Raw genomic sequence first — 144,179 nt, forward strand, 5'->3', positions numbered from 1 at the left:
AGTTATATTAAAGTGGAGAGTAAGCGGACCCGACACATCTTCGTTTTTGTTTCCTCGTTTATTGCACTCCATAGTAGTGTACTATTGAAAATTGAAGTGCCCTTGTAGTAAATTGATAAACACTGTATACAATAGTAAAAAACAATATAGTATGAATTTTACTGCAGTTTACTATAGTAAATACTATAGTAACCTACTGTAATTTATGTGGACAAATATACCACTATTGTATAGTAAAAAAGGAAAAACACAGAACTTAGAAATATTAAAACAAATTTAGGTAATCAAAAAATGATATGGCCCTAATTTATCCATCTGTATGTAACATTAATGTCTTTTGTCAGTTGTCTGTCTATTCACGTTGAACTGCACTTGCACATTTCTGCCTGTGCTACCAAACTTTAACCCTCTCTAGCACCAGTGCTATGTTTAAAAAATGTTAATTTACAGCTTTAACACTAATAATAATTACTTCTTGCTTTTGTTTTATAGCAGTCACGGAGAGTAGGCCTATAACCAAATTCAGGCGGCCAAAGCAGACACAAGTTAAAATGCTTAGAAGCAAACTTGACCAATCTAAATCCAAAACAATTATATTGATTATATTATATTATAATTCAAATGAAATATCATTTTTTTATCTTTGGACAAGTAATTTTTGTACTCGGACAAGTGAATGTCAAATTTACTTGTCCGAAGGACAACCACATGACAATGCTTAATGTCAAGCCCTGTGTAATGCACCACAACAGCCAAGTGACTTGCTTGCTTTTCTATTTAAAGTATTGCAATATATCGCATCGAAATACATGGCAATATATTGTATTGTGACCCATCTATCGTGATATGTATCGTATCGGGAGGCACTTGCCAATACACAGCCCTAATGCTCAGTGAGATGGGGTCTAACCTTTCTAATGTAGAATAAGGCATATCGGCATGACCGCGTTGTCCTTGCAATGTGATCATTGAAGGACAGCTGTTCATCAAATATGACTCTGGTTCCTGGCTGTCTTGGAAGGAGTGATTGTGGTATTGCCAAATTAGATGGTGAGATCGTGTTGCACCGTGGGGTGTGCCGGAAACATGAGTAGTTCTATCTTGGCAGGGTTCAGCTGGAGGTGATGCTCTTTCATCCAAGCTGAGATGTCTTCTAGGCAGGATGTAATGTGGGCTGCTACAGTGGTATCGTCTGGGTGAAACAAGATGTAGATCTGGGTGTCGTCAGCGTAACAGTGATACGAGAAGCCGTGTGCCCGTATGATGGGTCCCAAGCATGTCGTGTAGATGGAAAAAAGCATTGTAGGGACTCGTACGTTTCCCATTCATTACTCAAACGCCTCGTCCATTCAGGAAAACCCACGCGAGATCAGAAGAGACTTGCGGTGCGGAGCCAGGGGCGTGTATAAACAAGACTGACGGCCCACCACTGTCTAATTTGTTTCGCCATAGTTTCAAAACGAACTGAAAAACATTTTGCTCATGTTATAATAACACAGCAATCTTTAACGTTGTTTGTGTCGCTGTTTCTGGATCTGATTCTGCAAAGCGTGCATCTGTCATTTAATAAGACCCTCTCGTCGCGTGCTCTCATACACATACAGGTGCGCAAAAACCAGTGGTGCGGTGTTCACAGACTTTTTTCCTTCAGAAGGCGATAGGACTAGCGTCATTTTGGATAAACCTTAACTTTCAGTGAGTGGATAAAGAGTCTCCCTGCGTCTTCTCCTTTCATGACCTAACAGCAGCTTAAAGTGTAAGTGAATAAATTAATTATTACAAAGCAGTGTGAACAAGCACCTTTCATTGTCACTGACTGGACATGAACATTTGTCTGTAATTTGTATTTTATGTCTGACAACAGAAACATTAAATCTGTAAACGACTTCGCCTTTATTGGGTATTAAAATTCAGTAAGTTCAAAGAACGCATGTATGTCGCGATGACGTCACAAACATGCTAATTGGCACGTAATATCACTTTGCATTCATTCATTTGATGGGTAAAAATAGATTGACAGATTTTTTACGAACCTGTCCGTCTAAATGACCTGGACCACGTGATGTCTGTCACAAAGTCATGAGTAGCACGGGTATATTTGAAGCAATAACCAACAATACATTGTATGGATCAAAAGTATTGATTTTTCTTTTATGTTCCATGAATATGATATTTTCTAAATTTCCTATCGTAAATATATCAAAACTTTATTTTTTGTGAGTGGATGCAGAAAAATCGCGAACAGAAATGACCGGAAACACGCCGACAAACTTCACTCGCTGCTGCCCACTCTTTGGGAATTACCCACTCAAGTTTGGTATCTATGTAAAGCTTAGAATTTCCGCAACGTCATTACAGTGGTAAGCCAATGAGGCCGTTAAAACTAACCTGTTTCTTAGCAATTTCCTTCTATAGCGCCTTTCCTTAAAGCGATTTTCTTAATATTTTTATTTTTTGCACCCCCAGATTCCAGATTTTCAAATAGTTGTATCTCGGCCAAATATTGTCCTATCCTAACAAACCATGCATTAATGGAAAGCACATTCAGCTTTCAGATGATGCATATATCTTCCAAAAATTGACCCTTCTGTGGTGTAGGTTCACAATTGCAGTGATGATTGACATTATGAAAATGTTTTTGATTGATGTTTCAACTCCTGTCCGGTTTTCTACATTAAAGATGTCTACTTATTTGGGCTAGTTCAATTCATTTCAGGCTACCAAAATCTGAAGAATGCAAAAATGCAAAAAGTGTTGTTCTGATTTTAATTGTCATGTTTCCATTTTTTCCTAGAGCATTCTGGGCCCACCAAGGTTGTGAGGGCAGGAAATACGAGAGTGAGGCGAGGAGCAAAGGTATGCTGTTCACTTGAATTAACCACTTTCTCCACTTATTAACCAAGCCCAATGTTTGGAGACTAAATGTTTAAAATTCGTTTTAAGGTTGGGGACTTTGGAGATACAAACAATTGGCCCACACCCGGAGAGATTGCAACTAAGGAAGTTCAGGTAATTAATAAAAAAATCTTTGTTAGAGAAGGTCACTTCTGCCAATGACTCGGATCAACCTAAAATGCATTTACTGATGGCCTTTGTCATTTTGTTGACTAGCTCAAAAATGGTCAACACAATGATCAGATTAAATGTTACTGACCGAAGAGCTTTTTGATTGTATAAATCGGAGGGATGAGGTGGTGAAACACAAGATGAAAAATCAATCAATTTAATGTACATTTCCTGTTGACTAAAGCATTTTGACAAATCTAATGCAAAATGAAGTTGGTTAGTGCATCCAAAATGCTACTACATAATAAACAGTTAACACTGATATTAGTTATATCTAGTGACTGTGAGCAGTTGCCACGGTATTAAAAAAATATAAATAAAGCTGAGTCACTATGAAATGTTATTTAAGTCCTTTTTCCTGCTTCAATTTGTTCATTTTATTGGAAACGCGTTTCAGGACGTGAAGAAGTCAGTGGTCAAAAGAGAATCCAAAGAAAAGAGGGAAAATGAAGAGAGTAAAGAAAACCTAAAAGCTAAATCGGATGACTCTGGAGAGGAGAAAAATGCTGATGAAGAGTCTCAGAAAAATGGACAAAAAAAGAGAGGTGTGATAAGTATTCATTCAGCAGTTTATTAGATTTATTTTATAGGCACTACGTTTAAAAATCGTGCAATGTTCTTTTCCCATCAAACACAGTCATGTTATTGTTTTAGGAAATAAGCACAAGTGGGTGCCTCTTATGATTGAGGTAAAGTCTGAGGGTCCACGTGAGCGTTCTGCTTCCAGAAATAACACACGGCAAAATGACGGCCATAGAATTCCCCCGAACAACAGAAACGACTTGAGAGGTATTTCACCTTTATTTTTTTTATTTAGTTATACATTTGTTTTTGTTTAATGTATCTTTCTTCACTTTCCACATATGCATATTAGTTTGAATCGAGTAATGAAAATTAATTAATGGAATTATCAGATCTGTCTCAGCAAACAGATTTGTCTTGTCTCTGTTGGAGCTCTTTCAGCAATGTGATAAACACACTGGGTTGAGCTGCTGTTGTTTTAAAAGAGCTGTATGTAGTAATTTTACTGTACTAAATTAAAAAACACGAATATATTCTTAGATCGTTAAGAAACATATATGTTCACATATATGTTTATTTGGAAGACAATGCTACAGCCAGTTATTAAACTTTGAAATGTGCGTTCCGTGCCGGAATGTGCGTTTTTGTTTTGGTCTGTGTGACCCCGCCCACTGCCAATTTTCCCAATAGTGTATTTCGACTGCTCGGTTTCCAGTTGGCGACAATCCCAGCATATTGCAGCCATGGAAGCAACAAAACGATCTGGGTGAGAGATGGCAGGTTCCACCCTCCCCACAAAACCTAGACTTCCATCAAAAATACTTTACAAAAGTAAGTCCAGAAAGGTTTTAAAACGAATGCTGAATTGGCCATTTTCATGCTTGATAGGTAAATGAGCTTCAGGTAAAGCTAACTACAGTAGCTTATATTAACGAAACATGATGTCAGAAAATGGACAGTACTCGCGTTCATACTCTGTGGCCAATAATGGTTAATAAAACAAACCCAATTATTAACCGTAATCCAAACAACTTCAAAGTGTATACATTACCATTCAGAAGTAATCATCTCTTTGCCACAACTAATGTATTTTAACACACAGTTATGGCTGAAGGAAACCTAATTTAACATTAAAATAGAAGAGCCAAGAGCTCAACTAAAGCTAAAAAAGATCACAATAATGGTGATTTTTGCAGGTGCAAAAGTGATACTGATTCAATGCAATAAACATTGACAAATCATCGATTTTTAACCTTGATTCAATGGTTGCTTGCTATCTTAATGCATTCAAATCATTCAACTCAGTTTAGAGTCTCACTTCATTTATTTCCTTGTGTAAATTGAAACTAGTCTGATAAACTCAAAATTTCAACAAGTTTTTACTTGGCACAGACTGGACATCAATATTAGACAAGCAGGAGACGCCATGAAAAGCTGTCTTTTAAATGTATTTAATATTTTTGATGGAACTCGAGTGGACTTGGGCATAAGTCCAATTCCGAACATGTTCGAGTACGAGTCGAGACTGAGTCAAAATGCACAAGTCCATGACAAGACCAAGGCCATTAAAATAGGGTCTCGAGACCGAGTTCAAGACCGAGTCTCAAGACTTCAACACTGCACGATAGCGCCGCTTTAAAGCGGCAGTCTGTAGGATTGGCCTCTTTGTCGCCATCTCAGTTTGTAATTGCTACTGCAGGTGATATGTGGAGATATTTCTTTACGTGAGTTGTGTAGTAGATTGACATCATGTATCAACGATACTCAGACATATTGGCGATAACTGATTCCTTAGACGATAGTTGGCTGTTTGCCAGTATATGTTGCAAGTTGATATTACAAATGCGCATTGCGCATTTCTTCGTGCAAGAGAGCTTGCAATGCACGTGGCTGACACCGTGTCTACACCGGATGCGGTGCGATGTGACGCAACAAGAGACAATAGAACGCATTAGAACCTTGTCCACACCGGACGTGGCGCAATGCGGCGCGACAAGCCCATTAGAACAAGCCATGTCGCGTCGCATCGCGCCTCGTCCGGTGTAGACACGGTGTTAGGCTTTTCCTCACGCCAGAGAAAGTTTATAATGTGCGGGGTTTAAGTTTTCCGCGCACGAGAGGGCTTGATGTGCGCGGCTCGGGCTTTTCCTTGCAGGAATTAATAACAGTTATAACAGCGCATGCGGGCATCAATGACGCATTTGGATGAATGATATTGACTTATAGCAATAGTTTACTTTCTCTTGTTTAAAAGGTTGCGGTGGGAAGTAACAAGGTTGCCAACTGCACTGAACTTACACTCTGATAGAATGCGAATTTCAGTCACACGTGAGCATTTTCTTGCCACGTAAGCTTCTGTTTTTGTCCACAAATCCAGCTTGTCATAGATAAATGCATAAATTGCCCTGCTCCTCGATACTATCGTGTATCGGCGATCCACAGGCTGGCGATAGAACGATCTGACTATAGAGAATATCGCCCAACACTAGTTACACAAGGAATCGTGCCAGCCCTAGTTAAGACACTAGAGTAATTCGAATACAAAAATCACTGAGGCAAATTTCTTTCCTACAGTACACACGGAGCACTGCGTTTCCCCACGGACCATTATTACTGATGCATATTTTATGTAAGCACGGAAGACGCTGCAGAATAAATTACGGAAAAATATACAAAGGGCAGAGGTTTTCATTTCTTAAATGTTAATTTTTTTAAAAAGGAAACAAATTAGAAATTAGAGACCTGTATGATTTTCTCTTGTATAGTTAGTATTGCTCTTTAATAAAGAAAAAAATACTCAATTAATCGACGGAATAATTGGTAGAATATTCGATTACTAAAATAATCAATAGCTACAGCCCTAGTCTTAACTCTCGAGGTGCAGATGCATCTGTCAAAGACCACACCACTTCGCGTGCACGCATACACACAAAGGCGTGTAGTGGTGCTGGGTTTAGAGTTTTTTCCTTCAGAAAAGCGAATAGCATCTTTTTGGATAAACATAAGCTTTCAGTGAGTGGAAAAATGTCTCTTGGCATCTTCTCTGTTCAGTGAGCGGCAGAAGCAGCACATTCATGACCAAACCGCTGGTCTTAAAAGTCTTAAATTTGACTTTGTGAAACCTGCAGAAACCCTGATAAAATATAAATAAATGCATAAAACATATATATGAACTTAGTAGAATATTTGTTTAACAACATTTTGTCTTTTTTTTATGAACACACTCAAAACCGTGACAGTGAAGTGCAGATCTATTGAAAACAAAGAATATTGACATATAAATTGTAAATATATAACTGACTGCTGGTGCCACTTATTTAGCAGTAATAAGGCTCACAGTAAGAATAAACACAAATACAGTGCCTTGCAAAAGTATTCGTCCCCCTTCATTTTATTCACATGTTGTTATGTTGCTGCCTTATCTTAAACTACTTTAAATTAAAAATAATTTACATGAATCTACACTCCATGCACAATAATGACAAAACAAAAAACAGGTTTGACAACTTGGCAAATTAATTAAAACTTAAAAACTGAAATAAGTACGTTGCATTAGTATTCATACCCTTTTCTGGGACACTTGAGATTTAGCTCAGACATATTAGATTTGCTTGTTGATGTTTCTACACTTCGAGTGGAGTTAACCTGTGCCAAATTCAATTGAATAAGTATGATTTGGAGTGGCACATACCTCTCAATTAAAGGTGCAACAGCTGAAAATGCATATCAAAGTAAAAACCAAGACATGAGGTCAAAAGAACAGCCAGTAGAGCTCTGAGACAGGATTGTATCAAGACACAGATCTGGGGAAGACTTCTGAAAAAAATCTGCTGTGTTGAAGGATCACAGAAGCATGTAACCTCCATTTATCCTTAACGAAAGAGGTTTGGAACCACCAGATCTCTTACTTGAGCATCGATGGAGAAGGGTCTTGGTTAGAGCGGTGACCAAGAAGCTGATGATCACTCTGGTTGAGCTCCATGATCATATATGGAGATAGGAGAAACTTGCAGAAGGACAAACATCACTGCCACACTCCACCAATCTGGGCTTTATGGCCGAGTGGCCAGACTCCTTTGCTCAGTGAAGACACATGGAAACTTGAAATATACAAAAATGTATTTCAACGAATCTTTCAAACTGTCAGAAACAAGATTTTCTGGTCTGATGAATCTCAGTTCCATGCATCATGTCTGGAGAAAACCAAGCACTGCTAAACACCTGTAGAATACCATCTCAACAGTAAAGTGTGGTGGAAACAGCATCATGATGTGGGGTGTTTTTCAGCTGCAGGGACTGGGGGAATTTGTCAGAGTAGAAGAAAAGCTCAACGGCAGAAAATACAGTGATAATGATTATGAAAACCTAGCCTACATTCATAACCTCGGACAGGGCAGAAGGTTCATTCTGCAGGGTTTTTCCTGCATAGAGAAATTGGAGGCGGCCGCCTCCGTCAAATATCGTGCCACCTCCGTAAAATATCGTGCCGCCTCCGTAAAATATCGTGCCGCCTCAGGCTCTCGCCAAAATTATGTTGCGAGTCTTCACAAGAAATGCTGCGTGCATTTATCAGACTGGCATTCAGGGGTGCAAACTTGTCACCTTTCGGCGAAATTCGCCGTTTTCACCTTGAAATAGGTCATTCACGTGAATCGTGTAGATCTGTAAAAAAAATCGTGGTGGGGTCGTCAGTCGTCTTCGTCGTATCTGCGAGTCATCGGTCTCATGTCACCTGTAGCGTTTTTTTCCCCTGTTGGCAAAGTGATGGACCCGTCCTACTCTGCCTCTGATTGGCTCACATTAATGTTCTTTCCCTCATCATCCAACCAATCTCTCTCCTGAAGCCTCACTTTCAGACGCTGCAGGCAACTGTCCATATTTCCAGAGGCTACGTAAAACCAGTGTTGCCAACTTGGCGACTTTGTCACTAGATTTAGCGACTTTTCCCCTTTAGCGACTTATTTTTCAAAAAGCGACTAGCGACAAATCTAGCTACTTTCTGAATGAGCCTTGGCGACTTAGCGAAACATTCTGCTTCACGTCTATTGCCCCGCGAGAGCAAGTTTTTGCCTTCCCAGCGCAGCACCTCCTCTGTTCAGTGAGCGGCAGGGAGAAGCAGCACATTCAGTTCAGACCGCACTGACGCGTGAATGAGAGAGGCATGTACAAACAGTGTTTCCAAGAACTAATCACTTATTGACCTTGTTTGAGCATTTATGATTTAAAACGCGATGACTGTATGGACACATGAACACAAACGGACTTTAGCTGTTCAACGAAAGTGACTGCTAGTTTTAAGTGGTTGAGTTCACTCACTATTACATAGTTTTTTGATGTCTGCCAACAGAAACAGAAAAATAAGTCATTAAGAGCCTATTTATTGTGCATTTGGGTGTATTGTTTTAATATAATACTGTATACAACCGCTCTGAGAGTAGAGATATGAAGCAGACCTGAAGCGCTTAGCTTGTCAGATACTATGTGATGACGTCACTGATATGCAAACTAGCGCGTGACGTCACTGATATGCAAACTAGCGCGTGACGTCATCTGGCGACATTTAGCGACTTTTCGGGTAGGCTTTAGCTACTTTCCATTGAAAAGAGTTGGCAACACTGCGTAAAACATGAAGGAACAAGCTAACGGTAAGCAACTTATTTTTGAAGTAAATGATGGTTAGATTGCCTGTTTGTAGCCAGCTAAATTATGTTCACTGGAGAGTTGGACGGAATGCATTTGTATCTGCTGTAAATTATGGTGTTCCAGTTTAAATGGTGATTACCGCGTGAGGCTGGGTTTATTTTTCTATTATTATTATTATTTTTGGCGCGAGGCTGCTGTTGTGATAGCTATGAAGATTGTAAGTTAAGTTATCGCTACAGTAGTTTGCTAACATTACCCTTTGCAAAAATGCTTCTCAGTCTCGACCTTAACATTTGTCTCACATATCAGTAAGCTATTACTCTGACATGAAGTCGATTTGAGAACTGTTCGACCTACAAGTAAAGCACAGCGTGTAATGTACAGTAATATTAGTATCACTCAGCTCAAGTGTCAGCCCGTGACAGCCTGTTTCATGACGGAGAAACACCTCACGTTTAGCTCGTCAGCTGCTTCAAAAATTTGAGTGCTGAAATGAAGATTTACAGTGGTTTATTTGCCCTGACTAAGTTCATGTAACATCTTAACAACAATCCTTGTTGATTTTAGACCGTAGTTGTCGCTCAAACGTTTTTTAATCATATAAAGGTGTTTATCCTTGAATGGTGCACTGCAAAAAATGCTTTCCTACTTCGAGTTTTTGTCCTGTTTTCTAGTCCAAATATCTGAAAATTCTTAAATCAAGAAGCATTTTCTAGCCAAGTAAAAATTATTGTCTTGTTTTCAGGAAAAAGTCGCAATTAAGTGAGTTTTACCTTAAAACAAGCAAAATAATCTGCCAATGGGGTAAGCAAAATAATCTTAAACAAGATTTTGATGTTTGGTTTATTTTTTCTGAAAAAAAAAGAGATTTGATTTAAGAATTATTAAATATTTGGACTGGAAATAAGACCAAAATGTAAGAAAAGCATTTTTTGCAGCGTGTTACATTTTCTCCCTATAAACTAGTTTGACTTGCCTTTGCGTGTGAAATGTGCTATGTGAATTAACTTGCCTTTACCTAGGTTGGCATTTAACTAGCGGGGCTCGGGGCGGGGTTTAGTTTGTCACCTTTTTCACCCCTGATGAGTTTGCACCCCTGGTCATTTGTAACTGCAGTTGCGGCTTTACGCCACAGTGGAGGCGCTGTTTCGTTATCAGCACACTGAGGCTCTAAAAAGAGTTGCAGAACAAGAGCCAGCCTGTGTTTCACGGCTGTTTGTTTTGCATCCAATTACGTTTAATTTCTTGAAATTTATTATATTAACATGACGTACATCATTGTAATGTCTTTAGCTGTGCAGTTGGATAGTTGAATCAGCGTACACTGTACACAGCGAATTCGCCAGATTGGTCACGAGTTTTAGTAACTTCCGAAAATATAACTACAGAAAAGTGCTATTTTTGGAGATTATTAAACACATCAGGTCCATGCATTGTGTTTTGGGTGAATGCAAATGTGCAATGTAGCTAGCACGCTATGTGCTAACAACATTTGCCAGTTCCATCAGCTTAGTCAACAAATTCATCTGTAATGTGCTGCCCAAAGGGAAGCTTGTACAGTGACATTATTTATGACACTAGTAACAGACAATTGCGCTTATCGACCACTTGGGGGAACTGTAAGCCAATGTTACATTGTGTTGCTTTAAAATAAACAAAGTTATCGTCTGCTGGTGTGGACGCAAATCTAATTATAGTTACAATAAGCATAATAGTATCCTTAAAATGTGAATGACCCTTTAATGATTACGATGAACAGATATAAAAGGTAGTTACTGTACAAAAGAAAATCTTGTATTATACATAATTACATAATCCACCTTGAACAATAACTGACTATGGTTAAAGAAGATTAATGTAGCTCCCTCATCATTTAATAAGCAGGAAGTCTTCCCATACTTCAAATACAAATAGCAATTTATATAGTTTGAAGGTTTTTTGGGTTTGAATTTACATGGAGTCATGTGCAGGCCAGTTCCTTATTGTAAATCTGTGGTTCTGAACTGTATGTGTTTAGCTCCTTATCAGCTACTCTTATTCAACATCTTACGTTGTGCTTGTGTTTTCAGACTGGCACAGTGGAAAGTACGATCATGAGTTTAAGGATGACCATGATGAGGTGTCTAGTGTGAAGAGCGAAGGTGCACCCTACAGAACCCCTCTCAGAGGACGCGGGCGTGGTAGAGGGCGAGGAAGAGGCAGAGGTAGAGGTGCTAACAGAGGTAGAAAACCGTTGGAGTAATGCTAAGCTAACAACAAAAAATAATGACCATAGCATGCATTTATTTTGTGACTGATACTGCAGCGTGCACAACATTGTCGTCTGCTGATGTGGATGCAAATATAGTTATAGTTAGTTAACGTTTTAGTTATGTGAATGTGAATGCCCCTTTAGTCTTCAAGACTGTTTTACCGAATATTCATGTTGTGTATATGTCATTAGGTTTTGACTACTATGGCTATAAAGGCTATGATGGCAAAGATGATGCCTGTGGTCAGAAGTTCAACAGCACAGTTACCTACTATTACGACAACATGAGCAGCACTGACCTTTATACTGGGGACCAGGACATGCTGAAGGACTACATCAAGAGACAGATGTAAGTAAAGCACCCTCAATAAAACTGAATAACAAAAATCGTCCTTTAAAGGGCTAGTTCACCCAAAAATATTTTTTTACTCACCCACGTGACGTTCTACGTTTTAAGACCTCCCTTCGTCTAAGGAAAACAAATAAAGATATTTTTGATGACATCCGAGAGCTTTCCAGGCCTCCTCGTAGATGGACATTATGGTAATTCTCTCTGTCAAGGTCCAGAAAAGTACTAAAGACATCGTTAAAATGGTCCATCTGATCATAGTGGTTCAACTGAATTTTAATGAAGCGACGAGAGTACTTTGTGTGCAAAAGAAACCAAAATAACAACTTTAATCTACATATGTTCCTCTTCACTGACAGTCAACGACGCGAGTTCATGAGAGAGCACCATGATGCTTGCCCATCTGGGTTGTGCACTGAACGCCGCATGCGTCTGAACAAAGTTCTCTTTCGTGTCTTATATACTTTTTGACAAGCATTTTACAGTTAAAAAGATATATATGTGTTTACAGTGTTACACATTAAAGCAAAATGAAAGGCCTCGTGTTATGTTCTTACGATGATTTTATTGTGTATTACAACGTTGTGTTCACAACACATATAAATATAATGTCAAATAAAACTTAACGAGCATTCGCCTGTCATTCGTCCTTGCTGTGAACGGATTTGAAATGATCCTGCGCCGTCTCAAGTAATCCACAGGTAAATGACGCTTCCTGAACTCCTCAGCGGTTAGTTTCGTTTTAACGTCTCATCAAATCGTTCGTCCTCTGGCTCAAGAAATCCATAACGGCAAGCAGTCAGTGACTCGTAGTAATGCGCTCACATTGTGTGTGTGTGTAAACTTGTCAATGACGACCTTGATTGTGCGCGTCCACGGTAGCGGGAAAGTGACCTGTGCACTGGCGCGCAGTTGACTATCACACACAGCCTGCACTGGTGGCAGGCGCGCGTTCTACTCGTCTTTCCACATGAAATAACAACTAGAAGAAATTCCACATTTGCAGGTCGCACATGCACGAGTACTTGTAAAAAATGCTCACACTGTCTCGAAAATTTAGTCGCAGTCTGAAGACCTGGCTTCCATTGTTTACCTCATTTGTAAGTTGCTTTGGATAAAAGTTGCTGCTAAATGACTAAATGTAAATGTACCAGAACACTTGACAGTAATACAGTTAAAATTGTGTATATGCACATGGGCGATGACGTACTTCTGCTAAAATCTCAGCCAGCTAAGCCACTTCCACTCTCATAGCACTGAGGTGATTTTTCACCAAGTGATAGCGATAATGTAGCTTGAAACGGATAGCCTGAAATGCTTTTCCTTTTTGGTTGTCGATGCATGACGTAGTGTTAGAATTATGGTCAATGATGCGGGTCAAATTATCCAATGTGCATCTTGAAGCCACCGAGTGAAAACTGCTCTCACTAAAATTGTTCCCTATGGAAGCTATGTGCACCAGAAGTAACAGAGCTGGCTCAGATTTAAGCGGAAATACGTCATCGCTCCGTGTGCATATACCCCACTGGGAAAATGTGAATAATATAGTGGTAAAATTCGAACCTCATTTTCTTCTTGACTTAAAGGTCCAGTGTATGAAATTTAGCAGCATTGCTGCTACGGTTATGAATTGCACCCAACGGCTCACTCCACCCGTTCCCTTTCGAAGCGCTACGGTGGCTGACACTGCACTAAGTTGTTGTCACATTTTCACTTCTTTGCCGAAGGAGAACGTATTTAGGGCCCTATGATTTCCGTGATGCGAAAAACGCGGACGAAATCCAGGCATAAAAACAGAATTTGGTGTATAAAGGTGTTGGCACATACAGTCCGAAATTTCCGTATTCTAAAAATTTGTTGTGAATGTGTTTTTCTTTATCATGGAGAGGATAATGTCATCATCCACCACTTTTATCTCATATTATATTTTTATCCATATTTAAAGAAAAGCCCATACCTGTGAATAAAACAGCTTTTGATTCAACTGTCGAATTACTTTTGGTCCCTTGAAAAAGGGGGGAGCTTCATATTAAAGAGCTATAATTCCTAAAGCCTTCAGCTAATCTGGATGTGAATTAGGGCTGTGTATTGGCAAGTGCCTCCCGATACGATACATATCACGATAGATGGGTCATGGTACAATATATTGCCATGTATTTCGATACGATACACATTTGCGATATATTGCAATACTTTAAATAGAAAATGTAAAAAGTAGAGCTAGAAATACAACATGCTGTCCACCACCGGGGGTTTTCCGTAAGGATAAGTGTAAAAACATCCCTTACCTCTGCAGAGCGGTCATGATGTGTGATGCATGGACCTTTAGATCAGAGGTTTGGGTTCTCAAACTGTGGATTGCGCCCCTCAAGTGGGTAGCACAGGGGAATAAGGCGGCTCACGCAAGTCACTTGGCTGTTGTGGTGCATTACAGTTAAAACAATGAACATGGGCAGTATAAAACCTCTGCTTCATCCGTGCTGTTAACGTGCTGGTGTCACATCCGTGAAAGCACAATAAATGTCATTGTTACTTTTCTTAATAAACTTTTTGTCTAATGCACTGCAGTTGTGTCATGACTTGCAAAGCTTACAAACAGCATTTATTTTATATAACTCTTTACTCCGTGACTTACTTTTTAAAAACCAAAGCACACTCACACATCAGCTCTGAGAGCTCCAAGCATTCTTATATTTTTGGCCATGCTCGCTTCCACTTACTTTTGACCGAATGTACAGTATATGACATGATTTAAAAATATATATATTTCGATGGAGGTATCACTATCGATACACTATCGGGAGAAAAAATATATTGCGATAGTTACATGTATCAATATTTTTGCAAAGCCCTAATGTGAATACACTCTAAATAAAGCTGAGAGTGTGCACTTTAAGACTATATCAATTATAAAACTGTAACTCGAATACATTTTGATACACAGCTAAAATAACAAAAAATGTGCTTTTGTGCAAATATTTATGGACCTTACTGTATATTATTTACTGTTGTACAGTAGAAGATGGAAAACACAGAATCCAGAAAAATAAAAACGTAATTTGGGAAAAAATAAAACTGATTTCATAGGGCCCTACGTATTTAAGAAACACGCTCTGTAGAGCAGTTTGTCCATTTAGGGCTACTGTAGAAACAACAGCCCTATTTGGAACTTGATTTCATCCTTTGAGAACTGATTTAATACGTGAAACTACCTGATCATTAATTGGTTCTGTATAGTTCCACCCTCGGAGCGAGAGGGGTTAATGTTTTTGATTAAAGATCACAAGGGCATGTAATATATAGACATTAACTTTTTCTTGCATAATAGAAGCAGCCACAATGCAAACCGAATGTTTATTTCTACAGTGAATACTACTTTAGCATTGACAACCTGGAGAGGGATTTTTTCCTGCGCAGGAAGATGGATCAGGAAGGCTTCCTTCCCATTGCGCTGATCGCAGGTTTCCACCGCGTCCAAGCTCTCACTACAGACGTCAACCTTATTCTTGAGGTCTGTTTCTCACCAGCTTTATTCTCCAAATATTTTTTTCTTGCATTACGTAATATCTTGTGAAAACTTGATATTTTGCTTTCATCCAGGCCCTGAAGGGGAGTAAAGAAGTGGAGATCATAGATATGAAGATTCGTAGAATGGAGGACCCCGCAAAATGGCCTCTATCTGGGTTTGCTTTACCAGATCAGTCTGCGACAGATTTTACTCAGTTCATCAACTGCGCAGAGTTTGTTCCCAGGAATGTTGTGGACCACCAGACAGGTCTGATTTAACATGAAGACAAATGTGTCTATATTGTAACATGTGTGACGTATCTGATTTAATTCATGTACTGTCCAGGTTCTCCAAGAGCATCCACGCCTGTGCAGTCCAAGCCAGAAGGCGTCAGCAATCTGAAGACCATGCCAAAGGGCCTGTCAGCCAGTCTACCTGATCTAGACTCTGAGTCATGGATTGAAGTTAAAAAGAGGCCTCGACCTTCGCCTGCTCGACCCAAGGTAGAATTGGATGCTTTCTTTCACAAATTTATTTGGCAAGTTACAGTGATCACATTGTCCCCCTAACCAGCCAAGAAAAACTATACTATATAGACCTATAACAGAGTTCATTTTAACCGAAAATTGTTCGTCATTTTGACAGATTACAATTAGGGCTGAAACGATTCCTCAAGTAATTCGAATACACAAAATCATCGAGGCAATTTTTGTTATTTTTTATTTTACTTAGTTTTAGTCTATTGTGCGAGTGAAACTTGTTTTCTGGTTGCATTGAGTCCATAAAACTAGATGCGGACTAGTGGATGCCGAATCCTGTTATTTACACATGCCATCTGTCTGTTCTGCGTGTCTGAGTGAATGAACTGCAGTTTAATGTGCTACTACACGCGTGATGCTCATTGAATACGTCTGCGCTTTGAGGACATCTCCAGAGTTGCTCTGAGAGTTTATTTCACGAACATTTTATTGGTTGAGTGAAGAAACAGACATACTAAAAAATAATCGTCTTCCAACAACCTGCCAAAATAAAAGTCCGGTTAACTCAGTATTTTATGTGGACAAATATATTACTATTAATAGTATAAAAAAGAAACAAACTAATTTAGATCAACTAAATGTATCATGCATAAGCTGAAGTTATATCTTTGAAATTATTCTTTCTATTTTTATTAATGTTTCTTATTTATACATTTGTATTATATTGCATTTTGAATGTAATATGGCAATGTAATTTATTAAATGGGTTAACTTTTCACAGATAATAATGTATGCAATTTCAGCAATAAAAATTTTAATTTTACTAAAAAGGAAAAAGATTAGTTGTTCATTTTAAGAGACCGGTCTTATTTTCTCTTGTATATTTAGTATTGCTCTTTAATAAAGAAGAAGTATTTATAATCTGAATACCCGATTAATTGATGGAGAAATCAGTAGAATACTCTATTAGTAAAATAATCGATAGCTGCAGCCCTAATTACAATGACCGCAATGTGTAATTCCCTGATAAAAATAAAGAAATTAAGAATACAATGAACATTGCTTTATTTTCTGAAATGTAAAACAAACTGTCATTAGCTTGAACCAACAGTAAAAGTGGGTTGGTTCAATATAGCTGCAACTTTACAAAAATCTGTTTAAAATATTTAAATGGGAGATTTATATGAACAACTGAACTACTTAAGTTCTCAATTTAATATAATATTACATATATTTAGGCTAATATTACTTTTTAAGTATTTTAGATTTTGAAAACGGGTAGAAAATGAAGACACCAGGGGCCTCAATTATCAACAGTGCTTACGCACAAATGTGTGCATGGTGAGTGCACAGTTTTACACAATGTGTGGGATCTGCCAACTTATATTTACACACAATTCTACGTATAAGTACAAGCACACCTGAGCATGCTTACGCAGAAAATGTAGTGGTAGAACAGTGATACTACAAAAAGAATGTGCCACTGTGTGTTATGTTTCATTTATTTGCAAATACTCAATTAATAAACTCATAGTTCAAGCTAGACATTTGTGTAATTGGTGTGAGAAGCTACAAAAGACAGATGAGAAATCATTTGAAATGTAGTTATAGTGTCATGGCTGATCTCACTTTGCTGGATGATTTGGCAAACCTTTTGTTGAATGCACAATGTAAAAGACACAATTAACAGAACAATATATGAAAAAATAAAAAACATTCAAACTAACTGAAAAAGAACAAAAGAGTTTTTCATATTAATCAATATTACAAAAAATGTTAACATCTTTTTGCTTTTCTATTACTACATCGCTTTACCAAATCATAATAACATTGTAATTTCACCAAAAAAGAACTGCAAATTCGGATTCTTTTCTGAACATTTTAATTTATGCAAAATAAATCTGCTATGAATACATTATGAAATTAACAATAAAAACCAAATTGAGCAAATAATGCATTGCGTAAAGAATGTGTTATCAAAGACCGCTGTGATCTGTTTAGTGTGAGCACAGAGTACATTCATGTGATTTATAAAGGGAGGTTTCATCACCATATATGGTTCATTGGGGGCGTTTCCGTATGCAAATGTCCATGTTTTTGAACGAGCATGACGCTTAAGAACATGTGGGATTTATCAACAATGATTACTCATTGGTGTGCGTAAGAACCATGTACGCGCATTTGATAAATACAATTTTTTTGTACTTGGACACATTCTACATTTAATTCGTAGGGCAAATTATAGAACCTTTTCTACACACTGTTGATAAGTGAGTCCCCAGGAGTATTTAGGAGACCAGAGGTGGACATTACTTAAGTAATAAAATGTAAAAAATACTCGAGTACAAGCTCAAATCTAGTACTTTTAATTCTCATCTTTTTCTTTAGTGTTTTTACTTTTAAAAGTTGGAAAGTACTGGATTTTTAATGTACTAAAATTCTGTATTAAAATAAAAAAAACATGTAAAAATGTGTTTAGTAGTTTAGTTTTAATGACCCCCAGTCATTTCAGGCCTTATTGGTGGTCCTTGATCTCTCGCTTCCCATCAGGTTCCCCTTTTACTTTTATATAAATTCTTCACAATAGTAGTCGATGTTGACAAGTAGCTTGCTAAACCTTACCAAATCAACAAGTTTCATATGTCAACAAGTTTCATAAATCAACTTCATTTTATTATGAGAATTTGGTTCAAGTTCAGTAGGAAAAAATGTAAATGTCTTATTTTTGTTTAAGAAAAATTAAATGTAATACATTTTAATATTAAGTTTCTAGAATAGTACAGAGTTGAATAGAATCCATGTATCGCTGTCACAGTGGGTTAGGACAGAAACTCGGATTAGTTAGGACATATGTTAGGACGCTGAAGTCGTGTTATGAGCAAATGAGGAAATTATACTTGGAATTGCTGAAATTAATCATATTTAGGGCTGCAACAACTAATCGATAAAATCGATAATGAAATTCGTTGTCAACGAATTTCATTATTGATTAGTTGGTCTGTGACGTCACTTGCGAGCTGCGCAGTTATAAATCAAGTGCGTCTTCTTCCCTTTTAAAATGACTGTTTTAGATGTGTCTCTCCGTGCAGCATGAGCTGCGCAGTTTTAAAGTCAGACGTGTCTCTCCGTGGATGCGTCTCTTCGTGCAGCGCGAGATGCGCAGTTTAAAAGTCACTCCATGCAGTGCGAGGTGCCCAGTTTTAAAGTAACACGTGTCTCTCCGTGCAGCACGAGTGACGCAGTTTTAAAGTCACACGTGTCTCTCCGTGGATGCGTCTCTCCGTGCGGCACAAGTTGTGCTGTTTTAAAGTCAGACGTGTCTCTCGGTGCATACTCAGTGCAGTGCGAGGTGCACAGTTTTAAAGTCAGACGTGTTTTGCATGCATCTCTTCAAGCTGCGCAGTTTTAAAGTTTAAACGGGAGAGGTGTTTTAAATGACAAAATTAAAGATTATATTAGTAAAACCCAATTTGTGGCGTTTGCACTTTGCAAAGTACATAATAGGCTAAATACCCTGATTTGGTGGTTTATTTAGTTCAGAGGTGGGTAACGAAGTACATTTACTTGAGTACTGTACTTAAGTACACTTTTTGAGTATTTGTACTGAAGTATTACTTTTTCTGTTTACTTTTTACTGTACTTCACTACATTTGCATGACAAATATCTCACTTTTCATGGCACAAAAAATGATTTCCTTGGCCGACCCTCCCCTTGCTCCCACGTTTGGGAGAGACTATTGTCAGTTGCTTCTGATATGACACACCTGAATCAACTCACCAGGTGTATTAATTATGGAGACATTCACAACATTTTGGGAGAAGGCTAATGAGTTCAGTTTTGTATACTTTTCCCATATCTGATTTATTATAAGCAAAAGATGTAATTACATTTCATCCGATTAATCGAAAAAATAATCGCCCAACTAATCGATTACCAAAATAATCGTTAGTTGCAGCCCTAATCATATTTAACAACATTTACTTGATGTTTATGTAAATAACAGTATTTTTGAATGTCTTTATCCAATTGAGATACATTTATAATGTATTTAATGTATAATGCGTCTTTTACATTTATAAAGTCAGGAGGTTCTGCGCAAACTGCGCATCCTCTTTACACAGTGCAAGCTCCACAGTTATAAAGTCAGGCTAGTCTGATCTGTACAGTGCAAGGTTTTATGCCCCTTAGCCTTGTTCATATTTGTTTACAACGCGATTTGCAGCCCGCAGCACAGAGTAGCGAGAGTGTTAAGACAAAAGTGAAACATTTGTTGGAATCGCAATGCCGGCTCAACATGGTCATGTCTATCAGCCATCGGTGATGGACGATGGCATCTTCTATCGGCCCAACCCTAATATTGGTATGACAATACTTTACATTGACCATTAAGAGTAAGGCTGGTGAAGGCATTGATGCAACAGTTATTAATCCAACAGTTGTACTTTGTGCGAGTAATGTGGCTGTGATTACATGAATGAACTGTTTGTTGCAGAAAGCAGAAGAGGCTCGTCCACCTGTACAGTCTGGCCCAGCAGGAGGTGAAGACCAGGATGAACCAGAGGAGCTGGACTTCATGTTTGATGAGGAAATGGAGCAGATGGACGGTCGACGCAACACTTTTACTGACTGGTCAGATGAGGATTCGGACTGTGAAATCGACGACAGAGACGTCAACAAGATTCTAATAGTTACTCAAACGCCACCTTACCTACGTAAACATCCTGGAGGAGACCGCACAGGAAATCACACTTCGCGTTCAAAACTGTCCAGCGAACTGGTCAAAACCATTAACGATGGCCTTTACTACTATGAACAGGACCTGTGGGATGAAGCATATGAACCAGAGTATGCTACCATCAAGGTGAGTAATGTAATTATGATTCAGCTTTCAGGTGCAGTTTGTGGATTTCCTAAATGTATTGATGCAGTGCTTTTTTTTTAAGCACACGGATACTTGATGGTAGGGCTGGGCGATCTTCCCAAAAAAAGCATCTCACGATCTTAATAACAAAGAATCTTGATCCACGATCTGAATTGAAATACAGGGCTGTACGGTTTAATGTTTTGTAGCACAGGCCAAACAGTTGTACATGTAGCACAAGTATAAAACGTCTGTTATCATCTTTAAAAACACAAATGCAGATCATCACATAAATAGACTGGTTAAAGACAAAGGACATTAATGTTATATACAAATGGATCAATTAGGGCCATATCATTTTTAGTGTACCCATTTTTTTATTGTTCTGTGTTGTCCATTTTCTACTATACACTAGTAATATATTTGTCCAAATAAAAATACTGTAGTATACTATAGTATTTATTAGGCCTATAGTAAACTGTGGTAAAATTCTTAGATAATATAGTGTTTTTGAACCTTACTATAGTAAATATTAAAGTGTTCTACAGTTGATCAATTTACAACAAGAATACCACGATTTGATATATCAAATCCTATAGAACACTACAGTATTTCTTCATTTGAGCGTTTGTGGTTAACCGGTGTTTTTTTAAGAAGCTCCATCTATAGACGCTTGAGTTTCAGTGTGTGTAGTTCAGTGACGATAGTTTTTCTCAAACAGTTAAATACACCTGAAATAAACACATGAATATCATGTCCAGAGTTGCCCTGAGAGTTTATGTCCTCCTACAGTGAGACTCATACAAATCCATGAGGGTCACACGTGTAGCACGTTAAACTGTGCAACACATTCACTCATAAATGCAGAACTGGCAGATGATCCGCGTCCGCATCACAGAAATCAAAGGGCTCTAGATATATATCAGAAGGAGCTTTATTACAAAGTATGTTTACACACACAAGGAATTTAACTTTGCGACAGAAGCTTAGCGCAGAAGAAAGTGTACACATGGTGCAACGATAGTGCAAAAATACATTAAGATAGAAAAAATGAGAAATTAAATAAAAACAATAATGCACTATATACAAAAAGTGAAAAAATATAGACAAAAAACAAAAATTTTTTTAAGAGTGTACAGATGTGTTATTTACAGGTTTAACCTATTGTTTCTTACAATGTACAGTTTCCAGATGCTATGTGCGAGACAGTGTGATGGACAGTGTGTAGTAAGAGCTTTTAATTGTTCAGGCTGAGTATAGCCTGCGGGAAAAAACTGTTCTTGTGCCTGGATGTTCTGGTGGTCAGTGTTCTGTAGCGCCGGCCAGATGGCAACAGTTCGAAGAGGGAGTGAGATGGGTGAGTGGGGTCCAAAATGATTTTCTTAGCCCTTTTTCTCTTTCTGGAGGCATATAGATCTTGGAGGTTGGGCAGGGGAAACCAATGATCCTCTCGGCAGTCCTGGCTGTTCGTTGTAGTCTCTAAATGTCTGATTCAGTAGCTGAACCAAACCAGACAGTTATGGATGAGCACAGGACAGACTTGATGATGGCAGAGTAGAACTGAGTGAGCAGCTCCTGTGGCATGTTGAATTTCCTCAGCTGGCGAAGGAAGTACAACCTCTGCTGGGCTTTTTTAGCAATGGAGTCTATGTGAGTGTCCCACTTCAGGTCCTGAGAGATGGTTGTGCTCAGGAACCTGAATGACTCTACTGCAGCCACAGTGATGTTCATGATGGTGAGTGGGGGGAGTGCAGGGGGGGTTCTCCTGAAGTCCATGATCATCTCCACTGTTTTGAGCTTGTTGAGCTCCAGGTTGTTGTGATTGCACCAGACAGCCAGCTCTGCAACTTCCTGTCTGTAGGCAGACTCGTCTCCATTGTGGACGAGGCCGATGATGGTAGTGTCATCTGCAAATTTCAGGAGTTTGACAGAGTCGTCTTTTGCAGTGCAATGGTTTGTATACTGGGAGAAGAGCAGTGGGGACAGCCACACCGGCTGCCCTCTCCAATAACTACACTTTCTCCCACAGACCACGCATATCAGGGAGGGGTGGAGGAACCGGTCTACTTATCCCCAACGACTGGAAATTCAAACAGCTGGCACCCTCGTGTGACAACATCTCCTTCGAGTCTCATGCTGTTACTATCATCCACCCTGTTAAAACTCATGTTGTAGTTATCTATCGTCCCCCAGGTCAGCTTGAACATTTCTTGGAGGAGTTGGATACGCTTCTGTCATCCTTCCCCGAGGATGGTACTCCTCTGGTGGTACTTGGAGACTTCAACATCCACCTTGAAAAACCGCAGGCTGCCAACTTCAACAACCTGACTGCATTGTTTGACCTCAAGCGAGTTCCCACTTCAGCAACCCATAAGTCTGGTAATCAACTTGTTCTTATCTACACACGACACTGCTCCACTCATCACTCCCAGGTCACCCCGCTGCACACGTCGGATCATTTCCTCATCCAACTTCTCCAGACACTACACATGTTGCCCCACTGGTCACATTCCGGCGCAACCTACGATCACTTTCTCCCTCCCACTTATCCTCTGCGGTCTCCGCCACACTCCCTCCCTCTGAACAGCTCTCTCTCTCTTGGATACTAAGAGTGCCACCGACACTCTTTGCTCCACACTAACCTCCTGCTTAGATAACCTATGCCCTCTAACATCTAGGCCAGTGGTCACCAACCCTGTTCCTGGAGATCGACCGTCCTGCAGACTGCAGCTCCAACCCTGCTTCAGCACACCTGTCTGTATTTATCAAGCAAACCTGAACACCTTGATAAGATGGTTCAGGTGTGTTTGATTGGGGTTGGAGCTGAAATCTTCAGGACGGTCGATCTCCAGGAGCAGGGTTGGTGACAACTGATCTAGGCCATCTCGTGCATCCCCTTCTGCCCCCTGTTTATCCAATGTTCTCTGTAAGCATCGTGCCACGCTCAGGTCTGCTGAGAGAAAGTGGCGCAAATCTAAAGAACCCACTGACCTCGGTCTCTGTCAGTCTCTCCTCTCTTCTTTCTCTGCTGATGTCTCCTCTGCAAAAACCCTGTACTACCACGCTAAAATTAAAGACTCGCCTGACTCTCGTACTCTCTTTAAAACCTTCTCTGCTCTTCTTTGCCCACCTGCCCCCTCACCTCCATCCGACTTAACAGCTGATGATTTTGCGTCTTTCTTCATAAAGAAAACGACCACCATCAGCAGTCAGTTCCCTGTGCCGCCGCCTCTTGTTCACGGCCAAACCCCCGACACATGCTCGTTCCCCTCTTTCTCTCTCCTATCTCAAGATGATGTCTCCAAGGTCATGTCTTCTAACCACCCAACTACCTGCCCGCTAAATCCCATCCCCACTCATCTCCTCCAGGCCATCTCTCCATCGGTTGTTCCCGCTCTGACCCACATTATCAACTCGTCTCTCACCACTGGTACATTTCCCACAGTCTTCAAAGAGGCCTGTATTACCCCGCTACTGAAGAAACCCACTCTTAATCCTGCACTGTTAGAGAATTACAGACCGGTATCACTCCTCCCCTTCATTGCTAAAACTCTTGAGCGGGTGGTATGTAACCAGCTGTCATCCTTTCTCATCCAGAACAACCTCCTGGACAGCAACCAGTCTGGATTCCTCCACAGCACTGTAACAGACTCATTGCTAGTTATCGCAAACGCTTGATTGCAGTTGTTGCTGCTAAGGGTGGCCCAACCAGTTATTAGGTTTAGGGGGCAAACACTTTTTCACACAGGTCCATGTAGTTTTGGATTTTGTTTTCCCTTAAAGGAGACATCAAATGAAAATCCCACTTTTTCTGTGTTTAAGTGCTATAATCGAGTCCCCGGTGCATCTAGCAACCCAGAAAACGTGAAAAATAAGAACCCAGTAAGTATGTTTTGGTGTGCCTTTCCCTGCAAGCATGTGAGCAATCGAGCCGTTCAGATTTCGCTCCGATTGTGACGTCCAAAGCGGATTTTATTATAATGTTACCTCCCCTTAATCTACACAGTTCCACCCACCGCGCTCCGCCTATGTTGTTTTTACAAGCGACAGCAGTGTACGTGATGCCATGGCTAAAGTTTGTGGACAACATGCAATGTAGTCGCTGCACAGAGTCCAAACCTTGGAAGAAAGCGGAGTGGATTATTTTATTTTTAGTGGTAATCCATCAGAAACCATAAGTAGAAACCTGCTTGTTTGCGTGAATCACTTCTAACCGGAGTGCTTTTTCAACCTGGGACAGTGCAAGCAGGATTAGCTTCAAAGTTGTTCCTCAAGAGGGATCAAGACCGACTGAACGAGACAAAACTGCCGATGTAAGTAATATTTATCAACAGTCTGAATTGACGTAAATGTACCGTATATATAGGAGAATAACGTTCGCATATGATAGCGAAGGGAGCTAATTCAGTCACGGGCTAAATAGAACATTCAATGCAAGTGTTAAACTTACTGTATATAAGTGCAGATGGACACTTGGAGTTTAGCTGAATGTGTGTTGTGTTGACACGCCGGACAGAAGGGGGGTGGGGTTCTCTGCAACTCATTATCAGTTAAAGAGACATGCACCAAAACGGTTGCTGTGAGCATAGCTGTTTTTGACGAGGCAAGAAGGGTTTTGTTTACACGGCCATTGAGTGTTTTTAAGCAAAATATGTTCCAGACATTTCATAAAGACCCTAACAAATCATACCAACTTGTTGAAAGTGCTCGTCTGAGGAGACCTTTAATAATAAAAACCATTTAAAAACTGCATGTTGTGTTTACTTGTGTTATCTTTGACTAATATTTAAATTTGTTTGATGATCTGAAACATTAAAGTTTGACAAATATGCACAAAAATACGAAATCAGGAAGTGGGCCAACACTTTTTCACACCACTGTATTTTGGCCAATCAGCACAGCCATCTAGCAAAAAATCATTAAGCTTTGCAGACCTCGCAGCACGGCGAGAGTTATTTGAAGCACCGCGAAAGCTCAGTATGCTTTCAATGTCATACGCAAATGGGTATGTGCAGCGCTGAATGATGTCGAACACACCTCTTGTTTTAGACCACAGACAAGATCATGATCCTCGCGATTCTGTTGAAAAGTGGATTGAGGACACCTTCAAGATCAATCGTGATTTAAGGTCGTCAGATCCCTACTTGATGTAGTACAAAAACGATCTTATTTCACCTCCTGAGAAATGGCAAAAAGGGCAAAATCTGTTCCAAGTAAAGGGACGAAATTATTACATTGTCAGGCCCATGTTAACTTTGGCAAAATATTAAAAGATGAAAATCGTGTCTTTTTTCCAACTTGAAATGTCATGAAACAGTTTCATCTTGAAATATTGTGGCTTTAATATTTTTATAACTATATTTAGACATCAAAGAGGGAGAGATTCAGTTGTACTGCCTAACAGGACTGACGCGTATAGTGCAGTGGCATTGTACTGTTTGTGTGAATGGTGTGATGTATAGGCTACCTGCTCACTGTTATAATTCTTTGTCGAGTTTTAAGTGTGCTATTCTGACAGCTTCTAGGTTCATGTCTATTCCTGTTCACTTCTTGTTCCTCTCATAGCCAGCGAGTGTGTTCTTTAGCGCAGTGTTTCTGGATATGGCAGGACAGAATGGTTACTGTGTTTGTTGTTGCTTTTGTATGGTTCTTTTTGTGCTGTTCACGTGTCACATCCAGCAAATCCAACAGTGTTAGTGCCATGGCACTAAATAAACCCTGACAATGTTCACTTCAGAGTGCTCCTGGTTGATAGACGTTTGGGCATTATGGCTCTTTTTGGCACGGGTACGGTCTCCAACATGTTTATTACATTTTCTGTGTGTCGTTTCATTTCTGCAGGGGTTGTGGCCTGGCTTGTTGTAACTGAATGTGAATGGATGACGTGTGAAAATTATTGGTTTATTTTTGTCTCTTACACCTTTTTGTCCCTCATGCCTTGCTATGATATGGTGCAGTATATGGACTTGTACTGGTGACAGGATCATGCAGCTCTTATTTACATATGCTTTCAAGTCATTTAGTTTAACTTCTATGTCATCACAACAGCAAGAAGTTGAGAACTTCAAGAAGGTGCATTTGATCAGCAGAGAGCAGTTTGACTGCTTAACCCCGGAACCGCCTGTTGACCCCAACCAGGAGGTTCCTCCAGGACCACCACAACCCCAGCAGAGTAAGTAGTAATTTTTCTTGTTTTGTTTTTGCGTTGTAACATTTTGTAATAACACTTGATCAGATACCTCACATGCCTCATTCTATTTATGCACAATATACTATTTTTTATTAAAAAATTTTAGCATTGAATTTTCTCAATTCCCATACTGCCTTTTGATTCCAATTCTTATTGATTCCCAGTTTCAAGTGGGAAAAGTGAAGTACAGATCATTTCTTGTTTATAAATCATCTTTCAACAACTTCACAATACTTTGTGAAGCACATTTGTAACATTTTTTAAACTTTTTTTATTTTAGACAGTGAAAGGCAATAAAACAGTACAAAACGGTATAGGGGAACAACAACTACGGGAAAAAAGGACAACAACACAAATACATAAAGGGTGGGGGGGTAATTATACAATTATTGAATTACATTCTTTCCTCCAGTTTTATACCAATTTTTTAAATAAAAATACACGCAATACATTTGTTCTTAAGCCAGTAGGTATAGGCAGTCATGCAGACATTGAAAAGGTCAAACCCTTGAACTGTTATCTTCGATATTTGCTAGATGAGCACATTTGTAAAAATGAAAATGATTGTATGCTACACTTTTCCTTTATCTGTTGTAAACAACTCATGTAAGGAAAACGCAATTTCTTTGGTGTCACTACAAGAAGCTTCGCTTACACCAGGCTCAACACTAAGAATTTCTTCTACAGGACCGATCGTGCTAGTGATTCAAATTAGCAATAAATAAATAATATTGTCTAGTTAATCATATTTCAAATACTGTCAAAGACAACTATTCTGTCAGTAAGGGGCTGTGTCCACCGAGGTGTGTTTACGTGGCTGAAAACGCCAGGCACTTGCCTGAAAACGCCCGCTGCAGGCTGACGTTCTGCCCCAAGTTGAGCATTTTTCAACTCTGCGCGCCCGGTCGAATGTCAGCGCTGAGCATGGGAAAAACCGCCAGCTGCTCGCATTTTCAAAAAACAAGGCGTTTCCATTGGAAACAGTTGACACAGCCCCTAATAAATGAGAACGAATAATCAAATTACCAGCAATAGCATAAATGAATGTAATAAAGCAAACATACAAATGACTGTTCGAGCTGTTGTTTGATATACTTCATTTGTAGTAACACACACTGTATCCATACAGTAGAACATCTCACTCTTTACACAATTAAACAAAGCAGAATAATGTTGTCTCCACAAATTTGCTATATTCTCAGCTCCAGAGACACGCTTTGTTGAACACTGTAATGTCACATTTCTCCCATTTAATGTTCTTGCATCCTTTTAAAAAATCATTCATGTTATTGCTAAGCGGGTTTTCTGTTCACGTGTTCATATTTACAAATATAATGAACTGTTGACTTTTTCTTTTCAAGAAATGGTCCCTGTCTTGGCCACCCAGCTATGTCCCACACCTTCAACACTTCCTTTGCGGACACATACTTTTCTTCCCTTGCTTACTGTTCTATTTCTTAACAGGGTGTGTAAATATGGTCTACTAGCCTCATACAAAACTCCCACAATATCATCGTACAATCAAAAAGGTCTATACCGTGAGAAATCTGTACACATGATTGCATTTCTGAGTAATACCACCTCATTTAATGGAGTATCCATTGTGCCACAATACATGAAGTTTAGACCGGTCTAATTTTACCATGCCAGCCCTTTTACAGTCAGTTTATCTCAAGCAGACTTTCAAAATCTACAATCATTAGAAATGGTTCATGATCCTACATGGATGCCCCATACTGAATTTTCATAGACTGTATAATAGCATGAGTCTCAGCTGTACTCTATGTATACAGCTTAATACTTTTATATCAAGCATCCGATTCCTAACCTTAAGGAGAGCTGTCAGGATGATTTTACACAACTGAAAAGACTGGATTGATGGGAATATTACTAAACCTGCTTCATATGAGAGTATGATAGGGAGACTGTGTAATGGGGAGAAATTTAAAGAACACGGGACTACTTTTGGCAACAACAAAAAAAGTGTGAATGTGCAAGACACAAATGGGTTAATGTTTAGCAAATTAGCAATTGCTTTTGTTCTGATTTCCGATTTAACCGCCCTAGGAATTTAATTTCTGCTCTAGCCTACAGAATGTACAAATCTTGAACTGTACTACAAACCTGACTTTTTCTGAACTTGGGAAACTTATCTACCTTTTTGTCTTCTAGTCCCCACAGAAGCCCTGGCCAACAAACTGTTTGGTGCTCCAGAACCGTCTGCTATTGCACGCTCTCTTCCAACTACAGTGCCTGACTCACCTAACTACCGCAGTGCCCGCACACCGCGAACACCTCGTACCCCGCGGCTAAAGGACCCCACGCAGACACCCCGTTTCTACCCTGTGGTAAAAGAAGGACGACCACTGGATGCCAAAGTATGTATGAATTTGTGTATAGCACTTTTGCTCTTTTATGCGACAAGTATGCTCTACACAAGAACACTTTGCACACACTGTTAGTGTAATGCAATCCACGCATAATGCAATCCACTGTGACACTGCCACCCCAAGTTATGATTATACGTCTCAATATAATATTTCACTAGTGAACTAGTGAAACAAACCAAAACAGCTAACAAAAAAAAACAAAAAAGCATTCAGACACTTAATGAAACCTTTTTTCTCTGGATCATACCGCAAAAATAGCCTATAATGTGAAAAACAAGTATTTTCTTAAAAAACGAAACTAGCCATATTTTAAAAGTAGAATATAAAATAAATTGTAAATAAACGAATAAATAAAAATACAGCAACCTGAACCACTTAAAAGAAAACATATCAGTGAAAATAATCAAGGTTAGAATGCAAAAAACTAGGAATAAATAAATATATTCAATATATTATATAAACGAATAAATAAAATATAAAGCAGTAATTAAACACTATAACAATATATACCATTATCTTAACTCGCCTCACTTTTTCCTTCGATTTCCGCATCTCTGCCAATCAGTGTGCTTCTTCATAAACACGGGCTCATCGGCTTCACGGAGGACATGGAGCTCAGCCTTCCCCACAATGCGGCCAAACCCATGTTCCTGCGACATTCCCAAACACTAAATGTCCGGTATATACCAGGCGCTTACACTTTGTAATGTGATCCTTTATTGATGTGCTTTCCGTTCACGTTCTAGGCTCTTCGGTATTTCTTTACATAATATGCTCCATTAAGGTGTATACCGAATTTGATCTTAATCAGGGATGTGATTTTTCTTTATAAATACGGTTTTCTGTATTTTTTTACCTCACTGGGATCACCCGCGTAAATTGCATAAATTTGATTTATTTTAATTCGTGGCGGGATTGGGGTGGGGGTTTGGGGATGTGCGCGTGGTAATTATACTGCTGGCCAACAGGATCCTTTCTACGATTTCTACGTCATGCACACGCTTGTTATAAATGCAGAGCGACTGCTTCATTCAGAAGAACATCATTTTGGGAGTTATCTTTATGTTTCCAGAGAGTCCAAACAGACTAATAGAAGCCAAACACGGCTGTTTTGGTACTCAAAACTGTGTGTGGTGTCATTTTTATTAAGTGGGGAACTGAACAGCGTTTTGTAACGTATACAGAAAATCCCGAGTCTGGAAGTTGAGACGTCTATATGATATGATTTAACATTATCTATATACAGCGACTAAAATAGGCCATTCCGCGATTTGATGGCTTGAAACTATACAAATGGCCGATCTAGTCACTGTCTAATATAAACGCGTCGAAGTCTCTACTGAGAGCATACATTTAAATTAACTAAAACCGCAACATGCAGCGTTTGCAAAACCTGTGGATTAATGCGGACAAACGCTGTATGAAAGATGTATACACGGAAGCGTTTGAAAGTCTATCGAAGTAAAAATCAAACGCTTCCGTGTGGATCTGTGTAGAGTGCGATGCAATGATCATTTCACGCGCTTCCGGGTTTGGTTGTGCAAGTGCTCGGTATTGAGCCATTCAAAGACATATCCGATGAGCTTGGAAACACAATAGCCCATCAGAGGTCTTTAATAATCTGTTCAACAGCGCTCAAAATGATAGCGGGAAATGCAAGTATAGTCACATTTAGTACCGACTGGTACCGAAGTTTGGTATCGTGACAACACTAGCAGGAACCCAAGTTTTTCCCGCACCACCGGGAAAGCTGAGCTCCACGTCCCATACGCAATTAAGCCAATGCAGCTGGGCTGCCCCTAGATCTAAAAGCAGTGCAAGTTTGAGTCGTTTATAACATGCATTTGAAAAAGTAACACCCGTCAAACATTATCGTTATAAATAAACTTAATTATCATGAAAATAACTGAGGAGGCTTGTAGAATAGCGATAGACAGATACCCACAGTCATTTCCTGAAGCTACATGTGTTGTGGTACTTCTTCTGTGAGGCATATTTGGAGTTTCTGCACGAGAGCACCCTCTGGCGTTCAGATGTTCAGATTATTTTTGTTTTATCGTGCAGCCCTGTTGGCAAATTGAAATTGTCTTATTTTCCTCAGACCCCCCGCAAAAGAAAGACACGACACAGCTCCAATCCACCTATGGAGTGCCACGTTGGTTGGGTAATGGACTCGAGAGAGCATCGCTCACGAACGGCATCCGTCAGGTGAGAAATGTACACTGTTACATCCACTGAATTGAACATCTTTTTCATAGGCTTCCATATATTCCAGTGTCTTGCACTATCAGTAATATATTCCAAAATAGTCTAGATGCAATATTCGTCCATTCTTATGATTACTGATGTTTGCCTTTTTGCTTTTCTCTTGGCTGTAGTTCAAATGCGAGTCCATCAGAAAGCACCACAGCAGTGGGCAATTATGGCTGCACACCGCAGTCTCTGCCCAAATTCCAGCACCCCTCTCATGAGTTGCTCAAGGAGAACGGATTCACGCAACATGTTTACCATAAGTACCGAAGGCGTTCCCTCAATGGTGTGTTCCAGAATAACTTTGATCTGCTATTGCAGTAAGAAGTCAGACACTTTCCGTTACGGTTGAATCATCGTAATAACTTTTCATTGCTCATTTACTGCAGAGCGAAAGCGGCTGGGGATTGGCCAGTCTCAGGAAATGAACACATTGTTTCGCTTTTGGTCGTTCTTCTTGAGAGATCACTTCAATAGAAAGATGTACGAGGAATTCAGACAGCTGGTGGTGGAGGATGGAAAAGAAGGATACAGGTATACAAACCCCCTCCTTTGACTAAACACTTGATTTAAGTTGGTGGTTGGTCATGATTTGCATTGGTTTAAAACGCACACTGAACAAGTTCTTGATTAATGCATTTTAGAGTTTAAGAGGATGACAAGTAATTACATTTTTTGCACTTTGTGCATGAAGTTCTGAATGTTAAAACGTGAAGTATTCCACCGTATTGTCGTTTTCTGATGTAGTTGTGTGTTTTGCACATAAATGATAATACTATTGCGTTTACACAGGTACGGTCTGGAGTGCCTCTTCCGGTTTTATAGCTATGGATTGGAGAGAAAGTTCAGGCCGGACATATTTAAAGACTTTCAAGAGGAGACCATTAAGGACTATGAAGCGGGTCTGTCTTTTTTCACGCAGATGCCAACATGAAGTTCATATTATGTACTTGTATATGTATAGTGGAGCACTATCTAATCTTTCCTTACTGTATCCTGACAGGCCAGCTATATGGACTTGAAAAGTTTTGGGCGTTTCTTAAATACTCAAAAATAAAGAACATGGAAATTGACCCCAAGCTTCAGGAACATTTAAGCAAGTTTAAACGCTTGGAGGACTTCAGAGTGGATGTGAGTAGACAGACAAGTGCCTGTCATCTGGTTTTTAAACTGTTGATGATGGTCAATTGGTAATGTTAATTTCAAACATAAAAGGAAATTGAAAATAATTTCTTATTAGACCTTCTGGTCTTATGTTTGAGTCTGTTTTGATTTATTTTGGAAGGATTGAAAAATAAATGATAAACTAAATATAATGCTTGACCAATCAGATTATGTACAGTGACAAAAAAAGTGCAAAACTAACAACAAATCTGAAAACAAAATGAAAAATCCAAAAGCATTGTTACAAATCTGGGCAGCGCACACCCTTTGTGCTTTCACACAGCAAAAGTTTTTCCGCAGCAAATGCTGCCGGTGTGAAAGCACAAAGGGCGTGTGCTGCTCAGTGCTCATGAGGCTCTGAAAACGCCTAAAGTCCTGCCACACAGTAATGCTGAACATACTTCCTCTGGTGAATAACTACTGTATCCCATTCCAACAAAATACCTACCTATTCCGATTTGTCTGATTTGTTGTTGTTTCTGATTTATTTTGTTTTACTGTATGGTTTTTGCTTTTAGATTTGAAATTGCATTTTCAAATTTGCTATTAGTTTTGCAATTGACCCTGCCCAAGCATTTTGATTGACAAGCGATCTGACCAATCATAAAGCCGATATTATGTGCCCCCGTGACTGACTGCTGTTTTGTCTGACAAACAAACCAGTCCAACAAACCTGGCGTAGTAGAGCTTTGGTGATTAATATGAAAAAAAAAAAGTTTTAATTATTGTAATAGTTAACAGAGATCTATACCAAGCTTTAACGGACGTTCAAACTATAATGATAAACGATGACTTACAAAATCATTCTAAATGATGGAGAATAGCGGAGTACACATCACAACTATACCAATAGTCAACTTAATTTTTATAGCGCTTTTTACTATTTTTGTTGTTACAAAGCAGCTGTACATGAAACATATTGACTATAAACTAAACAAAAGTTATACAAGTAAAAACAAAAAAAGTGAACATACACAGATAACAAACACTGGTTCATACACACCCACATGCATAAAACACAACTCCGCATGCAGCACAAAATACACACGCACTGACGCACACACACACACACACACACACACACACAGCGTGGTTATCACAGAGAAGCACACATTTAAGAAAAATGAGAGCGAAACACAGGTCAAATATTATATGGACTATATCTATATGTAATACTATATGTAATTGTAACTGTAATTTCGTCACATTTCGTTGCCTTGTACATGTGCAATGACAATAAAATTGAATCTAAATCTACTAAATAAATTAAGCAGAATGTTACAATTTAAAGTTATATTATTAAATACGAATGCTTTAAATTCTAAAGCTAAATCTACTGAAAGAGATGCTCCCAGAAATTATAGATCCTCTTCTTAGTATTATAAACTCATCTCTGACATTAGGACATCTCAACTCAACTTTATTTATATAGCGCTTTTTATTTTCATTGTTACAAAGCAGCTGTACATAAGACATATTGACTATAATCAAAACAATTAAAGTTGTACCTGCAAAAACAGGAAAAAGTTGAAAAAACAGAAGACAGACATACCCACATACAAAACACTCCACACACACAATATGCACACGTACTAACACACATAGACATGGACACACACACACGGACGCGCACGCACACACACACACACACACGTACACAGACAAGTACGCACGCACACACACGCTCAGTGAGAGCACACATTTAAGATAAAGGAGAGAGAAGCACAGGTCAAATAGAACAGACTAATTCCTATATGCAATATTAATTAAGTAAAACTTTAAAATTCTAAAGCAGTCCCCCCGGCCAGGCAAACAATGCAAAAAACAGTATGTAAATGGTGGCGAGGAACCCAAAACTCTAATCGAGAAAAAAAACCTCAGGAGAACCCAGGCCCAACCAGGGGATTCCAGTTCCCCTCTGGCAAAAGCTGCTGCCTCTGCACAAGCTCCAGAGAGCTTGCACAACAAGGCTAAATAAAATAAATAAACTTAATAATAAAATAAATTATAGTTTAAGATTATCATTAATAATCTAATAGCATTTGAAATTTTGTGGTGAAGACATGTCAAGAGACCGCGTCCTTCTTTATCCAGCTCTATCATCTCAGCTCTTGTCAGGTCCCCACTTCCCATTCTCCGCTCTACCATCAGGTCAGGCCATGAACTGCATCCTGCTCGCTGTGGTAACCTTGGAACAATGAGACAAGACTGGCTGAGAGTAGAGTACTGTTCTGTACTCTTTGATGCAACAAGTACATCAGTTGTGTTTTTGGTTCCGGTTGATCTAACTAATGCAGCCTAAACCCTCTGAAGATTTATATTATGGAAGAGTAGTGTATGCAAGATTAAAAAGATGCGTCTTTAGTCTAGATTTAAACTGACAGAGTGTGTCTGCCTCCCGGACAGTGCAGGGAAGACTATTCCAAAGTTTAGGCGCTAGATAGGAAAAGGATCTACCACCTGCACTTGATTTTGAAATTCTAGGTATTACCAACTGACAGGACGCCTGAGAGCGTAATGCACGTGAAGGACTGTAATACAAAAGGAGTTCATTCAAGTACTGAGGAGCTAAACCATGTAAGGCTTTATAGGTAATAAGCAAGATTTTAAAGTTAACGCGATGCTTTATAGGTAACCAGTGCAAGGTTGACAGAACCGGGCTAATATGTTCATACTTTTTTGTACGTGTAAGAACTCGAGCTGCCGCGTTTTGGACCAATTGGAGTTTTTGTAATAAGCCTGCAGGGCAACCACCTAACAGTGCATTACAGTAATCTAGTCTTGATGTCATGAATGCATGAATTAACTTCTCTGCATCTGAGATTGACAGCATATGACGTAGTTTAGATATATTCTTAAGATGGAAAAACGCAATTTTACAGGTGTTGGCGACGTGGCTCTCAAATGACAGATTACTATCGAATAGAACGCCAAGATTCTTTGCTGACGACGAGGGTTTTATGGAACATCCGTCAATAGTTAAACAGTATTCTTGGTTGTTACTTATAGCAGTTTTCGGTCCAATAAGTAACACTTCCGTTTTGTCCGAGTTCAGTAATAAAAAGTTGTTACTCATCCAGTTTTTTATATCGACTATGCATTCCATTATTCGATGGAACTGCTGTGTTTCATGAGGCTTCGAGGAAATATAAAGTTGAGTATCATCAGCATAACAGTGAAAGCTAACTCCGTGTCGCTTTATTATATCTCCTAGAGGTAGCATGTATAATGCGAAGAGCAGAGGCCCTAAGACTGAGCCCTGTGGTACACCGTACTGGACTTGCGATTTGCGTGACACCTCATTGTTTATTGCTACAAATTGAAAACGGTCGGATAAATAAGATTTAAACCATTTCAAAGCTATTCCCTTAATGCCGACATAATTTTCGAGTCTATGTAGGAGTGTGCTGTGGTCAATGGTATCGAATGCAGCACTAAGGTTTCATAACAGTGAAAGCTAACTCCGTGTCACTTTATTATATCTTCTAGAGGTAGCATGTATAATGCGAAGAGCAGAGGCCCTAAGACTGAGCCCTGTGGTACACCGTACTGGACTTGTGATTTGCGTGACACCTCATTGTTTATTGCTACAAATTGAAAACGGTCGGATAAATAAGATTTAAACCATTTCAAAGCTATTCCTTTAATGCCAATGTAATTTTCGAGTCTATGTAGGAGTGTGCTGTGGTCAATGGTGTCGAATGCAGCACTAAGGTCTAGCAGCACCAATAACGAGATACAACCTCGGTCAGACGCCAATAGCAGATCATTTGTAACTCTGATCAAAGCAGTCTCTGTACTGTGACATGCTCTAAATCCAGACTGGAATTCTTCATTGATGTCATTCCTTTGGAGGAACGAGCATAATTGAGTTGAAACTACTTTTTCCAGAACTGTAGATATGAAAGGTAGATTCGATATAGGCCTGTAGTTCCCTAGTTCTCTAGGGTCGAGTTGGGGTTTTTTGACAAGGGGCCTTATAACTGCCACTTTATATGCTTTAGGCACATGTCCTAATGTCAGAGATGAGTTAATAATACCAAGAAGAGGATCTATAATTTCTGGGAGCATCTCTTTCAGTAGATTTGTAGGTATAGGGTCTAGCATGCATGTTGGTGATTTAGATGATCTAATAATTTTAGACAGCTCATCTTGATCTACGGTATAAAATAATTGCATTTTCTCCTTATGGGCGCTGTAGTTAGTTTGTTCAGCGGGTTTCACTTCTGATTGCATTGTTATAATTTTTTCTCTAATATCTTGGATTTTATATGTGAAGTAGTTCATAAATTCATCACTGCTATGCTGATATACAGGATCAGAAGTCACTGTCGATTTATTTTTTGTTAATTTAGCCACTGTGTTAAATAAAAACCTAGGTTTGTGCTGGTTTTCTTCTATTAGTGATGAAAAGAAGGCGGATCTAGAAGTTTTTAGGGCTTTCCTGTATTTTCGAATACTATCCTTCCATGCTGTACGAAATACCTCTAATATAGTTTTCTTAAAGATGCGCTCCATTTTTCGGGCCGCTTTCTTTAGAGCCTGAGTGTGTTCATTATACCACGGTGTGGGGCTGCCATTTTTGATATTCTTTAAACGTAGAGGAGCAACTGTGTCTAGCGTTACCGAGAAGGTGGAATTAAAATTTTCAGTGGTAATGTCAAGATCTTCAACGTTATTTCTCATGCTAGTGATTTGAGACAATTCGGGCAGATTATCGAGAAACGCATCTTTGGTAGTTGAAGTTATTGTACTACCATATTTGTAACAATGAGTTTTATTTGCAGCCGTAGGCCAGTGAAGCAAACATAATACCAGATAATGATCCGAAATGTCTTCACTCTGCTGAAGGATTTTAACGTCGTCCACATTTATACCGTAAGACAGTATTAAATCTAAAGTATGATTACGAAGGTGAGTGGGTCCTGACACATGTTGACTAATGCCCATGGAGTTAAGAGTGTCTTTGAAAGCCATTCCTAAGGCATCTGTAACGTTATCTACGTGGATGTTAAAGTCACCAACGACAAGGAGTCTATCTGCGGCCAGTACTAGTTCTGATAAGAACCCACCAAATTCTTTAATAAAATCTGTGTGGTGCCCTGGAGGCCTATATACAATAGCTAAAATAATTTTTAAAAATGTTTTATCTTTAGTATTAGGTGTTGAAACATGAAGAACCATGACTTCAAAAGAATTATATTTAGAGTTCGACTTCTGGGAAATGCTAAGAGAGTTATTGTAAAGTGCTGCGACACCTCCCCCTCTGCCTTTTAGACGAGGCTCGTGTTTATAATAATAATCTTGGGGGACAGATTCATTTAAAGCAATATAATCATCTGGTTTTAGCCATGTTTCTGTCAAACAGAGCATGTCTATTTTATGATCTGTTATCATATCGTTAACAAAAAGTGCTTTATTAGAGAGAGATCTAATATTTAGCAATCCGAGTCGTAACAGTTGATTATCTGTATTTTGTTCATGTTTAGTTTGTTTAACGTTTATTAAATTACTTTCAAGAGGTTTACGCATTATTTTATGTTTGCTAATCCGGGGGACAGACACAGTCTCTATTTTGTGATGTTTGGGAGAACGGATTATACATGTTGTACATTTTGTGTATTCTGCGACGTGAGACGGCAAGCAGACAGTTGGTTAAGATTCTGTCTGCTCCCTGACCTGGGCCCAAGGAGTCAAACTTTAGCATTATTAAGACTTTTGCCATATTTCTAGACAGGATGGAAGCCCAGCCCAGGAGGGATGGAGACCATCTCGTTTCAACAGGTCAGGTCTGCCCTCAAAACTCTTCCAGTTATTTATAAAAACTATATCATTCTGCAGGCACCACTCAGACAACCAGCCATTTAGTGATGATAATCTGCTATAAATCTCATCACCACGATAAGCAGTGAGGGGGCCAGAGAATATTACAGTGTCTGACATCTGCTTGCGACTCACACACCTCTTTAATGTTATCTTTTGTGATCTCCGATTGACGGAGTCGAACATCATTTGTGCCGACGTGAATGACAATCTTACTGAATTTACGATTAGCCTTAGCCAGCACATTTAAATTTGACTTGATGTCAGGCGCTCTGGCTCCCGGTAAACATTGGACTATGGTGGCTGGTGCCTCTATGTTAACGTTCCGAACAATAGAATCACCGATAACTAGGGCACTTTCAGCAGGTTTCTCAGTCGGTGCGTCACTGAGCGGGGCAAACCTGTTCGAGACTGTAATCGGAACGGTCGAGTGATGTTTTGTCCTGCGACTACGCCGTCTCACAGTCACGAAGTTTCCCAGCTGCGGGAATTTTCAACCGGAACCGAGCTGTGTGCGCTAATGTTGCTCGCATCCAAAGTGTTTTCTATCGTCGTCGATATAAAAAACTGGATGAGTAACAACTTTTTATTACTGAACTCGGACAAAACGAAGTGTTACTTATTGGACCGAAAACTGCTATAGTAACAACCAAGAATACTGTTAACTATTGACGGATGTTCCATAAAACCTTCGTCGTCAGCAAAGAATCTTGGCGTTCTATTCGATAGTAATCTGTCATTTGAGAGCCACGTCGCCAACACCTGTAAAATTGCGTTTTTCCATCTTAAGAATATATCTAAACTACGTCATATGCTGTCAATGTCAGATGCAGAGAAGTTAATTCATGCATTCATGACATCAAGACTAGATTACTGTAATGCACTGTTAGGTGGTTGCCCTGCAGGCTTATTACAAAAACTCCAATTGGTCCAAAACGCGGCAGCTCGAGTTCTTACACGTACAAAAAAGTATGAACATATTAGCCCGGTTCTGTCAACCTTGCACTGGTTACCTATAAAGCATCGCGTTAACTTTAAAATCTTGCTTATTACCTATAAAGCCTTACATGGTTTAGCTCCTCAGTACTTGAATGAACTCCTTTTGTATTACAGTCCTTCACGTGCATTACGCTCTCAGGCGTCCTGTCAGTTGGTAATACCTAGAATTTCAAAATCAAGTGCAGGTGGTAGATCCTTTTCCTATCTAGCGCCTAAACTTTGGAATAGTCTTCCCTGCACTGTCCGGGAGGCAGACACACTCTGTCAGTTTAAATCTAGACTAAAGACGCATCTTTTTAATCTTGCATACACTAGACTTCCATAATATAAATATTCTGAGGGTTTAGGCTGCACTAGTTAGATCAACCGGAACCAAAAACACAACTGATGTACTTGTTGCATCAAAGAGTGCAGAACAGTACTCTACTCTCAGCCAGTCTTGTCTCATTGTTCCAAGGTTACCACAGCGAGCAGGATGCAGTTCATGGCCTGACCTGATGGTAGAGCGGAGAATGGGAAGCGGCGACTTGACAAGAGCTGAGATGATAGTGCTGGATAAAGAAGGACGAGGTCACTTGACACGTCTTCACCACAAAATTTCAAATGCTATTAGATTATTAATGATAATGTAGCCTAAACCCTCCGAGGATTTGTGTTATGGAAGGGTAGTGTATGCAAGGTTGAAAAGATGCGTCTTAAATCTAGATTTAAACTGACAGTGTGTCTGCCTCCCGGACAATACAAGGAAGACTGTTCCAAAGTTTAGGAGCTAGATAGGAAAAGGATCTACCACCTGCACTTGATTTTGAACTTCTAGGTATTACCAACTGACAGGACGCCTGAGAGCGTAATGCACGTGAAGGACTGTAATACAAGAGTAGCTCACTCAAGTACTAAGCAGTTAAAACGTGTTGGGCTTTATAGGTAATCAGTAAGATTTTAAAGTTAAAGGTGCAGTTGTAACAATTTTGCAGTAAAATATCCAAAAACAACTAGGTTAGTGTTATATATTTTGTTCAGCTGAGTACTTACAATATCTCAAACGTTTACAACTACTTGTAAATCTTGAGAAAATCGCCATTCTAAACAGTGACACTGGGCTGTGCAGTCGCCTGTACGAGACGCGATGTTGTTGGAATCATTAATGTATGAGCGTTCAGAAAATGGTGTTTTAAGGCGGAATATAATACTTATTATATTACTTGCATATTACAAGTATGAGAGCAAGCTGGCAAGATATGCTTTGCGTCCCTGTGATGTGATGAGCGCACCTTCAGCCTTCAGAGAGCAGCAATTGCAGTGACATTTTAAAGGAAAGAAGTTTTCAGCAATGAAGTCGTAAAGCAACAGCTGTACTGTTTGTTGTATTTAACACAAATCAAGGTTAAGACACTGATGGACTGTTATTCTTTTCTGTACTGAACTAATATTTTAATTTCACAAAGAATGATCACTGCCAACCAAAACTCTGTCCGAAGTTACTCTCTTTCTCACTCCGAAATTTGTAGTCCTAGTAATGAGAATTTTAGAGTAAATATTTATCACTTAATACACCACATTTAGCTTAGCTATACATCCATTTGTGTGACAGTAGTAACCTACTGCATCGTGCGAGTTTAGAATTAACGTGACATTATCATCTGCTGGTGTGGATGCAAATATAGGTATAATTATTGTTCGTTATCTCAAATCATGAATGTATCCCTCGAATGCATATTGCAGACCCTTCTCTCTGAAATCAGCGTGTCATTTTTCCAGAAATTCTTCACTATTTCCCCAGGGAGTGCACAAATTTACACTGGGAAACGCATGGCTGATACCGAAAGCTTGTCGGACATAGCAACAGGAACGAAGGGGGGCGGGGTTTTGCGAAGGGTCAATTCATTGTTTTGTTTTGCACTACTGGGCCATGGTAATTATGCGTTTGTGGTTATTAATATAAGATGTTTATTTGTGAACTTTAGCCCCCTATGGAGGAAGGAGGGCGAAAGAGACATCCTTCCAGTGGCGATGGACGGCGCCGTCATCCATCCCAGCAATCCAGCCGATCCCAAACACAGCTTGGTTCAGGTCCCGCCCAGCCTGTCGGAGGCCCTTCCGCTAAAGATGATGCCAAAAACACAAGTTACCGAGCGCCTGCGCAAGACACAAAGCCTCCAAAGTGAACGGTCACCTGTCCTTGAGCTTATCTGCGGTTAAAACTTGACCGCACAAGCATGCAACAACTTGCCAACAAATAGCTCATGATTGTCACATCACGGCTCTTCCACCATCACCTCATTCACATCTGATAGCATTTCTAAATCAGAGAAAGACCAGAGGGCATGAGAATTTCTTCCATTCTTTGTTTTATTCAAGACCTTAAATAGTTTTATTCCTATTGTGTCATGTTGGGGTAGAATAAGGCTTTTGTTTGATCTTTATGGAAACTACTCTGCAGTGGTCCTTTATATATTCAACAGAATCACCATTTTATTTGTCTGAATGATGTGCGATTCCACCCTGACCTTCATTTTTATTTTTTCCTGGAGCGTAAAGGTTGTGTTATATGAAGTGGTTTCTCTTAACTAGAATAGGTACTAGATGAGACAAACTGATTAAAAACAAAGCAATGATGCAAAAACTCCGTGATCTGCAGATGATTTTGTCATGCTTTTTTGGGGTCCTTGCTACATTTTCTTGCCAATAAACCCTCAGGGGTCATGATGTAATGTTGACTGTGACATCAACATCTGACCATACACTGACTTGCCCCGCTTGGACACCTTCTCTTCCACGTTTCGCCGTCTGTTACAGGAGAGGCGGATGTTTAGCGTCCAGCCTCCTCATGGACACTGGTTTCCTCACTCGTCATCACGATTTTAAGCGCTGTGAGGTTAGGGGTTTTCTTTGCGCATGTGCTGCTTGGATTTTGGAGGTGTCTGCAGTAACGTTCGTATCTTCATATGAACTCGCTGAGAAACGAAAATAAACCATTGCTCATTGTGAATGGAAGAAAGCTGCTTTTAGTGGGTGGCTTGTTCTGTTTACATCACCGTCACACAGTGTTCTGTGTCCCCAGCTGAATGGGAGTCATTTTCAGTACAGTTCAAGTGTTAATCCTAGTGTAAATATAAATTCATGAAATTATGTGACATTTACACCACCTGGTCGTAACGTGTTGTTTTATTGTTTATAGAGCAGATGGATATATGCCTTACATGTTCACCTTTTTATGCTCATCGATGAAAACTTTTAGTCTTTTAATGTGTTTTGTTTTTGACTGTATTCTAGCTTGGCTGTTAATATGGGTATGTTTTAGTATCATATCTTACGTTTCTTTACAGCGGTGTAGACATCCAAAACAGTATGATGGTCTGAAAAAAGGGAAACTGACCTCAGGTTATCAACTGGAATCGCGTGAAGAAAGACAAACTTTTTGTTGATCGTACATGACACGAGTGATGCGCTTGTGTAGCCTTTGAAATCGCTGCCAACCGGATTTGGACCATAAGCAATATTCCAATCACTGATCTAATTTATGGAGTTTAACATTAAATTTAGTTTGCATATCAAAGTGTACTCTTTTTGTCAGCTGAAATGTCTTGGCTTGTTTTTTCTTTCTTTATTCAAACATGCTCTCCATCTCATTTTTGCTATTAATATAACTGCAAGAAATTGGACAATTCCCATCTGTTTTCTGTTTGTGTGCTTCATTCATAGCAGCTGTGATCAAATCCTAATGAGAAAACTCTTGTGATAGTATAAAAGATCTTTTACCTAACAAAAAATGGATTAAAAAAAGCTTGCAAGCTGAAAAGTCCTCTGAGAGGATAAGTGGCTTGAAATTGTGTACGTGTAGATTTGTGTTCTTGTACAAGAGCGTTTTGGTGCATCTTGTAGTGGATCTCAAGACTTTTATGGCTAGGATAACTGGGTGAAACAAAAGAAAATATCCATAGAGCCATAAAAAATAGCTGCACATGTTTTATTAAAATTGTTAACACTCAATAGTAGTCCTTGGCTTAGTGAAAGAAGAAACGTAAAATATGGTGAAATCTTGTATCATATTCAGAATAACTGAATTATAGGCGGGTGTAATTTGCTTTTAGTGATTTGTAATTTGTAGTTGATATGCTTTTTCCTAATAAACAAGAACATTTATAAAATAGTAAAAAAAGATAATCTGCTGTTGAACTTTTTTATAGTGGGGCAAAGACACCTCCAGTGCGGTTATTGGCTGTTTGCTTATGTTTCTCACATTTTTCTTACTGGCCAATCATTTTCATTGTTGTAGGACCCTAGCATTGGTAGCACCTTTCATCCCATTACCCTGGTAATGTGTGAACAATTGATCCAGAAATGTCGTTCCACAATTCTGATCACTTTGAACTGGATCATTTATCAAAACATTTTAAATGAATGACACAAAATGTCCATCCCGTTATGGACAAACATAATAGCCTACATGCTTGTGTATAATTCTTACTGCAACCAACAGACCGTGTCTCTTAATCTTGTCTGATTCTATTTTGTAATAGAGTAATTTTTCACATGTACACTACTCACAAAAAGTTGTAAATGTAAATAGTTCATGCTACATGCATATTGTATTATGAAAGTAGGGTGCAGGGTTACGACACTCTACATGACGACTTGCCATAGGTTTTCCATGGGATTCAGGTCTGGAGAAAGTGCAGGCCACTCCATTTGAGGTACCCCAGCCTCCAGAAGCCGTTCCCTGATGATGCGACCTCAATGAGCTGGGGCACTGTCGTCCATGAAGAGGAAATCAGACCTGTGTTGCTCAATGACTGAATTAATGATGTTGTTCATGTAGTATTGGCTTGTCACAGTACCATTCTCAAAGTGTAGGGCAATTTTGTATTGACTAGACGCACCTGCCCAGAGTGTAATGCCACCACCTCCATCTTGCTTCTCTAATCACCTTGTTGGAGAACAGCATGTAATGCGACAAGTACTGAAACATTGAACAGTGGACATGTGCATTCAAAACTCAAATTAAGATCACCTGTAAAGATTATAGTGCATTTTAGGTGCATTCTGAAATTTCACTCGAAAGTCGATTATCCCTAACTTTTTGTGAGTAGCGTATGTTTCTTGGATAGATTTTATTGCTTATAACATTTCATTTCAATTTCTACATTTAATTTAAAAGATAGCAACTTGATGTTCACCAAAATTGGCTGGAATATTACATATTGTTAAACTCTTGAATATACAGGGTGGACACATCAATCAGACAATGGAAACAACAAAATAACAAAACGGCAACTATTTAAAATCGCATATCCATTTAAGTTCACATATATTGGCTTTTCCAAGTTACGGCTCTTGGGATCTGAGTTTCTTAAAAACAACCTGTGGGTTGGTGTCTTATCCGAGAAGTGACTGGAAATATGCAGAAATTCTAGGTTGTATTGTAAAAAATAAAAATTTCCTAATCCTGATTGTATGGAATACCTGTCCATCCTGTTAGTATAACTGGATGGACAGACCAAGGTCGAATTTGCCACTACAGTACACGTGATTGGCATTTAGCAATGCCAAGTACCCCTAAGATTATATTCATGATTTTTTAGATCAGTTATTTCCCTCTATAATCCCAGAGTGGGCATTATACAACAGAGACTTGTGTGATGACACATGCTCTCTGTTATGGCATTACACTGGTCAAAACTTCAGTTAAATGGGCAGCATAATGAAGTATATTATTATAACAAATGGTATTGAAATAATTGATGACTGATTTGATGTCAGTCATTGAATGATTCTCCACAGAAGCACACATCATACTGCATTTCTGATGTGTCTTCCTTACTGTGGAAAGAAATACAATGGGTTGAACAGGGTCTATGCTTATCAAAGCAAACACGAATCACCTGAATGGTAACGTCACAGAAAATGATTATTCACAACAAAAGAACATCAATAATACTATATACATCTTAAATTTCGTTATACATCTTATTAACATCTATATAAATGCCACAAAAGTGCTTATTATTTTAAAAAAGCATGAATAATCAAACTTTCCAGGCACAAGGATTTATGGGTATTCCTCACAGCATTTGTACTATTAAGTTCATTGCACTGGAAATGTATGTTAGGTTTACATCATTTTAACTCTAGTTTGCACAACTCAAATTTTCCATTCACTCCATGCATACTTTTGAGCTTTTCTTGTTATTTATATTTTTGTAATGCATGAACAAAGGATTTTAAGTTGAGCTAAAAATGTTATAAATTTGTATATTTTTAAGTAGAAGCTACTTAACATAACACAATGTGGTTGTTGAGACAACGAATCACTTTTTAGAGTGTGCGCCACCAACTGGCAACAGGAAGTCATGGTCAGAATAATGTGGAGACAGCGGTTTTAAAACTGCGAAAGAATTTGTGATATCCTAGATAGCGTTGCCATGGTAATGTCTTAGAATGTCATGAAATTTGGCAAACACTGTAGTTCATTAGGCATGGGCGACAGCTTACACATGGACGTAGAGGGGAAGATGCTAAATTGCTAACGGATTTTTGAAATCTCGAAAGATGTTGCTATGCAGTAAGTTTATGGCAAAAAAAACATTTGTTTTGCCCAGTTTGATCTGCAAAACCAAAGGTCAAGGCACATTAGTTGGCACCTCAGAAATAGTACCCATTCTCGGGTGAACAACAGCTTTAACCTACCAAGGAGAACATTCTAAAGATGAGGGAGATATGGATAAAGCCTGTAAGTTTCCTCACAGATGTAATGGTGAGAAGAAAAGCCATCTCGAAAGAAAGAAACCTTCCCAACAGAGACTGCTCCTGGGGTTGTGAATTAGTACTGTATATGGTGCACTAAGTAAGGCACTGGTAAGGACCTTAGCTGACTTCACATTGGGGCACTGATGACTTGTTTTCCTGTGACGTGACTGCTGCAAGCGCATTGTGATACTTCACAACTGATATTTATTTAAAGAAAAACAATTATATTATTCTATTACACATCTGTGCATGAATTAAGTCGAGTATTCGTTTTAAAGGTTAAATACATTGTGTTCCCTGCCCCTCTAGTAATGTGTGTTTATATATATAAAATAAAATAAACGTCTGACTTCAAAAGTAGCAATTTCGGTTAGACGACTTCAAAAAAAGGCCTGTGATTTCCGGTCGATACTCCGCTTTTTTGCGTTGCATTGTAGGAATTTTTAGGGAGCTAACAGTTAAGTGCACTGGAATGATTTTGCGAACGAGACACCTCTTAAAATGGTGGACTTCCTGATCAGTGCCCTGACTACTGAACAACGGAGCTGGCTGAGACGCACCAAGAGACAATGGGTCCGAAGGGTGACAGGAAAAGCCCTTCAAGAACCATGGCCAAATCCCAGGCCAGAACTCTAGCATACACTGTAGGCCTCATCCTCCTGATACCATGGAGGAAATCAATCATAGGCTGGTGTCTCCCCAGAATAGCAGTTATGGCTGTCAGTAAACTTTAAGCGTAGAGGAGGAAAGACCACCAGAAAAAACATTTTGAAAGAAATGCTGTACTGAAGCCACAGTTAACTGGGTGCAAATATTGCACCATAAAGTGAATGCTCCTCCACTATAATTAAAGAATGCTCTGCAAAACCTCAGTTGAAAGACCTTCATTATAGATGGTCGTCCTCAGTGGTTCTCCCAAGGATGGCCCGGTAGGAGAGCCGAAAACCAGAGTAGACCGATCCCTTCCTGGACGCAGAGGTTTCATAGGAAAGGCATACGGTGCCTCGGCCACGGCTGCAACTTTGCATCCAACACCTGCGGAGCTGGATGTGTTCGAGAAAACCATAACAGTCTCTCTCTCTCTCTCTCTCTCTCTCTGCAGGAGGCATATATTCGACGGTTTCATCTGCAACAACATAAACAAATGCTATGTGGCCCAAACTTAACCTCCGCAGAGCCTCAAGTTTTAATATTATTTAATACAGTTAATGTACAATTAAATATTAATATAAATGAAAACAAAAATTAATTGTTATATTATAACCAAACACAGACTGGACGTTAACTTCGGGCCAGGCGTGTTGGTCAATGTTATAATAATAATAACTTTATTTTATATAGCGCCTTTAAAAGTAGCATCTCAAAGCACCTTTACATAAGTAAAAATAGAGGGACAAAAATTCAACATATACTAGAAATCAAATACAACAAGATAAAAACAAAAAGAAAAACAAGCAATTTCACCAAACAAATTATACAATGCAAATATAAATAAAAACAAGGCACTCACATATCTCACATAAAAGCTACCCTAAAAAAGTAAGTTTTAAGAGAGGATTTAAAAATATTAAGAGATTCTGCATTTCTTATCTCAGAGGAGAAACACCCCTCGCTCAGACTGCATTTCTTCATCTGCTTGCTAGTGGCACGGTGTGAGGTATAGCAGCATAAGACATCAATTTTTCTCTTTGGGCCCAGAGAGGAAAAAGCCCCATCACCCATAGATTTTAAGCGAGTTGTCGAGACCATTAAAAGACCAGCTCCAGTAGAATGGAGGTTACGTGCTGGGGTGTAGGGTACTAAAAGATCTGACAAATATTGTGGAGCCAAATATGGCCAAACACTGAAGATGCTAAATTGTGAACTGATTTTTGATATCAAAAAGTATAACATTTAGGGGCACAATCAAAAATAAAGGAGTGCAGGCAAAGTTCAGGGGGTTCAAAGTTCTTTACTTAGGGGCACAATGTAGAGTGTTGGTAATTTATTATTTTTCATTACAGCACTACATGTTTAAAGGTCAAAATACACTATTACAAACTAATGCATATTATGAATGTCATTAATAAGTCATTAATGCAAACAAGTCCAGCTGGTTATCACGGCCAAATAATCTAGAAATTGTGGCGTAGTAATTTTAATATTTTTTGTATACAAGTAATATTTATATTAGGATTTGGTCAGTTATGTGTACAACTATTAGACAATTGTTATGTTATTTCTGTTAGTACATTTTAAGAATTAACGTATAGCATCAATCATAAGTCTTAGCATTGCAAAAACCATTCCCCCCCTAAAAAAAGTTATGACACTGAGAATTAACAGTAAAACACACCATTCCCTCACTTCCCTACTTGTACAAGAACATCTTGCGAAAGAATGCTTTGTGAGGATATCTCTTCATGACAGCAGGTCATTTGAGTGCAGAAAAACAGAACGTGAACCCTGAACTCATACAATGACAGTGCAAAATCAACAGAGCCGATCTGGATGAACTGAATGCGCTTGATCTTGACAATATTAAAAATCTTTAGGTTAAAAGACAAAATCTGAACCTTAATACAGCAATAAAGATTGATAAAAGCAGGAATATGGGCCCATAGTACAGTAACTGATTGTGAATTCAGATCCATTATACTTGCTGATGTTGGCAAACATCTTGGTCAATTTATAAAGCCTTGGAGACTATAACAACACATGTCCAAAGGTGAAAACACAAAGATATTGAGTACCAAGGTCAGTCTTGTGATTTCTTTGCATCACTGGGTATGCTCTCGCTCAAAGGGGTCAGACTCAGTAATACAGTGTGTCGCTCGTATGCCTTTGAATTACGAAACTTGTCATCTGTCCCGTGGAGCCTGTCCAACACACCCAGCACTCCATAGCACTGATTGAACCTAGAGAGATAAAGATATTCATAAGCAAAAAAATATCTATTTTTCTATATATTTCCTAGAGGACATATATAGTTTATCTATTCCGGAGCCATCCTCACACATGCTGTTGGGCTGGTATCTTATTAGAATAAAGGTTATCGTATGAACAAAGTTGAAAGCTCATAGGGTAACAAATCAATCTTATCTCAAGACTGCCTGGCCACAAACCCTGACTTGCAGTATGGTAATTATTGTCTCATTACTGAAAAGACAGTTTCGCTCCTACAGTATTTAATAGCTACGACACTATGTGTGTGTTTATGTGTGACTTGCGCTGCAGCTCTTAACTGTCAAACGGTGTCTGGTGTCAAACGTTACACAACATTTCTAATGCCAAGCTAACTAGCCCTCATATATAGATGACGTGTCTTCAGGGGGGTGCGCACAAGCTGATAAGCCGAAATCCTTCGTAGCCTCTGAGACTAGTTGGGTTGTAGCAAAGACTGGGATGCTTTGGGATCTCAACACATTCATTCCTGGACTTACTTGAGGTGGTGGAAGTCGTGGAACTCTGGCGAGGGCAGCAGGGGCAGGTGGTAACCGCAGTGTGACACTGTTGTTACCAGTAAAGCGATGGTGAACCAGAGGCTGGTGGTGGCCAGATGTGAGCCCAGCAGCACTGGACCAATCAGAGCCGGCAGCATATTAGACAACTATAAGAACATAAAAGACAAATAAGGACAAAGTGGCCGACCAGTGATAACTTCCATAAGTGATTGTGAAGTCTCAGTGTCATTGGAGGAGGAAGCCTATGACACAGATTCATCTTACCACATGCTCCACTGGGTGCGCATAGAGCGCCACAACTCCAACAGGAGCCGTCCACTCGTGATGGATCTTATGGATGCTCTTATAGAGCGATGGGTGGTGAACAAGCCTGATGGGAATGAGGTTAAAAGATGATATGAAAATATTACGGTCAAAACATAAAAACGATTGTTTAATACTATAGGCATCTATTTTTAGCCTGGAGAATAAACTGTACCTGTAATCCGTCTCTATCTCATTTCTGACATCTATTACACCAATCAGTTTTTCAGTAATCGACTACTCAGACGACTGTAAGTTGATTGATCGTAAGTTTACATTCATCTGCCACACCAGTTCTTAAATAAATCACAGCATTTGCAAACTTTGATTTGAAATCAAGAAAATGTTATGTTGGAAAATTGTGCTTTACATCTTCCATGACGAGAAGAATTTATCATGAAGCATTATGCATGTGAAATACAGTATATCACCACTTCAGCTCATGCATATTATACATACAGCCACCTAAAAAATTAAGAGACCATTTCAGAGATTTGGAATAGAAATTTACTATTTACAGGTACTGTATGTGTTTAGGTAAAATTATCATTTCGGTTTCATTCTGTGAACTACTAACAACATTTCTCCCATATTTCAAATAAAAATATTGTTTATTTTTTGCATTTATTTGCATAAAATGAAAACTGGAGAAACAGGTCAAAATAACAGAAAAGACTGTCTGTAAGTTAATATTCACTTTTAAACAATACAGTAATATTTAAACAGTAATATTTGTACATGTATTTAAGAAAAGTTTTATGTGATAATCTGGATTTTTATCACAGTTCCATGTGTCCTGTCACTATATCGGTCTTTCACATTGCTGTTGGATGACTTTTTTCACTCCTGAGACACTGGACTGGAATGGCCACAGTACATCTAGAAATGCTTATCTGAAATTAAAATTTACAGTGCTCTCTTATTTTTTTCCGTGGCTATATGTGACCCTGGACCACAAAACCAGTCATAAGGTTATTTTTTAATGAGATTTGAATGCTGAATAAATAATCTTATTAGGATCGGACAATATTTGGCTGAGATACAACTATTTAAAACTCTGGAATCTGAGGGTGCAAAAAATCCAAAGAAAATGACCTTTAAAATTGTCCATCAAAGGCACTGTAGCAGGCTGTTGCTAAGAAGAAACAGGTTTGTTTTAATGCGCTATATTGGCTTACCGCTGTAATGATGTTTTGGAAAGTAGATTAACCCGAAAGCATAGATCAGTACATAGTACATAGAAGTGAAGTTTGTAGAAATGTACAAAATATCTTCATGGAACTTGATCTTTACTTAATATCCTAATGATTTTTGGCATAAAAGAAAAAGCTATCATTTTGACCCATACAATTTATTGTTGGCTATTGCTACAGATATAGCCTACCCATGCGGATGGTTTTGTGGTCCATGGTCACATTTTGTACAGAATTTCGTTGAGGTAAAAAAAAGACATACTAGCACGCTGTGAACATATTGTCGGCCTTAAAGGAACACTCCACATTTTTTGTAAATAGGCTCATTCTCCAACTCCCCCAGAGTTAATAAGTTGAGTTTTACCGTTTTGAAATCTATTCAACTGATCTCCGGGTCTGGCGATAGCACGATAGCAATTTCCAAATGTGCTGGGTGATATCACTGCGCCTGCTGCGGCCATGTTTCCACATGTGGAAATGCGCTGCGTGATATCACTGCACCTGCTGCGGCGGCCATGTTACGGCACCAAACTTCCTTGATTATTACGGCGGAATGGGAGTATAGTTCCTAATCATATCGGCCTAGAAAATCGCAACTTTTCATTTTCTGCCAGTTTTAGCACACGATACTGTATATGTACAGAAGAGTCAAGTTTTAAATAGGAAAAATATCGAAACTCTTTGGTCCTTTTTGAACGCGATGCTACTGGTCTAATTGGATTCAATGATCTATGCTAAGCTAAAAGTGCTACGGACACGGACATGGAGATCGGTTGAATAGATTCCAAAACGGTAAAACTCAACTTATTAACTCTGGGGGAGTTGGAGAATGAGCCTACACTGCGTTCCGAATTATTATGCAAATTGGATTTAAGTGTCGTAAACATTTAATTTTATATTGTTCAATTAAACTTATGGATGGTATTGTGTCTCAGTGCTCTTTGGATCACTGAAATCAATCTCAGACACCTGTGATAAGTAGTTTGCCAGGTGAGCCCAATTAAAGGAAAACTACTTAAGAAGGACGTTCCACATTATTAAGCAGGCCACAGGTTTCAAGCAATATGGGAAAGAAAAAGGATCTGTCTGCTGCCGAAAAGCGTCAAATAGTGCAATGTCTTGGACAAGGTATGAAAACATTAGATATTTCACGAAAACTTAAGCGAGATCATCGTACTGTGAAGAGATTTGTGGCTGATTCAGAGCACAGAAGGGTTCGTGCAGATAAAGGCAGAATGAGGAAGGTTTCTTCCAGACAAATTCATCGGATTAAGAGAGCAGCTGCAAAAATGCCATTGCAAAGCAGCAAACAGGTATTTGAAGCTGCTGGTGCCTCGGGAGTCCCGAAAACCTCAAGGTGTAGGATCCTCCAGATGCTTGCAGTTGTGCATAAACCTACTATTCGGCCACCCCTAACCAATGCTCACAAGCAGAAACGGTTGCAGTGGGCCCACACATACATGAAGACTAATTTTCAAACAGTCTTGTTTACTGATGAGTGCCGTGCAACCCTGGATGGTCCAGATGGATGGAGTAGTGGATGGTTGGTGGATGGCCACCATGTCCCAACAAGGCTGCGACGTCAGCAAGGAGGTGGCGGAGTCATGTTTTGGGCTGGAATCATGGGGAGACAGCTGGTGGGCCCCTTTAGGGTCCCTGAAGGTGTGAAAATGAACTCTGCAAGGTATGTAGAGTTTCTGACTGAGCACTTTCTTCCATGGTACAAAAAGAAGAACCATGCCTTCCGTAGCAAAATCATCTTCATGCATGACAATGCACCATCTCATGCTGCAAAGAATACCTCTGTGTCATTGGCTGCTATGGGCATAAAAGGAGAGAAACTCATGGTGTGGCCACCATCCTCCCCTGACCTCAACCCCATTGAGAACCTTTGGAGCATCCTCAAGCGAAAGATCTATGATGGTGGGAGGCAGTTAGCATCAAAACAGCAGCTCTGGGAGGCTATTCTGACATCCTGCAAAGAAATTCAATCAGAAACTATCCAAAAACTCACAAGTTCAATGGATGCAAGAATTGTGAAGGTGATATCAAAGAAGGGGTCCTATGTTAACATGTAACTTGCCCTGTTAGGATGTTTTTGATTGAAATAGCTTTTGATTTCAGTAAATATGACCTCCTAATGCTGCAAATTCAACAAATGACCATTTTCAGTTTTTTACAACCTATGAAATGTTTTCAAACTCTGTTGTGCATAATAATTTGGAACAGTGCATTTTGAGTTTTTCATTTTTTAAATAAATACTGTTGTCAGTGGGAGGTTTGTTCAATAAAATTCCAAATGTACCCTAACTGTTGATTACTTGAAAATTATACTGACTGTCATTTGCATCGACAAATTAGGAAAACCAGAGAAAGATATCATTTGCATAATAATTTGGAACGCAGTGTATTTTCAAAAAAAGTGGAGTGTTCCTTTAACAAAGTTTTAGGCTTAGCCCTACATTTTCATTATTTGCCACACTCACCTTTAGTTTGCTTATTGTGTGTTTAAAAAATGCTTGACCCACAGGAACAACCTGTATTAAAGATCACCTGACCTATACATGAAATGATCGGCAGAAATTCATGCTGACCTGTGAGTGTAGTAAAACAGTATTTCCTCTATAAGGCCACAGAACACCAGCTCCAACAGGACCCAGTGAAAAGTGGGCAGCTCAGGAGCACACGGCTTGCCACGCCAGTTCATCACTATGTAGGTCAGCACCACCAGCGGTCCTGACAGAAAGACCTGGTTGAAAAGCACCTTTTTCACTGCATGACGCAACCGGGTCGAATCCACCTGCAGGGAAACATTTGCGTTATATTCAGATTAAGTAGCACCTACAGTAGGTCTTTAACCCTGCTCCTGGAGGCCAAGTGTACTGCAAAGTTTAGATCTAACCTGCTCCGGTATGCCTGTCTGTAACTTTAAAAAAGGTTGGCATTACGTTTGGATGGAAACCCGGCTAGTGGGCCTCCAAGAGCAGGGTTGAAGACCTCTAAAACATTTTTATACATATGCAAAAATATACCAAAAAAAAAACTATGTGAAACGGCGCTTGTAGGTCCGTCAAACGTATCACATTTGTTAATATTTTTCAGGCGAGAGAAAATGTAACATAACTACCAGACTGAATTACTGATTTATTTTATCAGACAAACCTGTTGCTAAATATCAGTACTAACCTCTGTACAAGCGATTTCACATTAATATTTTCAGTGGACTCGGAACTCGAAATACTTGAAACCACTTGAAATAAAAAAATAGAATATTATCAAACTCAAAATGCTGACTGCACTGTTTGCTAAAACTCAGCAGGCCGACTGTCAATTTGTAGCCAAATATCTCTTTTGTTAGATTTCTTTTTACCTTCTTGGCTTTATTTCTGAGAGGACAGTAGAGAGACAGACAGGAAGCAACGGGAGGAGAGAGGACAGTGGGAATGGGCAAGGACTACAAACTCGGGTCACCCGAAGCATTGTCTACATGGCTCCAACAACCAAATTTCTCATGAAGCAGTCAGTTGAAAAGGAAGGGATTGTTAAACAGGATAGGTAGGCCTTTTCAACAAGTGAAGAAAAAAGGATGGTACCGGATTGTTTTTGTCCGCCTGTATCCTATAGCGAGTGATGAAGTTTGGTTTCCCAGTTGTGTCAACCACCATCAGGAGGGCATTAAACAACCAAAAAGAAAGAGTGGGTACCAACATGGTTCCTGTTAAACCAATGTAAAAAAATGTTTATTTGCTGAAGGTTATCAAGAGCATCATCAACTCCACTTTAAGCACAAACAACTTTCAGTTGGATGCGAAGGACAGAAGAAATGGATACTTCACAACCTAGACTATCCCGTAATTTGTTGCGTGCTTGTGACAGTATTTTTTATTTTTTTATGTATTATTTAAAACTGTAGTTCAGCAAAAAAAAAAAATACAATTACATAGGCTTCTGCCACTAGGCAACAGGAGCGGTGGTGGGAACAACTGATGATGCAACAAGGAAGTCCTCCATAGGCTAGACTGTATCATTTTAGTCCTCACCTGTGAATTGGGATATAGCTATTCTGTCTATACATTTTCAGGCATTTCATAACCACTGTGTAAAGGGGATATGACATTAAGCTAAACAAAAAGCTTAGATTTTTTCTAACCAATAAAAAACAAGGCAGCCTCATTTTCACCAAAGGCCAAGTGAAGTTTAGTCCACTGTGTCTGCCAGAAATCTCCAGATGCTCCCCAAAACTTCTGCAAATGCCTACACAGACATAAAAAAACACTGTAGTTGTATATTTGTAGTTATAGTCAGCCAAAAGTCAGCACTCATGCAGACCAACTAGAGCATAAGCATAACAAACAGCACATTTGAGTTGATTGAAGTCGATTAAAAGAACCACAGACACAGAAATGAAGACTAGACAGTATTATACATCTTGCACTTCTTAATCAAACTGTCTAAGATAAAAGCAACTCTTGCTTACCATGTTACGGAGTTCCTAAATGCGACCAGGAAGAAAAGTCCAGATCCAATGACAAAAGCTGCTTTCTTCAATGAATCCCAAAGTCCTCCAGTATTTTCCTTAGAAAGAAGGACAACTATTATATATACTGTATACACCGATCAGGCATAACATTATGACCACTGACAGGTGAAGTGAATAACACTCATTATCTCGTCATCACGGCACCTATTAGTGGGTGGGATATATTCAGAGCCGTTTCTTGTTATATGCGGACAATGCGGCTGCATAGATTTTTTTTTTTAGATTTAGATTCAATTTATTGTCATTGCACATGTACAAGGCAACGAAATGTGACCTCTGCATTTAACCCATCCAGAGAGTAGTGAACACACGTACCCCCGGAGCAGTGGGCAGCTATCACTACAGCGCCCGGGGAGCAAGTAGGGGTAAGGTGCCTTGCTCAAGGGCACCTCAGTTGTTACCCGCCGGCCCTGGGAATCGAACCGGCAACCTTCTGGTCATGAGTCCGACTCTCTAACCATTAGGCCACAACTGCCCCAAAGCCACCAAGGGGCCCCCAAACTGCAAGTTCAGCCTCATATTTTATTATATTTTGGAGAATTAAAAGTACTTTTTTTATTTGCATGTATTGCATGCATTCATTATGCATTCATTTGCAAAGCATGTAAGTGTTCATGGGGTAATCAGGTCAAAATCACCTTTGGGCTGGGCTGTCATTTGGTCCTTAAAAACTACATAACTAGTTTTTTTAATTTATTTTTTATTGATTGTGCAATAACATGGATGCTGGTCCATTATATACTTATTTATTTAAGTAAGTTTAGTTATTTATTTTTTACTGTTTTGGAATGGTGGGTTAAAGCTTTTTTATGTTATGCCACCTCAAAGTTTACATTAAACATTTTTCAAGAACACACTGTATCTGTTGCATTTATTAATGTACTCTAGCCTGCTTTCCTCTTAAAATGTAACAGACTGCTGCATCGTCACAGAATATATGAAAAAGTTAGGAATCTCTACCTCAGAGTTTGAAAAAATAGGGGCCCCCAAATAGTATCTCGCATAGGGCCCCCAAACAGCTAGAAACGGCCCTGGATATATTAAGCAGCAAGTGAACATTTTGTCCTGAAAGTTGATGTGTTAGAAGCATGAAAAATGAGCAAGCGTAGGGATTAGAGCAAGTTTGACAAGGGCCAAATTGTGATAAACTGGGTCAGAGCATCTCCAAAACTGTAGCTCTTGTGGGGTACTCCCAGTCTGCAGTGGTCACTATCTACCAAAAGTGGTCCAAGGAAGGAACAGTAGTGAATGGGCAGGGTCATAGGTGGCCAAGGCTCATTGATGCACATGGGGATAACTAAAATTGTCATTATGCCCTGTTCTCCCAGATTGTGACATACATTTTTCTTGAATTGTAATTATAGTATTTCTAAAACAAATTGCCCCAAAAACATTAAGTTATTTATTAACTTTTTTCAGCCTGTTCTAATCTGATAAAAAAAAGGTTTTCTTTAAGAGCCTTCATTTGCCTTTAGTGTAACCGCCCACTTCTTTGATTGACAGCTGATGCTGGATAATCACAGTTTCGCTTGTACATACAGCTTCTCAAACTGTCTTTTTCAGTACATTAAGTGTTAATTCATGTCACAGACAACCAAACAATTAAATTTTTTTACAAGTTTTTAGCACTAAAGAAAACATTAATGAATCACTAGCAATAGCAGGCACCACTTTCCTCTGTTGTGTGCAACATGTTTACATTTAAATGTATGTTTTCATCCTTAAATAGTGCATTCATTTACTGCAAAAAACAACAATTAAAACAGATTATTGACTCTATACCAAGATGTTTCGAACACATGCTGGTGTATATAAAGTATTATCAGATCTCAGAAATACGTGCTGCTGGATAACGTCTTGGTTACGGATGTAACCTCAGTTCCCTGATGGAGGGAACGAGATGTTGTGTCGAGCCGACAGATGGGGTTCGCTCTTGAGAACCTATCAACTTCCGACTAGTTTAGAAAAGGCCAATGAAATTGGCAAATGAAATTTGCATGCTGGACCCATATCCGGGTATAAAAGGGAGACAGCGTACTTCATTCATTCACCTTTGTTCTGAGGAGCCTGAGACCTCTCACGACTGCTGCAGCGGGCAGCACGCGTTGTGGCATAAGGGACACAACGTCTCGTTCCCTCCATCAGGGAACTGAGGTTACATCCGTAACCAAGACATTCCCTTTCTGTCGGTCTCTCGACGTTGTGTCGAGCCGACAGATGGGGTTCCCATGGAAAAAGCCACGACGCTGTGCCCTGTCACAATCTCTAGCGAAGCGACGGTGACTGGCCTGGGCGTGTCAGCCGTGAGCACTACCGCGAAACTGTAACCTACCAATGGATAGGTAGGGGCTCCCAGAGCTTCTTTTGAAGGTGGGAAGGCCCCTGCCTTCGGCCCTCACAGGCGGCGGCCTTGTTTCTCTAACAGCGAGAAGCCGCCCGGTACCGTAAGGCCACTGGGTAAGCGCTTCTTCCTCAAATGGGGGATGCGCTACAGAGACCACTTCCTACCGTAGGGAGGAGCTTTAGTGGAGATACCAACATGGTCTCGCCGTTTAGGGGAGAACTCATGGGAAAAATGTGCGGACTGAAGTAGTTTACCGCGAGGTGGAGGTCCACCTAGGGAAGGTCATGGGTTACCAAGGTGGGAACCAATCATGAGGATACATCAGACGGAACCGCCCTCCTGGGGGGTTACAACGTCCGGTAGCACTAGGTCCGGTAAGAGCTATGTTGCGAATAACTCAGGTGATACCCGGCCTAAGGGGCAGGGCTGCTCTGCCCAGCCCGCCCGCAGGAGGTGCTTGCTTAGTGATGGATGGAATGCCTGTTCTTCACCCAGTGGGGGAAGAAGGGGGGAAAAAAATAGCACGCTGACCCACCTAGGAGGGGGGAAGGTGCTTTTGCAGGCATACGCCCTACCGGCCGCCGGTCTTACCTGATGCCCTGCAAGACTCGAGCTGATACCTGTTTTACGCGGAGGCTGTAGAACCTCGCGAAGGTGTCTGCAGATGTCTGCCAGAGAGGCGTCTTGAACCAGTCCCCACGAGGAGGCTATTCTCCGAGTGGAGTGAGCTCTCGAACCCCATCTGTCGGCTCGACACAACGTTGAGAGACCAACAGAAAGGGAACCACAGTTTCACGCAGATACAACTTCTCAAAAGATCTTTTTAAGAACATGTGTTTTATTTGTCACAGACAATCACAAAAGTACTGCGATTAAAGTTTTAAGTTTTAAAGGTTAAAGTTTGCAAGTTTTTTGGTAAAAAACGAGGCAGTGTTTTTTAGCCCGGTTCTGTCTACCTTGCACTGGTTACCTATAAAGCATCACGTTAACTTTAAAATCTTGCTTATTACCTTACTTATTATAAAGCCCTACATGGTTTAGCTCCTCAGTACTTGAATGAACTCCTTTTGTATTACAGTCCTTCACGTGCATTACGCTCTCAGGCGTCCTGTCAGTTGGTAATAGTGTTGTCAAAAGTACCGGTACTTCGGGTCCAAGTCGGTACCTAAAAATAAAAAAGTTGTCGGTACCTAATTTTCATAAGACCCGGAACCACCGACGTACCGGGTCAACCGGGTTCTGATGCTCTGTCTGACAGGTTGTCAGTCGGAAACTTTTTATAGACGCAACAAGACGTGATGAGCGGATAAGCGCGGCTCTGATCCACAAGAGATGCGCACAGAAATACTTCAGATTAAAGTCATATCACGAAGAAAACGAACAGAGTTTTGTGGTGAAACGAGGAAGCATCCGGATTTAAGTTAACAAGATCAAGCGGTGAGTTTCAATTTCTGTTGCGTTTGCATTATGAATGTTGTAGCATATGTTAAGTTAAAGGTTACGTTAAAACAAACGTCCCTGTTTGCGTGTTAATTTGTTAGCGCCAATGCTAATCCAGTCAAGTGTCCTTATTAACCATTTAATGCTTTTATAACTGTAATGGGGTAAAATAAGTGGGAGGACAGGATGGGGTTTACAGTACCTATTTTATATAGGCCTATCTGAAATCTATGTGCTAGAAAACTATCATACTAACTGTATGACTAGCAATGTGTATGTCTTGTTTTCAAAAAAAGTGGAGTGTTCCTTTAACAAAGTTTTAGGCTTAGCCCTACATTTTCATTATTTGCCACACTCACCTTTAGTTTGCTTATTGTGTGTTTAAAAAATGCTTGACCCACAGGAACAACCTGTATTAAAGATCACCTGACCTATACATGAAATGATCGGCAGAAATTCATGCTGACCTGTGAGTGTAGTAAAACAGTATTTCCTCTATAAGGCCACAGAACACCAGCTCCAACAGGACCCAGTGAAAAGTGGGCAGCTCAGGAGCACACGGCTTGCCACGCCAGTTCATCACTATGTAGGTCAGCACCACCAGCGGTCCTGACAGAAAGACCTGGTTGAAAAGCACCTTTTTCACTGCATGACGCAACCGGGTCGAATCCACCTGCAGGGAAACATTTGCGTTATATTCAGATTAAGTAGCACCTACAGTAGGTCTTTAACCCTGCTCCTGGAGGCCAAGTGTACTGCAAAGTTTAGATCTAACCTGCTCCGGTATGCCTGTCTGTAACTTTAAAAAAGGTTGGCATTACGTTTGGATGGAAACCCGGCTAGTGGGCCTCCAAGAGCAGGGTTGAAGACCTCTAAAACATTTTTATACATATGCAAAAATATACCAAAAAAAAAACTATGTGAAACGGCGCTTGTAGGTCCGTCAAACGTATCACATTTGTTAATATTTTTCAGGCGAGAGAAAATGTAACATAACTACCAGACTGAATTACTGATTTATTTTATCAGACAAACCTGTTGCTAAATATCAGTACTAACCTCTGTACAAGCGATTTCACATTAATATTTTCAGTGGACTCGGAACTCGAAATACTTGAAACCACTTGAAATAAAAAAATAGAATATTATCAAACTCAAAATGCTGACTGCACTGTTTGCTAAAACTCAGCAGGCCGACTGTCAATTTGTAGCCAAATATCTCTTTTGTTAGATTTCTTTTTACCTTCTTGGCTTTATTTCTGAGAGGACAGTAGAGAGACAGACAGGAAGCAACGGGAGGAGAGAGGACAGTGGGAATGGGCAAGGACTACAAACTCGGGTCACCCGAAGCATTGTCTACATGGCTCCAACAACCAAATTTCTCATGAAGCAGTCAGTTGAAAAGGAAGGGATTGTTAAACAGGATAGGTAGGCCTTTTCAACAAGTGAAGAAAAAAGGATGGTACCGGATTGTTTTTGTCCGCCTGTATCCTATAGCGAGTGATGAAGTTTGGTTTCCCAGTTGTGTCAACCACCATCAGGAGGGCATTAAACAACCAAAAAGAAAGAGTGGGTACCAACATGGTTCCTGTTAAACCAATGTAAAAAAATGTTTATTTGCTGAAGGTTATCAAGAGCATCATCAACTCCACTTTAAGCACAAACAACTTTCAGTTGGATGCGAAGGACAGAAGAAATGGATACTTCACAACCTAGACTATCCCGTAATTTGTTGCGTGCTTGTGACAGTATTTTTTATTTTTTTATGTATTATTTAAAACTGTAGTTCAGCAAAAAAAAAAAATACAATTACATAGGCTTCTGCCACTAGGCAACAGGAGCGGTGGTGGGAACAACTGATGATGCAACAAGGAAGTCCTCCATAGGCTAGACTGTATCATTTTAGTCCTCACCTGTGAATTGGGATATAGCTATTCTGTCTATACATTTTCAGGCATTTCATAACCACTGTGTAAAGGGGATATGACATTAAGCTAAACAAAAAGCTTAGATTTTTTCTAACCAATAAAAAACAAGGCAGCCTCATTTTCACCAAAGGCCAAGTGAAGTTTAGTCCACTGTGTCTGCCAGAAATCTCCAGATGCTCCCCAAAACTTCTGCAAATGCCTACACAGACATAAAAAAACACTGTAGTTGTATATTTGTAGTTATAGTCAGCCAAAAGTCAGCACTCATGCAGACCAACTAGAGCATAAGCATAACAAACAGCACATTTGAGTTGATTGAAGTCGATTAAAAGAACCACAGACACAGAAATGAAGACTAGACAGTATTATACATCTTGCACTTCTTAATCAAACTGTCTAAGATAAAAGCAACTCTTGCTTACCATGTTACGGAGTTCCTAAATGCGACCAGGAAGAAAAGTCCAGATCCAATGACAAAAGCTGCTTTCTTCAATGAATCCCAAAGTCCTCCAGTATTTTCCTTAGAAAGAAGGACAACTATTATATATACTGTATACACCGATCAGGCATAACATTATGACCACTGACAGGTGAAGTGAATAACACTCATTATCTCGTCATCACGGCACCTATTAGTGGGTGGGATATATTCAGAGCCGTTTCTTGTTATATGCGGACAATGCGGCTGCATAGATTTTTTTTTTTAGATTTAGATTCAATTTATTGTCATTGCACATGTACAAGGCAACGAAATGTGACCTCTGCATTTAACCCATCCAGAGAGTAGTGAACACACGTACCCCCGGAGCAGTGGGCAGCTATCACTACAGCGCCCGGGGAGCAAGTAGGGGTAAGGTGCCTTGCTCAAGGGCACCTCAGTTGTTACCCGCCGGCCCTGGGAATCGAACCGGCAACCTTCTGGTCATGAGTCCGACTCTCTAACCATTAGGCCACAACTGCCCCGCAGCCACCAAGGGGCCCCCAAACTGCAAGTTCAGCCTCATATTTTATTATATTTTGGAGAATTAAAAGTACTTTTTTTATTTGCATGTATTGCATGCATTCATTATGCATTCATTTGCAAAGCATGTAAGTGTTCATGGGGTAATCAGGTCAAAATCACCTTTGGGCTGGGCTGTCATTTGGTCCTTAAAAACTACATAACTAGTTTTTTTAATTTATTTTTTATTGATTGTGCAATAACATGGATGCTGGTCCATTATATACTTATTTATTTAAGTAAGTTTAGTTATTTATTTTTTACTGTTTTGGAATGGTGGGTTAAAGCTTTTTTATGTTATGCCACCTCAAAGTTTACATTAAACATTTTTCAAGAACACACTGTATCTGTTGCATTTATTAATGTACTCTAGCCTGCTTTCCTCTTAAAATGTAACAGACTGCTGCATCGTCACAGAATATATGAAAAAGTTAGGAATCTCTACCTCAGAGTTTGAAAAAATAGGGGCCCCCAAATAGTATCTCGCATAGGGCCCCCAAACAGCTAGAAACGGCCCTGGATATATTAAGCAGCAAGTGAACATTTTGTCCTGAAAGTTGATGTGTTAGAAGCATGAAAAATGAGCAAGCGTAGGGATTAGAGCAAGTTTGACAAGGGCCAAATTGTGATAAACTGGGTCAGAGCATCTCCAAAACTGTAGCTCTTGTGGGGTACTCCCAGTCTGCAGTGGTCACTATCTACCAAAAGTGGTCCAAGGAAGGAACAGTAGTGAATGGGCAGGGTCATAGGTGGCCAAGGCTCATTGATGCACATGGGGATAACTAAAATTGTCATTATGCCCTGTTCTCCCAGATTGTGACATACATTTTTCTTGAATTGTAATTATAGTATTTCTAAAACAAATTGCCCCAAAAACATTAAGTTATTTATTAACTTTTTTCAGCCTGTTCTAATCTGATAAAAAAAAGGTTTTCTTTAAGAGCCTTCATTTGCCTTTAGTGTAACCGCCCACTTCTTTGATTGACAGCTGATGCTGGATAATCACAGTTTCGCTTGTACATACAGCTTCTCAAACTGTCTTTTTCAGTACAAAAACTCACAAGTTCAATGGATGCAAGAATTGTGAAGGTGATATCAAAGAAGGGGTCCTATGTTAACATGTAACTTGCCCTGTTAGGATGTTTTTGATTGAAATAGCTTTTGATTTCAGTAAATATGACCTCCTAATGCTGCAAATTCAACAAATGACCATTTTCAGTTTTTTACAACCTATGAAATGTTTTCAAACTCTGTTGTGCATAATAATTTGGAACAGTGCATTTTGAGTTTTTCATTTTTTAAATAAATACTGTTGTCAGTGGGAGGTTTGTTCAATAAAACTCCAAATGTACCCTAACTGTTAATTACTTGTTAACTAACTGTTATACTGACTGTCATTTGCATCGACAAATTAGGAAAACCAGAGAAAGATATCATTTGCATAATAATTTGGAACCCAGTGTAAATGCGTCGTCAGATGAACACCAGTGGTCGGAGCCAATGATGCGATGATGTAAAAGTAGTAGGTGCTGCTATTTTGCCTGTAAGCAGGTTATATGAAAATGAATCTACCTTGTGATGTCACATATCCAGCCATTTTGCATTAAGGTCTTTTTGGATGATTAATTAAATGCTTTCGTTAATGATGAGGAGGACGTTTTAAGATATGAAACATACACAACGGATCAATGATAGCAAAACTTATTTTTGGTCAAAAGATTAAGAGAAATTTGATTCCTCATATCATGACCCCTTTAACCCAGGGGCTGTGATAGGGGTTGGCTAAGGGGGCTAAAGCCCCAAATGTTTTCAATCAAGCCCCGAATAATTTAATTACCATGCCCATTCATGCATTCTCTTTGGTAATTTAAGGTTATACAACGTGGTCAGCAATTGTATATAGGCCAACCAATCCCATTGTATGTATCCTGCTTATTACATATAGCATATTGTTTACGTGGAAAGCAAAAAAGCAATCAGTTGAAATGTTGTATAGGCTAATCTCCAACACCAGAAATCATTCCTGGTATAAGCGATATCAGCCAGAGTAAAAAGTGAACTGCATTTACTTAAACAGGTTCTTAGGTGGCCAAAGCCAGGGACTGTGGATGTTAGCCTGCTGGTTAGCGTGATTGATTTGTCATCGCTGACTGAATCATTTGAAGTTTCGAAGCCCTCTCGGACCACCGGTCAGTTTTTACGTTGTTGGCCTTGTTCTGTTTATCTGTATTGCTGGGCAGTTTTTAGATTTAGATATATATTATTATCAACCAAATATAAAAACTTTAAAAAGTTCAAATGCATAATGTATTTTAAGCATGAAATCATATGCCCACTTGGAGCCCATGAAGGTCTCATATGGACAAAGCTATGTGGGACCCATATTGGTATCCCACACGGGGCCCATATGTTTTGCCCATTTTAAACCTATGCCCATGTGGAGCCCATATCGCCCAGATAAAACCCATATGGGGCCCACATACCAATGTTCAAATGTACGCATTTAAAGGAGTTTAAAGGCATAATATGTATTTTAAGCATAAAATCATTGTGCCCACATGCAGCACATAAAGGTCCCATAAGGGCAAACCTATATGGGACCCACATTTGTAATCCCACATGGGGCCCATATATTTTGCCCTTTTTTAGCCCATGCGGAGCCCATGTCGCCCAGATATAACCCACATGGGGCCCACATACCAATACCCGCCCATTTTCGTACCACCGTCCGAACGATCTTCGCATGCTCAAAGTGAAGTCTGACCGCAGCATAATCTTCAATGGTTAAAGACTAATGATTCTCTGGGGAGTGGTTCTACACAGCCATATGTGCATGCGACTTCTAAAAAGATGTTTTTGTGTACAGTTTTGGTAGCTAGAACTTCTGTCAGGTTTAACTGTAGATTTTAGCACATGCTTTTAGCAAGCGATTTTATTGACTGCAGTTGGTTGTTTTGTTCATTTTTCAAAGTTCTTTGTTAAGCAGTTGCTTGCAATATAACATTTTTCAATTGATAATTAACTTGTTGTGCATTTTATGGGAATGTCTTAACATACGTTTATATTAGGATGTAGTAATAATGATCGATAGAAGCATGAGAAACATGTATAAATGCATATACATACTGTTAATGGGTCAAAGTCGAAAAAGGGTTTAAGCATAAAAACAATAAGTGTAATACTGCTTTAAATTGTTGTTGTTAAAAAAATGAAAAAGTTTTGTTTAAATTAATTGCATTTTTGTTTTTCTGAGCAAAAAATAAATATCATACATTTTCCCCTGATTTACAGAAGACACCAACTAAAATGTCATTTAGTGTTAATTAAAAGACTAAGGCATTTAGGCATTAAAAGACTAATTACTTTCACCCCAAATGCTAATTAGTAGTATTTTTTTTTACATTTGCCACTATCATATGTTTTGCCCATTTGTCAATAAGATTTTTTTACTCATTTCAAGCACAATAAAATGCTCCCTTATTATTTTATATATTTCCATAAGTCAGAATAAGCATGTTGTTTGAATTTGTACATAAATATTGTGTTGCACTGAATGACAATGTAACATTATTTCAACCAAATTTGGACATTTTATTCTCCAAAAACACCCTAACCATAAAGTTGACATTTTACTTACATTTAATGTGCTTTCTATGGACATAAAATCGCTTTTGTAAATTTATTTTGATGGGCACATCTTAACGTCTTTGACCCTAATGCACTCTATATGTAGTAGCCTATTTTTTGTCAAATTAAACACAAAAACACTGATTAATTAGGTCTCTCTAACGTCATAGTTTGTTGGAAGTCACTTTTTCAGCTTGGCACCGCGTGATGAGTCTGACTTGTACGTGGACACAAGTACGTGGAGCAGATATCTGGCTCCTAAACTTGATATTGAATAGATAAATTGACAATTTGTTAAATAGAAAATGGTCTGATCGACTGCGCTTCTGTAAGTTTTGAAATTGTTACTAATATCACTGCGTGCTAAATGTACGTGTATTCCACATCTTAATTTACAGCTCACACCCTCTAGAGATTATAGAAATGTGAATGTATTGCATTACATAGTGTACGTCTGACAGATGTTGTAATATAAAAGCATCACTCTAAACCTTCCCTTTTTTTAAACCCAGTGAATCTAATCATTACTACGCCTAAGAGCCGACGGAGAAATGAAAAGCATTAAATAAAGCTGAAAACTCACCGTGGCCATACTGTCTGACAGCTTGTTTCTTATGTCTATAAGGATCTGCAGCAGCTCCGCATTTATTCTGTTTACAGCACAGTGTTATCTGCGCCATTAACTGATCTGTGATTGGTCAGTCACTGATCAGCTGACAAAATTGTGCTTTTGCTATTTGTAAGTTATTCAACGATGTTTTGTAAGTTGTATCATTGTGAACTGAAACAATCATACAGGTGATGTTTTTAACAAATAATGTGGTTGAACACGTTATTGTTATTTTGACTGTCTCTAATAGTAGAATGAGATGTACAGCATAAGTAAAGAGGTTAGCTGTTAAAATAAAAGTATTTTCACATTTCCAGAGAAAAAAGTTAAAACAAAACATAACTAACTTAATGGTGAAATTCATGACAATTGTACTATGGCGGCAAACAACGTGCTCGGTACATGACTGATCAAAATGACTTGATACTGTCATTATCTAATACTCAATTTTGCTATCACACACAGTTCATATCTGACTGGCATTAAATACTGTATACTGCAGTAAACATAAACAAAGGGTCAGTTGAATAATATGTTCTGCTGTTTGACTGGAGGACTTTACACTTTTAAATACAAGACAAACACTATTGCAAGTGAATTGTTTGTCAATTTTATTTAGATGTTCTCAGAATTTTCTGGGGGGTTTCTTTTCGTCATATTTTTATTTACCTTTTCCCACCCATGCATTTGTATTTCTTTTTGTACATATGTACATTTAAAATGCAAATATGGACATAAAACTATGGTCTCTAATAGTAGAGACTATTTTATTTTCCCCATAAACTATGGTTTTATGGGGAAAATACTAAGCAATGGTTTTCGGTTCCCTTTCTGTCGGTCTCTCGACGTTGTGTCGAACCGACAGATGGGGTTCGTCCCTGAGAACCAATCGCTTCCGACTTCTTAGAAAAGGCCAATGACAATTGGCGAATGAAATTTGCATCCCGGACTCCGCCCCCGGATATCCGGGTATAAAAGGGAGACGGCGTGCCTCATTCATTCACCTTTTGTTCTTCGGAGCCTTCGATCATGATCAACAAACTTCGCTTCAAGTAGCAACTACAAGACTGCTGGCTCTACGACGTGGTGCAGCGGACTGTCCCTTCCTGCAGTGACTTCCCCTGGGCGTCTCAGCGGTTCCAGAAGTGTTCGAGTTTTTTCTCTAAAAGAGCTAATTTCTCCAGCGTGGCATGTCCCGCTGTTCTCGTGGGTGCAACACACTCATCGACACGATGACACGATGTCTGCTTCCAGTACGCTGGGGCAGATGTTGTGTATACGTTCTGCCTGCACTGCGGGCGGTTGACGATTCAGACGTTGCGTCACGGGTGGCTGTGTTCCCACGGGACTCAGCCACCACCTCGTCTGCTTCCCGTTCCGTGACGGCAGGACTACGGCCCTGCCACCCACTACGGCGAGCAGCGAGGGTGATATGAGGATTACTGTGAGCGCTAATCCGTCAGCCACTGGCTCGCGGACTGTTCGCACCTCGTCTTGCTCGTCTGACCGTTCCCCATGAGACGGTCCCACCGTCTTGTTCCTCAATCACGTATCGGACACGGTGAGATGGATGATGAGATGTCTGTTGCAGCATCGGAGGGTGACTTACTGGCATCAGACTCCGACGATTCCTTGAAGCTCCCTCCCTCGGGGGGTCGAGATCAGGAAGAAGCGGACGTCGAAATGTCAGCCATGCTTTCCCGGGCCGCCGGCACTGGGTTGCGGTGCACCGCAATGCCTCTCCCAACACTCGCAGCTGGATACACGGTACATCGGGCTTGAGAGCGGCTCCAAGCCGCACTCGCCCCCAGTGCCGTGTTCCCCCGGAAGTGCATGAGGAACCTAGTACGACCTGGAACGCCCCCTTTGGTGCGTACACGTCAACTAGTTCCATAACCCTTCCATCCCTTGATGGTGGGGCAGCTCGACCTAGACTCCCGTCCAAAGCACGTAGGCTTTTCGGCATCTGAGGTGTCGAGAGCTTACTCTGCTGCAGGCCAAGCTGTCCCCTCTCTCCACGCTATGGCCTTCCTGCAGGCCAATGCACGGAGAGAGCTCCACAAGGGTAAGACCGACCCAGCGCTTAAGCAGGAACTCCGCGGCGTCACCGACCTCGCTCTCGGGCGACCAAGGTGATCGCACGGGCCCTGGGTTGGGCGATGTCCACACTTGTGGTCCGGGAGAGACACCTCTGGCTGAACCTTGCACAGTTGAGTAACGCCGAGAAAGTCCGCTTTCTCGATGCACCCATCTCGCAAGGGGGGGCTGTTTGGTGATACTGTCGAGCTCGACAGTTAGGGAGCAGACAGAGGATATCAAGTATGTCCTCCCCAGCCGCGACTCGACCGCCCTCTGACCACCGAGATCCCGTGCACCATCTGCTTCCCAGCAGCCCTGGTCCTCTTCGAGACATCGAAGAGGAGACCACCACCCCGTCAGCAGCCGCGGCGGAAGCCAAAGCGGCCCTCATGGGAAGACCCCAGGGAGATCGAGAATACCTTCGGGCCCGACCCCAGCCATTCCATTGCTGGTGGTCGATCCGGGACGGTTCCTGCCCTGTCCCAACAGCCCACTTCTAAAAGTTTTCTCCCTCTCTAGGCGTTTATCACAGCCGCTCTCACCCTCTACACAACGGTGTTCGGCAACTCGACATTGCGTCATGGCGAGACCCAATGTCGAGGATAATCAGCAGCCTAAGAACTCTCAATCGACGGTGCGTTGTGCCACATCATCGTCTGGGTATTATCACAGCCGCTCTCACCCTCTACATGACAGTGTTCCGCAACTCGACATTGCGGCAAGACCCAATGTCGAGGATAATCATCAGCCTAAGCACTCTCATTCGATGGTGCGTTGTGCTACATCATCGCCAGGCAGGTAAAACTGCAGAGCCGATCTCCTCTCCGGGGGTGAGGATTCCGCACTGCCAGCCATCGAACCACCCCCGGGAGGTCGATGAAGCAGAACGTACCCCTAGCCTCCCTGTCTCGGTCCCTGGGAGCCTGACAAGAGCTTCCCAAACTGTCACGGTGACTACGGGATACGGTCCGTCTCGGCTACGCGATCCAACTCCCCAGACGCCCGCCCAAGTTTCGGGGCATCCTCTTAACCTCGGCAGAGGCAAGGATGCCCCGTGCGGGGACTTCCGGTGGCGAGCTCAAGAGTATGGCTGCGTAATCGTGCTCTCCCGTTTGGTCGGAGTTTACTCCCCATTTAGAATACAATTACAACTCAAGTTTCATTCAAATTAATGATGGAAGGGGACAGAAACGCGAAAGGCAAAGGTAAACAATCTAGGAAGGAGGATAACAGCGATAACACCTTGATTGAGTGTGCTGAGGCCGAGGAGCAAGAGTGTCATGGCGGGCACAGACCGAACCAGTGGCTAATCGGGGATGAAATGGAAAATAACAATTGCCGTCATTCGATCGGACATACAGATGATGACTACAGAGATGAAGTCGGAACTGAGCAATTTCCGAGAGAGAATTAGAGATGACATGAAAAGAGAACTTACAAATTTTCGGGAGGAAATTCAGCGGAGTTTGAACGAGGTCGCGACTGATCTAAAAACCACGACGGACAGGGTAAGTGAAGCCGAGACTCGGATTGCCGAAGTAGAAGAATGGTCCGTGGATGTCAGAGAGGCTTTGAACCAGTCATTGCAAATTCAAGAAAGCCTACGATCAAAGTTGACGGACATGGAGGCTCGTTCGAGGCGTAACAATATCCGCATCTATGGCGTCCCAGAAGATGCTGAGGGGAAAAGCATGACTCAGTTTATGGAAAACTTAATCAAAAAAGAGCTGGAGCCCGTCGCGAATGTTGATCTAGGGATACAACGGTGTCACCGATCACTCGGCCCTAAACCGCCAGGAGAGGCCCAACCTAGATCAGTGTTAGTTTACTTCCAGGAGTTTAAAACTAAAGAGTTGGTCCTGCACTCCGCCTGGAAGAAAAAGGAGATCTACTACGGCGACAGGAGGATATATTTTGATCACGACTACCCAGCAGAAACGATGGCAAAAAGAAAAGAGTACGTGCAGATCAGGAGGATTCTCAGGGAAAGAGGAATACGGTTTCAGACCCCGCCGCCAGCGAAATTGAGAGTCTTTTTTGAAAACGGGTCTCGCACATATGAATGCGCAGCGGATGCGGCAGAGGATCTGAAGAAGAGAGGAATTCTAAAAGATGTTGAGAAAGCCATTGACACAACGGACAAAACGCGGAGGACTCCGTGGCAACGAACAACGAGATCGACAACCCGACAGATCAGCCAGGAACGGATTAAAGAGAAGCTGCGGAGTTTTCAACACCCAAAATAGACTTAAAAGTAAAGGTCGCCAGAGTCATCGATCGGATACGTAGGCTAACTACTACATCTACACTCAAGAATAAAGATCCGGATATGTGATGCGGACACGGACGGCGGAGAGTTAATGACATTTGAGTGGAACTATAGTAAGGAATGACATTACTCAAAATGCTGGGTAAGAGAACTTGCTGCTCTCGCCGGACTTGTGAATGGACTAAATAATTGAGTTAATGATTAAAATCAACATTTGCCGTTAACTGAGTATATAGTTGACCAACAAAGACGGGTAAGAAACTTGAGTTTGCCGTTTCTAAGTGCAAATAGTAACGTTACCCTCAACGATATTATAATTTGCACTGAAGGGGGCTCTGGAGGCTAGCTAGATTTCTCCCCCGATAAGAAGTGGTGGTTACTTCAAAATGGAGGTCTATTTACTTTCTTTGTTTCTTAGTAGGAATGTTTTCTTTCATGTTTTGTTCTTGTTAAATAGTTCCAAAATGGTTCTGGTTTGGTCACCAGTAACGGGTGGTAAACACACTGAATATTGTTGCGGATTTAAATGCAAAGTCAGGAGTATAGGGTAGTTACCCTTAATGTCAATGGCCTACACAACCCAATTAAGAGAAGCAAGGCTATAGCAAAGATGAAAAAGGAGAAGATGCATATCATTTTCTGGCAGGAAACTCACCTTAATGATATAGAGCACGAAAAATTAAAGAAACAAGGGTTTAAGAATGTATTTTATTCATCCTATAAGAAGGGGAAAAAAAGAGGGGTAGCAATACTCATATCTAATAGTGTAAACTTCCGGATGATCTCTGTAAAGAAAGACAGAGAGGGTCGTTATGTCCTGGTTAAGGGACTATTAGATCAAAAGGAGGTCACATTAGTTAATGTATACATACCCCCTCAGCAGGACAATTTCTATGTTAAAGAAATCTTTCAGTTATTGGCTTTGGAAGCCTCTGGAGTTCTAATATGTGGCGGAGACTGGAATACTCAATTACAGCCTAAACTTGATTCTTCTAATGCACTTAAGAAACTATCTTCTAGAGCTAGGTTAATTAAAAAACTCATGATGGAGATGGGACTAATAGACGGATGGAGAGATTTCCACCCATCAGAAAAACAGTTTACATTTTATTCGGCAAGTCAAAATGTATTCTCAAGAATTGATTATTTTTTTGTCTGTAAACCAGATAGACACAGAATTATTGATTGTAAGATAGGAACGAGAGACATATCTGATCATTCTGCAGTTTATTTGACTTTACATTTAGACGTTAAGAAGAAGAATAAGCTATGGCGTTTAAACACAAGTATTTTGAATGAAAGAACATGTAAGGAATATATTCAAAAAGAACTCGCAGAGTACATGGAATTCAACAATAATGGGGAGGTTTCATCTAGTGTCTTATGGGATGCTTTAAAATCAGTGATTAGGGGAAAACTTATAGCCCTTACATCCCTTAGAAAAAAGGAAAGATGCAAAAAGCTCCTTGAACTGCAAGAGAACTTGAACACCTTAGAGAGAGAACATGCTGAGAAGAAGAAAACTTATATATTAATCCAAATAAATAAAGTCAAAAAGGAAATAAATAAAATTTATGAGGATGAATTGGAGAAAAAGGCCAAATTTGTTAAGCACAGGTATTATGAAAACGGTTCAAGGGCTTTGAAATTACTGTCATGGCGATTAAGGAAGCAACAAGCAGAGAGCACAATCTTTGAAATTAGGGACCCAAAAAACAAAAAAACTTGTTACAAGCAAGAGGATATTAATCGTACTTTTGAAAATTTTTACAAAAAATTGTATAAAGAGCCAAACACAACTAACCCGCAGGAAATAAACTCTTTTTTGGAATTACTTGACTTACCCTCCATAGGTGAAGTGCAAAATAAAGCCCTAATGGCAGAGATCTCAGAAGAAGAAATAGGGAAAGCAATATCTAGGTTAAAGGTTAATAAAACGCCAGGAACGGATGGCTTCCCAACCGAATGGTATAAGGCTTTTAAAGACCAGTTAACCCCCATACTTCTCGACTGTTTTAATCATATACTTAAGGGAGGCGTTCCACCAAGAACATGGAGTGAGGCAATAATTTCGGTCATCCCTAAGGAGGGTAAGGACAAAAGGGAGTGTAGTTCATTTCGGCCAATCTCGATTCTAAATATGGATTATAAACTATTTGCTTCGATATTAGCCAAAAGATTAGAAAACATAATAGTAGATTTGGTGGACTTGGACCAGACAGGCTTTGTACGTGACAGACAGACACAAGATAATATCAGATGGGTGTTGCATGTAATAGACTATGTCACAAGAGAAAAGATCCAGGCAGTGCTAATTAGCTTAGACGCTGAAAAAGCATTTGATTCAGTTCGCTGGGAATACCTGTACTCGACATTGAATAGATTTGGCTTTAAAGAGGAATTTATCAAATGTATTAGATCTCTCTACTCCTCACCGAGTGCTAAAATAAGGATTAATGGATATCTCACCCAGAATTTTACCTTGGAAAGGGGTTGCAGACAGGGCTGCCCCCTCAGTCCTGCCCTTTTTGCTTTGTTCATTGAGCCCATAGCACAGTTGGTAAGGGATGAACAGGGGATTCAAGGAATAAGAATTAGAGGGTCAGAGCAAAAAATTTGCCTTTATGCAGATGACGTGCTGTGTTTCGTTACACAGCCAGAACTTAGCATCCCAAAGTTGATGTCCACCTTGAAAACATTCGGACTCTACTCGGGATATAAATTAAATGTTCAGAAAACCCAAGTCTTGAGTTACAATTACATGCCCCAGAAGGACCTCCTACATAGATTTAAATTTAACTGGAATTCATCCAGCATTAAGTATTTGGGGATTGCAATACCAAAGGACATTACAAAACTACATGATAGTAATTATGGCCCTATATGTAAGAACATTAAATCAGATATAGACAGGTGGTCGCAACTGCCATTGGAGATGCACAATAGGATAGATACGATCAAAATGAATATTCTCCCCCGACTTACATATCTATTTCAATCAATTCCAGTTGAGGTTACGCCAAAGCAGTTTAATGAATGGGATAAATGGATCTCAAGATTTATATGGGCAGGTAAAAGACCAAGAATTCAATTCAAAATACTACAGCTCCCAAAAGAGAAAGGGGGAAGATCACTGCCATGTCTCTTAGACTATTTCAAAGCAGTCCAGTTAAGATCTCTGGCATGTTGTTGTAACCCAGAATATACAGCGAAGTGGAAGGACTTGGAGATTTCACAGCTAGATATTCCTTTACAGTCAACACTGGGTAGTAAAACCCTATATGAACAGTATAGTAAGGGGTTAAATCAATGGACTAAAGTTCAGTTTAAAATCTGGTTCCAAGAGTGTAAATTACCACTGCTGGAGAAGCAATCTAGACTGCTAAAATGGATTGCCTTTGACCCAGATTTTAAACCAGCAGAGACTGATGAGAGGTTTCGGTTTTGGAATAGATGTGGCATTACTTCTTTTAGTTCAATTTCATCAAAAGGAAACCTAATTAGTTTTCAGGAGATTTCGGATAAATACGGTCTTGGAAAATCTGACTTTTTCAGGTACTTACAGGTCAGGACCTATTTTAATAAAGAAATGAGATACTTGGAGAACCATGACACCAATTTAATTGATATACTCCTTGATCAGCACAAGAACAACGACACTAGACATCTCATATCAAAATTATATTCAGTTATCCAATCTACTAACAAAAAATCAACAGAAAATGTTAGATTAAAATGGGAGAAAGAATCGGGCCAAACTATTTCGGAAGATGATTGGTTGAACGTTTGTAAGGTTCAGGCTAGTACAACAGGCTCGGGAACATGGAGAGACTTTTGCTGGCGAAATCTTATAAGATACTTTATAACTCCCAAGATAAAATCTCACCAGACAGGCGATAAGGGGAGAGGTATATGTTGGAGGAAATGTGGGGAGCAGATGGCAGATCATTTTCATGTATTCTGGAGCTGTCCAGCACTCCAGGTGTACTGGCAAGAGGTTATACAAATAATACGAAATGTTTTTGGGGAAGGAATTGAATGTTCATTTATGACAATTTACTTGGGGAATTTACCAACTAACTTAAAGAAGGAGGACAAATACCTTTTAAAGATTTTACTGGCAGCCAGCAAGAAAGCGATAACACGGAGATGGTTGCAATCTGATCCCCCAACAAATATGGATTGGTGTGATATTGTGTCCAATATTCAGAGTATGGAATGTATATCCTTTTCATTGAATATGCGAATGGAGAAATAATTACAATTTTGGGAAAAATGGATTGTGTATAAGGACTTATGTTGCGAGTGATGGCCATTGTATTTCCTGAAATGTATCTGTCAACATGTAAAAAAAAAAAAATGTACAGGTGACCTAAAAAATACAAACATTACAGAACTGTTATATTTTCTTGTATGTTTTGAATAAAAAAAAAGTACAAAAAAAAAAAAGGATGCCCCGTGCTTCGGGCCGAGGTCGCCACCCCTCTGGTGAGGAAGCGATCATGCTCGTCCCTCTAGCCGAGATGTTCAATGGGTTTTACAGCCCGTAATTCATCGTCCCCAAAAGAGCGGGGGTCGCTAGATCTGCATACCCTGAACAGGCAACTACTCAAGCTGCCGTTCAGGATGCTCACGCAGAAGCGCATCCTGGCATCTATCAGATGTCAAGATGGATTCATGGCAATCGACCTGAAGGACGCTTACTCTCATGTCTCAATTCTCCCTCGTCATCGCCCGTTCCTATGGTTCGCTTTCGAGGGTCAGGCATATTAGTACAGAGTCCTCCCCTTCGGTCTGTCCCTGTCCCCACGAGTCTTCACGAAGATCGTGGAAGCCGCCCTCACTCCCCTCAGGGAGAGAGGTGTGCGGGTACAAAACTATCTCATTTGACACACTCGTGAGATCTGTTATGTACACACAGGGACCTAGTGCTTCGGCACCTAGATCGATTGGGACCACAGGTCAACCGAAAAAGAGCAAGCTCTCCTCTGTGCAGAGCATCCTCTTTTTTGGTATGGAACTCAACTCTGTCTCCATTACAGTGCGACTGCGCTCAGTCAGTGTTGAACTGCCTGGAATATTTCAAGCAGTCAGCGGGAGGAGGCTCCTGGGTACATGGCATCCTCGACGGTGGTGATACTCCTCGGGTTGATGCACATGAGACCGCTCCAACACTGGCTACAGAGTCGAGTTCCCTGGAGAGCGTGGCACACCGGCAGCAGGCGGATGGTGATTACGCTTTTCTGCCGACGCACCCTAACCCCTTGGTCTTCAATGACCTTTCTACGGACGGGGGTCCCTCTCGGGCAGGTCGAGATGCGTCAGGGTTGATAGACGCCTCCCTGCAGGGTTGGGGTGCCGTGTGCAACGAGCACGCAGTGTCAGGGCGATGGATGGGCCCCCGCCTGCGCAGGCATATCAACTGCCTAGAGTTGTTGGACGTGCTACACGCACTGAAGGGGTTACAACCTCTCGTGCAGAACAAGCACGTGCTGGTCCGGTCGGACAGCACAGCTGCCATAGCGTATTAAACCGCCAGGGTGGCGTTCGCTTACGGCAGCTAACATGACTCGCCCGACGCCTCCTCCTGTGGAGTCCGCAGGTGAGCAGATCCCTGCGAGCCACACATATCCCAGGTGACCTGAACCAGACAGCCGATGTGCTCTCTCGTCAGTTGAAGCCTCGTGGAGAGTGGCGACTCCACCCCCTCGCAGCCAGCTCATTGGGTACAGTCCGGGCAGGCTCAGGTAGACCCCTTTGCCTCCCTGGACACCACCCATTGCCCGCTAAGGTACTCCCCGCCCGAGGCCCGCCTCGGCACGGATGCTCTAGCGCACAGCTGGCCGTGGGACAAGTGGAAGTACGTCTTCCCCCCAGTGAGCCTCATTGCACAGACCCTGTGTAAGGTCAGGGAAGAGGAGCATCAAGTGTACTAGTTGCGCCATACTGGCCCAACCGGACTTGGTTCTCGGAGCTAACGCTCTTGACGACAGCTCCCCCCTGGCCGATTCCCCTGACGAAGGACCTGCTTTCCCAGGGGAAGGGCACGTTATGGCATCACGGGCCAGACCTCTGGAACCTCCATGTCTGGCCCCTGGACGGAACGAGGAGATCCTGTGTGGCCTACCCCCTGCGGCGGTTAAGACCACTACTCAGGCTAGGGCCCTGGCCACTAGGCGACTATACGCCTATAGTGGTGCCTCTTCTCATCCTGGTGCTCTTCTCGAGAAGACCCGCGGAGTTGCTCGATCGGGTACGTGCTGTCCTTCCAGAGACTCGAGAGTAATCTCTCCCCTTCCACACTGAACGTGTATGGAGCCGCTATTGCCGCTCATCACGACTCAGTTGCTGGTAATCTCTAGGACAGCACAACCTGATCATTTGGTTCCTAAGGGGCGCGGGAAGGCTACCGCCTCACCCGCGCTCTGTACCCTCTTGCGACCTTGATGCGGTCCTGGAGCCCCTCGGAGATGCCGCGCTTTCTCACCTCACGATGAAGACGGCTCTCGGGATGACGCTCAAGAGGGTAGCGGACCTACAAGCATTCTCCGTGTCCACATATTGCCTAGAACTCGGGCCCGGTGATTCTCACGCTATCCTGAGACCCCGGCCCGGCTACGTGCCCAAAGTTCCCACCACTCCCCCTACACCAGGTGGTGAACTTACAGGCGCTCCCCACCGGGGAGGAAGACCCAACCTCATCCGTGTTGTGTCCAGTACGCGCATTGCGCCTCTGCTTGGACCGCACGCAGAGCCACAGAAGCTCTGAGCAGCTCTTTGTCTGTTTTGGAGATCAGCAGGGAAGGCTGTCTCAAACAGAGATTGGCGCACTGGATCATGGACGCCGTCACTATGGCGTACCTGTCCTAAGATCGCCTACGCCCACTGGGTGAGAGCTCTCTCCACACGGAGTACAGCCTCCTCGTGTGCACTGGCTCGAGGCGCCTTTCTGGCAGACATCTGCAGAGCTGCGGGTTGGGCTACACCCATCACCTTCGCGAGGTCCTACAGCCTCTGCGTAAAACCGGTGTCGGCTCGAGTCTTGCAGGCATCAGGCAAGACTGGCGGCCGGTAGGGTGTACGCCTATGACAGTACCTTCCCCCCTTTTTTCCTAAGGGGGTCAGCGTACTAACTAGCCTCCCTTCTTCCCCCACTGGGTGAAGAACAGGCACTCCATCCATCACTAGCAAGCACCTCCTGCGGGCTAATTGCATCTTCGGAGTTATTCGCAACATAGCTCTAACCGGACCTAGTGCTACCAGACGTTGCAACCCCCCAGTTGGGCGGTTCCGTCTGATGTATCCTCATGCTGATTCCCACCTTGGTAACCCATGACCTCCTTAGGTGGACATCCACCTCGCGGTTAACTCCTTCAGTTCGCACTTTCTTCCCATGAGCTCTCCCCTATCGGTGAGACCATGTTGGTATCTCCACTAGACTCCTCCCTGCGGTAGGAAGTGGTCTCTGTAGCGCATCCCCCACTTGAGGAAGTAGAGCTTACCCAGTGGCCTTACGGTACCGGGCGGCTTCTCGCTGCTAGAGAAACAAGGCGGCCACCTGTGAGGCCGAAGGCAGGGGCCTTCCCACCTTTCAAGAAAGCTCTGGGACCCCCTACCTACCCACTGGTAGGTTACAATATCGCGGTAGCGCTCACGGCTGAAACGCCCAGGCCAGTCACCGTCGCTTCACTAGAGATTGTGACAGGGCACAGTGTTATGGCATTTTCCATAGGAACCCCATCTGTCGGTTTGACACAACGTCGAGAGACCGACAGAAAGGGAACGTCTCGGTTACGGATGTAACCTCGGTTCCCTGATGGAGGGAACGAGACGTTGTTTTAACAAATAAATTTACTAAAAAATAATTGTCTTTTAAATTCTTATCAGAATGATAAAAACCAAATAAGATGTCTTTAAACTCCAAAGAAAAATTGTCCAAGATAGAAGCACTTACAAACAAACAAAATTTCTTCCAAAAAGTAACTACATGGATACAATCCCAAAAGAGATGACAAACAGACTCATGTTTCTGTCATGGTTCTGCCCCACCTTGTCTTGTTTTTCTTGACCTAGTGGCAGAACCATGACAGAACCTCTTGTTTTATGTGGAGAGTGACGTTTTGTCCCTGTTGGTCTTCCACTCTCCGGTGTGGCGTCTCTGTTCCCGCTCTTTCGTCTCCTCGTTATTGTTTGTTAATTAGTTCATGCCCCGCACCTGCTCCCTCTTGATTTGTCCCCTTTATAAGGTCCCCATGTTTTCTGTCCTGTGCTGGATCATTGTTCTGTTAGGTCGTGTTTGTCATCGTGGTGAGTTCTCGTTCTGTAGTTAGTTTAGTTTATTGTGGTTTTGTCAAGTGTTGTTTTTTATTTTGAGTCTAGTTAGTCCCTGTCCGTGTTGCTATGTTTTGTTATGTTCCCCCACGTGGGTCTTTGTTTTGTGTTTTTAGTTATTATTAAAGTCTGTCTTGTTAACCCCTTACCCGCTGTCTGCATTTGGGTCCTCCGTCCATGTATCCATGTCTCTCACCCCGAAACGTGACAGTTTCACACCACAAAAGGAGCAGAGAGGATCCACTCCAGGAAGCATTTTTTTAAAGGTGTCATATTGCACGGCTAAAACAAATATTATTGTTTGTTTTAGGTGTAACGCAATGTGTATACACCATTTAAAGTTTAAAAAACGTTGTATTTTCCACATGCCGTGCATGTTTGTATCTCCTCTTTGCCCCGCCTCTCTGAAACGCGCTGATTTTTTACATAGCTCATCGCTCTGAAAAGTGAGGTGTGCTATGATTGGTCAGTTCACCAGTGCGGAAATGTAACGCTTCTTACCATATTCGGAACATCAGGTTCCAAAGCAATTGTACTGACAGACGATACAATGAGATTAACAATTACGCCCACTTTAACTACGTGTAGATTTGGGCGGTCTCGGTCAAATCCAGTTTACGAAGTTACGTAGATTCGCCGGGGTGTGGTTACACGAGGCTTTTCAGGCAAGTCTGGTTGAGCATTCGCTTTTAGATAGAATGCATCTTTTGTTCCCACACTTTCATTTGTGCAATTTTACGTGTCTAATACATGATTGGGCAACTTATAACACACCAAAAACACAGAAAAACACGTACTTCCGCCATATGACCCCTTTAATATAAAGATTGACAGGGTAAACCCGATGCAACAATTTAAAAGATATCTCTTTAACCTTATTTGTAATTAAATATTTGTTTGGTAAAGACCACACTTTTTTTTCCAAGGGATATCTTCAAAATAATTGCTCCAGTAAAATATTACAGAGGGAATATTGTTGTTAAACCAATCTGAATTTTTTTTATTTGTTTTTGTACTGTATATCTTGGTTATTCCAAATAAAATAGCTGTGGGGACTAAAGCTTGTATATTAAATGCCAGGCCAAAAGCACCTGTTTATGGAAATTTGATAATTTAATAGGCAATTTAGAGAAATTATAACTGCACACCAACAAAAAGGGGAGACAACCAACCTTAGAAAAAACATAATTAGGAATTGCATTCCATAAGGATCCAGATTCATACAAGAATTGCCTCAACCAGTTTATCTTGAAAGTATTATTGAGAGAAGCAAAATCAAGAAAATTAAGACCCCCTTGATCAAAACTGTTGATGACCACAGATTTTTTGTATGTAATGTCTTTTGTGTTTGCATAAGAAATTAAAAAGCATCCTATCCACCTCTACACAAATAGATTTGTCGACATGCAAAGAAAGATCTGCGTATGTCAATCTAGAAATACCCTCTGCTTTGGCAAGGAGAGATCTTCCTCGTAAGGACAGATCTCTCTGGAGCCAAGAATTCAACTTTTTCCTAACTTTAACAATTTCTGGATCAAAGTTTAACCTTCCTCTTGCTTTATCATCTTTACAAATGATAACGCCTAAATAATTTACTTGAGATTTAACAGGAATATTGTATAAAAATGAGACAGAGCAGGATTTTAATGGAAGCAGTTCACATTTATCCAAATTCAAAGATAGACCAGAAGCTTTAGAGAACACCTTAATAAGATCAAGAGCGATAGGGATTTGTAAATTATTCTTTAAAAAAAGGGTGGTGTCATCAGCCAATTGGCTTATAAGAATACGTTTATCAGTTATATTAATACCTTGTAACTGACTATTGGACAAATAAAATTGAAAAGCTATCAAGAACAAGTAAGGCGAAACAGGGCAGCCCTGTCGAACCCCTCTAGACACATTAAACCTTGGGGAAACACCAGATTTAAAATTAATTGATCAGTTACCATTTTTATATAGAGTTCTGACTGTTTTGCAAAAGAAATCACCAAAGCCAAATTTATACAGGGATTGTAAAATAAATTCATGCTCAAGGGAATCGAAGGCTTTATAAAAGTCCAAAAATAAAATTAAACTTTCTTCTTTAATCAGTTCATCATAATCTAGTAAATCTAAAACAAGGGGAATATTGTTAGCAATGTGTCTCTTTGGCATAAAGCCTCACTGAGTTACATCTATTATAGAGCCCATTACACGTTTGAGTCTTTTTGCCAGTAACAAAGCTAATATCTTATAATCACAATTTAACAAACAAATTGGATGCCAATTGTCAATCAAGAGAATATCTTTCCTAGGTTTAGGTATTAATGTAAGTAACCCTTGTGATAAGGTAGGTGGGAGTGTTTCCGAAGTAATACTTTCCAAAAAAGTCTTCAGCAAAAAAGGTGCCAACTCTTTAACAAATTCTTTGTAAAATTCGTTTGTCAGCCCATCAGTACCGGGAGACTTGTTGTTCTTAAGAGCCTCAATAGATTCAATTACTTCATCAATAGATATATCACTATCACATATTATTTTATCTTCATATGATAGTAACCTAACATTCTCCAAAGACTGGAAGAAAGATGCCGCTGAGTTCTTGCAATATTTAGAATTGTAAAGAGTAGAATAGAAGTTTGCACAAAATGAGCTGATTTCTTTAGGGTCAGATGTAAGGGTACCATTAACATTTAAGGAGTTAATAGTTAAATTTCTAGAAATATTCTTTTCCATTCTAAAAAAATATGCTGTACTTTGTTCTCCTTGCTCTAGCCATCTTCTTCTAGAGCGAATAAAACAGCCCTCTGCCCTATACTTATAAATTGTGTCTAACTTAATCCGCAAATCAGCAAGTTCTATTTGCTCGGCTTCTGACAAACCTTCCTGCATTTTATTACAGAGAGACGTTATTTTAGATATAACCAACTCCTCTTCCTGTCTTTTAAAGCGACAACAAGCAACTTTTTGACCTTAAAATAATGTCTCTAAAATTAATTTTAGTGGTAGGTTAACTTTTAACTGGACGAATTTTACTGCCGTTGCTACCTGAGCAGCCTCCTATCGACTGAAATTGCACTTGTAACTTTGGTGTTCGGGCCGGTACATGCCCCGCCTATCCCCTGCTTTACGGCATACGTCACGTTTTACTCGTAACCTGGGAGAAGTTAGCCAACAGCACAGCTAACAGTAAGACGAAACGAAGCAAAACATCACCATGGCAGGGTCAGACAAAAAAACAAAGGGTTTTGTCGGAGGAAGCAAAGAAAAGAAAGAGAGAGTGATCGGACAGGAGGCCGGTCACGAATCAATATCGGACGGGCTTACACTCGGTGGCGCGAGCAGCAAGAGGCAATGGGTTGCAAAACGGATGGAGACCTAGCGGTCCTGCTCCTGGATTTGTAAGTGTTATTTGTACATTTTTTGTTACTGTCCTGTACTTTTGAACGTATCTGTTATTAGTCTGTGTTGGCGCAACACCGGTTAACACTTTATAACCTTACGGTAGCTGAGAGATAATATATGGTTGCCGGTGTCGATAGCTATGTAGCGATTATAGCTAATGTTATTATATTGATGAGCAAAGCTCACCAAATATGGTTGTCCACCAGATCTTTCAAGATCATATCCATGAAATGAGTTATTTAAAACATCAATTTCAGTCAAGGAATTAATTTAGCTCAAAGGAAAATACGTATAATAATCGTGATCAAATATACGGTCTCTGATTAGTAATATAAAGCATAACAATACTTGTATGCATTCGTCCAGCGAATGCCTCAATGATATTATATACTTTACATTATCTCGTGGCCATAAGTAACGTGACTTTACCAAACAGGATTTAGAGTAAAGGTAAATCGAAACACAGTAAAAGGGACCAATTTTGTGAGCGTGAATACAGAGAACCCATCACAAATGAATATATATGGTTGTTTATTAAACTCTACTCCACATGGTAAACAAAACAATGATGATCGCATAAAACAAACAAATACATGAAACACAAATGTGCTAGGAAGCGCGGAGAGAGAAAGAGAGAGAGAGAGAGAGAGAGAGAGAGGGCATGGCAGCGATTTCTGAACACCAATAAAAATCATCTTTAAAAAAGAGGCACCGACTTAACGCAGCTATTCTATAAATAGAAACGGATACTTGCAAGCTCTGTGCTGGACCGATATCCGTATGTGCGTGTAGAGATGGAATTGTTCAAAAGGGTTCAGAAGGGCAGGCCTGCAGAAAGTTGCGGGCCTCGTGATCGGCCCGCATGGCTTAACCACGTGGCAGTAGAAGTCCATTGTTCCATCCTTTCCCCCGGGGGGGAGGGTAGTCTCCGAAGAGACGAGAGGAAGAGACGAAGCCGGAAGAGAAGTGAGAAAGAGGAAGAGAAGTGAGAAAGAGGAAGAGAGCAGGCTCGATATTTAAACTCACGAGAGGGCAGGCCCACCTGAGTTTGAATCGACCAATCAGAGTTGAGCAGGGAAGAGGTTCTTTGTCCACTCAACAGCTAATTTGCATCTTTATGACCTCCTGGCAACTTTACAAAATACCATTCCCAATTATAACATAATGAAAAGAAAGTGTTCTATGGTCACACAATGTATATAAACAAGGAGGAATTGTGAAGACAAACATTTATATATCAAATATGCTAAGGTTTGAAGTGCATCAAGACATGATTCATTCGGCGGTACGAATACAAACAAGCCTGAATTAACTTGCCTATTTAACAATTACAGATTATTTAAAAATGGCAAGAGCGACAACATATAACCTAGATATTTAGATATATTTATAGAAAAGGACAATTGAATCACACGTTCCTATTTGTCAGAGAAGTTTCTCTGGTTAGCCAAGTTTCAGATTAGGCCGAGAGACTTCTCCCCTCTGCTTTGAAGCTTAGGAGTCGTAAAATACCCAACAGAGAAACAAAAGGTTATCAACACTCTCAGTGGGAGGTTTTGACTCTGGTCTTTTGATGATCGTATCAAGTAAACAGGAGAAATACGCCATAAGGTGAACTAGGAAAAAGTGGCTAGAAATTGATTTTCGTTCCCACGCCTGGGCACTACTTTTTAAATGCATTGTTGCATAGACAACACCCTTTTGGACTTCATGTTAAAAGTTCTCCGCAAAATGCAAATCCTGCATTTTTTTGTCACAATCCATAAATGTGTATAATTGTGAATACAAAAAAACGAAAATTTAATGCTGCTGGTTTTGCTTATAACTTTATTTATATTCATTTTAGCAACACAAAATCTCTCTCAAACTGACCTTTATACATGTACCTAAACATTTGAGAAAAGTTTTGGTGCATTAAACACTCAAATGTGAATGTAGACCATAAAATATGGCAAATTTGTAGAAAATATGCTTCAACTTCATGGATTGGCACCAAACAAAATTAAACATACGCATTGTAATTTTAGCAAAACTGTGATTTATTATACATCAAAATGTTCAGTAGGTAATCACAGAAACATAAAGAAGCAGCACACTTTGGCCCACGTTGGCTGAAATGACTCAAAATACGACCACACCCCCCTTAATTATGAATAATGCCAAAAATGAACAGACAGATTCCACAACAGATTAATTACAACTGAAAATCATCTTAAGATAATGCACAGCACATCTTTACTCATCAGTATCATCCCTATCACTATCATCGGAGCCATCATCCCATGTTGCTCTTTCCTCTGTTTCCTTTGAAACATATGCACAATTTTGGCACCGACAAAAATCAGTACAAGTACAAGACAGTCTTGTAGACATACAGGAACATCTTCCAGTCTCACATTTCCCTTGCTTGCAACTGCAGTGGACTACCTGCAGCACACATTCAGGGGCAGGATTTCTAGTCACCCAGGTCACTGTTAACGCCCCATCCTCGAGGTGCCATCCATTGCCAACGGGTGAAGGGGCACACATTATACCTTTCAGAGAATGTCTCATTATGACTGCTTGGTAGTTTGTCCTTTTGCAGTGTTGGTGCAGGGCATCACGTGTCGGGGGAATGGATAGTTCTGGAAGAAGCATCTTTAAAATCAATGCTGCACTATACTATGTCCTTGTGTCTTCTGTAGAATTGATGGAGGCCATTGAGGTTTGTCTTTGCGGACCAGCTGTTGTACTTGGCATGTTTTCACTGTCACTTTGGCTAGTTACCTCAGTTGACTCTGTTGTTTCTGTACCTGATGGATGAGGGAGCCTGACGATCAGCTTATCTGCAGACTTTATAACCGTAAGGTAGCTGAGCGATAATATATGGTTGCCGGTGTCGATAGCTGGTAAGTGCATGAACCAAGCTGACGTACAATTTTCAAAGGCTTTGAGAACCTAGGATGTCCTTTTGGAACATGAACTGGAGTTTGTATGCGCACCCAGTCTCCAGGTTTGAACTTAGGAGTACTGGCTCTTCATCTAAGGTCTGTGTATGTTTTCTTCTTCTTTTGAGCCAATGACACTTTTTTATTTACAGCAGCATCCTTACAAGCAATAGGAAGAGGAAGAACATTGAGATGAGTATGCATTTTCCTACTACAAAGTAACTCCGAAGGAGACCGTCCAGTAGTAGAATGTGGAGTAGCACGGCATATTTGAAGAAACTCTGTTACTGTTGATTTCCATGCCTTTCCAGACAGAATAGCAGATTGAATACAACTTTTCACTACACGATGAAATCTTTCAATAGCTCCATTTGCAGCTGGATGATACACTGACGTATGTATGAGTTGAATATCTCTAGTTTTTAGGAATGCAGCAAACTCCACTGACTTGAATTGACATCCATTGTCAGATACGATGTAATGAGGATTTCCAAATCTGCTGAAAACTGATGTCAAGAAATTTATCACATTTTTACTTGTGATTGAAGAAGTGAAGGCTACTTCTGGCCACTTACTATGATAGTCAATCAGTGTCATAATGTACCGACAATCCCACGTAGCAGTTTCAAATGGGCCAACAATGTCAACAGCGACTTTTTCCCATGGCGTAGATGGAAAAGGTACAGGTTGTAAACGTGCAACACGGACATTGGTAGTCTTATCAGAAGACAGGCAAACTTCACAACTCTTGATCTGTTCATTCACCAAGCAGTCAATCCCAGGCCACCAGTAAAGTTCACGAATGTGCTGTTTGGTGAGCACTATTCCTTGATGACCTTCATGGGCCAAATTTACCAAAACATGTCGTAATGAAGCAGGGACATCCAGACGTGCTCCTCTAAACACGTAGTCCTTTTGCACATTAAGTTCATGACGTACTTGAAAATATGGATGTAAAGTTACATCCACAGCAGCTGATGAAGAAGGCCATCCATGAGAAATCTGAGCACGTAATGCAACCATTTCTGAACATGTTAGAGAAGCAGAAGCAAATTCAATTGGAGACACAGCAGACATTTCAGAAGACAGAATTGCAACAAACTCAGGTTCAGTATCAGCAAGATCCTCATCAGAAGCAGGTAAAGGCAGACGGGAAAGACAATCAGCAACCTGGTTTTGAGAGCCAGGAAAGTAATCCACCTCATAGTTAAAACACAAGAGTCTCTCTGACTAATGCGCTATCCTCATTGCAGCGCGATCCGTGCATTTAGAGGAGAGGAGTACTGTCAAAGCTTGATGATCTGTACGTAGAAGAAATTTTCGGCCCCACAGGTAAGTTCTCCATTTTTCAACAGCCGAGACACATGCTAAAGCTTCCTTTTCAATCGTTGAATATTTACGTTCAGCAGTAGATAATATTCTTGAAGCAAATGCAACAATACGTTCTATGTTGTCTTCATGAATTTGAGAGAGAACACCACCAAGTCCATAATCTGAAGCATCCGTTGAAACAATAGTGGGCAAGTTGGGGTCAAACAATGCTGTAGCAAAGCTCAATAAAACGGAAGGAAGGAGGCAGGAACCGGCGAACATTCAAACGCTTTAATCAAAAATAAATAAACAATAAACAGCAGTAAAAACAGGCCGGCAGCCCCTCACGGACGACTGCCGGCCACACGAACATAAACAAAACTTAACACTTCCGGGCCCGGTCCTCTCTCGTCGGCAGTCCCGTCGCTCGTCCTCTTATGCTCCCGAGCTCCCCCGTGAGGCATGCAGGACTGGTGTGCGTACAGCTGATACTCATTATCACTCACGCCACCGGCCCCGCCTTCCTGCCCCACGGCTCTCGTCCCGCCTTCCTCGCTACAAATTGCTAATGCAGGGCTTTGAAGTAACAACTTCCTCACAGTATTGAGACTCTTCTGAGCATCCTCTGACCAGCTGAACTCAGAACCTTGCAAGCACGCAATGGTTCTACTACTGTGGCAAAATTTGGAATAAATTTATTGTTCCATGACAACAATCCAAGAAGAGAACGGAGCTGGTGTGCATCATTGGGAACAGGAGCATGAAGCATTGCACTGAGATGATCTTCATCGGGGTAAATACCCTGTGCAGACACAGTATGACCCAGAGAGCGCAAACTGCTTTGATTAAAGTGACACTTTGAGTCATTCAATTGTAAACCTGCATCATGTATGCGTTGAATAACCACTTTGAGCATGTGGTCATGTTCACTTTTTGTGCGTCCCCAGACAATGACATCATCCAGATAATTAGCTACATTTGGCAATTCTTGCAGTACAGTTGCCAACATTTTCTGAAATGCAGAGAGGGCTGAAGCCAGGCCACAAGGTACTCGACAGAATCTGAATAACCCTTCATGGGTAATAAATGCAGTCAAATCACGACTTTCTTCATGTAACAAGAGCTGGAAATAAGCATTCTCCAAGTCAATTGTAGAAAAGACAGTTGCTCCACTCAGCATAGACATCAACTCATCAATATGGGGCAAAGGATAACTGTCTGCAACAACAGCTTTGTTTGTTTCTCGCAGGTCTACACACATGCGAATACCAGCTGACTTCTTCTGAACAACTACAATTGGAGAAATCCACGGAGATGCATCCACTCGTTCAATTACACCCAAGTCAAGAAGACGTTGAAGTTCATCACTGACAGCATTTCTAACAGACAAAGGCAGCCGTCTGAGTTTCTGACGTACAGGTTTCACATCTGGAGAAATTTTTACCTTATGCACAAAGCCGTTTGCACATCCTAGCTTAGCAACAGGCACAGAAGCAGAAAGGCGCATTACAGGAACTGATGACTGAGCAGGTTCTGGAAGTATGGAAGAACCTTCAAATTTTAGATGCAGTCCCATTAATCAAATCCATTCCGAGAAGAGCAGTTCCACATTCAACTATAAAGATTGACGTTTTACAGTCAATATCATCCTTGGTAACAATAATAGGACAGCCAAGCACTGGTATTGGATCACGTGAATAAGTCACTAAATTAACAGAAGGAGGTAGCAAAGAGTCTTGTTTAAAGTGTTTTTCATACACAGATTTTGGCAGAATGGACACAGGAGATCCAGAATCCACAATCAACTCTACAAGAAAAGAAGCTGATGCAGTCATGATAGTAGCAGTACACTTTATCTTATTAAATTCTGAATCATGCATGTAAAGAATCTGAAGTTCAGGCAGTTCAATTGCATTTACAGAACGTGTCTGCTGTGAACAACACACTTTTGAAAAATGTCCCAACTTTTGACAATTATTGCAATTTACAGAAACTGCAGGACATCTGGAATCATTTGCAAGATGCTTTGTAGACCCACAGCGATAACATGCACGAGTCAAGAAAGTAGCAGCAGACTTTGAAGGCACAGACACAGGGTTCACAGGTAAATTTCTATTGTAACGAACAACAGCAGGAGCAGGTACACTCGTGGCTTGTATTTCTTGAACAGGTACTGAAGTCTGATTTGAAATAATTTTAGCCTGTTGACTTGAGCCAAACAGCCAAAGGTATAGATGGCTCACCAGGGGCCTCATTTATAACTGTTGCGTACGCACAAAACATGCCCTGAAAGAGGCGTACGCCACTTCCCACGTAAAAGATGGGATTTATAAAAACAAACTTAACGGAAAAACGTGCGCACCTGCACGCAAACTCTGACCCATGCGTACGGACATTTTGGAGACTGAGCAGTTTGGCGACACCGATGGTGAGTTAGTGAACTCAAGTTAGATTGCAAAAGGTAAGTGTGATAAAAACGATTATAAGCATTAATCCCTCACACACATTTAATGTGACCTTAAATATCCTCATTATCATGAAGATTAAATCTGCAGAGTTATTTGCGCTTGTATTGAGCGATACTTGTTTCATGCAGCTCTTGTAAAATCAAACTCAAATCTTAAATAAAAATTAAATCTAAATATTTAATCAGCGCTGCCTCACCATCACACTATGAGCGCATGAGGAGGAGATGATCCGACTGCATAGAATATATGACAGCATCAAATAACTCAGTGTAAATAAATAGCTAAATATATTTTCCTTACTGTGCATAATCATTGAATGTCAAAGTCGGGAAATACAGCCATTAAACTCTCGCACAATCATTTCTCTAAATGTCCTCATTATCGGTTCTAACCAAGTTCATAACAAAACCGGAATGAAGAAACATTCGTCTTTAACAATTATCTTCAAATTTTATCTCCGGTGAAGGACACCAGTAATTAATGAGGTGGATTTTAATGAGGTGTTAATGATCAGTCTAAATGCTGTAGCCTAAACATATAAATGCTGCAGAGACCTTCTTTGGCTTTAATATAATTATAATAATAATAACAATTATTAATATGGAAATCTCAATGAATCTCATGTGTGGCCATTTGTGATTTCGTTACGGAGATAAAGTTTTACATAAGTTTTTGTTATTTTTCTATGGCATCTGATAGCGGTTGAACCCGAAACAGTATACGTCCATATGGTGCGTGACGTCAGGCTTAACAAGCGGATTGGATGTCAGGCTTATATAAATCTCAATTTTTGTTTGCGTACGCCCTTTTCAGCATTCTGGCGTAAATTCACTTTTAGTAAGGATCCTACGCACAGTTTTATAAATGAGGCCCCAGGGCATGGTAAGAATGGCGTGGGAAAAGAAGCAACAGCAGACATTCTTCCTATGTAGAACAGCAAAATCCTCGTCGCCATTTGTTATGTTTCAATCCAGATAATCCAAAGCATGAAGACACGAAAGTTCTCAATTCTAAAATCTTTATTCCAGTCCATAAGCAAGCCAACATAGCCAGGCATTACATGATAGGCAACAGGTGCAACAACCTTGCATTGTTACTCTGCCCTTTTATAGGCAACAAGATCTGGACTACAGCGCCATCTTTTGACAATTACACAACACAACACTGTATCATAACTTTGGTTTTCTAAACTTAAATTGCGCTAAAAATCACCTTTTTCTAGGAGAGAATCGTCAGTCTTTATTGATTGACAATTGGCTAGTTTTAGTGGTTGTAGTTTTACTACAAAATAAATAAAAAAATAAAATAAAGTTGAGTTGAGTAGTTTTACTGGAAGGCGGGACTTCCTTCGCTAGAGCGGCCATATTAAGCGTTGCATTCCTCGCCATTGTAACGGCGGTGGCGCATCTTGTTGATATTATTATCTTATGGATTAGTTTTATGACGGAGATATGTGCTTTTTGGATCCTGAAAATGTGTTACTCTCCAATGCTATTAACAAGCTGGAAAAGCCAGGACAGCTTTCAAATTGTGTTGCTGGAGAAAGAAAGTCATATACACCTAGGATGTTAACCACAATAAAAAAATAATAATGCAATAAAAATAAATAAAAACATACAGACTTGCCAGGGTTGAAAAAAACAAGGTAATAAAATTACATCTTAAGAAGACAAAGGATAAATACAGAGATACAGTTTTCATAGCTTTCAAATGAGTAGAATTTAAGAATATTTTCCACATTTTCATTGTCAACTTTGAACAAAGAAAATAGAGGTTTCGTTTATGAATGTGAAATTTAGCTTACAAAAGACATGAATTAATCATGTAAAATTCTCTTTTATTTTGAATAGTCAAACAATCAAAAGAAAGCAGATTTAAAACAAAAAGAAAAAGCACGCACGCACGCACGCACGCACACACACACGCACACACACACACACACACACAAACAAGGCACAAGTTTCAGACAACGAACAGGAACTCACAGTACAAGGCACGAAGTACATACACGGTACAAAGTACAATCCACGAGCACAGGACAAAGAAACAAGAGGGTATATATAAGAAAGACAAACGAGGGATAATGACACAGGGCATGAGAGGGTAACGGAACACGGCCGGGAAGTAATACGGGAAACGAGAGGGGCGGGGCCAATGACAAGACACTGGAGAGAACGTATATTATTGTCAAAAGGACAATAATATGTTTCTCTCCACACATAACCAAAGGCTTTGTCATGGCTCTGCTACAGGACCAAGAAAATCATGACTAATAGAGGCAGAGCCATGACAGTCAGATTGACAAAAATTGCAGTTCACTTCAGTGTCTGACTTATATTTCCTGAGAAAGGCTTTAGTCGGGTAACATTTATGAATCCGTTTAAATGTTATTTATTTTATTTTATTGGTAAAATTACATTCATTTTTGAGTGAGCTATTCCTTTAAGGCTTAGACGTGAAATTTCTGCATCATACAAAACGTATAAAACGCAATGCGAACACGTTTTGCAAACACTTTTCATGCGGTTAGCATTTGCAGCATTTCTCGTTAATTCATTACTAGGGCATTGACAATAACCGTGATACAATAACTGTGATTAATTATTGATATGATCAAATGTTAAATTATATTAATAATAATTGTTATTATTAGCGAGACCGCTATTGTGAATCCTTTTCGCCACTATAATCGTGCAATAAAAATATTTATAATACTAGACTTAATCGTTTAGTTTCTGATATTTTGACAGCCTCATTAGATCCCGGCGCGCTCACTCGGATGGGGAAGGAGCGTCAGTCAGGCGCGTACTCGCACAAATGTTTACTCTACAGCGGCTTCTAGCGACAGACGCCGGTCTCTGCCGTACCGCGCTGTGGATTGTGGGTGTCGGGGACGTTGGTTGCGCTTGAAGCAATAGTGGACTAAACTCAGAGCGTCGCGCATTCTACTGTAAGATATCAGACGACATCAGTGCGTTTGATTTAGAAACTCTCTTGAGTGTTTCTCGTACAATGACCGATCATTGTTTGATGTAGTATAGTCCATGAGCCGTGGCTCTACTTTCAGCTCACCAGGAAGTTCTTGCTGTTTATTCTAATAAACAGACTCATACGCAAATCATCGCTTTCTACGTGTGGAGTAGCCTAGGTGTCGTTAAATGAGACGGACGCCATTTACTCAAAATCAAGTGTTATTTGTTAGTGCATAACGTTAACACGCTGTAATAGAAATGTTATTGATTCAGAAAGACCGAAACTTGGATGACGTGTTAAATGCGCCTGTACGTGTCGCTGTCATGCGATTGTAAACTCGCTTTGATCATTTGCTCTAAACGTATACACATTAATATATATGAATATAATATGAAACATTTACAATATAATTGTCGATTGATTGGTGTAATCATTTTTACTGTACTTGCATGTTTACAAAAATCCTGTCATGAATAGCCTTCTTTAGAAGAAATAATGGAAAATAGCTGTATAATGTAGAGTAAGTTACGTGTTTTTGTTTTCTCGGCTATGTCCTGTAAATTGAACTTTCATATCACCAAAACATCTTTGACCTTTACTTTCTTGCAATATAATAGTATACATACATTATAATTGATGTGTATGAAAAACTTTGGACCTGTATATCTAAATAATTTAACTAAACCTTCCAAAACGTATTCCAAATCACAACGTGTGATGAGTTGGTTTAAACAAGTTTTTTTTATATTTTTGTCTTCGATTCCTCAAAGCAGGAGAGTCAACATGTCTAGCCGTGGTGGAAAGAAAAAGATTACCAAGACATCCCGGTCTTCTAAGGCTGGAGTTATCTTCCCTGTCGGCAGAATGCTGCGTTACATTAAAAGAGGACTTCCCAAATATCGTGTTGGTGTTGGGGCTCCGGTTTACATGGCTGCAGTTTTAGAATACCTGACTGGTAAGACTTCTTATTCCCACCTTTTGCAGATACTTCTGCATATGAGCTGTCGATCAGCTGTCCTTCCTGCCTCCCTGTAACACTGTCTTGTGCAATTGGCATCTTAACATTACAGACATTGCTGTGAATTTCTCTGGACTGCATCCAAGGATCGTTCCACATGCATGTAGATTATATTTGTCAATGAACAATGATGAGACATCAAGAGAATCATCAAGACATTCTTTTTTGAGTTTATATGTAGTAGGGTTTAGGGATGGGCGATATTATATCACGATATTTACAATATACCGGTAGAAATTCCCCACACGATAGGAATTAGTCTTCACGCGATATAAACGATAAATTCTAGTTGATGACGTATTTCTTTGTGAGACCCATTCACAGCTCATATGTGAAGCGAAAACGGGTATAGCGGAGGGCGGACGTGAAGCTGAGAAAGAATTTGCACTAAAAGACGAGCTCTAAATCTCGTTTAGGTTGGCACTGTAGATGCATCCAATTAATGTTTAGTTTCACTTTCGTTTTATTTAATTTGTTTGTTAAAGGTACAGTGCGGGATGTTTTGTATGATATATTAACAGAAATTCAATATAACATACAAAACTGTGTCTTTAGATGTGTATAAAAACCTTACGTAATGAAAAATTATGTTTTTATTACCTTATAATAAACCAGTTGTATCTACATAGGGAGCGGGCCTATCTACATGGAATTTGTTATGTTGCGCAGCCATGTTTTGTACAGTAAGCTCTAACGGACAAACAGCTCTACAGAGCGCGTTTCGTATATGTTGGTCTTCTTCGTGTGTTTTTTTAGACGCAGCTTATCACTGAGTTGAAGACGCACAAAGTAGTAAGTCGTAGTACGGAGAGAAGGGAGGAGTAGTCGTCGTCTAGCTGAAGCTCCGTCGTCAAAGAAGCGCAAACGTGATGCTGCCAGACGAATTAGAGACAAACGGCGGCAGAAATCCAGGATAAACATCGGTGTATCTATTACCAGATGGAAGGCACTGTTGAAAGACAAATGTTTTCAAGGCGACGCCGAAGTTGCCTTTTTTCTGCTAGACTGGTAAGATAATTCAACATTTTCAATGTTTCCACTTTTTCAGTGTTTACCAAACAACTGTTTTGTTGAAATGGTAACGTTAGCATTTTATACAAATGGCCATATAACCTCCAAATAATAATGTTTTTCCGTCCCTGCGGTACGTACTCCGGTTGTTCCTGACTTTACAAAGGTGGAGACAAACGTCTACTAACTTACACCTAACTGCCTATGTCGCTGTCAGATCAAACGCTTTGAACAGCGTTGCTATTTACGATTAGCTAACTTTAGTTATTTCACTACTCTCAGCGTGTACTAGATAGCACGCAAGAAATATATCTAATTATAGAATTGTAACAGTAACTTTCGCAATAGAATACATGTTAAATGATTAATTACGTTAATATATTGCCTTACCTTTGTAAAGAAACATCGTTGCTTGTATCACTGCTATCCGCTGTCTCAGTAGATGACATCTTTTTTTACTGTTGCGGCCACCGTCGTACTTCGAAAGGGAGATTCGTTGCAAAACTATAATACAACGCTAGTGGCCGCTGATTTTCAAGAACTGCGCCTTTAAGTATTCGTTGATAGTCGTAATACGTTACACCACAACATTTAGTTTGGCTAAAAGTATTTATTTAAACATTCGTTAGATGTTATGCGCGCGTGCGCAAATTGTTTAATACGATTTCTTGCCTGTTATATACAGGATGAACGGAGCGTCCCGTGCGCAGCTCACGCCCACATGTGCTTTCATAGCGACACAGCGTGCACAGCACTGCTGGCTGTTTACATACAGTACAAATGCGAGTTTGTATTACGTTATTTTAAATACGTTTATGAGCGTATAAATGCATGGATTATTTAATTAGATTTCTTTTATCCGCATTTTTCTGTTCTCTTTCTGTAGCGCGAGTCATAGACAGATTCAGTGTATGTTGCTGTGAGAAGAGAAGGTTCACACAGTTCAAGAGAAAGTGATTAACAGCGTGATGCGATCAATCGTTTCCATCCAACAATAGAATATATACAGTTTTAGGTATGACATGATGTGTTTATTGAGCTTTAGTTCATTTAACTTTTCTTTACTACAAGCTTTTGAAGTCGAATCTCACTATTATATTTTATATTTACAAAAATACTGTAGGTATATTTTAGGAGCTGTTTGATTTGGGGTAAGTTTTACTTTTTGATAATATTTGTTTTTCTGAGGGTCTAGACTACATGCAGCTACTATCACTTGACGCAAAAAACAGCGGTGGATGGCGTTGTGGATATATCGTCATTTTTATCGTTATCGCAACATATACCAGGAATTATCGTGATAGAGTTTTAGGGCCATATCGCCCATCCCTACTAGGGCTGTTAATGTAATCAATATAAAAATTACCTTAAGAATTACATTAACACACTTGAGCATGCCGGCTGAGTAGTAAATATATTCAGTAATATATTTTTACTGCCAAATTAAATTTATCGATGGATTTGAGAAAGTGCAAGCGCTTGGACAACCCACAATGCAACGCATAATTGTTTCTCATCAAAGAGTCATGTACAGTCAGTTTACACAGACCTAAAAGAATAAACAAACTGATCCTAGAACACAAGTTTTGGAAACATTTTCCTAATTCTAGGACAAATTATATTTAGGCTTTAAAAACCTGTTATGTAATGCTTTAACCCATATATGGTCCTCGTTTCCTGTTTACACTACTGGGGTCAATTTGGCTACAACAGTTGATGAAGAAATTGTAAAAAATATATACATTTATATTCATACAAAATACAAATATTATATATTTTTTTGGTTTACTTCTCATCTATACATTAATGCTGTGTTTAAGGAGATATGAAGTACTTTTGTAACTATTTACCACAAAATTCATCAACTGTACCATTAGCTTGAATGTGACATATTACATATTTATGAAAAATCACTTAAATGATTATCCAAATTTAATTTAAGTTGTTTCTGGATATTGATCAAGGTCTTAAGGCCAATTCAGATTGCCCGCAAATATTCGGTGCGAATGTTCGTCGCGATAACGTTCTAGAACAAAAACAATAGATTCTTATGAAGCCTTTCATATAGACAGCGAATATCTGCGCGGTGAAAATGTGAAGGTTTTTTTTCGTCTAGTGCGACAAATCGAAGAAAGTGAAGAAACAGACCGTCCAATAAGAATCAAACATTTTATGTCATGCGCCTAGAGTCACTGAGGGCACGCGGGGGTGCTAAAGGCTCAGAAAGCTGTTGTGAGAGAATGGATGTCGAGGTGTTACTGTCAGAACAGACAGAACGTTTTGAAAAAAGTCACAGCGACTACAAAAACCAGGACAAAAAAGAAGTTCTGTGGCATAATTTGAGGTGGCATTCAAATATATAAACAGCATATATAAACTAATATATATATATAATCTTTCATATGAATACAATTCACATGTTATGTTGTAGTATGGGATATTACAAATATATTGGCGGTACCAGTAAAAGTCGTCAAATACAATCAGTTCTTCAAATTTCTTTCTTTTTCTTTTTCTTTATATACAATAACTAAGCAGTTTTGCTTGTAGGTAGAAAGCACAGGCACATGTAAACAAACATCAAGTCAAGCAGGCACGTGCAGGGGGGGCTTTGGGGGCTTGAGCCCAGGCCCTTTTTCTTCCTCGAGAGAAAGTGCCCTTTTTCTGGGATTTTTTTTAATGGATATATGTATGCGCGCGCGTATGTGTTTCTGTTTGCGCACGGCTTTAACTGTCAAAAACAATTAGAAAACTTCAGGTCAGGTCGGGAAATGTTGAGAGTTCCGATGCCTTTCTCCCATCCGCGTCTCCGATGTACTTGCCACGCAGGAACGCAGCCGCAAATAGCGCGCACGCGCAGCACAGCTGTGTGTGTAGCACGTTTGGCACATCAGGCAGAGAGCCGCAGAAATGAAGACCTCCCTCCTTTCCAGTAGCGTTTGTCTTGGTGTGGAGGTGAGTGGTGATGAACAGACTAGCTACATGTGCTTTCGAATTCACACCTAATTATCCAAAAGACAAACTGCTAATATTGTTTTGCTAACATCCATCACTTATGAGCTAATGAGTAAGCTAAAGTTTCACTAAGGCAGTATATCATTGGCATACATGCTAACTTAATGGAGAAATGACAGCTGAATACAGTCAAATTAATAACGTCATCAGAATCGCCTCATTGATATGTAAACCAGGCATTAAGTAATTACAATGTGCTAACTTGCATACATTTGTCAGGCAATTCAGATGAACAGGATAAACAAAATAACTAAAGCATACCACCAGTTATTAGTTAATATGACTTACATCAAGAGTCTTTTCCCTTGAAATGTTATGTTTACATATGCAGATATATATGAAGCTTTTTTTTGGATAATTTAGAAGAAATCTACAGAACCAAACAGACGAGGGTATAGAAGGCTTAAAACAAACAACTTTGTGTATTTTGGAAATTTTCTTTCCATTAGAGCAAAAGAAGACATGAAAGCAAAATAGACCAACATCTCAAAATTGAGCAGTACATAAAGTGTCCTGCCTTAAACAATAACTTGATAAGTTTGATGTCAGACTCCTCATCTAATAACTATCCATTTTATATGTTGTGTATGCTGATAGATCTAAACCGCCCTCCTTCAAATGTGAAACAAAGTTCTTGTCACCATCAGTGTGTGTGTGTGCGCGTGCGTGGTACAGTAAGTGTAATTATAGCAACAATAAATATTAATAATAATAATAATTAGTTAAGCTGCTGTTTTTTTGTATTTTGTCAATCATTTTTTGCAGTGTGTTTTAATTATTTTTGCAGGTTTTTGTCCTGTAAAATAACAAGTTAGCACCAACTGCCTTTTTCAGTTTAGTGTGAAGTTCATTGTTGGTGTCCCAATAACACCAAAATAATTAAAACAGTTTATTGGCTTGTGCAAAATAAACAAATTATTTGTGAAAATATGTCATTTTCCTTTGTGCAGTCATTTATCCTAAATATATACTTGAAACGTTAGCATAGAAAACATACACATTGTGGCTTAATTTCCTTTGTTGTTGCCTGTTCTTGTGATAAAATTTGTGAATTCTACAGAAGACCATTGTTGTAAAAGGAAACAACATGAAACAATTGGGTGAGTCTGAGGGATTTAAAAAAAGTTTTAATATTAATATTTTAATATATTTAACATTTTGTTTGGAAAAAATTAAAACAAAAATGAGAAGTGCCCTTTTTTCCATTTGAGCCCATGCCCCTCAAAATGTCTGTGCACGTCCCTGAAGTCAAGTGTACACATATTTTACAACTGTTTAACTAGTACAGCTGCAATGCAAATGCCATTTGGTAACTAATTAACCCCCAGACCATCGTCCTGAAGTAACGATGAAAACGATCGTGGTACAGCTTTAACTCCTGGATCAATCTATTAAACTCCCCATGCTCTTGTCTCTTCTCAGCCCAATATCGTCTTTTTCTCTTCCTTTGCTCATTCAGGCAAAAAACAATAAACTCCTCTTCGCTGCTGCTGCTGGAGAAATCCATTTCTTGTTCTGCTGTTGTAAGTACGTAAAGCAAACAGTACTAGTAGCCTGTATGCACTCAATGCACGGCCGCTTCCGCGTTTACACTCAGGGGGCGAAAACACATCCGCTGCCCCACTGGAAGCCATTCATCTCTATCTAGAGCTGTGAACATGACAGAGGAGAAGATGAATATTTGTACTCGTTGCTTACACAAAGTTTGCCGGATTACAATAAATGATGTTCGTCAGCATTGTGATACTGTCAGCTGCTCCCCTGTCAAGTAAAGAAGTAGGCTAGTTTAAACTATCTGTTTAAAAATACATGGACAGCTTGGTCGCTATTAGCACGTAACTTTAAAGAGTACATTCCTCGAGATCATAAAAAATACATTTCATGAAGTGTTTAATTTTGCCGTGTTTGAATGTAAGCAATCTGCCAAGTTGTAAATCCGAAGGTGAACGAATAACAAAGTTATTAGCTTATAAAAAAGGTAATCGACTCTGAATCACGCGAACAAGCCATGACCTGTCCGAATCTTTAACCACAATGTACCTACGTCACTAGAAAAATCCCCGCCTACTGACTGCGAAAACTTAACTCTCTCCTCCCCAAACACTGTACTAGCTCGTTCGTGACGTGTGCATCATGTCTAAGAGAAGCTGTGTTCTATGTAGTGAAACTAAGTCAGTCTTATTTTCACTACCAAAGGAAGAACTTCTGAGGAAAAAATGGTTACTATTTATTTTTCAAACGACACCAAAGGAGTATAAACCGAACGTTTTACTTTGCGCGCGTCATTTTACCGAAGATTGCTTCATCAATCTTGGCGCCTTTACTGCAGGATACATTAAACGTCTTTCCTTAAAAGATGTTGCAATACCAACTTTATTTGGACCTGTAAGCTCCACCGAATCACAACCTGTAAGTGTGACTCTTTATTTTTGTCTTTACTTAAAATTAAATTTGTGTGACGTTATCTCATGTCTGTGTTTAGCTAACGTTACCGTTATTTTTGGGGTTGTTACTGTTTGTTTACCTAACGTTAGCTATAAACTCGTTGCGCTAATGTAAGTGTTCAACCATATTAACTCGCAAAGTCTTTATTTCAAGAACTGCGTGGTGTACTATAGTTATAATAACATCTGAAGATACGAACACCGTACACTGTATGCCGTGATAACTAACTGTTACAAGAGAAGTGTCTAAAACAGTCCTTTTTCTTACTGGCATCTGTATAAGGATTAAAGAATGATTCGTCAGACTCGGGCTCGAACTGGTAAGGTAAAATCGACGCCATCTCTCTCTATACACTGTTAATATCCAACCACCTGCAAACCGTAATACAGCAGTAATGATAAGCGGTCCATTTGCGACACATGCTGAACGCGTTTGACCAATCACAGCAGACTAGACCATTTGACCAATCACAGCAGACTAGACCATCTGACCAATCACAGCAGACTACACTATCTGACCAATCAGATCAGACTACGCTGGCGGAAAGGCGGAGATTACACAGATGAATTGCGGAACGAATCATTTGAGAGTCAGTCAAGAAGTAAGGTAATAAAAACTGCTTATTATTACGAAATAATAGTATTTTTACATCATAAACTTGTATGTACATAAACTTGTTGTCGGACACTCCATAAACCAAAATAAGCCCTTAAAAATATTGAGGAATGTACTCTTTAAGGCTGGATAACACTGAATGACATCATCTTTACACCGAGTTTATCAACGATTTTCAGCCCTTAAATATCTCTACCTTTAAACAACAAATTTGTATGAGTCTGACCAGATATCAGTAACACAGTTCCCGGTAAGACACATCTGTCATATGGCTCTAATATGCAGGTTTGCTGTAAAGAAACAGACATCGCTTGGCCTTTAAAGGGTATAAATATTGTTTAAATACTGAATCGGTTTTTAATTTGTTACACAATTCACCTTAAGTTGATGACATTGATTTTTTAAATAAATTATATCGTTCTCACTTACCTCCCATTGTTATGTTACGAATATCATTAATCAAATCATTAATACTAGGCTATATGTAGTTTCTCAGCTCCCAGTCAGAATCAGATGACAGGAGATCAGGGAGAGGACGACATGTTTCAGAATTATGATGAGGTCAGAGAAGACACAAAGTTTAGGAGCAGGACCCACCAAAGGATAGCTGTGACCTAAAGCTTCCATTTATTGTTTAAATTTTGTGAAGTTTTCCAAGGATCACAGACAAAGTCGTACTGTTAACCACAAGAAATATGAGAAATGGTTAAGAGCCGGGATAACATGAGAAGAACAGGGACATCTTTTGAAATAGTAGTGAGCATTTTTACTGTGTATTGTGAGAATTTCATATAGTCCATTCATTTTAAATATTTTACTTTACAATATTCCAATATGAAACCTTATTTAAATCAAAAGCATTTTTTTTGACGTATTTAATAGTTTTTGTATTTGCATTTTACCAGACAATTTCTGTGTATCAGTTATTATAAACAAGCTTACATTAATGGATCACATTTTGAAAATAGAATATCTTTATTATCATGTCACGGGTGCATACAAAGACATTTTAGTTACACACAAAAAAGTACACACTAAGATCTAAGATATGGATGACTGCACAAGCATATAATGCATATTACGTACAGTACAGAAATGTCATAAGTAGCCTATATATTTACGTTATTTTTATTTACATTACAATTTGTACAAATAAAACCAAATTAATGTATCCACAGTGTTACGTTTATTCTTTAGCATTAGCTAACGCTAGCGCTTTCACCAATAGACCATATGATCTTAAATAGCTGACGTGCTGTGGCTCAATCACATCTGCACTCTTAACGTGATGACAACAAACTGTAGTACCAGTTAAGGTTTAAATCCTTACGTGTAATAAAGTAAATCCATGCTCGGAACAAGATTAAATCTCTGTGAAGCTTCATAAAACGGGACACAGCCATGCCTGACGGAACCACAGTCACGTTTGTATTTAAACGTTTGTATTTAAATGCAGGTCATGACTAAACTAAAGTTTTGTATTATAGCACCATTACATGTTTAATATATAGTATTTTAACAATACGATGTATTTCACTAATCTATATTACACGTTAATTCCCCCCAAAACGAGCGCTGGTAAAGCACATTTGCTATGGGTGAATACAACCCGGAAGCTTTCCCGCCCCCTGAGATTTTACCGGAAATACGTAGGCAGCACTCCGTGCATTGAGGGTATTGCTACGCGCTAAGCTTTAAGCTTTTCTTCTCAGCAGCCGAAGCCTGAATAGCGGTTGAGCGCCACCTAATGTTTAGGCGTGAAATATATACTCCATCAGCGCCATCTACCATGCGGGCGTCAAATAGAAGAAAGTGAACATTCGTTTCGTCGTTGATATGAAACTTGGTTCGTCGGGTATTCGTTTCGCTTTTTCGCATCTCCCGCAATCTGAACGGGCCTTTAGGTGTAGAATTCTGCCATCTGCTGGTTAGAGTTAAACCTGAAAGGATTACAGTAAGAAAGAAAATGTTTTTAGATTTAGATTTAGATTCAATTTATTGTCATTGCACATGTACAAGGCAACGAAATGTGACCTCTGCATTTAACCCATCCAGAGAGTAGTGAACACACGTACCCCCGGAGCAGTGGGCAGCTATCACTACAGCGCCCGGGGAGCAAGTAGGGGTAAGGTGCCTTGCTCAAGGGCACCTCAGTTGTTACCCGCCGGCCCTGGGAATCGAACCGGCAACCTTCTGGTCATGAGTCCGACTCTCTAACCATTAGGCCACAACTGCCCTTTGACCAGCAGAGGGCCATAGAGAGCCATTCATTTTACTGGATGTGGCCAACTGCCCGTATCACAATGTTTGTGATACATTTTGTGAATTTATGCATATATAAATATTAGAAAAGACATAAAGATTAAATAGTCTTTCAAGTAGTCAAATTTTAGTGTGTGCGTGTGTATGTTTGGCCTTGTTTTTATATCCCAGTGGGGACCTTAACATGAATGCACACCAACACATGGGAACCCGTGTCACCGTGGGCACCAAAATTGAGGTCCCCATGGGCAAAAAGCTTATAAATCGTACAGAACAATATTTTTTACAAATCTAAAAATTCAAAAAGTTTTCTATGATCTTTAGGTTTAGGGGTAGGGGATAAAATATACAGTTTGTACAATATAAAAACCATTACGCCTATGGACTGTCCCCACGGGGATAGTCAACCAAAGCCTGTGCGTGTGTGTGTGTGTGTGCGTGTGTGTATTTGGTCTCACCCTCATACTGACCCCAAATACCACATAAGTAAAAAAAATTGTACATACCTTCAGAACAACCGAATCAAGCCCAGTTTTTTATGTGAATATGGATAGAAAATGTAGAAGTCACAAAATCTAATTCCACTGAGATGAAGGGACCCTTTTTTTTAACTAAGGAAAGCTTGATTTGCATCATATTGTCCCCAAGGACAGATTGAGGGTTAAAATTAACATGAAACATTAAAAGGGCTATGTAACAAAGTTCAATGTAGGGAAGGAAGGAGGCGGGAACCACCGAACATTTAACAAACTTTAATGAAAAATAAACAAACAATAATCCAAGAACAAAAGACCGGCAGCCACCTCACGGTCGACTGCCGGCCACACAAACATAAACAAACTTAACAGTTTCCGGGCCCGGGTCCTCTCTCTCGATCGTCCGGTCGCTCGTCCTCTTATGCTCCCGAGCTCCCCCGTGAGGCATGCGGGGACCGGCGGTCGCACAGCTGACACTCGTTGCCACTTACGCCGCCGGCCCCGCCTTACTCGCCCCACGGCTCTCGCCCCGCCTTCCTCGCTACAGGCTATAAAAACGCAAACCCATCTGCAAAATGCATTGCTGTAATGGCAGTAATTGTGATACACAAAAAGTGGTAGAGAAATACACAGTAGCATTTAACGTGAGCAAAGTTCCGCTTGCTTGAGAAAAAATTGTTCTGTTGAACACAAAATTAGATATTTTGAAGAATTTAGGAAACAAACAGTTCTAGGGCAAATTTGACTACCATTTTAATTTTTTCTACTAGGTAGTCAATGGTGCTTCAGAAATATCAGTTGCAATTTTTTTCTCAATATATTTCTTTGTGTTTAACAGAACAAATGTATTTATACAGGTTTTGAATAAAGTTGGTAACCGAACAGCACTGGCCCCCATTCACTTCTATTGTATGGACACAAAACCAATTCAGGTGAATGGGGTCCAGTTAACAACATTTTTCTAAATATCTTCTTCTGTGTTCTGCGGAAGAAAGAAAGTCATATAGGTTTCAAATGATAAGAGGGTGAGTAAATGATGACAGAATATTTATTTTTGGGTGAACTATCCTTTTAAATAAACATTTTCTACTCAAGCTAAACACATTTAGTGGTTTAACAAACTGAATCTTACAAGATTTACATTGCTCTTTTAAATGTTTACAGTGTTGACAATACGTTAATCTTTAAGTATGTATTTAATATCTCATAATCACGCGACTGGGGTAGGGTATGAAAACATGACGAAACTAAAGTAAATTTCTAAATAATATTGATCATCTTATTTTGACTCAATCATTAATAGCCCCTGTAGATAGGTGCAATGTGGGGAAATGGAAGCAGAAAGGAGATGATGAGTTATATGGAGGGAAGACTTGATAAACAAACTACTGAACATCCCCAGCCAGTCAGGTCTCAGGAGAACCTTTGTCATGTCTGTAAAATTGCATTGTTGCTTAGAAAAACATTTGTGTTATGTACTTTCAGAAATTAAATGAACATTTCATTTACTAGCTCTAGTTTAGTGTAACAGGGCGAACAAGACGTGAGACGTGTGGATCCATACACAAAGCTTTATTAACAGACATGGTCATACAGAGGCAGGGTCGAGCATCAGCAAACAGATATGTAGAAAAACACAGTATTCCTAGAGCTGGCGTAGGTCATCGATCGGTGAACAAAATCCAGAGGGCTTGTCAAGCGGGTAAATCCAAGAGAAACAGGCAGGAAACAGGAAATAACAAGACTGGACTAAGAACTAAGACAAGACTGACTAGACTAAGGAAAGTAGAAACTGTCTCCGTAAGGCAGCTAACACTAGGAGAGTGATATATGCAGAACAATAATAATTCATTACATTTATATAGCGCTTTTCTGCCTGGGCACTCAAAGCACTTTTACATGGAAAGGGGGAATCTCCTCAACCACCACCAATGTGCAGCATCCACCTGGATGATGCGACGGCAGCCATATTGCGCCAGAACGCCCACCACACACCAGCTTATTGGTGGAGAAGAAACAGTTTTTTTAACCAAGCCAATTGGTATACATGGGGATGATTAGGAGGCCATGATGTTTAGAGGCAAATGGGCATATTTGGTCAGGATACCGGGATTACACCCCTACTCTTAATCGAAGGACATCCTGGGATTTTTAATGACTACAGAGAGTCAGGACCTCGGTTTAACTTCTCATCCGAAGGACAGTGCTTTTTGACAGTAGACCCGTCACTATACTGGGGCATTAGGACCCACACAGACCACAGGGTGAGCACCCCCTGCTGGCCTCATTAACACCTCTTCCAATACTCGGCGACTTGAGCAGAATCTGGGTGAGTGTTATATAGTGGGTGTAATACCTTTCAGGTGAGCATGTGATTGGTGACAGCTGTGTGTACTCTGTGCAATGGATGATGGGAAATGCAGTCCAGGGTGTTGTGTAACAGTCTGTGTGATTGAAGGTCAATGAAATGGAAGAACGATCTCTGGTGGTTAGCAGATGCAAGTCCATGAACCAGATTCATGACAGAGCCCCCCACAAGGAGCGGCTTCCAGATGCTTCCCAGATGGTACAATACAGGAGGGTGGTGAAGTGGCGGCAGAACAGTGGGAGGGACAGAGGGCCAGGTTCATGTGTAAGTGGAGGGACAGGGGACTGTGGCAAAGCCAGCAGAGCACGATGCCAAGGAGCAGAGAGCAGAGAGCTTGGGTGTAGCCGGCAGAGCAGGAACCCAGGATGATCCGGCAGTATAGGTGGAACTGAGGACCATCACGACAGAGCAGACGGAGCAGCAGACCGCCACAGCGGAGCAGAAGACCACCAGAGCCAGACAGCTGACCACCACAGCAGAACAGAAGACCTCCACGGCGGATCAGACAGAGCCCACCAGTGCAGCGCAGACAGGGCAGAAGACCTCCACAGCAGAGCAGACGGAGCAGGAGAGCACCACGACGGAACCCACAGCAGAGAATGGAGCCTAGGAAAAGCTGAAACACAAAAATAAGAGAGAGCATACACGGTCTCAAGGACCGAGGCAGGGAACACAAAAAGTTCATTAGTAGTTTCTCTCGAGACAACTGAACAGGCAGACAGTTTAGTGACTGAAGCTAGACAGACAGTTCAAGATAAAACTCATCGAGGGAAACTGAACTGGCAGATAGTTCACAAACAGATACATGTGCTGATATGGCATAGATTGACAGTATAAAATTAATCGTCTTAACTGACGTTGGACAGGAAGACAGTTCATAAACAGGCTCCCTAACTGGGACTGGCAAGACAGACAGTTCAGACACATTTGGAGAAACAGAGCAAGCAGACAGTTCATGAATGGTCTCTAAGGCAGTGACAGAGTTAACGGGACGAACATGGAGTGCATTATTAGTTTCTAGGCTCACAACTAGACTAATGGGCAGATAACAGGTTTCTTGTTTGGAACTGTAAAGACAGGTGGTCCATGATCAGACAGATTGACAGAAATGGGCAGGACAGGGAGTTCAAAATCAGCATCTAGACTGACAGACAGATCACAATCAGCTTCCATTGCTGATTCAAAACAAGACGAGAGTTCGGAGATGGCTTCATCAGCCAGTTCAGAGCAAAGCAAGAGTTCATTGACGGCCTCCATAGCCATGACAGGACAGGCAGAGAGTTCACAGATGGCCTCCATAGCCATGACAGGACAGGACGAGGATTCACGGATGGTCTCCATAGCCGTGACAGGACAGGCAGAGAGTTCACAGACGGCCTCCATAGCCGAGTATTCTGTAACAGGGCGAACAAGACGTGACACGTGCGGATCCATACGCAAAGCTTTATTAACAGACATGGTCATACACAGGCAGGGTCGAGCATCAGCAAACAGATATGTAGAAGGCAAAACACGGAGTATTAGACTAGACTAGACTAGACTAGACTAAGGAAACTAGAAACTGGCTCTGTGAGGCAGCTAACACTAGGAGAGTGATATATGCAGAACAATACTCGGCGACTTGAGCAGATTCTGAGTGAGTGTTATATACAGTAGTGGGTGTAATACCTTTCAGGTGAGCATTTGATTGGTGACAGCTGTGTGTGTGTACTCAGTGCAATGGATGATGGGAAATGCAGTCCAGGGTGATGTGTAACAGTCTGTGTGATGTGAAGGTCAATGAAATGGAAGAGCGATCTCTGGTGGTTAGCAGATGCAAGTCCATGAACCAGATTCATGACATTTAGGACATTACATAAAAAGTTGGCAGTACATATGGCTGAGATAACTATTTGCTATTATAGGCAGTACATTTTAATGCAGTACAGTTGGTTAAAAAAATTAACCTACTTTGTTTGGACTTGACTGTTAAACCAGAAAATATTGTTTTTAAGATAAAATAAGTTCTTTATATTAGTTGGAGCCATAAAATGACTGGTTTCTTGAAATATCGTAATTGTAAATTATTGAAAAGATGCAATTATTCATTGTTATCATTGTGTAATGAATGCAGATTCTCTCAAAAAAATATCTCTGCTTTCATTATTTCCATACGGTGCATGCAAACATGTTAATAAAGTTTATGTTAATTATGTTGAAGATATTTTAATATTTTTAAATACATAAATGTTTACCTTTCCCAGTATTGTTGCACTGTAGGAATAGTGGTTTAAGCAAGGTAAGTTTGAGTGCATTGTGCATACTTCTTGCACACAGCAGGTTTTTAAGAAAAAAGTGATGGAAAAAGTGATTTAGGTCTTTAGGTCTAGCAACGCCCCTGCTGATATGAAATGGTTTGCAAAAATCCACATTAACATTTATTTTAGTAAACATATTGTTATCGCTCTGGCAAATTACCTCACTACGGTGTCCCTGAACCGCAAGGCGAAAAAAAAAAAATTGCGGCAAGAAAAATAAAAACAGTGTCCTAGACCCTTTCTGAGCCTAAGTCCGAAGACTTTCTCTCTCTGTCTGTCAGATTTTTTCCTCTCTCCTTGAAACTTTTATTTCCTCTTCAAAAACTTCAAAACTTTTTTTTCTCACTCTTCAAAACTTTTTTTTTCTGCTCTTCAAAACTTTTTTTTTCGCTCTTCAAAACTTTTTTTTTCGTCTTCAAAACTTTTGTTTTTGCTCTTCAAAACTTTTTTCCTCCAAGAGCAACACAAGTGAGAAAAAAAATGATGGCTAGCTAACATTAGCATGCGGTACCAACCTCGGCCAGCAGGTGTCACTATCAGTATGCATGAAATCCAATGCCCGACCACCTTGTATAAAACAATTACGCGACTCAAGATGTGATAAGGTTCTATGAAGTTCAGAGGACTTTATCAGGGATAAAGTTTATCAGCACTATTTGGAGATTTACAACGTCGTTAATCAGGCTCAGTCTGGTTTTAGATCCGGGCATAGCTGTATTACCGCATTCATTGATCTGGCAAAGGCTTTCGATTCTGTGGACCACGCAATACTACTTGATAGACTAAAAGGCATAGGAATTTCTGAGAGATGTATGGCTTGGTTTAGGAGTTATTGTTATGACCGTTTACAATCAGTGAGGGTGGAAGGGTTTTTGTCAGACCCTATGTTATTATTGAAAGGGGTCCCTCAAGGAAGTATTTTGGGACCCACACTTTTTAATATTTATATTAATGATATTACTTTTAATGTAGGTGATTGCAACGTACATTTATATGCTGATGATACCATCATTTATACATCTAGCTCCTCCCTGACCACTGCATTATCTCTTTTACAGGCCAGTTTTAATCGCATTGAACACGCTCTCTCTAATCTCCATTTGGTCTTAAATAAAAATAAAACTTAATGTATGGTTTTTAGTAGGAATCTCTCACTTGCTGAGCATTTGCCCAAAATTTCTACATTGGATGGCTTTGAGATCGATTATGTTCAACACTATAAATATCTCGGTATCTGGCTTGATAGCAAACTGTCATTTGAAACACACATAAATGCATTACTTTCAAAGGTTAAAATCCGTATTGGTTTTCTTTACCGCAATAAATCTTCTTTTACATATTCTTCTAAACAACTCCTGGTTAAAACGACAGTGCTTCCTATTTTGGATTATGGGGATACAGTTTACAGGTCTGCTTCAAAAACTGCTTCATAAACTAGAGGTCATTTATCATGATGCAATCCGCTTTGTAACTGGAGCTTCTTTTAACACTCATCATTGTCATCTGTATCTATCATTGAATTGGCTTTCTCTTCATTCTCGCAGACAAATTCATTGGTTTTTGTTTATTTATAAAACTCTTATCGGGAAAACTCCATCTTATTTACAGTTACTTCTTAATATACATAATCCAGTTCATAATTTGCGCTCCAGCGGTATTATCAGCCTTGTCATACCTAAAGCCCATACTTCTTTTGGTCGTTATTCATTTCAGTTTGCTGCTGCTAATGACTGGAGTCATTTGCAGCAGACCTTAAACCTCCGTTCATTTGTTTCGTTTGCAGCTTTTAAAAGCCTAATTTTGTCATTTGTTCAAGATCATTGTGCTTGTTTTTAGTAAATCGATTGTTTGTTTCTTCACTGTTTGTGACTTTGTTTATAATTGTGTTATTTGTGTAATTGTTGTACTGAACCTGCTGCTTTTTATGCTGCTTCTTGGTCAGGTCGTCATTGTAAATGAGAACTAGTTCTCAATTGACTTACCTGGTTAAATAAAGGTGTAATAAAAAAATAATAATGTGTTTCTTCAAATAAAATCAAACTTAATCTTTGTGTGTTTAAACAAATGGAGGATGAGAATATCAGTCATGTACACTTCTTTTTTCCCACTATTTCTCCATTTTTATTATACATGAAAAACGATTTTTTTGGGAATTTTTTTATAATTTCTAGTAGAACACCAAACTGTTTTTTTCCAGAATGTTTTAATTTTACTTTGTTTAAATTAAAACATATAATGCACTCTGAAAATTCAGGACGCATTACGGTAATGAGGATTTCAGCAAAAAAGCAATAAAATGCAGAAATATTGAATTCCTATGTTAAAAATTGAGCTTTGAGCAAGGTAGAGAACACCGTTATGTTTATTATGATCATTTTTTGTGTTACCGAATTATATATACTGTATATATTTATTTATTTATTTATTTATTATTATGCAAACAGAAAACAAGTAAACAGAGTATTACAAATGACAATTCGAAGATAACAACAAAAAGGGTAACTGGGTGTGGAAGAAAAGGAACATGTAAAGAAGTATAACAGTATAATAATAATAAGAAAAAAGAAAAATAATGACAATGAAAATAATGATAGTAACAAAAGTATTAATAGTAATAAAAACCAGAGGATAGAGGATGGGGAGGGTACTGAATAATGATAATAATCATGGTAGCAATAATAATAACATTAATAATAATAGTAATGATGATGATGATCTCATTTTGTGCAGAGTGGTCAGGATAACAAAAGTCACTGTAAGAGGCTCTGTTATTGTCGTTGTTGTCGTAATGAGAAATGTATGCAAAATTCTTTCAGCTGAAATTCTGGAGCTGGCAGGAAATGCGGCCAGAGACAACAAGAAGGGCCGTGTAACACCTAGACACATTTTGCTAGCCATCGCCAATGACGAGGAACTTCATCAAGTAAGACTTGAGAATTTTTGCAGATATAAACCATAAGTTGTTTAACTTGTAAGCCAAACAAGTTGTCCAAAATATTATTTCATATAGTTATTTAAATAACCAGGGCATGTTTGTTCAATTTCGTTTTAAGTTTATTGCGCTTTTACAGTTTGCATTGGATCAAAGCTGTACAAAAAACAACAACAACAAGAAAAACAGCATCAGTTTAACACACACAAAAAATAAGGTAAACCTTATGGGGCGGTTTCCTGGACAGGGCTTAAGCCTAGTCGCAGACTAACTTAAATGTTAGAGGTGTCTTGATCGAAAACAACTTGCACTGACATGCCTATAAAAATATCAGTACGAGTATTTTGTCTCAGGATGCCTTTTTGTAAAGTATGTTTTTAAAAACTACTTAAATGTCCTAATGTAACTAAAGGCGTTTTCAGACTGGGCACGTTTGCTGCGGTCTGAACCCGAGTGCGATTTTTCCTGGCGCCCCCCGCAGCATTGATTTAGTTTCACACTCAGCTTGATTCTATCGAACCCCCTTTGCATTCATCTCAAAGTGCAATGCGCATGGTAGAAAACAAAACACGGGTCAATATATTGTGCTTTTTATTCATTTGCTGCTATTATGCACAGCAAAGTAAACGAAACTTCGGTTTACTGTATTTACGTCGCATGCAGATGGCTTTATGCTGCTTGCAAACAGACGTATTCAGGATACAGCAAAAACAATGCAGGCTAATTCTTGCTCGAATTCCAGATAAATTACCAAAGCTATCATTCAGTTCATTGTTTATATAGCACACATAAACACAACAAAAGTTGACCACAGTGCTTTACACAATCTAAAAACAACACTCCAAGAAAATAAAGAAGGGAAAAAAAACAAAAACAAAGAACAGATAAAACAAATAACTAAATGTTAAAGGCACGGGACAACAGATAGATCTTTTGTCATGAATGTGGCAGGAAGAACCCAGATGCAGGCAGGCAATGACGGGGTTAACAAGACAAGATTTTAATATAAATAAAAGACCGAAACAAAACACCCACGAGGGGGTAAACGACAAGGTGACAAAAATAAAAATACAAACACCAGGACCAAGGCTAACTAAACACTAAACTAGACAATACTTAGACAAAGGCTAACTAAACACTTACTAAGACTGGGGAAACAGGAACACAGCAAACAGGGAATACACGGACCGTAAGGCTAACATCAAAACACTGGTAGCACGACAAACATACAAGTTCACAGTACAATCCAACAGCACAAGACAAAGAAACATGAGGGTATAAATAGGGAGAGACAAACGAGGGATAACGACACGGGGCAGGTGTGGGTAATCAAACACTTAGGGAAGGATAACAAGGAAACGAGAGGAATGGGGCCAATGACAAGACACTGGAGAGAACGTATATTATTGTCAAACGGACAATAATATGTTTCTCTCCACACATAACCTAAGGACTCTGCCCCGATCCCACCACACGACTAGAATTTCATAAACAAGACGGTGGGACCGTGACAGAGCCCCCCCCCCTTAATGAACACCCCCAGGTGTTCACCAAGGGGTTGACAACAGGACATGACAGACTGGGAGACAGACAGGACAAGGCAAAACAAAAAACAAAATCAAGGGCAAACATGACAAGACAACAACAGGACTTGGGTGGAGACATCAAAAATAACAAACATGGGAGGGGGGGGGGGACCAAACAAGGGCCCATAGGGGGCAGTCCAGGGGGTGGGGAAAGTCCCAGTCCCCGGCTGCGCTCGAGGGCGCGGAGTCCTGGGGGACTTAGGGGGAGTCCTCGGGGGGACAGTCTTTGGCCCTGGCAGTTTCCCAGGGGCCGGCTGGACGACGGGACTGGACGGGCTTGACGCCGGCTGGACAGGCTTGACGCCGGCTGGAAGGCCGGCTGGACATGGCTTGACGCCGGTGCTGGATCACCGGACTGGACGCCGGCTGGATCACCGGACTGGATGCACACGACAGCTGGACGCCGGACTGGATACCGGACTGCACCGGACTGGATCCGGCTGCACCGGACTGGACACTGGCTGCACCGGCTGGAACCGGCCGCACCGGACTGGACCCGGCTGCACCAGGACGGATCCGGCTGCACCGGACGGATCACCGGACTGGACCGGGACTGGACACCGGACTGGACGCCGGCTGGATCACCGGACTGGACGCCGGCTGCACCGGACTGGACGCCGGCTGCACCGGACTGGACGCCGGCTGATCACCGGACTGGACACAACGGACACCGGACTGGCCCGGACGTCGTGCTGCTCGCCTGTGCCTCTTTCTCTTAGTCTGGCCACCCGCCCGGTGCCGGCTGAAGTAGAAGGCAAACGGTACGGTTGGCTCCGGGTTGGAGTCCTCCGAGGATGACCCCAGGACTCTCGCCTTCCCGCTTCCCACCGAGGCTGACTGGTGGTAGGGAGGCTGCAGGAGGTGAGGAGGATGATGGCGTGGAGTTCCCAAGGTGAGAGTACCCACCACACGGTCCTCCGGGATGGACGCAGACCGGGACGAGAGGAGATTGGATGATTGCTGGGAGAGGAGTCTTTGCCACACTCCTCTCGAAGCTGCAACCGTTCCACTAACTGTGGGAACGGCTGGTAAACCAACTCCTCCCGCTCCGGAAAAGATGGTGGGTCGTCCATCCCGGCCATGAGGTAGGCACTCACCAGCACCTCGGGGACGGATGCCTTCCTGGCCTCGACCTCCTGAGCATAGTCCAGTAAAGGCCGATGGCACTGGGCCGGGAACGGGCCACCTCCGGCGATGTGACTGGGAGGCTAATGCCTCCCACCATACGGGTTGCCGGTACACGGCCACCGGCTGGTTGGGAGCTGTCCATGGGCTGCCTGCTGGGTTCAGTATGGCTGTTGGATTCTGTCATGAATGTGGCAGGAAGAACCCAGATGCAGGCAGGCAATGACGGGGTTAACAAGACAAGATTTTAATATAAATAAAAGACCGAAACAAAACACCCACGAGGGGGTAAACGACAAGGTGACAAAAATAAAAATACAAACACCAGGACCAAGGCTAACTAAACACTAAACTAGACAATACTTAGACAAAGGCTAACTAAACACTTACTAAGACTGGGGAAACAGGAACACAGCAAACAGGGAATACACGGACCGTAAGGCTAACATCAAAACACTGGTAGCACGACAAACATACAAGTTCACAGTACAATCCAACAGCACAAGACAAAGAAACATGAGGGTATAAATAGGGAGAGACAAACGAGGGATAACGACACGGGGCAGGTGTGGGTAATCAAACACTTAGGGAAGGATAACAAGGAAACGAGAGGAATGGGGCCAATGACAAGACACTGGAGAGAACGTATATTATTGTCAAACGGACAATAATATGTTTCTCTCCACACATAACCTAAGGACTCTGCCCCGATCCCACCACACGACTAGAATTTCATAAACAAGACGGTGGGACCGTGACACCTTTAGCTTCGGACAGAGGACAGCAGTCTCAAATAGGATGGCAACGAATTCCAGAGCCTGGGACCAATCACAGCGAATGCCCGGTCGCCTCTAGATATAAGGCGAGTCCGTGGCTGAACAAGTGTATGGTTATCAGAAGACCTCAGACACCTGCCCGAGGTGTTCCAATTCACTAGTTCAACCAGGTAAGAGGGAGCAAGACCATTCAAAGAATTAAAATCAAACACCAATATCTTAAAATCAACTCTCAGACGAATCGGCAACCAGTTAAGACCCATGAATATAGGGGTAATATGTTGAAATTTTCAGCCTCCTTTTAAAAATCTGGCTGCTGCATTTTGCACCATTTGAAGCCTAGTAAAAGATGACTGAGAGATACCGGCATATAAGGAGTTACAGTAGTCCAGCCGAGATAAAACAAAAGCGTGTGTGACTCTCTCCAGGTCTTTGGGGGACAGAAAAGATTTAACTCTCGCTAGCAGTTTCAGATGAAAAATACTGGATTTAACTACTGTATTGACATGCTTATCAAACTTCAATGCCGAATCCAGAGTATCTCCTAGGCTTTTCACAGAAGGTTTAATAGAAGAATAAAGGTCACCAATGTTGCTAATGCTTTTTGCTTTCCCCACAACGGGTCCAACCACAATGGCTTCAGTTTTACTAGCATTGAGGTGGAGGAAATTTGAGGCCATCCAAGAATTTAAATCATTTAGACAGGCATGCAAGTTATCCAAGCCCTTCTTATCCGTGTGCTTAAACGGCAAATAAATTTGGGTCAAACCCAGGGGTAACATATATAACGAGAACAACGTAAGGAGACAAAACGGAACCTTGAGGCACCCCACAAGAAAGGGAAGCTGTTGAAGAAACAGAGCTTCCAATGCCAACTGAAAAGGACCTGTCAGTCAAAAAAGATTTAAACCAGCTGAGGGCATTTCCACATATGCCCACATAATGCTCAAGACATGGCAGTAGAATGGCATGATCAACTGTGTCAAACGCTGCACTCAGGTCCAGGAGCATTAGAATAACAGAGTCACCAGAGTCTGTATCATCTCTTACATGTGTTTTATTTAAGTAAATACATAATAATCGGCTGAAACGCATGAGCAGATTACTTTTCCTTACTGAACAAGTGCCCACCCAAGTCCGTGTTGCTTTCATATTTATGCGAACTGCGCCACAGTTCGAGTGCAGCCAAACTCAAACCACCTCCTTCAGTTAGTCTCGGGTTCGGTACCTCGGTGCGCACCCGGGTTCGCATGACCGCTTTCACATTAGTGATTTTTTCATGCGAACCGTGCTCTGTTCCGAACTAAACTAAAAAAGTGTGAAAGCCACCTAAAGCCCGATTTTTACTTCTGCGTCACACCTACGCCGTAGCCTCTACACCGTAGGCTACATGTCGGATTTCATTTATACTTCTACATTGTTGTCCGCGTCGACAGGCAAGGACCACTAGGCGTCAGTGTCCACGCACGTGTTGCTTGTGTAACCAAGACAAGAGCCGAAGAAGAAGCAGCTCGTTTGAGAAGCATTAGCAGTGATAGCGGCAAGTAAACAGTCACTTTTGTTGCAGGTTTGAGATGTTAAATACAGAAGCACAAATAATTTACTTAGATAATTCATTCGGAAATGCGTTTGAGTAAACATGACTCTATCGCAGAGTTTTTTGACCTGATGGAGGGGTTCAAACAGACCAATCCCAGCGCTTGCCGTCCGCGTAAGGTCCGCATTGAGTTGACGCGTTGTTACATTTTTGGAGAGGTATGCGTCAGGCTACGGCGTAGGGTACGTGGCTCTGCGTAGGCTACGGTGTAGGACCTACACACAAGCATAAACTGAATTTAAGGCCTAGTCCTGGATATTAAACTAATCCCTGTCTGGGAAACCGCCCCTAAAAGTAATATGAAAAAGGGCAGGTAAGGGATAAAAGCAAATGCATACACAAACATATACACTATATTACCAACAGGTCAAAGAGAATTTGCAATAGTGTTTCGAGCATTTTCTCCGAAATAAGCAGTTTGTTAAAGGTAATTGAGAGGATTCTCCATCCAAAATACCCATGCTAGCAAACAGAAAATGTTCATAATTAAGAACAGAATGTATATCCATGTCAGTAATTTTTTTTATATTATTGCCAATAATTGCTTGAAAACAGCATTGCAGCTATCAGCGAAGAAAGACACGCTGGTCAACTCGAGAAAGCCTGTCAGTATCACGCCTCCTCTAGGCTAGAAAATGACACGCCTGTATGAAGGTTGAGTAACGTTTGCAGCAGGGTACATGTACGACCCCACCCTAAACCTAAACCTAACAGTTTGTATATTATAAAACATAAAACACAACACATAACAGGCAGATACGGCTACAGATGCTATTTATTCAAAAAGTGGCATTTTTCAAGCGTTCCGAAGCGGCCAAAGAAAAGCGATCCCCTTCTCTGTTTGCCATAAAACTCAGATCCAGTTGCGTTCAATTTTAAAAACTGCCGCCGGGATGTCAGTTTCGATTGTGAAATGCCATTGGCTCTCGTGTGTCTCGTGACTCTTTGCGCATTACGTTTGCTTACGTTGTGAAATGGCATTGGCTCTCCTGTATACGGTTCTCACTAAATCCTTGGTGTTTCGTGTGAGATCTGTGGACGTGGCTTGTTGGTTTTGACAAAATCCGTGGTGTTTCGAGTCTTACGAAACCTTTACCCTAACCCACACCCTAACCTAACTCTAACTATCTAAACTACCTATGATTGTTAAACTTGCCAAAAAAACACGGTTGCGTGATGACGTCAGACTGGAAACACCAAGGATTTAGTGAGAGCCCCTGTATACGTTTGAATGAAACTGTGTGAATTCCTGGAGCGTGGTCGTCGTTGATTAAAACCTACTGTGCTCACACAACGATATCGTATGGCTTTAGAAGAGTCGGAATGCAACGCAACCTGTTCGTAAAGTTTTTATATTGTTTTTGTTGTGTGACTTCTATTTGCTTGTTGCATGTTTTTAATCGTCGGGAGGTGGGTAGGTTTAGGGTAGGGTTTTATATACTATTTTATATAGAAGTACAAATAATACGTATTTAATATCATATGAAATATTAAATTACATAATGACATATCTATAACGGAGGAGATTCATAAGCTAAAATTTGGCCTGTTTAACATCAGATCCCTTCTGCGAAAGGAACCAATCGTTAGCGATATTATTACTGATCATAATCTGGATGCACTCTTTTTAACAGAAACCTGGCTCAAACTGGATGACTATAATAGTTGGAATGAATCTACCCCCCACGTTATTTCTAGAAATCCTGCCCCAGAGCGATATTATCTCGGACCACTGCCTCATTGCCTGTACGATTAATCTAGCAAAAACCTCTCGATGTACTCCACGCTATCGACTGGGTAGAACGATTATTTCAACAACAAAAATAGCTTTATCACTAATCTCCCAGACCTGTCTCAAATAGGTCATGTTGCAAACAACCTAGAAGACCTTGATGCTTTAACAGAAACCTTTAACAACGTCTTCTCTAACACCCTAGAAACTGTCGCTCCCCTTCGGTTGAAGAAGATAAAACACTGGCACCATGGTATAACCATAACACCTCTGCCCTTAAAAAAGCTACTAGAAAAATGGAACGTAGATGGAAAACTACAAAGGTAGATGTATTTTGTGATGCATGGAAGGAGAGTGTACGCATATACAGTCTCTGAAAACTGCTAGGACGGCATATTCTAGCAAATTTATAGAGTAAAATCATAATAATCCTAGATACTTATTCAACACAAAAAGTAGATCCTCAACAGATTTAGATGTTAAATTACCGCACAGTAGCAATGATTTTATGAACTTCTTCTCTAATAAAATGGAAATCATAGAGGAAATATTTCAGCTGTGAGGCCGGTCAATGAAGCATTCACTAATACACCAACAACAACAACCCCATGTGAACAGCTTCAGTTATTCACTGCAATCGGTCAGGAAGAGCTCACAAAAGTGATAAAAGCAGCTAAAGCATTAACAACACACATGCACATTAACATATTTTAACAAATATTCTTTCTGCCTGTTTTTGGATTATTGCAAATTGTTCTGGTATATTGTAATTTTAGGCTCCCAGTACTGATAACAATATTTAAAATAATAATATACCTAAATTAAATATACTTTGATTGAATAATTTACAGTTTCTGACAATGCACTGACATGAGTGTACATTACATAGAGAAAAACTAACAAAAAAAAAACATGTATCTTAATACTGTATATTCTCTTAAATGTTTCCCCTAGTATTATTTTTATTACATTTCTTATTATGATGCATGTAAAGCTGCTTTGCAACAATGAAAATTGTGAAAAGCGCTATATAAATAAAATTGAATTGAATTTATCATCGATTTATAAATCGTTTCAGTTTTAACGTTACAAGTCAAAAGAACTGAGAGTGTCATTTTAAGAGACGGAGTAAAATCTTTCCGTGACGGGTGGAGCTGTCACCGGACCTGTCACTCCTGCCTTGCGACCTGCCACTGTTTTACGTACCTTCCTCGCAACCTGCCACTGTTTTACGTGCCTGCCGCGCGACCTGCCACTGTAATATTGTGCAGTTTTGCGACCCGTTTTTCTCACAATGGTATGAACCGCGCGTCCCATCAGCTACTTAGCGTCGCATCTGCCTCAACTTAGCGTCACGCCTGCCACAAGATCTCTTGCTGTTAAGCTGTCTGACACTCAGACAGATGCGGACGAGAGCAAACAAAACAGTGCAACCATGCTTTTATTTACTTGTTTGTTTACTTTATTCTGCCAGTTTTACTCGTAATGGAGCGCGCGTCCCGTCAACTACTTAGCGTCGCGTCTGCCTCAATTTAGCGTCACGCCTGCCACAAGATCTCTCGCTGTTTGCTGCCTGACAGTCAGACAGATGCGGACGAGAGCAAACAAAACAGCGCAACCATGCTTTTATTTACTTGTTTGTTTACTTTATTCCGCCAGTTTTACTCATAATGGAGCACGCGTCGCGTCAGCTACTTAGCGTTGCGTCTGCCTCAATTTAGCGTCACGCCTGCCATAAGATCTCTCGCTGTTAAGGTGCCTGACACTCAGGGGCGGTTTCCCGGACAGGGATTAGCCTAAACCAGGACTAGGCCTCAGTTAAATTAGGATATTTAAGGCGTTTTTAAAAACATGCTTTACAAACAAACATTAAAGTGTGCATCTTGAGACAAAACAATCGCACTGATATATTTTAAGATATTCAAGTGCAAGTTGTTTTCGATCAAGATGCCACTCATTTATAAAGTAGTCTGGGATTAGGCTAAAACCCCGTCCGGGAAACCAGCCCTCAGACAGATGCGGACGAGAGCAAACAAAACAGCGCAACCATGCTTTTATTTACTTGTTTGTTTACTTTATTCCGCCAACTGCTGCACTCCCAACTGCAGCGCGCGTCCCGTCACCCGTTCACCATAGTTGCCAAATCTGCTTATAATACGCGACCTTGGGCTTCTTTTTCTGTCAAGTCGCGTTAAAAAATCACTTGTCGGTTGTGGTTTTGGGGCTTATTTAAAAAAATATGGTAGCTTGCTTCTGAATCTGACAAGCAACTTCGTTTCTTTACATCTATGGTCGCTGTTTTGTTCAACCCATTAACACTGTCTGCTCACAGCTAGGCTTTTTGAACTACATGAGGCAGTGCACAAGATCACAGCACCGCGAGAGCTATTTGAAAGCATACAGAGCCGTCTACTGTCGAATCACTCTCGCGGTACTATGATGTCACGCGCCGATTGGTCTGCGCGGCGCCGCAGGAGGTCACACAACAGATCTAAGCACATAAAAAATAGAGAAGCCAAGAATGCTGCAGTGGTCTCTTCACGTAATCATCAGCGCTCTTTGGATAATCGGAGGTAAATATCATACTAAAAAGATAAAATACTCACTTAAAGATAAAAAGCATTTTATAACTGGGCTACATCATTAAAAATGTTAAAAGTGTAGATCTACGTGTTTGGCTACACAGCGTTATTCAAGCCTAAGCACGTGAATAGCGTAATTTGTCCTCAAACACACCGCCTCCTTTCCTCTACCAACTAAACAAAATGTATTACATCTGTCACGATTAGAATGAAATGTGAAAATGAATGAAACGTGTTCAGATCTGATCACGGTGCAGCAAAGATGGGGAGGGAGGGATGACCCTATTTATTAGGCTATAAGGTAAACATCAAAACATTTTATTGTATTAAATAAATGTATTGATCATTGCAGAGTATAATTAAAAAAAGTATACATCCAATGCATATAGTTCAGTTTTACTTTATTTTAAATGTGTGGCTGTTACAGCTACGTTAAGTGGTCATTATATCTTCTCCTTTTCCATCTCTCCAGGCCTATACTGCTCACATCAGAGATTTGCAATTAATTTTTGTAAAATAATTTATGTTTGTGTTTTTCAAACAGGGTAGTGTCAGTTTAAAATGACCCAGGCTCGTTCATTAATAATACATAATTCATAATAATTTACATTGATGATCATAAATAATGTAATAATGTTGGGCTTGTTCTGGGCTTGTTTTTGGAGCTGCAGTTACTTATTTGTCTTGCAAGAGTTGGCAACACTGCCGTTCACCCACGTTGCGCGGCTCGGGCCTGCCACAAGATCTCTGTTACATCTGCCTGGCATATAGGCTACTTAAACTGATATACAGAATAGGAAAGCACATGACAAAGATTCCTCACGCATTGATTTGTTTTATTCTATTTTATTTATTTAGCAAATGATTGTTATGGTAGCCTATATTATACTCACTACTTGTTATAGACATTAGGATACACGATTCAAATCTTCATGTAACGAATGTCATGCTCTCATCTGTGCATGTTTAAGTGTCAAAATAAAAACAGGCAAATTCAAATTGTTGCTGTGTCATCTCTTTGTTATATTATTTTATTTATTATTATTATTGGTCATTATGATGCTTTAATTTCTTTTTACAAATTGACACATTTTCAAAAATAATGTATGATAATATTTTTTATTGTTTATTCTAATTTATATAATTGAAACTGCAGTTGTTTTATTAAAACAATAATAATACAAGTACAGCCAACTTATACAGTTAAGTACAATAAAAACATGATAACATATTAAAAACAGAGATTTGAAGAACAGTGTTTTTGCAAATGAACTCTTCATATATTATTCACATGTGTACACTTTTGCAATAATCGTATATAATAACAATAATAAACATAATAGCTAATGTTGTTTCAGTGTTGTTGAATTAAAAACACTTCAGGATTTTTAAAGACTAAATCCTATCAACTCACCAAACTAATACTGTGCTTAAAGAAAATTGTACAAAAACTCTGCATCTGTCTGAGTGTCAGACAGCTTAACATCGAGAGATCTTATGGCAGGCGTGACGCTAAGTTGAGGCAGATGCGACGCTAAGTAGCTGATGGGAGGCGTGCTCCATTACGAGTAAAACTGGCAGAATAAAGTAAACAAACAAGTAAATAAAAGCATGGTTGCGCTGTTTTGTTTGCTCTCGTCCGCATCTGTCTGAGTGTCAGGCAGCAAACAGCGAGAGATCTTGTGGCATGCGTGACGCTAAGTTGAGGCAGACGCGACGCTACGTAGCTGATGGGACGCGCGGTTCATACCATTGCAGGAAAAACGGGTCGCAAAACTGCACAATATTACAGTGGCAGGTCGCGAGGAAGGCACGTAAAACAGTGGCAGGTCGCGAGGCAGGAGTGACAGGTCCGGTGACAGCTCCACCCGTCACGGAAAGATTTTACCCCTACTGCATTTTCACGCCTAGGCAAAGTGTGACACTGACACACATTTTTGAGTGGGCCAGTGTGTCTATTACATGCTTTGGCGTGGACCGGGGTGAATGAACATGACATCATTTATGACACAATATAAGTTATTCACTCTCAAATTATCTGATGGGCTTGTTTTTGTTATTGGATGCACTATTGAAAGTTTAACCCTAGTTTTACCTTTATCTCTGCAGCTACTGAGAGGCGTTACTATTGCTGCTGGTGGAGTATTGCCCAATATTCAGCCAGAACTGCTCTCCAAAAAGAGGGGCTCAAAAGCGAAGCTTGAAGCCATCATCACCCCTGCACCAACAAAGAAGTCTAAAGCCACTAAAAACGCAGATGTCAAGAGACTTGGTACTAAAAAGTCGACAAGGGTTAAGGTAGTGACTTCCTTAGATCTGTTCACCCACAACAACAACAAAAAAACAATGATCAAACAGTCAGTTCTGGTCCTTGATTCTGATTGGTTGAGCCGCGTTCTAAGCCATTCTAAAATACCTGATGTGTAACTGCTGACTGCATTACATAGCCTAAATATCACTGTGCCGCTGTTGTTGCGTCTGTGTTTATTGGCTTTGCTACGTATATGGAATAACCATTTTATAAAAGTAATGAGCCCCGCGAAGCAGTGGGTAACACCGCATCCTAACCAAACGTGATGCGATGAGATTCCTGCGATAAGCAATTTGTTTGTCCATACCGAACGCGAAAAAGGGGCGGGACGCAACAATCAATCACAATCAATCACAGCCAATCAGAACAGTTTTCCTCTGTCCACGCAGCCTCGCACGCTGCATCTGAAGAGTGCACAAAGAGAGATCAGTAATGCCTCACCAGACGCTATGCTATAATTTTAGAACCTAAACGTATGTAATCAAACGTATATAGCCTGTCCTCATCCATGTTTGGCGATTAATATTCATGAAGTGCAGAACTTACATCGAATGAGATCGTTGTGTGGGCGGAGCTGTCAGCCGCGACGTTGCAGAAACAGAAACCGTTTATAAAATAGAAACGGCCATTGCTCATCACACGGAGCTGTCACGGCTGGCTAGGACAAAACCTCTGGTTAACATGGAAAAGATACCTCTTATCGCATGTCGCAGCATTGCGTTTGGTTAGGACGCGGTGTTACTAGTGCGTTTTATAACAGCTAGTGATTCCGCTTGTCGTCATGCCTAACAACGCCCCTAAACTGTATAAAATGCACTGTAACCTACTGCTTCGTGGGGATTATTGCTATATTTTACACAATTTATAAAAAATAATGCAATGCTAAGTATGACATTTCCAAATAAACACACACCGAAATGATGGCCACAGTCTTCACAGTGCAATTCCAAAACAATTATCAGTGCTTTGCAGCAGTGCAAGGTGCTGCAAAGTACGGATGGTACGGATCATTGCCGTAATATGGTGACTTGTTGCAAAATTTTGTGAACTTTTTATTCACGTAATTGCTCTTAGCAGCATAATTATATCCAGTGTTTCTCTAAAGAGTTCAACACAAATAAATGATGCATTAGAATTGATTTCTGTGAAAACATGTTTATTCATTTAAAATGAAAAGTACAGAGTACGTGTATGCTGCGAATGTACATGTTAAATGCTTTACCGCTTTGTTTTTGTGTGACAGAAACGGGGTGAGACGAGTAAATCAGCAAGCGCAGACAGGACCACAGCGGCTGATAGGTTTACTGTGCTCTCCTCCAAGACTCTGTTTCTCGGCCAGAAGGTACACATATCTTTATTAAATTCTAGTCTTAATCTTGGAGATATTGTGATAACTTTTTACATTTTTGATGTTTGTTTTCTGCTTCAGTCTCTGTCAGAGAAGAGTTTCGAGCCTCTTCTAAAAATGCAATCACCTAAACATGATACCTGTGATGAAAACAATTAAGGCGGATTGTTACTTCTCTGTCGGGCCTACGTTGTAGCAACACATCAGTATTCATGTATACTTCTACGTCGTTGTCTGCGTGGATGTCAGTGTCTATTGACGTGTTGCTTGTCAAGTCAAGTCAACTTTATTTATATAGCGTTTTTCACAATTTTCATTGTTACAAAGCAGCTGTACATGAAACATATTGACTATAAGCCAAACATTAAAATTATACAAGTTAAAACAAAAAACTGAACTAAAGCACGTGCGCACCCCATTGCCAACAAAACACAGACATCAGTTTCACTTACCGCGTGCAGTTCATGTCCGGCATCTTGTAGCGCTGGGACCGCTCCATCTATCAGTTTCAAACCATCTCCAAATCCAGTGTTATATCTATATAACATTCATCACCCAAATGCAGTAAACAAACAAACACAGCGGAACTTTGCGATTGTAGTGCTCTCTCTCTATCTCCTGCACAGAAGTGAAAGTGACGTGTGCGCATGCTCCTTCTCCTGCTCTCCTTGGTTGATTTGTGGGGGTGCCACATGCTTTTCCAGGAGAATTGTCCAATAAGGGACTAAGAAAAGTTGTTAAGAAACAGATTTTCATGTTCGAAAAAAACTTTCTGAAACCTATACGAACGCTGGGGGAGTGTATCAAGCATAGAAATACAACGTCATACGTCCAACTCGTTTTTTGACAAGTCGACCATGTTAAGGAGAAGTCAGCATGTTTAACATTGTAAAGAAGTCAGAATGCATGAAACACAGTTGCAGCACCCCTTTAAGTTATATTATATACTGTATTGCATTTATTCAACCAAACAGAAAATTTGTTTAAATTCAAATATAAGCTTTTTTAGCCCACAATAGCCAGCAACTGAATTACCCAGTCTACAGTCTACATACAGTAGTGAGCAAAGCTCATTCACATTCTGCGTTCTCCTGCTGTGTACAGTATAACGCTGATTCAATGAGCAAACTGCACACCTTAAAACATTACAATGATGTTTAGGAACTTTTTCAAGAAACTGAAACAAGAGTCACCTGAACAGCAGTGAAATACCTTTATACAGCTCCTAATATAGCTCTTTATTAGAAAATTAAACTGCAAAAACAGTGTCTCCATTGCAGTAAATTACATAGCTAACAAGTTAAAAGTATGTCTAGCCAGTATTATTTTGGGTGACCAGTAGGAATGGCTAAACTTAAATGCGACAAAGTTACATTCAACGAATTGTTTATTTAAAAAAATAACATAAAATAAAATTCAACAAATTATTTATTTAATACAATCATTATACAGTAAAATATTAATATACATTACTATGAATATAAATTAAATATAAATATATAAAAACACAAATATAAATAAAACACAGACTTGAAGTTAACTGTGGGCCAGACGTGTGCGTCTGTGGAAACCGTCTATAAAACATGAACATTATGGCAATTCACCCTTATGTCACCATATGGCATGATTCTGAAGTTTTTACAGTAATTTTCGGTGGTGACTTGTTTCACCAGAGCTCCACCCAGTGATTTTGGGCGGTGCCTTCTGTTTTCATTTGTGTATGTTCTGCTCACCTTCATCTATCGCAGATATTTCCTTTTTTACCTTTCTCTCTATCAGTCACTATTCTCTTTTCGTGGTTTCATTGCGTTCTCTACAGTGTATGTGTGTCACTCACAATATTTGTTTGCCTGTTGTTGTAGTTGCAAGTTGTGCAAGCTGATATTGCCACCATCGAAAGTGAAGCTGTTGTTCACCCAACCAACTCCACCTTCTACATGGGTGGTGAAGTAGGTAAAAGAAAGCTTAGTAGTAAAAATACACTGTTGAAAGATAATATATGCAAGCAATACAATACAATGAATGATTAATTCATTAATCACAATTAACAGAATTAAATATTTTCACTACACCAATGGTTGCATATAGCCAAAATGTGTCTAAGGTAGCACAAAATGTCTTCATGTTTGTCACAAAAGAATCCTTAAAAAATTATATCTGAAAAACACTTTATATGTTGTTACTCATAGATAGGCTAATGTCATCAAGTACTGTACCAATGGAGATTATTGTTAATTATTTCAGTTAAGGATAGTGGTTTGCAAAACATTGAGCTCACTCATTTTCTGTTGTGCGATTTTCATAAATGGGCCATTCTACAGAATTGGTGCAAACTGCTCCACAATCCCAGAATCGAAAATCACATTTAAAAAGCATTTATAGTTTTAAAGCATTTATGAATAGTTTTAACGATATTTTGGAGCCCCTAACTCTCTAAACCTAAACACTTCTCAACCAACTCGCGTAACAAACCTTCTGAATTGAAGCCATAAGAGATATCTGTGAATAAAATGCAATCAGTCAGATCTCGTTCAAACGTTTCGACGTCATGACGCAATTGTTCAAGAGAGCCAATGACACTTCACATTCATAGCTGACGTCATGACGCAATTGGTCATGAGATACACGAGAGCCAATGCTATTATTTCACATTCACAGCTTACGTATGACTTCGCCTGGCAGTAATTTTAAACATGCGTTTCACCCGGAAGGTCACAGGATGTGAATATTTCCTGTGGATGGTGCACACTTTAGCACGATCATTTGACTTCGGTGCACTTGGAATACTTGTATGCTTCGAAAAACATTTGTGACTGTTTTATATGCTGTGTTGGATGTTACATAATAAATGTGGTACGTTACTTGTTCAAAATGCATAATGTGTAATGGATAGGTAATGCAGGGGGAGGCGCAGGTGATCAGCAGAACAAGAGAAAGTATAATACACCGCCAAACTGAGAAATGCAACCACAAGCCTAGAAGGCGATAGCAAATGGATGGAACAGCGTTTCCGCTCTATTCGTTTTGCTGTGGCGTGCCGCCAATCCTCCCTGCCACAGCTGCATTGTGTGGGGATTGCCAATTGAGTTAATAGTCATTTCCATGGTGTGACAGTAAGGGGGAATTGAAGGTGATATATGTTGTGATTAGACATGAACTTCATTCAAGTTTGATTTGACTGTTGTGGAATAATATTGTTTAATCATCTGTAAGGTTGTGTATATTGCTTTGAAGTATTGATTTACTAATGTTTTGTGACCCTTGTTACTTAAAAATGTTGTCAACTTTTTTTTTTGTCCCAAGTTCTGCTGCCCAAAAATAAAAATCAGACATTTAATTTATCTTTTTTTTTCATATTCATATACACATGAATTACAAGTGTTTAGACATGAAAACGACCCCTCCTCCTCAATTCACCTGTGTGGATGTTGAGGAACTGGAGGCACCTAGCATTGCCACTCCTATATTGTCATCTACTTTACCTACCCTCTTTGGACCTCTACCACATGGCCCAGCCCTACGTAATATCTCAACTCCACTCAGTACCACTTATCCCGGGACACAAGTGCGGTTGTCATCCCCTATTTCCACTCCAGCACAAGACAACCCCACGTGTGGGGCCATGAGCCGAATAACATGCAACTTTGCACTTCATCAGAAGATAACTCTACTTCAGGGACTCAACATGATTTACCCAACATTCTACCAACTCCTGGAAGAGAAATACAACAGTTTACTGCTCAGGTACAAGAGAACTGGGATGTTCTATTCAACTTTATGAGAAAACAAGAAAAGACAGTGAGTGAACTTAACCAGGAAATGAAAGTGGGCTTTTCTCAGCACGAACGACAAATCGCTGATCTTGCTGCAAAAGTGGAGGATAACAAGAGTCAAACCTTCACTATGCTGACCACTCATAAACGACAAGAGGAGTCTAAATCAGACATGCTGACTAAGGAAATACAGCAAATATCCACAGATGAACTCCCAAAGATAGAATCTACCTTACTATCAGAATTTCGTTTCATGGTGGATCAACTACAGTCAGAAATGCAGCAGGACAACAAAGCTATTCAACACATATTTCAAACAAGCCATGATCACATTACTACAAAACTCCAGCAATATGACAGCCAAATTGACAAACTGTCTACGTGTGTAAAGGAGATGAATACTGAAACCGTGAAAGGATTACAAGGTCAAAAGAAACAAATTAAGGAAACGCTATCATTACCACAAGTTGTAAGTACTGCTGTTACATCACCTTCTCCAGTGGAGGCTATTTTAGAAATTGCTTTCACTTCAACCCCGTTTTCCACATCTGTGTCAAAGAGTGACCATATCAAAATAACTTTTCCTACTTTTGGAAGGGGCATCAGATGATGCAGATCCCCTTCTTTACTTAGCCAAATGTCAGGATTTTTTGGCTCTGCACCCCTTGACTGATGCTGATATCCTGGCCACTTTTCGTACGGTATTGTATGGAACTGCTCGTGACTGGTGGGAGGTCAGTCGGTCCAGCATATCCACATGGAGTGAGTTTGAAGCTGCCTTCCTCTCTGCATTTTTGTCGGAAGACTATGAGGATGAACTGGCTGAACGTGTCCGAACCAAAACTCAAGGTGAAAAGGAATCTATTAGAGACTTTGCTTTCTCCTACCGAGCCCTTTGTAAAAGATGGAAGCCAGATCTAACGGAGGGTGAAATTATTAAGATGATACTTAAGAACATCAAGCCTTACCTTGCGAGCCAATTGCGTAGTCGAGTAAGTAATGTGGAGGAGCTGGTAAAGCTAGGTCACCAGTTTGAGAAAGATTATGAACAACAACGTAGATATGAAAGTCGAATAGCCCCAAAGTATTTACTTGCACCCCAAAAACCTTCATCGAACAGACCTGTAGACAAAATCTTAATTCAGTGTTGGAGATGCAGAAGACAGCGTCCACCAGGCAAATGTCCATATTATGTCCCTCCACAGTCACCCCAATCATCTGGTCACCAACATATCAGCATAAAAAACCCTTACTCTTCTCCTCAGGAAAGAGGTCAGGCGATCAACCATTCGATGACTGCTGCAAGAATGCAGAAGTCATCATCTGCTACCAAGAAAACCTCAAAGTCCACAAGCTTTAATGCACCTATCACAATACCACAGCAATTGATAGTTCCAATCAGTATTGATTCTTGGACTGGAAAAGCTATTGTGGATACCGGTGCTAGTTACACCCTCCTTCATGAAAGCCTCTGGAAACAGCTCACATCACCTGATCAGCTCCATCCATGGTCCCTGGGTCCTCTCTACCTGGCAAATGGAGAAGCAGAGTTTCCCTTAGGATGGATGAATGCCACAATACATCTACACGAACAAACTTTTACCCTACCTGTTGCTGTTTTGTCTTCTCAAGCCCTTGCCTATTATGTAGTTCTGGGGCTAGACTTCATTTTTTTTAGTGGAATGCTGATAAATGTTGCTGGTCAGAAATATTCTTTTAGGCTTACACCTACAAAAGAGCACCCATTTCAACCGGGAAATGCAAGTGTGCCAACTGAAAATTCGCAACAAGAACACTTGAAATGCAAGAAAACCGCACAGAATCTGTCCTTGTTAAGCACTATTCCACCTCAATCTCCCCAGTTGCTAGTTCACCAACCCGACACTCGGGATGAGCAAACATTAATTAAAATTGCTGTGGAAGAAGCGCATGTACCTCCAGATGGTAAACAAGAACTGCTCCGCATTCTGGAAAGCAATCCTTGAGTGTGTACCCTCGTGACTGGACAGACTGATGTTCTGCAACATCGTATTCACTCCACTTGTCAAGTACCCATTAAACAAAGACCATATCGCTTGTCCCCCCCCCCCAAACAACTTGCCATGGAAGAACAGCTTAAGGAAATGTTGAGGCAAGGAATTGTTGAACCATCGCATTCTGGGTGGGCCTCACCAGTGGTATTGGTACCAAAAAAAGACTGCAAATATAGATTCTGTGTGGACTACCGAAAGATTAATTCTGTAACAGAAAGTGATGCTTACCCTCTTCCTAACATTTCGGAAATCTTAGAATCACTCGCTGGAGCAGCCATCTTCTCAACCATTGACCTTAACAGTGGCTATTGGCAGGTGGAAATAGACCCCGAAAGCAAAGCCAAGACTGCCTTTATCACTCCTGCGGGTCTTTATGAATTTAATGTTATGTCTTTTGGACTCAAGAATGCTCCTGCAACCTTCCAAAGGCTCATGGAAACAGTCCTGGGGGAGGCTAGGAGAAAAATGTGTTTCTTCTATATCGACGATATCATCGTTTACTCGCCTTCAGTAACTCAACACTTCTGTGACATCCAGTCAGTCCTCCACAGGTTGGAAACCGCTGGCCTGACTATTAATTTAAAGAAAAGCAAGTTTTGTCTTCAAGAAATCACCTTTCTAGGACATGTTGTAAGTGTTCAAGGCATTTCAGCAGACCCCAGTAAAACTCAAGCCATTCATGCCTACCCTGTACCTAGAAACCTGAAGGAAGTCCAGAGGTTCCTCGGTTTGGCTGGATGGTACCATCGATTTGTCCCAAATTTTTCAAGGACAGCCGAACCCCTCAACTCACTGAAAAAGAAGGGACATCGGTTCCAATGGACAACTCAATGCCAACAAGCACTTGAACAACTAAAAGCTTGTCTTACCTCACCACCAATTCTTGGTCACCCTGACTTTCATTATCCTTTCATTGTGTACACTGATGCCAGTAACACAGGGTTGGGTGCTATTCTGGCACAACGGAAAGACCAGTGCGAAGATGTCATTGCCTATGCCAGTAGAACATTAACCGGGGCGGAATTAAACTACACAGCCACAGAAAAGGAATGTCTGGCTGTCGTGTGGGCCTTGGAGAAATGGCCACACTACCTGGAACCCAAACTCTTCACAGTGGTCGCTGATCACTCTGCTCTCCAATGGGTCATGAATTCTACCAAAACCACCAGCCGACTCATCCGTTGGGTCCTGTGCCTGCAAAAAATCAATTTCGTTATCGAGTACCGAAAGGGGAAACTCAATGTAGCTCCAGATGCTTTATCCAGGTCTTCACAAACTTCCAGTTGTAACCTGTACACCAGCAAAAAAGATTCAGAACTGCCATGGTCTGATGTTTTGTGGGAAGAACAACACAAAGACTTGGAAGAAACTGGTGAAGATGTCCGTACAGCACATGTCTGTAATTTAAAAATGGTTTTTCCATCGGCTGATGAATTGGAGTCCCGAGAAAAACTAAAACTTTATGAGATATTTCAAGAAACATCTGATGAGGACAAAGAATTCCTAGGTTTCTAAATGTTTTTTTTCCAACCATTTTGTTGTTGTTGTTTTTTCCAGGGGGGGGGGGGAGTGTGGCAGTGCACAAAAAAGCCAAAACCCTATTTTTTCATTCACTTTGAGGAAACATAGCGGAAGGAAGTAGATACAAGGAAATGTGTTTGTACGGAAGAGGAGAGCGCGTCATCAGAAAGTGCGTGGATTGAATGGATTGCAGGGAGAAACTGTCGAGGATGAGCGCTTATTGAATTGCGGCCTCCTGTGAGCGAGATCTGGTGTGTGGTGGAGTTTATGGTACTTCTCGAAAACACTTCATGATTAACCATTTGGAGTAGCTGGCAAAGCTTGGCGATTTACAGTATGTACTCTACTGTTGTGGGTGTCTGGCGAAATCCGTCTAAACTCTCCTGTTCCTTTCAGGATCACTAATCTGGATGACGCGTTTCTTTGGGGGGGGGTTTGTTTGTTTGTTTGTTTTGGATTTCCATATATCGTTTTTTGCTCTGGTTTGCTTTTGGGTTAACGTGTTTTGTTAACTCTTACTTCCTTGCAAGGAAGAAGATTACTGTGCTGAACTGTTTTCCCCTTAAACATTTATATATATTTGTTTTGGACAGTTTCAAATAAATCACAAAAACTAAATTTGTCTGGGATTTTGACTTTTTAGAAATTAATGTAAACGGTGGTTTGCTATCCGGGATATTGTGATCTTATGACGGGATTCATCCTGTCTGGCGCCCAAACAACTGTAATTCAAATTATATATATATACAGTGTTTGGATTGAGTTGTTCCCACGTGGTCTAACGGTAAGAGCCACTCGCTACTCTGCGGGAGACCTGAGTTCAAAACCCGGAAACGCTTCTGTTTTTTTTTTCTGAAATAGAAAAGGCGAGGTCTTGCTTTTCCGGTGGAGGGATCGCCTCTCTCGGCATCTACTCCACCGTACGGTGGCCAGCAGCACATTCAGTTCACCGTACTCTTAAATGAGAGAGTATAAAACAAAGGCACTGAAAATCAGCATCAGACATTTTATTTAGATATTGAAGTAAATGTCATAAATAACCAAAGACTCCAGGACAATATAGAGGATTTAAAGCAGATATTTATTGACAGATGAATAAAAATGATCTTGAGGCTCAACATTATTCTTGTTGAATTTTATTCACTCCATGCATTACAAATGAAGCAATATCAATTCACCAAAGCATTCATCTTAATAAAAAAAGTTGGTTTAAACCCATCTGAGAGGTATCTTTCTTGTTCTCCACAGCGTAATCCAAATCCAGCTGCTTTACAAGCAAACTGTTGACACATTTCTGTGTTTGAAACTAATTCGGTTATTTTGCTATTTAACTGTCTTATACACGTGACTCTGCATGGTTTTATTGCACAATTTTTGCATTCAAATTATTTATTTGATTTATTCACTGCAGTATATTTACTGTCAGATGTGCGTCTGCTATTTGTGCTGGCTGCATATGTGCAACATAACTAGTTTTTTGTATTGACAAAAAATGTTGACTGTCTGATTCAGCAGTGGCTAGTTAAATATTATGGTCACTACCGAAACATTACTGTCATTACCGAAAATGTGCAGACACTACCAAAACATGGGATTTTTTTCAAAAATAAAGTAAACTGAATTATCAACTAAGATGTTATGATAGCATTTGGTTCAATATACTGTATATTCAAACTAATGAACACTTTAAAATCAGTAACCTCAAATTTATGCTTTATACAAAGAAAGTTTGGATTCAAAGTACAAATCTCATAAACTCCACTTGAAATATTGGTAAAATTTTAATTTTGATTGATTTTCCTGTAATAACTTTTTAATGAAAAAGCAAAAAAACTTATTTACAAGGTAGATCTTAATAGGTTAATACAATTCTTTATTACGGCAGTGACAAAGTTGGGAAGTGGTTGTAAATGTTCTAAATCTTTATGAAAAACAATGTTAGAATTAACTGCACAGTTACTAGAAATGTGTGCCTTGAATATTTGTATACATACAAAATGTGTGGGAAGAGACACATTTTTCTCAAGATGTTTCCAACTCTGATTTTGCACCAGTTTTGTAGAATGGCCCAAAGATGTTTTCACTTATTCATGTGCCTAAGAAACACAACCCAGTTTCATTTAAAATCCAATTCACAGAATATTTAATATTAATATTAATCGGACCAGATTAAAAAGTCACATGAAGGTGCATAAAGCATCAAAGGAAGCATACTCCTTTAGAGGAATAATAATGAACCCTAATATGAAATTATTCGGTCATTATTGTATGGTGCTTTTGTATAGTACATTTTTGGTGCTTAGTGTCCTTCCCTATATTTACTTAAATTGTATGGAAACTAAAGTGTAAACAAGTCCTTCCACAGAAGAAAGCCATACAATTTTGGAATGCTATAAGAGTGAAGATAAATTTACAGATTTTTCATTTTTGAGAATTTGGGCTATTTTTTCCCCAATTTCCCCAGTTTTTTTCATGTCCTGCATGAAGGCATTTTGGTGATACAAGCGTTCAGTTCGACAGCAATGATATTTTACTGCTGTATTTTTTCACTTGGGTGTGTCATAATTTGTGCATCGTAACCAGACTTATAATTTAACAGCTTGTCTCAAAGACGTTCCCAGTCAGTCGGTCCACTCAGTACAACACATGACTATTGGATATCGCGCTCTTGTGCCATCTACTGAAGACACCTATATACACGCCTTAAAAGGCAAATGACGCATGACGACGTGGGTGGGATTGCCTGCCCACAGCATATAAATACAGTTGCATGTGTCATTCCCTTTGTTTTGCAGCTCTTCACCGTGCTGCTAGGACACCGTCACGCAATTCTGTTTTCACGAGTGGTAGCCCATGTGGTGATTCCGGTTGAAACTATAATAAAAAATAAAAAGTGTGTCTTTTAGCTTCAGTTTAGCACTGCTAACAACAGCTAAGTAAACCTCTTTTGAGAAGAAAATGTCTGAAAAAGATCGCCCCTGCCTTATGGGATGTGGGTATTCACTATCAGAAAAGGATACTCACGAGCACTGCCCGGTGTGTCTGGGGATAGTCCATGCGAGGCTTGCTGTCTCTAATCCCGGGGCATGTGCACATTGCCAGCGGCTCCACGATTCCACCCTCAAGCGGCGTGTAGCATTTGTAGAGCGGGTGCTTAGCGGGGCAGCAGCGAGGCATGGTCCGCTTCTGTCCATGGAGACCAACCCAGAGGCAGCCTTGCTTGGCTGTCCTTGCAGAGGTCGCGGGGACCTGGGGTGATCGTGCAGAGGAGGAAACGGGCGTCCCTATGAATATTCCTGAGTTTGTGTATCAAGAGGATGACTCTGTCTCGTTAGATGCGGGCGAAGATTTCTACGATGACACGCTACAGGCGGGACAAATGCAGGATTGTCCTTCGGCCTCAGTAGAGACTGGTGGTGTTGAGACGGGAGGATTCCTTCATTGATCTTTTCCGGAGAGCAGCGGAAAAGTTGTCAGTGGACTGGCCCGTTCCGCCCCCGGTACAGAAGGACTCACGCTTCGGGGGGTTCTATTTGGCCCCTATGCAAACGGTGGTGAGAACCTGCCTGCCGCTATACCCAGACTGTCTTGTGGAGCTCACGTCTTCATGGTCGAAGCCCACGTCACCCCCTCCACCGGTGCCGGGTGCGACTAAGTTCACGGAGCTCGAAGGGGCGGAGGCAGCAGGACTAATGTCAGCCTCTCCAATGGAGCATTCCTTGGCGGCATACTAGCACCCTCCAGAAACACGGGTATAACAAGCACTCCCACTCTTCCGACAGGCCCTTGCCGATTCTCTTTTAAGCAACTGGGCAGGGTTTACAGCAAGCAAGCACGTACGGCCAGAACGCTGAGCTCTATGTCCTTGCTACAGACATATCAAGCCATCTGCCTGGGAGAGCTGAGCGAGGCCATGTCAGCAGGAATGCCGTGTGACGCGCTCATGGGGGAAGTACGTTCCACAACGGATTATATCCTTCATGCAACCCGTGGGGTTCTGGGGTCATTGGGCCATGCTATGGCCGGTACGGTGGTGGCACAACGTCATCTCTGGCTGACCCTGGCTAACCTGCCCGAGCGGGAACGGAGTGCGTTCCTCAGCGCACCGATCTCCCAGTCTGGGCTCTTCGGAGAAGGTCTAGGCACGTTTCAAGCGCGGTTTGAGGATTCCAAAAAGTAGGCGGAGTCCTTGAGAGGCTTGATGCCGCGGAGGTTTAACGCCCCGGGGCCGTCGACTGCCAACACTGGCCTCAGGTCAGTCTACCGGCCGCCACCAGCCAAAAGACCGGCTCCAGCGGCAGCACCGAGATCCGATGCTTGGGGAATGCAGAGAATGCGTGCACAGCCCAGACAGCAGGCCGGTCCTGGAAGACGAGTCCTGGCCCCAGCAAAAAGCGGAATCCCCGCAGCAACAAGGAAGAGAAAATCGTATCCCTGACCAGCACCTGAGAGAGGAATATCGGTCTCGAGGCAGCCGTGTTCCTCTCTTGGCGCAGACAAGACCCTACAAAAGGAAGGGTTCAGTTTTGAGTTTATTTGTCAAAGACAAGAAAATAAAGTTTTGTGTAAAGTTCTGCCTCATGTATTGCTTTGTCAGCAGAATCAGAATATTTTAGAAATACTAACCTCGCAGTCAGGCCACGTGCCAACGGAGGTAAAAGGTGCATCGCTGTCTCATACACAGCATCATGGGCAAGTGGATGCGGAGATTCCCCGATTAATGACGGGGATCCTCACTGTCTGCCTAAAACGATGGCGCGCATGCGCCCCAGCACCATGGGTGCTTCGCTCGATCCAGTGGGGTTATCGACTACAGTTTCTTACGCGCCCCCCCTGCTTTGGCGGGGTAATCACATCATTAGTCCCAGAAAGATATTCACCTGTGCTGAGAGGGGAAATCCGTGCTCTCCTCCAGAAGGGAGCAATTCAAGTGGTTCCGCGGGGGAACATGGAAGACAGGTTTACAGCCGTTACTTCCTCCTTCCAAAAAAGAGCGGGGATTTACGGCCTATCCTAGACCTGAGACGAATGAACAAACATCTCAGAAAAATCAAATTCAAGATGCTTACGATACAGCATCTTCTGTGTTCCTTGCGTCCTCGAGACTGGTTAACATCAGTGGATCTAACCGATGCATACTTCCACATCTCAATTCACCCGGGGCACAGGAAGTTTCTGAGGTTCTCCTTCGAGGAGGCCACATACGAATTTCAGGTCCTACCATTCGGGCTGTCCCTAGCACCCCGCATTTTTACGAAATGCATGGAGGCAGCACTGGCACCAGGGCATGAGAGTGTTCGCCTATTTGGATGACCTGCTCCTGGTCTCAGACAACAGAGAGCAAGCAGTGTTACAGACACAAGCACTTGTTTCCCATTTGCGGGCTCTGGGGTTTCTAATAAATCTCGAAAAGAGCTCCCTAGTCCCAAAGCAGCAGATAATATATCTCGGTTTGGAGATAGATTCCGTACAGAACACAGCTAAGCTGTTTCGGCTGGGCAAACGGGTCCGTTTTCATTTAATATTGAGACTGCTGGGGTTCATGGCCTCAATGATCGTGGCAGTCCGTTTGGGTCTCCTCTTTATGCATGCCTTGCAGAGATAGGTAATGAGCACGAGATTAAACGCGGCACAGCATCTGCACAGACATGTCACAGACGATCACGCCTTGCGTTCAGACTCTGGTTCAGACGTGCGTTCAGACTCTGGTTCCCTGAGGAAACCCAGTTTTGTTATCGGAGGGAGTTCCCCTGGGCAGGGTGACGTCACGTATTGTGGTGTCGACGGATGCGTCGCTACATGGATGGGGAGCTCTGTGCCAGCAGAGCTCCGTAAGAGGGGAATGGTCAGCAGCACTAAGACAGCATCACATAAATTTTCTGGAGCTGCAGGCTGTTTGTCTGGCGCTGAAACACTTTGCCTGGCGTCTGCGGGACAAACATATGTTAGTCAGGACGGACAACATGACAGTGGTGTCGTATAAACAGACAAGGGGGGACTCACTCTCTTCCCCTGTTGCAGATGGCACGAAAGCTCCTGTTTTGGAGCAGCGAACATGCTGCGTCGCTCAGAGCGGTTTATGTCCCACAGGTCAGGGAGTGGCGCTTACATCCGCGAGTGGTGGCGCAGATCTGGGATCGGTTCGGCAAAGCTGAGGTCCACTGTTTTTCTCGATCACAGACAGGAGCGCCCCGCTGGGGGTGGATGCGCTGTCGCATGTATGGCCCCGTACCCTGTTATACACATTCCCGCCGGTGGACATGATACAACCTACTCTAAACTGAGTACGTCAGGAGGGTCTGTCACTAATTCTAGTGGCACCTCGTTGGCCGGCATGGACATGGTTTCTGCGGACTCCGGGGAGGACGAGGAACTACGTGCTTTGTGTCCAGTTCAGGCTCTGCGTAGGTATGTGGAGCAGACCCAAGCCACGCGTTCCTCAGATCAGCTGTTTGTATGTTTAGCCAATCCAGTTCGGGAGAAGCCGCTGTCCAAACAGAGCAGGGGTTTGGACCTGCCTATGGGGGTGCGTGCGCACTCAACAAGGGGCATGGCAACATGGGCACTGTTTAGAGGAGTCCCTGTAGATGACTAGTTGGGCGTCACTGCACACGTTTGTTCGGTTTTACCGACTAGGTGTCACAGCGACGACAGTGGCTCGGTCCGTGCTCACCGCAGGATTTTCAGGCCAGGGGCCGTCACTTCTGTGAGATGCATGGGTTAAGTGACGGTGCTGGTACCTTACGTAGTCATGTGTAGTCGAGTGGACCGACTGAATGGGAACGTTGAGTTATGCATATAACTACTGTTCCCAGATGGAGGGAAACGAGGTACAACACATCTTGGCCCCGCACAGTCGTAAGCTCGGCGAAGAGCTTGACTGTACAAAGGGAATGACCCATGCGACTGTATTTATATGTTGTGGGCAGGCAATCCCGCCCACGTCGTCATGCATCATTTGCCTTTTAAGGCGTGTATGTAGGTGTCTTCAGTAGATGGCGCAAGAGAGCGATATCCCATAGTCACGTGTTGTACCTCGTTTCACTCCTTCTGAGAACAGTAGTTATATGCATAACTTAACATTTTCGATGTGTGTTTGACAATAAATGAAAGAGAGAGTAAAATTAATAAGTAAACTCTCAGCTCTGGTCATGAAAACTCCAGGAGCGTCACACGTGCAGTACACAAATCCACACACACCACACTTTCATTAAGAGTCATGCAGAAAACCGCAGCAAAATAATTACGATGCTATAGCACATAAATAGCCCAATTTGAATTGTATTACCTGTTACCAGTGCTATTTTCTAAATATTTAACCAATTTAAAGTCTGCCATATGCTATGCCATATACTCCATTATATATATATATATAATAATGGAATTATATATATATTCCATTATTGTGCCTGGATTCGGCGACTCTGTCAGTATTTGGACAAATTAAAGACTATTTGTGACATAGATCTATGTGAATAGACCTCAGCTGCCTCTGTGTCACATAACATCTTTAATTTGTCCATATAACGTTGTTTCAGGTTGGCATTTTGTTTGTCCGTGTAGCGCCCACTTTTAATTTCTTTTTTCCTCCATCAAGAGTGTACTAATGTCTTACACAAACAGACAGCTAAGTAACTATAAGTAACTATGTGATTGTTGTGTGTTGGTGTGAATTTGTGTATTTGTTTTAATATTGCTCCTCTTTGAGAAGCTCTACCGAAAGTTCCCTTTAACCGACTGCACGCTAACGTTGTATTTGAGTCAGTGGGTCGAGTTTATAGTCTTGGCAGCTGTTAAAACAAATAATAAAAAAACTTGGTTTCTATTAAGAGCAGATCTTCAATGTTTCCTTTAGGCAGTGCTTTGGAGAAGAAAGGTGGGAAGGAGTTTGGAGATGCAGTTGTTGAACTACGCAAGAAAAATGGCCCTCTTGAGGTGGCAGGAGGTAAGCTGTTCAATGACATTGTAAGAAAGGACATTTAGTTTTTTGGTGAGAAACAGTGACTGAGGATTGGAAAAGCAGGATCTAGTTTATACAATAATAAAAAGGGAAAGCAGTGTTTAAAACGTGCCAAATTCATAGAAATGTCTACATGTCTTTAGAAAAATTGTATAATAATAATAATTCGACTCATGTATTACTTATACCTTGAGAACAAATCTACACATAACCATTATGAGAATACTTTACTTTAATCCTTTAGAACACTTTTGTGATGTTGACATTTACACCCATTATTACACATTATGTGGGGGAATAAACAAGTCAAACCTTTTTTCTAAGAAGCCAAAAGGTACAACAAATAAATAAATAATGAGATCCTCTCTTAACTTTAGAAACAGTGTCAGTGCTAGTTAATATTTTCTTTCATATTTACTTATTTATTTACATTATTAAATGTTCATTCATGCAACCTTCAAATCCCAGTGGACTGTGAGTAAACTGCTCCTTTAGCTCATCACTGGGGCAGTTTTAGAAAAAAAGAATTAAAGGTGCGATGATGTGGTGTTGTTTATTGTTTTATACTGTTGTACGAGGTCTAGTTATGACGTTCGCGTGGTTTTTACATTCAAAATCAATAAGTAATAGGTTATTTTCTACCCTGGTTTTGAGGCCAGCTCTGCAAACGCTCGGTTTTAATGGGCGTGCCGCATTGAAGACTTTATAAGTAAACGCCCACCGCTTTGATTGGATAGCAGTTTGCGTAGTTGGAGCCTTCTGTGAATTTGGTTCGAGACGTAACGTTAGGTTACACATTAGCACCATTCCCAGTTTTCGCAGGACATTAGTATTATCTGGAGACCTCCTGTGAATTATACGTGACCTCCCCACATCAGTATTTCATGTGACGCATTCGTGGATGTGATGGCATGGCTTTGCGTATAGTTTGTATAGCCTATAGTTGTATCGTGTTTAATGATATATGACCGTACCTGTCAGCATTTGAGACCCGTGATCGCGAACCGGACAAAAGATCACCGCGATCGCGGGTCTCAAATGTTACGAGTTTCCATGATAAATAAACAAACGGGAGACTCCCGGCAACTTATGGATATCACCCAGCACCCGAAATAATAGCAAAACACTTCAAACAGCCGCCATTATTCGCAAACGGTGGATAAAACCTTGAAAAATGATATATGAGCCCGCCAAATCACAGAGATCCCGATTCGCACGGGTTTAAGATCACAGACAACCTCTGCATAGATCAAGCGATCAATAACAAAGCAACAGTGAAGCATAGTACAAAAATGTTTTACTCACATAAGATTGCTATCGGATCCAATATGGATGGCACTGCACTGCTTTTTCATTTTAGTCTCTCCACAAATCCTGTGCCTTGTTCACGAAGGAATCCTCGGAGAAATGAAACGATCAAACGCTCCATGTTTTTCCCACATGAGCTGGAGCGTCTTTAAAAATAAACTTTAACCCCGCACTCCTAATATCAGAATCCGAAGGAAGGTTATGCAGCGACTGTGTTCTTCCACAACCAGGGATGGCACAATATTTAGCTATCTTTAATGGCATGTTTGTTTATTGCTTGCTCGCTCTATCTGGTTCAGGGCCACTGGTTCTGTCATGCGGGAACCAGTGGGCGGGGCTGGAGAAGTAGTCATTGATATTTTTCTTTGGAGGTGGGGTTCAACCTATCAATGTCGTCATAGATAGGTGCATTCCAGAACCTGCTGTTCGCTGGGCCTGGTGTCAATAAAAGATGTAATCTCAGTAACAAGGGCGTTTTCAGTTCTGACACTTACATGATGTTCGCGTGAATACATTCCCTCTTATATAACAAAAGCTCGGGTCAAAATTGTGGTTTTAATTCATGGCACCTTTAATGTAAGCAAAATATGGTGAAGTAGGAAATCTGTGATTTAAGCTTTGAGCAATTGATCAGAATGACCTGTTTTTCATTGTGAAGGACATGCAATGAATATTTGGAACATCTCTTTCCTCAGTTGCTCTGACCTCAGGATTTGGACTTCCTGCAAAGTTTGTCATCCACTGTAACAGTCCAGGATGGGGATCAGATAAATGTGAAGAGATGCTAGATAAAACTGTGAGGAACTGTCTTGCTCTTGCTGATGAGAAAAAACTTAAATCCGTGGCATTCCCATCTATCGGCAGTGGCAGGTACAGTAAAGCCACGGTATTTTACCAAACATTGATTGAATCGATTTTTGTTCATCTCTAAATGTTTAGTTTATTTTGTCCTCTTCTGTTTTTTTGCCTAATTAAATTTGTGTAAAAATAATAAACTTTATTGTTTGGCCATCCATATGATTGTCATTCAGATTTTGTCCATAGAAGATTATTCAGGAATGCTTTTGGGACCTAACTTGTAATCTATAGTGAATAGCTTTCTTATGTCCAGAAGAGCTAAAGATTGCAAGAGTTTGACCACTTTTAACAAAGCACTTGTTAGATCCAGCGGTTCAAAAAAAACCTAAAGACCAGTGTAAATGTCATTATTGGGGGTTATGAATAAAAACTGTGTTTTTGAGAAACTCTTAGAGAGAACCATTTAGCACAAAAACAGCCCTTTTAAGAGTAAAACATGATTTATTTGTAGCGGAAGTTGCTGGAAAGTGCCCAGTGTTAACATTGTTAGGTCTTACTCCAACATTCAACACAGTGGGTCATCATTCGTTTTACTACCTAGATGTGTGGAATTTCTTGGAGGTGTAGTTTTTCCACAGTATTTATGACATGACTTTTTTATTTCTCTCCCCTACAGAAATGGTTTTCCTAAGCAGACTGCTGCCCAGCTTATTTTGAAGGCTATCTCCAGCTACTTTGTGACAACAATGTCATCCTCAATCAAGACTGTGTATTTCGTACTGTTTGACAGTGAGAGCATAGGGATCTATGTGCAAGAAATGGCAAAACTGGATGCCAATTAACTTTATTATTATTTACCAAAGGTAGATTCAAAGCTAAAAATAAAAACATTTAAAGATTATACAGTATGAAGAGTATGTTCATTTTTAAGGAAATATGATTTTTTTGTTGGTACTTTATAGTGATGGGTGTTGTACTGTGTACTAATGAAGGTTTGCTGCATTCCAGATTCCAATTCGTTTTTTTAATTCAGAAATGTTTAGGACACTTGTTTCAGCACTCTTCTGGGCTGAGTTTAAAAATTACACTTAAATGTAATGAATATGTAATGAAATACTTATTAAATGCAGTAGCCAATAAACTGGCTATTGTATACAGTATGGCAAATAAATAAACAAATACAATTGATTAATTTCAGCAAAAGATGAGATCTTTCAGGGGAGAATGATAGATAGGCTATACAGGCTGAAAAAGAGGGGAAACATATTAAGGAGGCAGTGATTGTGTGATGTGTTCCGTAACAATCAACAAATAATATGAAAACAAACCCCTGTGCTGAATATTTAAACTAAGTTACAAAGATGATCAATTTAGGTGACATTGTAGCACGTCATGAAAAACATACTTGTAATGTCTATCTAATGTTAGGCCTAATATATGCCAATTATATATATATATATATATATATATATATATATGTTGTAAAATAGACTATATTTAGAATAAAACTGTAATTTGTCACTGCTGCCAGCAGATGGCCCTCTAAGTCTAATTTTATCTCACTGGAACTTATACGGTAGACTACATTTGGATGTGTGTTGAGTCTCTTTCGATGTACACTTACTTACTGTACGTTAAACATATAGGCCACTTCTGTTCACCACACTTACATTCATTTGATCAAGAGTTACTGTTGAAACATTGTGAAATGTTACAGATGACATGATGGGACACAAAATGTTCCCAGCTCAACACCTAAAACTTCATATACTGTTTTTTAATGATTGTTAGCATTGGTCTCTCCTTATTTCCGTGATGAGAAAACAATAGAAAATGCTCAAAACACAAGAAAATGCAAAGGATTCAATGGTTCTAATAAGAATTGTATTGGTTTTAATAGAAACTGTAAAGTCTACTTGTATATGATGGAAACTATGGTGGGATCGTGGGATGTTATCTGGCAGATGGGAACCAACAGAACACTATAAAATCCTACAAAAAAGATTTTTTTGTAATTGGAATTGTTGTAATGGAAAAGCTAATGGCTCATTGTGGTATTTTAATGTAAACCATATCATTTCTGATGGTTTCTTTGGGGTTTTGTTGTTTTCTTTTAATTTAATTTTCTTTTATTTAGGTAATGCTTTTCTCAATTTTCATTGGTGCAAAGCAGCTTTACACGCTGTTAATAAATGCTGTGTTTAACACCACAGTTAGTGCTACTAGTATATTTCTGGGATATGTCTGTGTCTTAAACTACTGACTATGATATTATCTTTTATCTGGTCTGTCAGCTTCTCTCTCATAATTCCTCACTCTTTAGTACCAGTTTAATGTTAATAATAAATCTTTGACCATTTAAACTAGTGATGTCCAGGTACGAATTGTTGAGTTGGTTCTTTTCAGTGGATTGGTCAAAAGGTGGTAGCACCATGGTCTAAACTGGTTGACCGTTTCACCGTCATGATGAATTGTCCTAAGCGGTGGTTTAGGTGAAGACTGAAATAATTACTTTACGCCAGCAATGAGGAAGTTTACCTGGAGGTAGACTTGTGGACGTTGCATGTTTTTAACATTCAGTATGGGCCAAAGGTGATGTCCGGGAGGCATGTTTGTACCATACTTTTAATGTCCCTCGGGTTATATTAAAGCTTTAAAATATGAGGTGTACTATAAGACATTTATTGGGCAAAATTGTCTGGCAAAAATGCAAACTACAGCATTAATGAATATGGGTTTTATTTGAATAAAGCCCGTATTTGTTGAGTTTATCTGCAAAAACAAATCACGTATATTCTTAAATAAAAAAATAATGTTTTTTATGATGTTATGTTTTTATTGTTTTTTATTGTGTTAGTTAGCTGGTTGTTTTATAGT

At 40.5% G+C, this 144,179-nt stretch overlaps 4 protein-coding genes across 7 annotated transcripts in view; 2 read left to right on the forward strand and 2 right to left on the reverse strand.

Moving 5' to 3' along the window:
• The first annotated feature begins 3,503 nt into the window (after positions 1-3,503).
• Positions 3,504-43,052, forward strand: larp1 (La ribonucleoprotein 1, translational regulator). The gene is made up of 16 exons (XM_057359952.1): positions 3,504-3,611; positions 3,721-3,855; positions 11,301-11,435; positions 11,675-11,831; positions 15,198-15,342; positions 15,432-15,606; positions 15,685-15,842; positions 20,312-20,680; positions 26,729-26,852; positions 29,043-29,248; positions 31,362-31,468; positions 31,639-31,796; positions 31,900-32,044; positions 32,303-32,412; positions 32,514-32,641; positions 41,461-43,052. Exons 2-16 carry the CDS (start codon positions 3,747-3,749, stop codon positions 41,659-41,661), a joined length of 2,427 nt encoding a protein of 808 aa, XP_057215935.1. The 5' UTR covers positions 3,504-3,611; positions 3,721-3,746; the 3' UTR covers positions 41,662-43,052.
• Positions 43,053-47,618: 4,566 nt separating this feature from the next.
• Positions 47,619-56,379, reverse strand: faxdc2 (fatty acid hydroxylase domain containing 2). Its single transcript, XM_057360927.1, has 8 exons — positions 56,361-56,379; positions 55,660-55,786; positions 55,333-55,436; positions 54,776-54,897; positions 53,777-53,982; positions 49,951-50,056; positions 49,666-49,832; positions 47,619-49,140 (listed from the first exon to the last, which is right to left on the reverse strand). The coding sequence occupies exons 1-8, from the start codon at positions 56,377-56,379 to the stop codon at positions 48,981-48,983; spliced, it is 1,011 nt and encodes a 336-aa protein (XP_057216910.1). The 3' UTR covers positions 47,619-48,980.
• A 3,508-nt stretch (positions 56,380-59,887) lies between these two features.
• Positions 59,888-66,746, reverse strand: LOC130570315 (fatty acid hydroxylase domain-containing protein 2-like). The gene is made up of 5 exons (XM_057360568.1): positions 66,645-66,746; positions 61,857-61,954; positions 61,530-61,633; positions 60,973-61,094; positions 59,888-60,179 (listed from the first exon to the last, which is right to left on the reverse strand). The coding sequence occupies exons 1-5, from the start codon at positions 66,651-66,653 to the stop codon at positions 59,964-59,966; spliced, it is 549 nt and encodes a 182-aa protein (XP_057216551.1). The 5' UTR covers positions 66,654-66,746; the 3' UTR covers positions 59,888-59,963.
• Positions 66,747-92,272: 25,526 nt separating this feature from the next.
• The window catches only part of LOC130569937 (core histone macro-H2A.1), a 51,940-nt gene continuing 33 nt past the window's right edge, over positions 92,273-144,179 (forward strand). Inside the window, exons 1-9 of one of the 4 annotated variants that reach the window (XM_057359918.1) lie at positions 92,273-92,390; positions 93,187-93,368; positions 110,737-110,843; positions 122,360-122,548; positions 123,805-123,903; positions 125,772-125,862; positions 139,092-139,181; positions 141,200-141,374; positions 141,979-144,179. The exon at positions 141,979-144,179 is cut by the window's right edge and continues 29 nt beyond it. In XM_057359918.1, coding sequence (XP_057215901.1) covers positions 93,197-93,368; positions 110,737-110,843; positions 122,360-122,548; positions 123,805-123,903; positions 125,772-125,862; positions 139,092-139,181; positions 141,200-141,374; positions 141,979-142,144 — 1,089 coding nt within the window. In that variant the 5' untranslated portion in view covers positions 92,273-92,390; positions 93,187-93,196 and the 3' untranslated portion in view covers positions 142,145-144,179. Of the gene's footprint in view, positions 92,412-93,183; positions 93,369-110,736; positions 110,844-122,359; positions 122,549-123,804; positions 123,904-125,771; positions 125,863-139,091; positions 139,182-141,199; positions 141,375-141,978 lie in introns of all 4 variants that reach the window. The other 3 variants (XM_057359919.1, XM_057359920.1, XM_057359921.1) reach the window with 3 other exon arrangements.

This window comes from Triplophysa rosa, linkage group LG19, assembly GCF_024868665.1.
Source record: "Triplophysa rosa linkage group LG19, Trosa_1v2, whole genome shotgun sequence".
Lineage (NCBI taxonomy): Eukaryota > Metazoa > Chordata > Actinopteri > Cypriniformes > Nemacheilidae > Triplophysa > Triplophysa rosa.

Bases quoted from the DNA above. Each gene is read 5' to 3' on its own strand.
- larp1 (XM_057359952.1), top strand. From the start codon at position 3,747: ATGATTGAGGTAAAGTCTGAGGGTCCACGTGAGCGTTCTGCTTCCAGA. The intron at 15,343-15,431 runs GTCTGTTTCTCA...GCTTTCATCCAG, and splicing joins ACGTCAACCTTATTCTTGAG to GCCCTGAAGGGGAGTAAAGA. The intron at 26,853-29,042 runs GTAAGTAGTAAT...TTTGTCTTCTAG, and splicing joins ACCACCACAACCCCAGCAGA to TCCCCACAGAAGCCCTGGCC.
- faxdc2 (XM_057360927.1), bottom strand. The intron at 54,898-55,332 runs GTTAGAAAAAAT...TTGGTTTAACAG, and splicing joins GGCTGCCTTGTTTTTTATTG to GAACCATGTTGGTACCCACT. The intron at 49,141-49,665 runs GTAAGTCCAGGA...TTATCTCTCTAG, and splicing joins CACGACTTCCACCACCTCAA to GTTCAATCAGTGCTATGGAG.
- LOC130570315 (XM_057360568.1), bottom strand. The intron at 61,634-61,856 runs GTAAGCAAGAGT...ATGTCTGTGTAG, and splicing joins TTTAGGAACTCCGTAACATG to GCATTTGCAGAAGTTTTGGG. The intron at 61,095-61,529 runs GTTAGAAAAAAT...TTGGTTTAACAG, and splicing joins GGCTGCCTTGTTTTTTATTG to GAACCATGTTGGTACCCACT.